The 144,179-nt window shown below is 43.5% G+C and overlaps 1 protein-coding gene across 7 annotated transcripts; it reads left to right on the forward strand.

Annotated features, from left to right (window-relative positions):
* Window positions 1-29,188: 29,188 nt before the first annotated feature.
* Window positions 29,189-104,904, forward strand: FGFR3 (fibroblast growth factor receptor 3). 7 transcript variants are annotated; one of them, XM_030564186.1, is made up of 18 exons: window positions 29,189-29,289; window positions 30,374-30,631; window positions 59,119-59,382; window positions 66,277-66,330; window positions 75,519-75,688; window positions 80,795-80,918; window positions 81,368-81,558; window positions 86,623-86,773; window positions 90,718-90,905; window positions 91,851-91,996; window positions 92,099-92,220; window positions 93,693-93,803; window positions 94,840-95,030; window positions 96,360-96,482; window positions 97,683-97,753; window positions 99,213-99,350; window positions 101,403-101,508; window positions 101,815-104,904. In XM_030564186.1, the coding sequence occupies exons 2-18, from the start codon at window positions 30,451-30,453 to the stop codon at window positions 101,977-101,979; spliced, it is 2,496 nt and encodes an 831-aa protein (XP_030420046.1). In that variant the 5' UTR covers window positions 29,189-29,289; window positions 30,374-30,450; the 3' UTR covers window positions 101,980-104,904. The 7 variants fall into 7 exon arrangements, with proteins under 7 accessions (XP_030420046.1, XP_030420047.1, XP_030420049.1 ...); XM_030564187.1 differs by having other exon boundaries at window positions 90,718-90,899; window positions 91,848-91,996; XM_030564189.1 differs by having other exon boundaries at window positions 90,718-90,899.
* Window positions 104,905-144,179: the final 39,275 nt, after the last annotated feature.

A 144,179-nucleotide genomic window follows, 5' to 3' on the forward strand; every position in this document is an offset into this window, starting at 1 on the left:
TGTGGTCTAATAACTATAGCAAGAGGCTAGAGAGTCAGCGGAACTCTGATATAAGCAATTTAAAAAAGTGTTCGCTGTAAAAAAGTTTCCTTTCAGTTTTATAGCTTAACCCCCCAATAGGAGAAAGATTCCTAACTTCCAGCAAACAAGAATGCCTGATTTTAATGGGAATCAGCACCAAAATGAAGGGCTTGGTTTGTGAAATATATAATATAATCCCTCACCTATTAAAGACCTGTTTCTCCATTGCCCTGGTGCAAAGTGAGTGTAATATGCTACCAAAACAGAATTCACTACTCACTTATGTGAGTGCTAGTAATATACCCCCACTTGACACAGGTGTGTATGACTACTCAAGACTTAAGGCAAGTCAGAATTAAAGAGGCAGGATAGTCCTGCAGTTGAGCAGTGGCCTAGGACTTGGGAAACCCAAGTTCTGATCCCTATTATAAACCTCCTGTGTGACCGTCAGCAAGTCTCTATGTTTCAGTCCCCCATCTGTAAAATGAAGTGAATTGGATTTCCCTGCCTCACAAGAGCATTTTGAGGACAAATTAATTAAAGATTCTCAGGTGTTCAGATGCTATGGTAATAGAAGTCATATAAGTACTTAACACAGGCCTTATATATATATTTTTAAACGCATGAGTTGTACATGACATTAGAGATGAACAGTAAAAACTTGGCAGCAAGTAAGGTGTGGCTCTGAACTGCCTGAGGTAATCTTAAACTGTTTTACTACTGCTGAATGCTTCAGTTACCATATCGCCTAATATTCCACAGATTGTCAAGGGGATGTTGCAGCTGCATAGTAGAAATGTGAAATGCCAGCAATAAAAGGGTTATCTGGCCCTCTGGCCATTCCTACATGTTTTATATAGTGTAGCAATCTACTGAAATGTTTACTTTAAAAAAAACAAAAAAAGGTACCTTTGGCTATGGCTACACTATGCATCTTTTAGCGACACAACTGTGCCGCCTGCTACAGCCATGCCACTAACAGTTGTGCAGTGTAGTTGCTGTTTGTCGGCAGGAGAGAGCTCTCCCAGCAACAAAAAACTTCCATCCCTCAGGAGCAGCAGCGGCTTTGTCACAGCCATCAGCTCCATTCTCCCCTCAGCTTCAAGGAGCCATTGTGTTGAATCATTTTGTTGCTTTGTTCAAAAGAAAATTCATATTTTCTGTTCTTTTATTTTTTTCCTGTTAATATTTTGGGTAAAAATAGCATGGGGCGCAGTAGAAGAGGAAGCAGGGAGATCAAGATCTGGTGAATGAGATGTCTGTCGGAGGGGAACATGGCAGCAAAAGGTATCCCTGAAGTAGCTACGTTAATTCATCTCGACTCTAGAACCTTGTGTTCATTCCTTTCAGGGGAGATGGATTCTACTCTCATTAATAGTGGGTGGCCACACAAAGGTCAATGGAGTTGCACTGGTGCATCCCAGGTGGCAATAAGAGGAGAACTGGGCCCAAGGAGTTGGGGCAGCTGTGCCCATGGGGCAATACCTGTTTGGAGAGGCAGTGACTTTGGTCCCCACAATGAGCCAGGTTTCCGCGAGTCATTTAAAACCAGCCTTAGTTAAGATATTGTTGTGCACACCCGCTGTGCTGAGTTCTGCAGGCTGCTGGTCTCGCCTGTGAAGTGCTGGGTGTCCTCGGCTCTCATGGAGGTCAGCAGGGCTAAGGGTGCTCAGCACCTTGAGGGGTTGAATCCATAGACATTTTGATACAATGGTACTTGATACAATGTTGCCTTAAGCAATTTTTAACCTTTCTTGGATCACTGGTTTCCAAGGCAGCTGCCCTGCCCTACATGTGGAACAGCCACCATTAACCACGTTTCAGGACAGATGTGGACAAACTGGATAAAGTCCAGAGAAGAGCAGCAAAAATGAGTAAAGGTCTAGAAAACATGACCTATGAGGGAAGATTGAAAAAAATTGGCTTGTTTAGTCTGGAGAAGAGAAGACTGAGAGGGAACATGATAACAGTTTTCAAGTACTTAAGAGGTTGTTACAAGGAGGAGGGAGAAAAATTATTCTCCTTAACCTCTGAGGATAGGACAAGAAGCAATGGGTTTAAATTGCAGCAAAGGTGGTTTAGGTTGGACATTAGGGAAAAGCTTTCTAACTGTCAGGGTGGTTAAGCACTGGAATAAATTGGCCAGGGAGGTTGTGGAATCTCCATCATTGGGGATTTTTGAGAGCAGATTAGACAAACACCTGTCAGGGATGGTCTCTAGATAATACTTAGTCCTGCCATGAGTGCAGGAATCTGGACTAGATGACCTCTTGAGGTCCCTTCCAGTCCTATAGTTCTATGGTCCATGCTAATGCCAGAACCGAGACAACATCCACTGTTTAAACAATGTTTTAGTGCTTCTCTCTAGAACATTCACTGTTCTTTGTGATCTGGTAGCACCCAAATGTGCACTGGGTGCTTCACAGAACCTGTGGAGAGACTCATCCCTGCTTTAGGGCTGGGGCCTGCACAGAGGGAAGGTGGGTAGTGCATCCCCTATTTATGGGCTCATGGTTTCTGGATCCAGTGCTCAAAGAAGACTGAAAGTTGATGTAACTGGGTACCTGGGGATTCCTTTGGCATAAAGAGGGTACCTTGGTGGTGCTGACCAGTGTAGCTGCTCTGTGTTGCCCCCCTCCACTCCAGCCTGTCCCCCAGCATTGAGGCCACGTAGGGGAGGTGGCTGAGGGAAAGAGAGTGTGGCCTGGGGGGTGTTGCAGCTGGGACCAACTTAGAATCACTCTGAGGCTGCTCCATGTTGTGCCAGGGGACAAACCAGTCCCAACCAAGCCCAGGATCAGAGGATATAAAAGTGGTATAAAGCCACCTGTGCATCTCATCCATCCTCAGCTGCACCAGACACATCACAAGCGCAGTCAAGCAGCTGGCCTCAAGGATCCCTCAGCAGATTCAATACAGAAATGCAAAGAAACTGAAAAGACAAATATTATAGATTAAAGAGAATGACTATGTCTCCTGTAGGTAAGGCACTTGATGCACTGTAGGTATTACAGTGTGGGTCTGAAGGGAGGTCAGTCATGGCTGTGTTATCAGCTTAATGGGCTATCATCTTTGATAGCCAATATGAAAGGAATTGGTCTCTGACTGATGTCTTTCTGTAAGGTGTCCACATCATACAAACCATCACAACTAGCACCTTTTGTTGTCAGGCTCAGAAGAGAGAGGCAAAGGACACAATGGTCATGGAAACTAGCCTGCTTGCTCTAACAAACCTATCACAAGGCATCAGCAAGGACCTGCAGCAGAAGCCCCACCACATGAGGAGTGGCCCAGCTGTGTCTGCCACTAGATGGAGACATGGTTACAGATACTTGGCCAGCAAGGTACATCACCTCAAGATGTAGTCCTTCCTGCTGGGGGCTGAGGCACAGAGACTGTGTGAAGAAGTTTGCGCTGCTGCTTGCCTGTTTTGTAGACATCACTTTCCAAGGTGGGGTGAGTCAAATACTTTTTATGAGCATAAAAATCATTTCTTTTAAAAGAAAGGAGGAATAATGTACTGTCAGTGGATACACTCACAGCAGTTCATTCCAGTCTGTGAGTGAAAGAGAAATGTGTCCATGACCATATCAATTTTGTCCCTTAGCCTGCCTCTGCCAGAACCATGCTCCTTGCACTGCAGCTAATGCTGAGCTGCAAATAAGTCCTCCCGGGTCAGTTTCTGTTGTTTGCATGGAGGAAATGTATGTTGTGCCAGGTCGCTGCCTGGCTGCAAATAAAGGAGGAGTCCATATAGCAGCGGCTTCTGCTGAAGGAGGGGAAATGGATGGGCCTGCTTGTGTACACAGATGACCCAGATTTTTGCAAGCAGCCAGCAAAATGTGACAGGCAAATATATCCAAACCAAAATAACTACAGCCAAGGGAGCGACTATGCCTAAGGAATTGTTCAGTGATACCAGCTAACTAATGATCTCATGGAGAGCATCATCCTTCTTACTGGAGCATCATCTGTTATTGCACTACTTACTTTAAGGTAATAAGAAACCTCCTTTCCCAGCTGAACTTGTGTGGGCCCAAAAATGCTGAGTGGGTAGATAGGCAGAACAGTACAGTACTCAACAGTAATATAGGAGGGAGAGGCCTGTTGAGGTTGGACGGGGAATTGCTGGTGAAACATGGAGACAAAATGTTTCTTGTTTCTTAATGATCTGCTGGGAGCCTGATGAGGGCTGTAGATATAGGGTGTCTATAGGTGGCCTTTGCAGCCTGCTCTGAAGGGAGGTAATTGGTTCACTTGTGCCCTTTGCGTAGACACCTTAGGGTGGCTAAGGGGATTGAACAATGCTGCCTTGAGCTGCTTCGGCAGAGGGAAGGTTGGCGTGAGGATTTAACCCTTTGATTACTGGCGGGATAGACAAGACACGGCTCAGTAGTGCAGCACTAGCCCACACACACACTGCACCAGCACAAGAACGGAAATCCTCATGGCCGTGTTTTAATTATTTCCCCTTCTTGTGTGTGCCCAAGAATTAAACACATGGCAGAAAACATGCCTGTCAAGCCATGTAGAAGACACAGGACAAGAGAATAAACCTGCATGGAAGTCCAAGGTGTTGGACTAGAACCCACCGCTTTGTTTCCTTGCAGTACCTGGGTGACTTTTGGATACACGTTTATCCTCTGTATGCAAATCTATAAGATCTTCTCAGCTGCGGCTCATTACAAAGGCACAGCCCATTTCTGCATGGAAACTGTAGCAAAAAATAAAATAGATCTCTGGATGTAAAACTTCTGACATCTTGAATTCATAAACTGAGCGACAGCATTCTTGTGCAGAGTCTGAGGGTGGCCTTTTCGGATCTACCCTCTTTCATACCAGATGAGTCTAACCTCAGCGTCAGGATGACTCCAGCAAGTATCATTATGCTAAAATGAAGAAAAGAACATAACTCAAGTCTTCACTATGAATTGCATAAATGAGGGAGGGGGCAGAGGGGAGCTAAGCCTGCTGCCATCAATCCCTGCTTAAGAAATGTCCACTGACTTTGTGAAGGGCTCCTCATTTCTTGGCCTATGAGGAAGTCTCCAGAGATGGTAATTCTGTGCTAGAGTCAGAGAGCTTTGCTCACAGAGAGATTTCCCAGTGAGTGAAATGCAAAACACAACACTTAAAATACATTATAGAAACAGAAGAATAAACCAACAAACCACCCTGTTCCACCTACTGTATTACCAGACCACCTCCATTTTGCACAGCACACCCAAAGCCTCTCTTGTCAAGAGCAAGCACTAAAGTCAGGCACAGTCTGAGTGGGCTTTCTTTTAGAATAGGGCTAGGGGGCACAGAGTCCCTAGTCCTCCAAGATACATACATCGCCTTCTCAAGAATGCAGTGGCAAAAAGTTTTTGTGCTCCTTCCAACCCCCCAAAGAGAGAGCATCTCCTTTTCTCTTCCATTTTAACTCAGCAGAAGGATAAGAATGGTCCTCTGCTTAAACAGCAGGTTGCCCTATATAGCAGATTTCCATGGATATTCTGAATGCAGAACAACAAGGATTGTGTAAATGAATGCTTATCACCTTCATACAGAGTCACGTGAAAGAAAGAGATATGGTAAGAATGTCTGATTAAGCAGTTGTCAGGGAGGTGGCCATGTGCTTAAGGCACTGGGAGATTTCAGTGTTATTCCTTCCTCCGCTACAGACTTCCTGTGTGACCTTGGGCAAGGCATTTAATCTCTCTGTGCTTCTGAAAAATGGGGCTGACACTTAACCATGAATCCATCAATGTTGGTGGAGGTGTTCAAATACTGCGGAGGTGGTGCCACCTAAGCCATAACAAGTAAGGACAATTTGCAGGAGTCACCTGAGAGAGTGCTTAAAGAAAAAGTGACTTTATCTAATATGCTCAGTGTGACAGTCCCTCATTATCATGTGGCGGGAAACTGCCCTGCTTTGATATAATCCTAAACAATGTGTACTCTCACAATAGGAGCAGTTTCCCTTCTTAGAGCTTATTTTGAAACTCCTCCAGACTATCCCAAATCATGCTTTTCAGCCAAAGCATCACCATTTCCCAGCAGCATTCAGTGTCCTCCCTAATGTGACCCAGTTTGGGTTCAGTAACAGTATGCACTTCCAGCTGGGCAGTTCAGCTATCTCAAGCTGTGCTAGCACTTTTATTTCACTATAGTCATTTAAACGATCGGTAAATTGAAGTGCAGGCAGCACAAGTTATTTTCTCACCTGAGCAGTAAGAGGGAAGGCACCAGCTGCATAAGATAAAAACACACAGAGGGCTTGTCTACATCACAAAGTTGCAGCGCTGGTGAGGGGGTTACAGCGCTGCAACTTAGGAGGTGTACACATCTGCAGGGCATCACCAGCGCTGCAACTCCCTGTTTGCAGCGCTGGCCGTACTCCCGTTTTGTCTCGGGTGTAGAGGATCCAGCGCTGGTGATCCAGTGCTGGTAATCAAGTGTAGACACTTACCAGCGCTTTTCTTGACCTCCGTGGAATAAGCAGGTATCCCAGCATACCTGAGGATACCTCTCTGGTAATCAAGCAGGTCTCCTTCCCGCGGTTTGCTCCGGTGTTCTCCGAATCCCCCCCAAGCGGGTCTCCTTCCCCGCGGTTTGCAGGGGGGTTCGGGGAACGTGAGAGCAAACCGCAGGGAAGCAGGTCTCCTTCCCGCGGTTTGCTCTCGCGTTCCCGAACCCCGTGCAAGCAGGTCTCCTTCCCGCGGTTTGCTCTCGCGTTCCCCGAACCCCCGTGCAAGCAGGTCTCCTTCCCCGCGGTTTGCAGGGGGGTTCGGGGAATGCGAGAGCAAACCGCGGGGAAGGAGACCTGCTTGCACGGGGGTTCGGGGAACGCGAGAACAAACCGCAGGGAAGGAGATCTGCTTGCAGGGGGGTTCGGGGAACACGAGAGCAAACCGGGGAAGGAGACCAGCTTCCCCGCGGTTTGCTCTCGCGTTCCCCGAACCCCCCTGAAGCCGCCCAACAGCGCTGCAGTGTGGCCACATCTAACACCACTTGCAGCGCTGGTTGCTGTAAGTGTGGCCACTCTGCAGCGCTGGCCCTATACAGCTGTACTAATACAGCTGTAACAACCAGCGCTGCAAAATTGTAGATGTAGACATACCCAGAGCTATGGTTTGTGGGTTCCATCTACTGTCACCAGAGGGGTAACCATTTATTCTTAGTCTGTTCATCCCTTTGCTCCACCTTTCCTCATACAGTTTAGCTCTTCGCCTCATTCAAGGAGTAAATCATTCCACTTTTTTCAATTCTCTTATTCTTGTGAACTGCATTTTTATACTGGGTAGTTTGTTGCAAGCATAGGACTGAAATAATGGTTTATTGGCTGCAGCAATTGTCACTAGGTATTTGCCTTTATTTAACTTAAGTAAATTAGGACATCTTCCTAACACCATATGAACAGAGATTTTTATGGGGTGGGGGAGGGTGTATCTCCTTGAAATTAACTTTCTGACCTAAAGCCAGAAGTGTTTCAATCTGAAACAATCCCAGCAGTTATCAAGGGGCTTCCCCACTCCGTGGCATTCTCTTCATCATTTTGTACGGTGAGATTGTAATTTTCAACCTGTATTTTCTTCCAAAATAGAATTTATACAGTCATCAGCACAGCTGTGCATTCCTCAGGAAAGATACGTTAGTTTGTTTTCTTTCCTTCCTAGCAAATTTATCTTGCTATCTTTTAGAAAAGAACGACTACTTTTAAACAGTTTTCCTCAGAGAAAAGCTACAGCCATATTAGGATGCTGTTTTGTATGCCTCTATAGGCATAGTTTCACAGGTGGTTTTATCAAACATGGTTTTGCACAGGGGTTCTCAAATGGGAGGATGTGACCCCCCCCCCAAGGGGTCACATGGTTATTACATGGGGGAGAGGGTCATGAGCTGTCAGACTCTACCCCGAACCCCGCTTTGCTTCCAGCATTTATAATGGTGTTAAATATGTAAAAAAGTGTTTTTAATTTATTGAGGGGGGGTCACACACAGAGGCTTGCTGTGTGAAAGGGGTCTCCAGTACAAAAGTTTGAGAACCACTGGTTTAGCACAGTGGCCTTATTGCAGAGTGGCTGTATGCGTAAACTGTAATACAATTTTCAACAAGATGGTAGCTGTCGTTCAAATGGGGTCAGGACTTGGGTTTCCAAGAAGCTCAAAGCCCAATATACTAGTAAACCTTAGGTAAGGTACAGAGTTCAGTATCATGTGCCACACTGGTAACTTTGTGGAAACCCAGAGGCTGTATCTAACCTCCATAAAATGGAGTCAATGGCAGATGGCACAATCTCCTATGAGGAGCTGGGGTCCTTGGATGCTGCTTGGCCCCAAGAGCCATCTTCCACTTGGATCAGATTGGGCAGTGCGTGTTGGGACTTACAGTTTCCATGGGCTGTGCTTCTGTACTGAAACAGAAGACAGCTGTGGCCCACACTATGGGTCACCTTTAGCCCACAAGTTGCATTCTGGCCACCCAGATTAGATGGACAATTTACAAAGCTGGAGGCTTGGGGTCCTCAGAGAAATAATAATAAATATCGTTAGAAATTCTAGCAGCTCTAAAGGTGAATTTCTTTGTTGTGGTGCCCCACACTGGCACAGCGGCTGACAAAAACTCTGTGCTCCCTCAGTAAAGGATCACCAAACAAGAAAGCATATTGAACTATGAATGAAATTATTTTTCAGCTGTCTTAATTATACAATTGAGGCCTTCCATAGCTGTGAGGGTGAGCCTCGCCACCTGATATCCAACCTTCTTGATAAAAAAGATTGACACTTTTACAACAGTGAAATTGAAAAAAGCAATGTCTTGGGACCAGACTCGATAGACTTGCTCATGTTAATTAGCACCTTGCTCTGGAATTATTCCCATTAAAGTCAACAGAGCTTTTTGCGGAAGAAGGTGCTATTCAATTAAAGTTAAGGTGACACAACTGGGCCCTTAGTACTTACTTGGGTGTACCTGCTTAGGTCACTTTGGCTTAAAACAGTGGTCCCCCAACTGTGGGGTGTGCTCCCTATAGGGGTGCAGGGGAGCGTTCATCAAACAATACTTAAGAGGGGGAAAAATTATGGGACTTAACATAGAGGATATGCAAAACACAGCCCAGCGTAGATAGGGATGGCAGAGCCTTGTTTGTGCCCTAAGGGAGGTCCGATGGCACAGGAAAAATTCAGATTGCTAAAGTCCTGCAAATAGGTAACTGGAGTCTCCAAAGGATTAAATGAAAGAATATGTCACTTTTCAACTTGGTTTAAAGAGGCCAACCTATTTGAATTTCTTATTCATGAAGCCACTACCATATCTCAAAACATTCAAAACGAAATGACTGATGTTCAATCTACTTTTTGAAAAAGGGCAGTTTGAAAGTGTCTTCACTAGATGCTAATTTCCTAACGATTCAGAATGTTGAAGTCTAGGCTGTGAGAAAGGAATGGAATGCAGTGGCCACTCTTTCCAGCTTGCCAAGTGCCTTAGGCCCCACCCTGGATTTCAGTGGGGCTCTCCAAAGGGTTCAGGGGTCTGCCCATGAGTTCAGGGCAGGACTGGAGCCTTCAGTCATTAAGACATATATCCCTGGTATGCATGATATTCCCGAAAGCTGGGGTGCTTTTCAGAGTGAGGACTATCTTTACTCTCACATTCTTGATCTTATGTGAATTACAAATACTGTATTTGTGCAGCCTGACTGGCTGCCTCAGGGAGTATTTGTGCAATTAGAAAGACTGTCAGATATGCAGATGTCTGTTATCTGCAAAGATATCACCTGCAGAAAAATACTGAGCCTGGAATCTCAAGCCTTTGCATTATGGAAGAGATAGCATGCCCCAAGTATGCATTGTTTTCACTATTCGTGTGCATTTTGTACTTTGTAAGTTCTGTCTTTGATAGAAGCATTATCGAAATGTTGCCAGTTTAAATTCCATAGAACAGATCCTCAGCCGGGGAAAGTCAGTGTAGTTCCACTGAGGTCAATGAAGCTATACTGAAATATGCCAGCTGAGAATCTGGCCCTGTCTTTTATGCAGTTCAAGTACTGGTGATAAATGAAGGTCATTTAAAATGCCATTATCAGTTTTACTGGAAGCAGGCTGATTGCGAAAAGAGAATTTGCAATGCTGACAAATTCTAGTAGAATACAACAGTAACTGAAACCAGTAGGCCAAATCCTCCCCTTACTTAAAAATCCTGTGCAACCCCAGTGAAGTTATATGAGGGAAGTATAGACTGATAGAATTTGACCCACAGTCACTGCTTTTATGGTGCATGAGAAATGATTCATGTTCACAAAGTATAAAGAGATCCAGCTTTCTATATGTATATTAGCTATATGGTTTGCCAGATTCCTGGACAGAGTACATATGTTTCCCATACTGGAGGACAAAGACATTGCATTAGGACAGTGTCTCATTTGTGTTGTTTTGTCATCATGTTGTAATGACTCTGGAAACAGTACTCATCTTCCTCTTAAAATCTTCTGTGCCATGTTAAACAGTGGCCACATTCCATCCATCACAGAGGTGGCTGCATTGTAGTGATGGGTGGAAATTGTTTCCTGTAAAGAAAATGTAAGTATAGATTAGTTTCCTCTCTACTGTCTACCTCTGCCCATCCCACCCCCACTGTCTTTGTACCCTTCCCTTCTTCCAAAGATACCAGACCCTGCTCTCTCCCACAGCCCATGACTTCTCAAATCCTCTGATCTGAAATTAAAAAGAAAGTTGGTACATGCCACACTAAGTTGCGGCAGAGATCTAAAATCATTGTTAAGGCGAAAAGATGATAAATGAGAACTGAAAATTAACTTAACAGTTGGAGATGGACCATGGTCCAGCATCACCCATCCAGCATTTTAAAGTTTCTGCCTGAATACATGGACACTTAGATGAGATAGAGGTCCCGTTTATAATGTAGACTCAGGGCTTGTCTACATCAGAAAGTTGCAGCGCTGGTGAGGGAGTTACAGCGCTGCAACTTTGAAGGTGTACACATCTGCAGGGCACCACCAGCGCTGCAACTCCCTGTTTGCAGCGCTGGCCGTACTCCCGTTTTGTCTCGGGTGTAGAGGATCCAGCGCTGGTGATCCAGCGCTGGTAATCCAATGTAGACACTTACCAGCGCTTTTCTTGACCTCCGTGGAAGGAGGAAGCCTCTGGTAATCAAGCTGGTCTCCTTTCCCGGTTTGCTCTCTCGTTCCCGGAACCCCGAGCAAGCAGGTCTCCTTCCCTGCGGTTTGCTGGGTGGCTCCGGGAACGCGAGAGCAAACCGCGGCGAAGCTGGTCTCCTTTCCCGGTTTGCTCTCTCGTTCCCGGAACCCCGAGCAAGCAGGTCTCCTTCCCTGCGGTTTGCAGGGTGGTTCGGGGAACGCGAGAGCAAACCGCGGCGAAGCTGGTCTCCTTTCCCGGTTTGCTCTCGCGTTCCCGGAACCCCCCTTGAAGCCGCCCAACAGCGCTGCAGTGTGGCCACATCTAACACCACTTGCAGCGCTGGTTGCTGTAAGTGTGGCCACTCTGCAGCGCTGGCCCTATACAGCTGTACTAATACAGCTGTAACAACCAGCGCTGCAAAATTTTAGATGTAGACATGGCCTTAGACTCGACAGAGCCTTGTTCTTAGGATTTTGGCCTCCTGGGGAACTGAAATTATAATACAGAACACGGAAAACACACTCAAAATAACACTGGAGCCACCTACCTACTCTGAAAATCTCAGCCAGGTTTTCTTGGCTTTCTTAACCAGATCCCAGATTCCCTTATTCAAAGGTGATCTTGAGACACTTCAATATTACCACCTTACACTTTTACACCCTCTGTTGCTAGTGCGGTTAAATAAAAGATGCATAAAACAGAGTAGATAACACCTCCTGGAATCAAATTATTTTTTCCAGCTTATGTGACATTTTATGGCCTGGATTTTTAGTTGGTAGCCAGTGCCTCTTGTCTAGTATCAGACAGTTCCAAAAGAGTGTGTGGGTCACATTCTGAATATATAGTACATACAGAGAGAGCCTGGGACATTTTTGAGACAGGTAGGGAGACAGCTATGGAATAAAAGAACTAGTATCAATACAAATGACTACTGTACACAATAATAATACTTTATAATATTTTTCATCTCCAATGATGCATACAGCATCTTTGCCATATTAACAGTGAAAGTTCCAAGCCTTTTTGGGTTTTTTTCCCAATATGATTCTGTTCTGGCTTTTGAATATATTTCTCCATAAAAATTTCACTGACTCAGTTCAATTTGGTTCATGGATCTTTTAAAGTTTTCCAACATCATCAAACATAAAATAAACATTCATGATGTGAAAGGCTGCTTGATTTTTCAGGTTTTCCCTGTCCATTCACAGGAAGAAGCATGTATTTACCATTTCTGTGCGTGCCTACTGTGAGGGCTAGGCTGCAAACAGAATGACACTCACTCTCAATAAGTATCAACAATTTCTCAAGCTTTACTGGTTGTCTGTCAGAAGCTGAACACCTCATTGGACAGAATATCTCACACAGATGTTGCAAACAAACTAGGCAGCAATTTCTCAAGAAAAAGAAAATCCTTCTTTTGTAGATAGATGTGCAGTATGGTAATGCTATGATATTCTGAACTGATTTACATGCTTCTAGCTCCACATTGATTTGAGAGCTGGTCGACATGCCAGGGAGCAGGAAGAAAACAAGGAAAAGAAAAGACAGTAATGAGCAAAGAATTTGAAAGATAAATTATTATTGTTGCCCTTTTTGGCCAAGCAGTGGCCAAAATTTGGGGCCTTGCAGTGTGGTCTCCATTTGGATGAGAAATTGGTGACATGGAGCCAGGATATGTTCTTAGTGTAATGTGTTTATTTACACCGTGGGCACACGTCCTATTTCCCTCCACAGTGGTAGGAACAAAACAACACACGACACAGCTCTCTTTGTACAGAAGCCTCAGACCAGCTACTGCTGACGTCTCTAAAGAGCAAGGTCTCTTGCTTCTTTCTCTCCAGAGACCCATACAGACTCACAGCAAAAGGCAGAATCCTCTCTGCTAACTGCTGACACAATAATTTTGTCCCAACCTTCAGCCTCTGGGTTTGAAATGCAGGAAATCCTGTTAGCTCCACATTCCCCTCTCAGTTGACTGGTCTTGCCAGGTGGATCCAGACATCGGCACTGTCCTTTGTCTGCAGCTGTCTTTCCTATGCAATGGAACTTCACACACCCACTTTAATGAAGCCTTTAATGAAGTTCTTCTTCACACAGCGCACAGTCAACTTGTGGAACTCCTTACCTGAGGAGGTTGTGAAGGCTGGGACTATAACATTGTTTAAAAGGGAACTGGATAAATTCATGGTGGCTAAGTCCATAAATGGCTATTAGCCAGGAAGGGTAAAGAATGGTGTTCCTAGCCTCTGTTCATCAGAGGATGGAGATGGATGGCAGGAGAGAGATCACTTGACCATTGCCTGTTAGCTTCACTCCCTCTGGAGCATCTGGCATTGGCCACTGTCGGTAGACAGATACTGGGCTAGATGGACCTTTGGTCTGACCCGGTACAGCCGTTCTTATGTTCTTATGTTCTTTGCTTCGGAGACCCCTAAAAGCGGGTCATTAACACCTCTTTCATAATATTATTATTTGTATATGTAGAATCTAGAGTATCCAGCTGAGCTCATGGCCCCATTGTACTAGGTCTTGTACAAACATGTAGCAAGAACCATTTGTTGCCTAGAAGAATTTACAGTCTAAAAACAGGTTTCAGAGTTGTAGCCATGTTAGTCTGTATCATTAAAAAGAACAAGAAGACCTTGTGGCACCTTAGAGACATCCAGTGAAGTGGGTTTTAGCCCACGAAAGCTTATGCCTAAATAAATTTGTTAATCTAAAAACAGACAAAGAATCAGAGAGATACAAAGAGGGAAAGTGAATTGTACAGGTTTGCAGTCAGTGGCAGATCAGGGAACAGAACTTAGGTCTAATTCACAGACCAGTGATCCACCCAAGTGAAAGTTACATCTGTCCATGGCCAGCATTTAAGGCACCTTTAAGATTTCCAAGGTGACTAGTACTGGTTGGGGCTGACATTTTCAAAAGGTCTTACCAGATTTACCCAGTGTATTGGCCTGAAATTAAAAGAAAAAAAGGAGGTGGAAAGGAATGTTAGCTCATCTAGCAAATGCAAGATTTATTCCCAACGATATATATTTCCCAATGCTTTTGCCAGGTCCATTGTAAATGACTTAACAATGGGGCTTCCTTCCCCCAGAGTCTAATAGAGCTCACCCTTGGCACAGTTCAAGAAATGGCTTCTGTGTAGAGTCTCTCCCTCCAGAGGCCCGCACAGACTCACAGCAAGCTGCAGACTCTCTGCTAACTGCCTGAAAAATAATTTTATACTAGTCTTCAGCTTTTGGAAATGCCAACAACCCTGTTAGCTCCACACTTTCCTGTGGGCTGTGTGGTCTTAACCAGGTCCCTCTGTCCTTTACTGTCATACTTGGAGACAAAGCAAACTCTTATCTGTGAAGAGCAGCAGCCCCAAAGCTTTGGATCCTGAGAGCTGGATCATGTAACATTTCTCATTCTGAAAGGATAATCAACAAGAGGGAATCCCTTTCCTTGGGAATACTCCCAGTCTTAGAGTATGTCTACAATGCAATTAAAAACCCCAGGCTGGCCCATGCCAGCTGACTCAGGCTTGTGGGGCTTGGGTCAAGGGGCGGTTTAATTGCAGTGTAGACATTCAGGCTCGGGCTGGAACCTGGGCCCTAGGACCCTGCAAAGTAGGAGGATCCTAGAGCTCAGGCTGCAGCCTGAATCTGAATATCTACACTGCAATTAAACACCCATTAGCCTGTGCCCTGGGAGCCCAAGTCAGAGTCAGCTGGGTGTCTAACTGCAGTGTAGACATACCTGTAGAGTCCAGCTGTTATGAGAAGTTTTCTAGGCATTTTGCCTGTTTTAAGAACAAAAAATGTCCATTTTTCAAAAAGGTTGTGGTTCGGAACACATCAGAGCTACATGGACAACTGCCCTTTCCAACCGTCATCTTTCATTTCACAGCCACTTGCAAGTCTGTTTACTCATTGCATACTGTGCTATAACTTGAGCAATAAATTGCATTCATAGGAAAGATGTTAGAGTATCTAAATATGTCTTGGAATGTATGGAAATACCTGTCAAAACACGACTCTCATATCATTGTTAATTCTACTAACATTCTAACATTTCCCTTGTTGATTAACTGGCTCTGTGTAATGCCTTACCTGCCTCCGATCCAATTTCTTATGTAACTACTGCTTTCAGCACCACAAATATTTTTTCTCTTAATGATGAATGAAATGATTTATGCCACAATTACTATGTAGAGGCCTTTCAGTGCTGCACCAAGCCAAACCTCCAGGACCACAGATTGCTTTTTTTGTTTCATTTGATCTGGACATACAATATGCTTCATCGACAGAATTACATAGAAGCCACTTCTGCAAATGTTCAGGAGCATCGAAGAATTAATATACCCTGGTATGACAGTCCTGTATTCGGTGTCATGATGAGAGCAGAGGACTGAGAGCCAGTTAACCTCTCTGTGCCTCAGACTAAGCACGTGTAAAGTGGGGATAATACCTATCTGACAGAATTGTCATGTAACATTCTTCATTTCTGTTTGTGAAGTACTTGATAACTGCAAAATTGCTAGAAACAAACATGGGATCTGTAAAGCCCTCACTTTTTGTTTCATAATACAGAGCCAAAAAAAAATCCCTTCATGATAATTTGATTTAAAAAATGGCTTGTGTATTTAATATACTAATGTGTCTAGGATTCATGGTAGAATCCACATGCCTATTTTCACAGTAGTATATTCCAAGCAGGGTTTATACTGTGCTTCTAGTCAAAATTAAACTGCCACAAGAATTGCCAAGGAGAGACACATACAAATCAGCCACTAGATGAGGCTGGGACAGAATCAGACACTGTACTGTATCAACTCTGTCTTGTGGGAATACACTATCAGTATTAAAGTGGCATTAAGAATGACTGATTTGTCCCAGCGTTCAAGTCCTATCATAAAGTAAGACAAAGTGCCACTGAGGAGAAAAGCTCTGCTGGAAGCAGTAGAAATAACATCCTCATCTTGAGTAAAATTCTTCAGTCATTAATAAAGATCTCAAATAGTTATTAATTACTGTTTTAATTAAATGGCCAGTGTAAGAACTTTAATAATAACTAATATGCTTCCCCCTCCCAATCAACCCACACTGTGGAGGGAAGCAGTTCCCCTGAAAATCCACAGTAAGGTGATTCCAAGGGAGAAACGGGTTAAGCAGAGTGTTCCCCTTGTAATTTACATAGCGAACTTCCCTTTCTTAGCAAAATATCTGAATATCCAAGGAGCTTGTGGATACAGTAAACAGGGTGAAAGGTTGGAGCAGAAGCCAATGAGCAGTTGCACTAAGCAGCATGACCACAGAAGAGCTGCCGGTAAGTTAAGGCTGCACAAACTGCTACTGTATGTGCTGTGACTGCCACACACAGTCACCAAATAGGTGTCAGTCAGCACTAATGGCAGCACAGCCACTGCCCCTTCGATGCTGCCCGGGTAGCATTGGGAGATGGGAGCCTGGATCTCCATGACTCCCCAGTCTGCCACTGATGATCTGGATAATCCTGCCACTACCAGTTCTCCGCCAGTTCTGTGGATTGGGGCAGAAAATGCTTAGACTCCACCCACTTTTATACTAGCAAGGAGCATATGTGGGATACTGAGGATGACTTACTGATGAAGATTTCAAACTGTGTAGACAGAGTCTGTGCATGGCCTCAAACCTCATTCAAGCGAGGTCCACCTCTCCAATACATCAGAAGGCTGCTTGAATCAATGCCTGAACTGGTCCACAAAGCCACTACCTTCTCCTCATTTAAATCCCCACTGAAGACCCACTTCTTCTGCGTCACCTACATACAGGAAGTGAGGTGGATGAGTGGTCTGCTTGCTTTCTCCCCCCTTACTGTGCAAAAAAGGGGTCCAATTCTGGGAAGGACGGTGACGGTGGATCTGGAGCTAGAGATCGTTGGGGAGGAAAAGAGTTTGAGAGGAAAAGGGGGGGCTCAATTGCTGAGTTTATCTTAGAGCAACAAACAGCCAACTAATAAATTGTGGACCTATAAGCTACCTGATCAATTTGCTTGCATGTTGCATCCTTTTCCCTCTCCTTTGGCTAGCTTTTCAGACTGCATGCTCTTTGGGGCAGAGACTGCACCTCCCCCTGTATTTGAAAAAATGCCTAGGGCATTTCAGGCTCTACCTCTGCTTTCATGGTATAATTCCCCACTCTGAACCTTAGCGTTCAAAATATGGGGTGCCAGCATGAATTCCTCTAAGCTCAATTACCAGCTTAGAACCTGTAGTGCTGCCACCAACCAGGAATTCCAGTGCCTGGTACACTCTGGTCCCCCCAAAAACCTTGCCCGGGGACCCCCAAGACCCAGACACTCTGGATCTTAACACAAGGAAAGTAAACCCTTTCCCTCACCATTGCCTCTCCCAGGCTTCCCCTCCCTGGGTTACCCTGAAAGATCACTGTGATTCAAACTCCTTGAATCTTAAAACAGAGAGGAAAATGCACCTTCCCCCCTCCTTCTCTCTTCCCCTCCCAGATTCTCCCTGAGAGAGACAGTAATCCTAACACAGAGAGAAATTAGCCTCTCTCTCCCCCTTCCCTCCTTTCTCCCCACCCTCTCTCCCCCTTCCCTCCTTTCTCCCCACCAATTCACCAATTTCTTGGTGAATCCAGACTCAGTCCCCTGGGGTCTCACACCAGAATAAAAAAAAATCAGGTTCTTAATCAAGAAACTTTTAATTAAAGAGAGAAAAACAGTAAAAATTATCTTTGTAAATTTAAAATGGAATAGGTTCAGGGTCTTTCAGCTACAGACACTGGGAATACCCTCCCAGCCTAAGTATTCAAGTACAAATTAAAATCCTTTCAGCAAAATATAAATTTGAACTCCTTCCAGCCAAATACACATTTGAACTCCTTCCAACCAAATACACATTTGCAAATAAAGAAAACAAACATAAGCCTAACTCGCTTTATCTACCTAGTACTCACTATTCTGAACTTATAAGAGCCTGTATCAGAGAGATTGGAGAGAAACAGGACCGGCGCTAGGGGTTTGAGCGCCCTAGGCAGACGGCAATTTCGCCGCCCTGTGCACTGGTCCTGCAGTGGTGCCTGCGGAGGGTCTGGTGCTCCGTGGCTCCGGTGGAGCTGCCGCAGTTGTGCCTGTAGGAGGTCCACCGGAGCCACGGAGCACCGGACCCTCCGCAGGCACCACTGCGGCCCCCTCTGGCAAAACGGCGCCCACCATTTATTCTGGTGCCCTAAGCGATTGCCTAGGCTGCCTAAATGGTAGCACTGGCCGTGGAAAGAAACCTGGTTGCACGTCTGGTCCCTCTGATCCCCCAGAGTGAACAACAACCAAAAACTAACAGCACACACAAAAACTTCCCTCCCCTCAAGATTTGAAAGTATCCTGTCCCCTGATTGGTCCTCTGGTCAGGTGACAGCCAGGCTCACTGGACTTGTTAACCCTTTACAGGCAAAAGAGACATGAAGTAGTCCTGTTCTATTAACCCTTACTTATCTGTTTATGATATCTGCATTCATAATTAATGATAATTAGATGCAGCTTTGTAGTCTTGCATCTGGGACTGCACTTCCATGCTCATGAGCAGGGCAACAGCAATCTCCTCTGAATTGTGGTTTAGATCTCCTTTACATCAGGCAACAGTGCAAATCTGGAGTCACTCCTGACTTCAGTGGAATTACCTAAGTGTGGCCACTGGGCTCCCAGCAAATGGACAACATTGACCTTGGTTTAGGAAAGTTCAGCAGATCCTACTACAATGCTGCATTGCTGATAGGTGTACATAAATAGTCTGCCGTTTCAAAAAAATATCCCTTGCCCCCAAGAAGTAATACTGTCTCTATGGCTATCCAAGGGAAATGTGGTGATCAAGGCTCATTTGAAATGAATATACACTGTGCGTGGTGTATATTTGAAAGGTCTTTCTGACAGAAGTTGTATCTTTACCTTCTTATTCCCCAAGCCTAGAACAAGGAGATAATTTTTTTCTAAGTGCTTGTTTCACTCCCAGGCCTCTGATAGCAGAAGCTGGTAGGATCTGTGCTGGAGGTGGAAAGTATCCTCCAGTCACACTCTCTAAGGGTCCAGAGCAGCCAATGGCAGTGGAGGAGGTGACATGGCCAGCATCCACAGGAGATATGTTGAAGTAGGATTACCTCAGAATCCAGTTCCAAATCTTTGTTTTTCAAACCCTCCAGAGGTTTTTTCCAGCCTTGTGTCTCTCTTCTTCTCCTCCCCATTTCCTCCAATCATCCAGCACTCCCCTTCTCTCTGCCCTTTCATACTGTCTCACTGCTGCAAGAGCCACCTCCCATGCAGCTGCTGCAGAAGAGCCTTTCTGTGTCTCTCCAGCTCACTAATCCCTTATCCTTCTACAAAGCTCATCTCAAAACTAGGGCTGTCAAACAACTAAAAAAATTAATCATGATTAATTGTGCTGTTAAACAATAATAGAATACCATTTATTTAAATATATTGGGGCCTTTTCTACATTTTCAAATATATTAATTTCAGTTACAAGACAGAATGCAAAATGTACAGTGCTCATTTTATATTTATTTTTATTACAAATATTTGCACAGTAAAAAACAAAATAAATAGTATTTTTCAATTCACCTAAGACAAGTACTGTAATGCAATCTTTTTGTCATGAAAGTTGAACTTAGAAATATAGAATTATGTACAAAAAAAGCTGCATTCAAAAATAAAGGAATGTAAAACTTTAGCGCCTACAAGTCCACTCAGTCCTACTTCTTGTTCAGCCAATTGTTCAGAAAAACAAGTTTGTTTACATTTACAGGAGATAATGCTGCTCGCTTCTTGTTTACGTCAGCTGAAAGTGAGAACAGGCATTCACATGGCACTGTTGTAGCCAAAGTCGCAAGATTTTTAAGTGCCAGATGTGCTAAAGATTCATATGCCCCTTCATGCTTCAACCACCATTCCAGAGGACATGCATCCATGCTGATGATGGGTTCTGCTCAATAGTGACCAGAAGCAGTGCAGACCGATGCATGCTCATTTTCATCATTGGCATCAGATGCCACCAGCAGAAGGTTTATTTTCTTTTTTGGTGGTTTAGGTTCTATACTTTCTGCATCTGAGTACTGCTCTTTAAGACTTCTGAAAGCATGCTCTACACCTCGTCCCTCTCAAATTTTGGAAGGCACTTCAGATACTTAAACCTTGGGTTGAGTGCAGTAGCTAACTTTAGAAAGCTCACATTGGTACCTTCTTTGTGTTTTGTGAAATCTGTAGTGAACGCATTCTGAAAATGAACATGTGCTGTGTCGTCATCCGAGACAGCTATAACATGAAATATATGGCAGAATGCAGGTAAAACAGAGCAGAAGACATACAATTCTCCCACAAGGAGTTCAGTCACAAATTTAATTAATGTGTTATTTTTTTTAACGAGCATCATCAGCATGGAAGCATGTCTTCTGGAATGGAGGTCAAAGCATGAAGAGGCATATGAATGTTTAGCATATCTGGTAAATACCTTGCCATGCAAATGCCTGTTCTCACTTTCAGGTAAAAAAGAAGTGGGCAGCATTGTCTCCCGTAAACAAAATTGTATGTCTTAGTTATTGACCGAACAAGAAGTAGGACTGAGTGGATTTGTAGACTCTAAGGCCATGTCTACATCTAAAATTTTGCAGCGCTGGTAGTTACAGCTGTATTAGTACAGCTGTATAGGGCCAGCGCTGCAGAGTGGCCACACTTACAGCAACCAGCGCTGCAAGTGGTGTTAGATGTGGCCACACTGCAGCGCTGTTGGGCGGCTTCAAGGGGGGGTTCCGGGAACGAGAGAGCAAACCGGGAAAGGAGACCAGCTTCGCCGCGGTTTGCTCTCGCGTTCCCCGAACCCCCCTGCAAACCGCAGGGAAGGAGACCAGCTTGCTCGGGGTTCGGGGAACGAGAGAGCAAACCGGGAAAGGAGACCCGCTTCGCCGCGGTTTGCTCTTGCGTTCCCGAACCCCCTGCAAACCGCAGGGAAGGAGACCTGCTTGCTCGGGGAACTGGAGAGCAAACCGCGGCGAAGCTGGTCTCCTTTCCCGGTTTGCCTCTCGCGTTCCCGGAGCCACCCAGCAAACCGCAGGGAAGGAGACCTGCTTGCTCGGGGCTCCGGGAACGAGAGAGCAAACCGGGAAAGGAGACCCGCTTCGCCGCGGTTTGCTCTCGCGTTCCCGGAGCCACCCTGCAAACCGCAGGGAAGGAGACCTGCTTGCTCGGGGTTCCGGGAACGAGGAGAGCAAACCGCGGCGAAGCTGGTCTCCTTTCCCGGTTTGCTCTCTAGTTCCCGGAGCCCCGAAGCAGGTCTCCTTCCCTGCGGTTTGCAGGGTGGCTCCGGGAACGCGAGAGCAAACCGCGGCAAAGCTGGTCTCCTTTCCCGGTTTGCTCTCTCGTTCCCCGAACCGCCGAGCAAGCGGTTCTCCTTACCTGCTTGCTCGGGGTTCCGGGAACGAGAGAGCAAACCGGGAAAGGAGATCAGCTTGATTACCAGAGGCTTCCTCCTTCCAGCGAGGTCAAGAAAAGCGCTGGTAAGTGTTTACATTGGATTACCAGCGCTGGATCACCAGCGCTGGATCCTCTACACCCGAGACAAAACGGGAGTACGGCCAGCGCTGCAAACAGGGAGTTGCAGCGCTGGTGATGCCCTGCAGATGTGTACACCTTCAAAGTTGCAGCGCTGTAACTCCCTCACCAGCGCTGCAACTTTCTGATGTAGACAAGCCCTAAGTTTTACATTGTTTTGTTTTTGAGTGCAGTTATATAACAAAAAAATTGACATTTGTTAAGCTGCATTCTTGCAGTAAAGAGATTGCACTACAATACTTGTATGAGGTGAACTCAAAAATATTATGTCTTTTGTTTATCATTTTTACAGTGCAAATATTTGTAATCAAAATAATAATATAGAGTGAGCACTGAACTCTTTGCATTCTGTGTTGTAACTGAAATCAATATATTTGAAAATGTAGAAAAACATCCAAAGTATTTTATAAATTTGAGTTGGTATTCTATTGCTTAACAGTGTGATTAAAATTGTGATTAATCATGATTAATTTTTTTGAGTTAATCACTTAAGTTAACTGCGATTAATGGAGAGCCCTACTCAAAACTCCCTTATTTAGGCTTCTGACTTTCCCTCTGTTCATCTGCCCTTATTTATTACACAGTTTGGGCTGTGTGAAATAACTTTTATAAGACAAAGTTGCATTCTCACAACCTTTCAAAGTTCCATGCTTTTCATTTGCAAGCACAGAGGAAATCTTAGCACAGTGGTTTAGCCTTATGTGATGTTTACCCTGACAATCATTTGGGCTCTTACTCTTAGCAACAATAAGTATCTGCTTGGAATCTCAGTCTTTCAAACTGATGAGTTCAATAAAAAATGGTTTAGCCATTTTCACATCCATTATTGATACAAATGGATGCTGACATGATCTGTGGCAAACTTACTCCAGTATGCATTTCTATTATGCTAATTCTCTCCAACACTTCAATTCTAAAAGTTAGGAAACCCTTGACCTCTTCTCAAAAGGCTGATGAAGATCTGATTTTTGAACCAGTATTTTAGCACAGGCTGATATTTAGCTAATGACTTTTTATCACCCTGGAGAAATAACTTGTTACTGTATTATATAGGTATGGTATTCAGTGCATCCAAGCCTTCCAGTTATGACAAGATTTATTTTGGCCAAATTCATTGTATATACATAACCGGATGTGATACTGAGGTTTATGCAGCTGTGCCTCTGTGTAATCCTGAAGCACCTGCTTCAATGCATTAAAATTTTAATTAATAGTTAACCTGTTTCAATGTTTTGCTCATCCTCCATATTGATTCACACTTGTTTTCTGTATAATAAGGAGACTAAAAATGAAAATGTGATGATCCACTGAATAGGCTATTATATGACAGATATTATATGATAGGATACTAACCACTGTGCTACCTGGACACATTTTACAAGGCTTAAGTTAGGTCCATAAACATTCCAGGTAAGAAGAACAAATCACCATACTCCTCTGCTGTCCACAGCTTTTCATCTGAGTATCCAACTAAGAACCCAGGAATTAATCTGCAGAGAGTAATTCTAGACCTGTGGGCCCATCACTGAGAAAGCCCTGCCTCTGCCCGCCATAAGGATCATCCTGGGGGCATCAGGTTCAAAGGACAGGTCTTGCAGTGATTCCGAAATAGTGAAGCAGTCCCTAAGATAACATGGGCCTAGCACTTTCTTTATGCCAACTGGTAATTTGAATTTCACTCAACTGGCAAGCAGCACAGAGAGCTCCTCAGCCCAACTCCCCCCTCTCAGAAGATAGGCAGCTGCATGTCAAGCTAGCTAGTGTTTCCAGATGACTTTCAATGACAGTCACAGATGCAGCCTGTTGCAATAGTCCAACCAATAAGTTATAAAGATGTGGATGAAAATTGCATCTAACAAGATAAGGGGCAATGTCTTTGCAAAATAAAAAATTTTTCTTCTGAGAACTAAAGCAACTTGGGAGTCAAGGAGCCATGTTGTATCTAGTAAGAACTTCAAACTATTTGATGACAATTCGGCAGATGCTCTCAACTGAGAGAACAGTTATAGAGTTCACCAAGTCCTCAAAGCCCTTCCAACTGCCAATCAGTATCACCTCCACCTAGCCTGAGTTGAACTGCAGTCAGATGTCTTTCCAAATAGATCCCAATTTTCACCAGACATTGGGTAGCCAGGAGATGACAAGGAGATGCACAGCAGAGTGACACTGGTGTAGTTATGACACTGCTGCAATCCCTATCATCTCACAATCTTATCTAGCAACTTCACATAGATGTTGAACAGAAGAGGTGACAGGATTGAGGATTGCTGAGAGCAGTCAGGAATGGGAAGAAATTACTCACCACCACCCTCTGGGAAAGGAATGAGCAGAACCACTTGAAGGCTATTCTATCCATTGTAACAAGTGTCAGCAAACACTTTGTGACTGACTGCGTTAATGGCTGCTCAAAAATTGCGAAGCGTGTTCTATCAGTAAGGACAGCCAGCATCCATCCCTTGCCTTCTGAACCCTGCTCAAATGGGATATAAAGAGCTTTAGGACATTAGATGTTTGGGAAGCTAGCCAGTCAGCATCTGCTAAATGATTTTTCTTGATAAGGGGTAGTTGGAGAATGAGAGGTAGTTGGTCAAGATGCTCATGCTTAGAGCTGATTTCTTTAGTGGCTGCCTGACTATAACTTGTTTCAGAGCTGTCAACAGATTGCCCGCAAGAGGAGGCATTGACAGTTTCTTCCAGGACAGGGTCCAGGCATATTAATATGGTGTTAGAACAAAACATTAATAGGATCTGATGCTGAGAACATTGCAACATACTTATGTCACATATTCTCAAGAACAATTGCAGTCCTTGCTCTAGATAGAGCATCTTAAAGGGACTTGATTTTCATCACAGACAACTGTGGATATTAAAGGGCATTAAGAATACTAATATAATCCAGTATATATTTCTTTGTTAAATGTAGCAATAAATTAAGATGAAAGGTACACTCAGTATATCTGTCTGGGGATAGGTATGTCTTATGGCATAATGACTTCAAAATAAATTCAGAGAGTGTTGTATAGTGTTTGCATGTGCATATAAATTAACTTTATAGTAAGAATGTGACCAAGATACAATTCAGAATCTTAGTTCTTAGCTGCATACACTTCATCTAGGAAGCTGTTACAGTTGTCACCACAGAACGCAGGGAGGCAGTTTCCAAAAATCTGTGCTTAAGTGGATCTGTGTTCCACCATTTCAACTGAATGTACTGGGGCAAGGGTTGATAAAAGGGATACCGAAAAATATTTTGATCTAGGGAAAACTACAAACTGTGAAGGTCTTTTTATAGGACTATCTCAATACCATTTTGATTTCCTGTTGCAAAGAGCTCCCAAAGCACTTACTTTTCCTCCATATTAAAAACAGTTCAAAACCATTCAAGTGTTGGGTTTATATGATTGCACGTTCAGATCTTTACATATCTCAGCTAGCATAAGAGGCAATTCCCAATTCACTATGTTTGGATCAGATGTTCTATTTTCTAGACACAACTCTTGCCCCAAGACTCTGTTAATAACCCCTTTCAGGGTTTAACTTGATCCAACATGTCAATGATTCAAGGTCACGGTAGCATTTGACTTCATCTGATGTGGCAGCATGATCCAGTGTACTGCACACAGACCTAGGAGCAAGGAATTCTTTGTGCTACCTCTAGCTGCCTCATGTGGATTTAGGAAATTCACTGAACCTCTCTGGCTCAGTGTCCTCGTGTACCCTGGACAATAATAATTACTATGAGGGATAATTAATTGTGTTACTGCTCTCTGTGTAGTACCAAATTCTGTACACTAATGATACGTAAATGAGTCCGAATTTGGCTCAAAGTCGTCAAAAAGACCAGGGCCTGGACATCTTCAAAATGACGATGAGATCACAATGTGTCCCTTTTTGTGCTATGTTAATTTATTATCATTGTAATTATTTTGTTATTTATTGATTTTCTGGCACCAATAACTTAACATGTGTGAGTGACACCATCTAACAAATTTGACACATTAGTAAATGATCTTTGGGCCTGTACAATAACCCTATTTTATTAATGTGTCTGATTCTCATGCTCCCCTCCCCCTGCGTTGTTTTCAGTTAAAATTCATGTTCTCACATGAGAGGGCTGCTGAGATCTGTGGTTTCCTTGCCCCAGACCAGAGGTCTCAAACTCAAATGACCATGACGGCCATATGAGGACTAGTACATTGGCCCGGGGACCGCATTACTGACACATCCCCCGCCGCCGCCCTCGGCCCTGCCCCCACTCCATCCCTTCCATGAGGCCCTGCCCCTGCCCTGCCTCTTCCCACCCCTTCCCTGCCCCCATTCCAACCCCTTCCCCAAAATCCCCACCCCAACTCTACCCCCTCCCTGCCTCCGGGGGTGCAGGAGGGGTGTGAGGTGTGGCAGAGGGTACAGGGTGCAGGAGAGGTGTGGCGGGGGCTCAGGGCAGGGAGTTGGGGTGTGGGGTGCAGATGGGATGAAGGGTGCAGCAAGAGGTACGGGGTGCAGGAGGGGTGTGGCAGGGGTCTCAGGGCAAAGAGTTGGGGCATGGAGTGCAGGAGGAATGAGGGGTGCAGCAGGGGGTACGGGGTGGAGGGGTGCTGCAGGGGTCTCAGGGCAGGGAGTTGGGGTGTGGGGTACAGGAGGGGTGAGGGGTGCGGCACGGGGTCAGGACAGGGGTTCGGGGTGCAGGAGGGGGCACAGGGCAGGGAGTTGCGCTGCGTGTTTGAGACCCCTGCCCTAGACCCATATCAGTTTTTCCTGACACAATACGACAGTATTGAGATATCCATATCTCTGTGACTGATAAAGGTATCATGACAGAATCTGATCTCAGTTACAACAGTGCAATCTCAGAGAGTAATTCTGCTGCAGTCAAGAGTGACTCCAGACTGGCAAAGAAAGCTAAACGTGGATATCATCTTTAATTTGGTTTGCTACAAGGAAATCTCAAAGCAGCCAAGTGCCAAAACATTTGCCTTAAGATTTTTACAATTTTGACAATGGCCTGTATCTATTTGCTCTACGAGGTTAACTATTATGCCCACTTGCTTTATTGGATCCCCCAAGAGCTTTCTCAGCTGATGTGGATAATATCGTCATCTCCGTAGCTCAGGGATTTACTATGTCAAGAGGATTAAGACAAAACTATGACTTATTCCCAGCACGAAACAATTTGAATCACCTCTTAGCTGTAATTGATGCATGACAGTGAGTCAGTTGTGGTATATCTGTAGGTATATTACAGCGCCTGAGATGATTATGGTATATTTGTAAGATTTTAAACCAATTTTAATCTCTCACACATGGTGAAGAGGGTGGTCTGCTGAGGAGCCTGGCTTCATTCTGGGGGAGCTGATTATGCTGTGAAGAATCTGACTTTATTTTAGGAGAGGGTGGAGTACCTGAAAACTATGGTTTTCTGGAGGCTGTGTTTCTGATGCTACAATGTTCAGAAGTAACCTAGCAAAATGCTTGTGTCTCTTTTCAAAACTGTAACCCTTTAAGAGTTAGAAGACTGGACTTCGGGCTGGAAGGAAGTATTCAAAGACTCTATTTTAAAGACACCTCCTATTAAAAAGTTAATAATAATTAATAAATCAGTGTAGCTCAGGGGTTCTCAAACTGGGAGTCGGGACCCCTCAGGGGGTCACGAGGTTATTACATGGGGATCGAGAGCTGTCAGCCCCTACCCCAGACCCCACTTTGCATCCAGCATTAAAATATATTTAACACCATTATAAAAGTGTTTTTAATTTGTAAGCAGGGGTCGCACTCAGAGGCTTGCTATGTGAAAGAGGTCACCAGTACAAAAGTTTGAGAATCACTGGTGTAGCTGATGCCCGCCCACAGTTTAGGAAGTTATGGGACAAGTGATATGATCCACAAATATTTCTCTAGTGAAGATAACAAGAAAAAAAAGTGTGGGATAAGATAGTAGACTGTCCCAGTTAAATAATAATAATTAACCATAAATAATGAAAAATAGCACTTATGTAGCTTTTACTGTCTGAAAGCACCATATAAATACTAAATAATGAACTCTCATAATATCTTTTGTGCATAGTGAGACTGTAACAGCCTTTGAAAGGATGTTTTCTGTCATTTTATAAATATATATAACTAATGAGACAACAGAAGGAATCACTCAGACCCAAATATTTCTCTTCTCGTTCCCAACCCTCCTCCACCCCACTCAGCAGATGACCTCAAAGGCCTTTTCCAGCTTGGATTCCTATAACTCCATGAAGCCATATGATGTAGGCAAAATAGCAAGAATAACAGGAATCAGGGAGGAGAAACTGCCTCTAATCCAGTGGTTCTCAGCCAGGGGTACGTGTACCCTGGGGGTATGCAGAGGTCTTCCAGGAGATACATCAACTCATCTAGATATTTGCCTAGTTTAACAACATGCTACATAAAAAGCATCAGCGGAGTCAGTGCAAACTAAAATTTCATACAAACAATGACTAGTTTATACTACTCTATATACTATACTCTGAATTGTAATTACAATATATTCCAATTGATTTATAATTAAATGGCAAAAATGAGAAAATAAGCAATTTTTCAGTAATAGTGTGTGGTGACACTTTTGTATTGTTATGTCTGATTTTGTAAGCACATAGTATTTAAGTGAGGTGTAACTTCGGGGTACAAAAGATCAATCAGACTCCTGAAAGGGATACAGTAGTTGGGAAAGGGTGAGAGCCACGGCTCTAGCCCATCACCCCTGGCAGTGCAGGACTGTTCCCTGTAGCATATTGTGCAGGGCTATGTCCCTTCCAGTTTCAGGGGCTCCCAGAGATGCAGCACTCTGCTGTCACTGAGAGGGAATTTAACCGTCTAGCTCTCTGCTCCATGTTTCCATGCCAACTTGTCCAGGGGCATTGGGATCTGGGTTCTGGTCCAGCACATGCTCCAGGACTGGAATTGGGGGTCCAGACGCAAACTGGGGCAGAGGAGGAATCTGGAGTCAGAGTCTTGCCCAGTGCTTAATTTATGCCAGGGCTGATCCCTGGCACCTCCGGGCCTGGCAGATCAGAGCCCCCGACACCTCTGGACTTGCTGCCTCAGTTATGAATGAAAAAAGCTGCTTGCTCCCCAGCACCTCCTGCATCACAGCTGAAGCCCTGGTCCTGCCTCGGACCCCTCCGTCGCGCCGCCGCCCGCTGGTAAATCACTCGCCCGGCTCTGACTGCTGCAGCCTCACGTGCCCGGCCGCAGGGAGCCAGGCAGCGCGCGGCAGCACCAGGGCCTGGCTGCGGGCTCGGGGCCGCCGGGCTGGCGCGGAGGGGAGGAGCCGCCCCCTTCCCGGGGTTTGGGGCGTGGGGAGGAGCCGCCCCACCCCCGGACTGGGAGCCAGGCGGGCGGAGGCGGGCTCAGCGCGGCGGCGGCTCCTCTGCGAGCTGCTGGGCGGCTGGTTCAGAAGCGCTGGGGCTGCGGGAGGGAAGAGGCGGCAGCGGCGGCGGCTCCTCGCGCGGGTCCCTCCATGAGCAGGCGGTGCCGAGGCAGGGAGCGCCGGGGGCTGCCGCGGAACTCGGGCAGGTAGGTGACCCGCGAGCAGCCGGGCTCGGGCTGCAGCGAGAGCGCGGGGCACGGTCCCTGCCCGCTGGAGAGGGCAGCCTCAGCCCGGCGCCCTGCGTCGGGGGGCAGCTCCGCTCCCTCTGGGGCTCCCATGGCCGGCTCGTTCTCGCTTTGGGGGGGCCTGCATTGCAGCCGGCAGGGGGTGCTGGCAGGGACCCCTCCAGCCCCTTGCACTACAAGCAGCTGCAGCCCAGCAGCCCTGGGGATCCCCTGGTGAAGACACCGGGGCAGCTTTGCAGAGATGAGGAAGCGCATCGCTGTGCCTGGCCAGGGGGTTGCTCGGTTCTTGCCTTTGACTTGCGGGGTTGTTTTTCAAAGGGAATGAAAAAAACTTTCCCAGGGACCTGCGAACTCGCAGCGCCTCTCCGTCTCCTCGCCGCTCCTGGTTGTGCTTGTTCTGCGGCGAGAGATGCACGCCGAGCCAGCTACTTACAATGTAGCCTCTCCAGAGACCGTCCGGAACGGGAGGGAAGCGGGATGGGGATGGAGGTTTCATTTGCAGAGAATAGCTTGATTGGGTTATATTTACCCTTTTTTTTTAATTGGGCTTCAAAAATGGAAAGCTGGTAAACAGAGAAAGTCAGCAGATTGCAACTTTTGTGCATTGAAATAAAAGTAGAGACGCAGATTGTTTCCTTTAAAAGGAAAGGACAGACTGCAGCGCTGGTACACACACAAAAGTCTAAGGTCGTTTTTACACACCCCTATAAAGCAAATGAGCTGGTGTTTGTAAGTGGATTGCATCTTGGGTACACAACGCAGATGAACGGTGATGGTGTTTTTTCAATAGATTGCTCCTTTAGTACATGGTAAAGCAGATAAGTGAAGTAGCTTTTTATGTGGATTGCAAACTCTTGTATTGTAGACTGAAAAGCTGTTAATCGGATGGTATTTTAATAACAATTCTGCAACTTCTGCGCTTAAACAAGAAGCAGCTGCAGATAGCAGCTCTTTCACATGAAAGAGAAATTCTGTAGCTTTACTTCTGCGGTGCTGCTCCGTGATACTCACAGGTCTGTGCGCGTGTCTTTCACTCTTGTGGCAGAGCATTGGTTGTGGTGGAGCAGCAGTGATCCCCATTGCAGCCGGGACCCCGCGGAAGGGACAGCATGCGGCCGGAGGATGTCTGAAGCTGGCTGGGGCAGTTTTCATGCTACTCTGCTTTCTCCGAGCGTTGCCAGAGGAATGATTGCTGCGTGGGGTGCCTTCTTTTGCTTTTACCTGGTGGTGACTGTCAGCAGCCTCCCAGAAGCCAGGCTGCCCATCTCGGACCTAGAAGACAGGATCACTCGAAAACCAACAGGTAAGGGCAGCTGTATAGGATGCTGGGTGCTGTGAATGTTGGTACAGTTGGGTTTGCTCTTGCAGTCTTTCAGGGGAGGGGGAATGGGGACAAATCTCCAAAGAATCCTTGTTCCTTTGCCAGCTTACTCCACCAGCAGTCATGCGAAATGCACAAGACTGATGTGTCTGACGCACCTTCCACCTCCTTGTGTGATTGCAATCCTGGTGTTCTCCCAGGCAAACTAAATGTAAATGTTAAAGCAGCAGGAGGAACAGTCCTGTTGAGTGCTTCTGAGCTGCACAGCTTTGCAGGTGCATTGTTTTGGCAACACAGTTCGGAAGTGTAGCCCCAGAATTAAGAAAGGTTGTTCGTGATTTGTTTTTCTGACCACATTCATCTGCATGGGCACGCCAACTGAGAACTGGTGGTTTTACTATATTAATTGATATCCTGAGGCTCTTTAAGAGGTAAAAATTAAGATACACCTACAACTGCAGTAAGTGCCACCCAGACCAGGCAACCCCCTGTCTTAAGTGGTGATTTTAATTATTCACAGGGTTTCCAGTAACACTGAATTTAACTTTCAGTTGACAGCCAGTGTTTTTCTCTTTTTTGGGTAGCTGCTAAAGTTCATTGTGACAAAGGTGGGCCATAGATAAAGTGAATATATGTCATCCTCAGTAGAGTGATGGAGGGTTAGACTGTAATTAGTTATAATCTTTATTTATAAAGAGCCATGTACATTAAAATTCTGGTTAGTAAGAAATATAAGCACCTTTTAAACATACATAGAATGACTATCATGTTTTAAATATTAGAGTCCAAGGTCAGGATTTAAACTTCAGTTACAAATACTGTACAAATCCACTCTTCAAACATGCCCTCGTGAGCTATTTGTCTTGTGAAATGCGTCCCATGCACTTTGTAGTGTTTGCTTTGTAGTCGGATTTTTGCTTACAAAGACTAGTAGAATAGTGAGCAAAAATAGTTATTAAAAGTGATCTCCTTTACTGAGCAGGTTTGTTTCGCTTGCTAGCTGGAGTCACCACATGTACAGCTTGGAAAAGCAAAGCTACTTACTTACATGGACACCATACCTCTCATCCTGTATTAATTTAAAATCTCTCTCTATAGTTGTGTGTGTAAGTACACTTCGCAGGGATAAAAGCAGAGTCATCATAGTTCTTTTTTTTTTTTTTAATTTAAGTCGTGAAATAATGTGTGCTGAATTGTGAACATATTGAGAGGGAGAAAGAAAATGTTTATGGGAATCCAGTAACTCTCCTCCTCAAGTGAAACATGAATGTAATCAGTGAGCAAAGTTAACATACAGGACAAAAACTGTTTTAAAAATATACGGAATGTTTAAAATTGGTGTCGCTCTGATATGCCTCAGCTGCTACCTGAGTCTGTTTATTTTTCAAAGGCCTTTAATGGAAGGTAGTCTCTCTCTCTTTCTCTCTTTTTTGAAAGTTCCATGCAGCAAACAGAAAGTTTCCATTGTTCAGGAAAGGATTTGAAGCATGTTGGCCAAAAAAAGTGACAGGGGAATAAATGTGCTTCGTGGAGGCTGGGAGGTGGGGGGCTTTACTTTCATACCCCTTTTGGTTAAAGCTATAAATCACACTGGGGGTTGGTTTTGTTTTCAAGAAAGTACTAATAAAACACCAGGTTCTTAGTGTAACTCATTTGGCTCATTTTTCACAGCCAAAATAATTGATTTATGGGGCAACATCTCAGCTACTTTGTCAAAGCAGCGGAATATGGTGTTTAAGAGGAAATAAGAGCAGCTTGTGCTAGTGAGCTTATCAGGAGTTCACTGAATTTAGTAGTCCAGCTTTTCCCGGGTTTCAGTCTTTTTATTTTATTTTTTGGCCCGTTAGAGCCAAATTCTGTTCTCAGTAACACCAGGGTAAGTCGAGTGCCCCCACTGCCTCCATTGGAGTATGTCTGGATTTACACCCGTCAACTGAGATCACAATTTGGAGCCAATGGCACAGTTTTACCATGGTAATGTTATTCCGTTCTTTAAAGTGCCCAGTCTTGCACTTTAAGTTAATAGGATGGCATTTGAAATATAGCAAATGATGCACAATCAGTATCTTCCGGCATGTTGCTAGAATGTAAGTGGTTAAAGAAAACAGTCCTAAACTGATGTGTCTAAGAGCTAAGTTACACTGTGGAATTTCCAAAGTTGTTGGTGGAAATTCTACATACAAGTTTATTTTTACCATAGTAGCTTTTCAAAGTAATGACACACTTCTGAGTACTTCTAATGTAGAGCATATTTTAAAATATTTCTCTGTTGGTCTCTGGAAAATAGGGGTGTTTTTGACATACATTATGTTGATGTGCAAAATGTAACTGCAGCAGAGCTGATTTTGGGGGAAACAGGTACATGTGCAAAAGCCACTAAAATGAGACACGTACCAGAGGGGTAGCCGTGTTAGTCTGGATCTGTAAAAGCAGCAAAAAGTTCTGTGGCCACCTTGTAGACTAACAGATGTATTGGAGCATGAGCTTTCGTGGGCCAATACCCACTTCGTCGGATGCATGTAAAATGAGGCAGAGTTTTCTGACAGATACAAAATATGGAGTAAGAATTTTTGGTTGGCTTGTAATGATGTTTAATTGGCTGGTCACTCAAGGGTAAGGAACCTATTTTGAACGTACAGGGCACCCTTATTTTGGAAAAAGGATTCCGCGAAAGAAACTGTATAAAGAATATAAACAGTTGGAGCCAAGTAAAAACGCATTTTACTTTTCAATCTTTAAATTGAATGGCAAAAAGCAAATTCTTTCTCCTAGTCAAATGGATCATGGGTATTGGCTCATTCCTGAAGGTTGTTGTTCACTTGCTTTTGCATTTACAGTCTAAAGCCTTATTTTCCATAAAGGGGCTTGGAAGGATTTTTCCCTAGTGATCTAATTCTCCACACGGGGCTGTGAAGGCTGTAACAGCTACTGCTTTGTGCCTATGCTCAGCTACATAAAACACACATTGAAGGGAGGCATTCTGGAGGTATGTGTATGTTTGCTAATATGAATACTAGCTATTAGTGGTGGTGGAGGGGTGCAAGTTTTAACATCTCCACAGGGAGGTGTTCTGCTGTTGGCAGGAAGAAGGCAGATGGCGGGGTTGTTGCTGAATAGAATCCAAACCGAAAACACTAGGGGCCTCATCTAGGCTGAGTTTCTCTTCTCTCCCTTTCTCGGGCTGCTGCAGGAAGAACAATGTCAAATTTTTTTTTTTATGAATGAAAGTAGAGAGGCAAGACAGAATTGAATGTGTGTGTCATTCACTGGCTATGGCAGAGATGATTAGGGAGGTCAGTGAACTCCTTTGCTGCCTTGAGCATGCGGTCACTCTATTCAGCAGCCACAGAATAGACATCAATATAAAAAAAGCCCTTCCAATTTGCATTAGTATTCGGATAAAGATATTACTTCGTACGATTTGTGAATGTCAAGTAATGCTAGCTGCCTTGTTAGGGAGCGGATTGATAGAAATAGCAAAATTTCACTTTAAATACTTCTGCTGGCTGTCCTGCCTCAGTTGTGCCTGAGATATAATTGACACACACACATCTTATTAAAAAGGGAAATTTCTCTACATATTAGATCTCTATTCATCTGAATAGCACTTTGAGCTAGAAAAAGTTTGCATGTGTGTGAGAGATTATTGCATAAAAATAGAGAAAGTGAAAAAGTTGTCGAATCTGTCAGTGGAGCTGAAGTTTTTAGTGTGGTAGAATTGTTGCATTTGATCAAGTCCTTGCCAACAGTTAGTGAAAGTTAACTGTACTGCTCCAAGTAGTCACTTTTCCAAGCCAGAAAAAGAAAGTGCCATTTTCCTTTGAACTTACCATTGATATTTGAATATTAATAGTCCCTGCAACTTCTCCAATTTGAAATACTGATGGCATACTTGTCTTGTTATTGTCTTCAAACAGCTCATACCAAGTTTGTTTTCCTGTATCCTTCCCAGCCTCAGACTAGCTGAGGATACATGGTCTAGGACATAATTATCTAGGCTGATGGTCATTTTGTTTTATTGTGACTGTGTTCCAGAGTCCACCAAGAAATTTAACTGCAATAGTGTGAGTTTTAATGGACATGCATAATTCCTATAGTGATGGTCAGTTTTTACACATTCTCTTAAAGTTATTTTTAAAGGAACTATAAAACAGATGACAGATATGTCACACATAAACTAGTGTCATTGTCTACTTTGTAATCGAGACCTAAAATTCTTTATAATGTGCTGTTTTGAAGAATATATCTAATCATGCTTCTTCAGCTAAATAGATTCATTTACTCCTTTTGCGATAGTAACAATTAAAAAAACTTAAATGTATATGTTAAGACTAGCATATTTCACTGAATCATAAATTAACAGGGCATTGGCAACAGATGATGAGAGTTACTGCTGTTTTGCACCATATCCTTTAAAAAGCAAAGAGTGAGTTGGCAAATCTATTGAGTGCAGAGTGTTAACAGACTTGACGCGGGACTTGTACACGTCAGTGTTTCTGTGTCTGTCTAGATTTAGCAGGAGCCTGGATTAAGCCTGTGGTTTTGTTGTTGTTGTTGTTTTTTTCGGTTTGAGTTGTTTTTTGTTTAAGCCTTCATTAACAAATAGTAAATGAGGATGCTAACAAGCAGGGAAATCTAAAATTTGTGAAGAGAAGTGTCAATCTGCATAGTAGCTGATGCAATTAAAATGAGCCTGCTTGACCATTATAATAACTTCCATGGGTCCATCTCTCAAAATTTCGTGCTGATTCAGGAAAATATCCCTATTCAGCAAGGGTGCCTTAAGCATGTGCTTAACTTTAAGTTCATGCTTAAGTACCATTGAAGTCAGTGGCACTTAAACATGTGTTTAAGTAATTTTCTGAACAGGAAATTTCCAAATCGGTGTTCTTTCTCTTTGGGGTCCAGTCCTGCAGTCCATTCTAGGATGAAACTTCCATTCAAATTAATGGGAGATTAGTCTCCGTACATACTGTAACACTAAGCTCTTCTTTCTCTATCCAATGAATGAATAGAATTTGGGCGTAAAAATGTGATATTAGAAAACACTACATTCTTTTCCCCCATCACAGAACTTTAATGCATGAATCTGCTACTTCAGATACAGAACCTAAAAATAAACGAAAGTGCCCCAGTTCTCTCTGTTTCTAACAGTTATGAAGATTTCACTATTATTAACTCCTTTAAAAATGTAACGAACCTCTCATATGTCTAAAGGTACATACAGCTAACTAGGAAACAGTTTAGAATTGGAGACATTAACTGAACAGTATTTTGGGATAAGGTAAAAGTAAGACCCTCTAAAATACATTTCTGTGACAGTCATTTTAATCTACAGTATTGAATGTTGTGTAGATCTTATCCAAAGCCCCAGAGACATCTTAAAATGGGGAGCAAAGCTATCTATCCTTGATGTTGTAGCGTAGCTGTTGACACCTTTAATATAAATGGTGAGAGTGCCGTAGGGATACAAACATGTTTCTGCTCTGAGGCATTACTGGCATAAGCTGGGTTAGAGCTGACAATCATGTACCAAATTCAGAATTTTTGACAAATTTAGTTGTAATTTCAAATCCAAAATCCAGGATAGATTTTTCCCAAAAATTTTCGACCAGGTAGAGTTAAGTGTGGTTCCGCTGAGTTTACTGGAATTATACCAAAGTGAAAACAGTTTGAGATGGGCATCAGACTCTGGATATCTTGAGGAGGCAGGTATCCAGGCAAAGCAATCTGATTGTGGCTATAAATCTTTCAAAGATTTATGCGGGTGTTTTAATTTTTGCATGTGACTAGTGCCTACTGCAGTCAAGTTTTTGTAGGATCAGGGCCCAGCCTGCTTATTGTTTTACACAGTATAATTACATTGATCCTCTGCTGATTGGGTAACCAGTACTATAAAATGTAGAATATGCTAATCCTGGAAAAAGTTACTACCACAAAATGGGATAAAAATGACCGATGTCTGGCAGCGTGACTACTCTCTCTCAGCTAGGCTGAATCCAATAGCCAGGCAGCTTATTTAAACGTTATTGATCTGTAGTATTCCTTGTTTCTTGACTCCATGAAGTACCCGTAACAAGCATTTGCCAATGGAAAAAAAAACTGTAACTGATCCTTTGTCAGTGTTCTGTGAATGTGTTTGTATAGCTTTCCACACTGTTCTGTTTCCTTTTTCTATGACTCTCTCTTTCAGAAAAACTCAAAAAAACCAAAAAACCCACTCACAAATAAATCTGTACCCTAAAGCTGTTCAGTAGCTGTGTCAGGTGGAACTTTTTCAGCTTCCCCTTTTTCATTTCTTTTTAATACTGTTTAGTTTATAAACCTTAGTCTCCTTCTTGCACCAGGCTGAATGCCAAAGAGGAAGACAACTTCATAAAAATTCGACATACTCCCTTTCTGCAGTTTATTGGACTGCAATTCAGCAAATCCATTCACAGTGTGTGTGCAAATGTGTGCTTCAGCCTGAGCCCAAGTGAAAACTCTTATACAAGCGATATCTATGCTGCAGACATGTAAAGTATCCTAGAGACTGCAAGCCTCTACACTGCAAAAAGAGCCTTAGATGATCTTTTGCACCTTGAATGTGCACTTTTCCTCATGCATATCTGAGCTCTGTTCCTTGTGCAAGCTGTACTGTGAGTGTGTGTGTATGCTTTTCACTTTAATTTTCACTCCTGTCTGTTGGTTGTATATCTGGGGCCCTTAGAAAAACCCTGGTGTATAATTTTGTCTGAGTTATAACTATCTCCACTGCTCTCCTCTTTCTGATGCACTTTCAGCTTATAGTTAGCAAATGATGTGGACATTCAGGCTGTTGTGCTGTGTGTTTGTGAAGAAGGGGCTTCATTGTTGCTGAGAATGTGATATTCATTATGTGCTGCCCTCTAAAGAACACAAACTCTTTGGCTTGAATAACCAGGAAGTTTCTGTAATATCAAAAACAAACAAGAATTCTGAGATAAGACCCGAGTAAAACCTTGGGTAAACTTGGTAGTTAAAATGTGAAAGCTAATCAGTTGTAAACCTGCCCTGTCCTCCTGATAAACTATCTAAAGGAGTATTATAACACTGAGGAGTACTGAGACTAGCCAGGCGTTGTATTTGCTGTGAGACTCAAGTTGCATAATATAGCAAAACTCCAACTTCAAGAATCAAAACATTTTAAAATAGAAAACTCTTTTCCACTGGAAACACTGGTTTAGTTTCAGAAGAACTGGATTAGTATGAAAGTTAGGGGACTATATTTGCTACAGTGCAGCAGCTATAATGAAATTCAAATTTTTTTTTGGTTGGTTTGGTTTCAAAAAATAAAATGGAGGGAAAGCTATAGAATTTGTTAAAGACAGTATAATTATTTAGATGTTGCTTTAAATCTTGGACCTGCACTGTATAGGGTTTTTTCAAGTATTAGTGTAAAGAAGGGTCTCAGTCCTGGTTGACCAAGGGAATGGGAATTTTCCAGTTGATTCCATTTGGAGCAGATCTGTGTCCCAGGATCTACACCTTTAACTCAATGTAAAGTTTCACAAATTTTAGTTCATATGGGTGTTGCAAGGTAATGCTTGCTAAAAGACACTATGAAATATAGCATAGTGTAGTTTGCACTGGTGAACACTTTATTGATGTTAAAACCTCAGGTTGACATATGGCAGCTTGTCTTTATTTTCTTTCTTTCACCAGAGGAAGCCAGGTGTGACAGCAATTTCAGCAACTCAAATTTGAGACTCTTAGGAGGAGAATCAAATGTTGGCCTTTCATGACATTGTGCAGTGATAAATGGGAATTTGGGGTCAGAAGAATAGATTTTGGTCTCTTGTTGCTTGATAATCAGTTTCAACATATTTTATGCTTCTGGCCAAAAGCTGACTGCTTAGTAATGTGCATTTGTGTTCTAAGACTAGGGACCAATCTACACACAGTTTTTGAGCACAATGATTTACTGAAATCAGTACAACTTTTGTGTGTGTACCCCAGCCGTTAAGCCAGGGAGTTTGGTCCAGTATTCTGTGGTAATAGAGCAAATGATGATAGATGTCAGAGTTTCAGGCTTGTCTGCTTAAAATGCTACAGCTCCAGTGCTGCAGTTGTGCCGCCAAAGCGTTTCAGTGTAGACACTCGCTACAGTGACGCAAGGGTTGACTAGGTGGACCAGAAGAATTCTTCCATTGACCTAGCACTGTCTGCATCAGGGATAAGATCAGTGGATTTTTCACACCCCTAGTCAGGAACTCTTCAGTATAGACCAGCCCTAAGAGTTTTGAATTGAGCCAACAAGCAGTCAGGGAGCTGTTAAAATGCTAGGTTGTGTTATTGGGCCAAGACCTGAGGGCCTTACTCAGTTTATTTGATTCCTCATTCAAGTAAGTCATTGAGGTCAGTGGGGAATTTCCTGAGCAGGAACCAAATTCGAACTGAGGACCTGAAAATGCACAGGAGCGACCTGAGGAGGAGAAAACCTCCACATACACACACACAGCTCCCCTCACAGAGCCCCACCTGAGTTCTGTTAAGGAGCAGGGTTTCCATTCCCCCTCCGCCCTTCCAGGCTTCCCCAGTCAGCGGCTGCTCCTGAGTGCTTTTAAAGGGGGGATTCTAACTGTGGGAGTTTGGACCAGAGCACAGCAGAGTAATTCAGCCTAAGAATATGTTGTTACATTTCTGCTCTGAGGTCCACAGATGCTGGAGGGATAATGTACATCCCTTCTGGACCACTCACTTTTTCCCGTGTTTGGACCTGCACACAACGAGCCTGGGGAAAGAGGAAATGCTGCTGTGGAGATTGCCAACAGTCCCTCCACCCCCACACACCCTTTTTCATGCAGAAAGTGGATTCCAGCATGTAGATCTCCCTGTGCAGATCTATGGGACAAGGCTGGTCCCAAAGTAAGGGCCTCAGGATTTGGCTGGTTGTGAAGTCTCTACAGCTCTGTCAGAGGCAAGTTTTGTCAGCTTGTTCCATGAGTTGTGTTTTTTTTGAAGCTTTCTGTATTGCCAGCTTGTAGTCCTGCTTGGTAAAAACATAAATGAGGACCTGATTCTGTGACCATTGAATTCTGCATCAGAAAACGTCCATTGACTTTCAAAGAGAACAGGCTCAAGCTTTGAACAGATTACAGTATGAGCAGCTATTTAACATAAGTGGGGATCTCTTGGAAAGGATTCTAATGATCCAAACATTGTACCAAGCAGAAAAAAATTAGTTTATAATACTAGTCAGCTGTGTGTTGTGCATGCGTTTTGTTTTGGGTTTTTTGTGCCTTTTTTATACTGCCTGCTTTTAGTGTTTGGTTGATTCTTGGGCCTCCATAAACTCTCATTTCTCCAGAAATGTGCCTTAATATCAGGAAAAAATTCTTGTGATTTGCCCGTGGCTGTATTTGTTCAGTGAATCTTGTTTATTTTTATAATTCTTATCTAGATTTGACACAGCCCCCCATAACTACTTGCAGTCTGAATCTGCTGAAGCAAAATCTTCTGACAAAACAACAAATATTGTTTTGATCTACAGTAACTCTTGGCTTTTTGAAGTCTGTGAGAGAGCGGATCAGAGGAATGTCAGTCACTATCATATTAGCAAGATTCTCATGTCAGTGTGTTTCCATCATATCAATGTCGCATGGCATTAGTACCCTCTGCTGTGATTTGAAGTTAGCACAATACAACAGAGAAAGTGTTAATAATCCACCACAGGGGTCTGTAATTGAGGTGGGGCTCAGACTGCTCTCTGGCAGTCCACATACTGGAAGGCAAGAGGCCAGCCTCACCAGAACTTGGAGTGTGAAAAATACTGTAGCAATTTGCATAGGAACAGAAGATCAGTGAATGTGGTGGCACTCTGTGCCTCCTGCTAGAATACACTGTGGTACAATGGAGAAGCTCTGGTACATTGCGTACCCTCTAAGGAGAGTTCCCCAGAGTCTAGCAGACAAACAGGCTGATGGGGTATCAAAGAGAGTTTTCTGAAAAGTGTTTTGTTTGTGGTGTGTTGTTTTAGGTTTTTTTTGGTTTGGAATACGAGACTCAAGTATTAGAAATCCTCTCCCCGCGTATCTTTTAACCATTTATTTGGGGATTGCAGTAGTCCTGAAGTAAGTGGTAATCTGATTTTTATGAACTTCTGTAAATAGCTCACTATATAGCAAATGTGTTGTTACTAACCAGTACTTGTATCTGTAAAGAATCAGCACACTGGCTCAAAGCAATTTACCTCCTGAGATTGGTTAAGAGTATGAACGGGAAGGAAAAAGGCCAATAGCAATTGAAAGGCAAGGGAGTTAAAATAGGGTGCAAAGATAAGACGAATGTGCACCTAAAGGATTTGTCTTTATGACCCTGTCTCTAATTAAAATAATAACTGGAATTAGGCACAGCGCTATCCACTTTCTACCTGTGTGATTTGTGTCTGTAAGAATAAAGGTTTATATGTGTGTGGGAGGTGGGGAGGTTAGAAGAAAAGATTTTAATCTTCCTTTGGTAGCTGGTGTTTCTGCTTTAGAACTGGTAAAAACCATATTTCTCTCTGCCTTGGAATACACATGCTTGTTGACAGTAAACATTTGTCCTTTAGCACTTCATGAAAGAAGAATAAAGTTTTTAAGAAAAATTCCCCAGTTGATTGAAATAGTAATGTTAATAGACTGAGGCTGGGGATTAATGACTAATTGGCAGGAGTTGATAGCTCAAGGTGCATAAAGTAGCTGATAAAAACGGTGTTTTAAAAAAAAAAAAGCTTGCTATTGAGCATGATTAGGGCTAGGAGAACACTTACTGTACAAAGTGAATGCAATATTTTTTGCCAGTTTGTTATGCATGAGCACACAGTTCTTCCTCCTCCCTCTCCCACTCCCTCCAGACAGTAGCTTTTCATGAAAGGTGTTTTTACTGAAAACTCAGAAAGCCTCTTTCGTGCAAAATGTGGTGGAGATGCTTCCCTGGAGGCCTGAAGAAATGAGCCGCAGGGATGGAAGCCCAGAACTCCCACTAACAGGCCTAATAGCACTTCACACTACAGATAGCACTTGGGCCTCATATCACACCATATGTGTCATTAGTCTCCTTTTGCAGAGGTAGAATCCGAAGGTCAGAGAGGGAAAGGAGCAAATTTGCTGTGATTGCAAAAAAGTTTTGTAAAAATTAGCAAATGTTGTTCACCCCCCCTTCAAAAAAAAATTGCTACAAATATATCACTCAGCTTGTCCTGAGAAACTGGTGAGTCATGGCTGAATGTGAAGTGGTCATTCCAGGTCAGTGCTAAAACATCAGTATCAGACTTTTCATTAAGTGCCTGACTTTAGGCACTTGAAATCTATAACTAAGCACCAAATTAAGTAGCTGGATTTTTTTTCCAAAGTTTCTCAGCATCCACAGATCCACTTGGCTTGGAGTTAGAGGCCTATATTTAGTAATAATAATATTTAGGACTTTTCATCAGTAGATCTCCAGACACTTTACAAAGGAGATCAGTATCGTTATCACCATTCTGCAGATGGGAAAACTGAGGCACGGAGAAGGGAGCAATCCAGAGCCAGGAGTAGATCCCAGATATTCTGAGTCTTGGTCACACTGAGACCTCTAGAGTTGAATATCTTGACCATGGTTTACCTTTGCAGGTACTGCATAAAATCCCTTTACAATTTTCTCTTCTTCTAAGTAAATTGGCTACAGTCTCAGCTGAGCTTGCCCATCTTCAGTCAGTTGTTGCTCAGAGGCAGCTAATTGGGAAGAGAGCAGTTTCAGAATCTAGCAACTGATGCTCACGGACTCTCTTGGGTGGGGAAGAGCAGAATTACCATACTGAGCAGGGGCCTCAACTGTGCCTCCATTCAGCTCTTTAGCTATTCACTGGTCAAATGCATTTCAGGGAGGGGAGCACTTACAAGGCTGCCTCTTCCTTCCCCCCATTGCTGCTGCAATCATTACCAGATGGAAGAGGGGGAGGGCATGTCAAGTGGATGGGGCAGCAGAAGGAGATGGGGACTCCAGAAAGACCAAAGATGGGAGGAGGATTGTATTTCCGTTTCTTTTGGCTACTGGTTCAATTAAATAACACCATTATTTGGATCCGAAGCCAAAAGAAACCCAGCCATAAAACCTCTGTTCCCAAAAATATTTTGAAATCTTCCCCCTGCTGAACCACATGCACACACAACCCAGACAAAAATGAAAATAAGTCCCTGGATGTGTTTATTGATTTGTACTATGACTTCAACATGTGTATTGTTTAGTAAAGAAATAAATTAGTCTTTGACTCACTTTTATTTATAGTTGTGGGGGTAGATGTGGGTCTTAAGAAGGAATTTGAAAGAGAAGGTCGTGGGCTATTTGATCAACTCAGGTTCTTCATGGGTTGGTGGGAAACCATCGAGTAGATTGTTGTATATGACGCAGATGGCTTGTTGAGGTTGGTGTCAGTGCCTGGATAAAGGGATTGGGGTTGATATAGTAGTTTGGTGTTCTGGAGAAGGGATATTTAGGTCAAGATCCATACGTTATTTAGGCTCCAGTTTTCCATTGATTTCAAATACTTTTGTGCATCTGGGTCTTTGTGATTAAGGCCACTGAAGTGAGGCTTAGGAGCCTCGGGTTTTGTTCTCAGCTGTCGGCACAGTTTGCCTGTGTGACCTTAGGCAAGTCATTTGATCTCTCTGTGGCTCAGTTCCCCGTCTGTAAAAGGGGGATAATGCATCTTTTCGGTTACCTTTTGTTACCTTGTTTGTTTGGACTGAAAGCAGCTGGGGGCAGGGACTGTTTTGTGCTATGTGTTTGTAGAGTGCCTAGCACAATGGGCTCTGATCTGGATTGAGGCTTCTGGCCGTACCATAATACTAAATAATGCATTGAACTATCTATCTGAAATAATACCATGTGATCCAGTACTTCAGTGTGACAGAAACGCAAATCCTCCTTACAAGGAGCCATTTAGAGTAGGATAATACCGAAGATGGAATGTGTTAATCCTGGCAAAAATGTCTGAAACTTTTTTTTTTTACTTTATTCTCAAAAATGTGTAAATATTTAATTTACTGTTCATGGGGGGGGGCGGGAATCCTACTGTAGAATTAAACAAGTCCCAACACTCTTGTACAGGAATTAATTTGCCAACCTACTGCTTGAGTGTAGCTACTTTTGGGGTGAAAAAGCAGCAACTGTTTAACAATGCAGAGCTATACCACACGATAGTTAAGGACAGAAAGTGAAGAAGAATGCTCTATCCATACAGAATTGGAGAAAATGAGGTAGGCAGAATTTCATTAATGGTTTAACCAGACTACAGTTTGGCAACTGAGGCTAACACATAGCTCTGCCAAAGAGCCGTTCCACATGTTCAAGACCACAGGTGGTCAGGACCTTAGTTTTATATCTCATCTGAAAGACAGCATCTCCAGCAGCATAGAAATGCACCATTGGTTCAGAAAGGATTTGTAAGGCCACCTGCTGAACCATTAACGCTATTCCCTGCACTCCCGTAGGTTTTCCCAGCCAGGTTCTGAGAAGACTCAACATGTCTCAGCCTGGAGATATGACCAAATCACAACCCAGTATGTAATTTTAAGCCGTTGGAAACCCAGCAGTAATCCTCAATATGATCAGAAACGGCCATTTCAGTGATTCAAGTAGGAAAGCAAATATGAAAAGAATCAATTTGTTTGTCCTGGGCAAAACATCCATTCTTGCTACTGTTGTGTTGTGTGCAGGTTGGATTCCACACCACAAGTGATAGCATCTAAGTCCCCATATATGGTACAAATACAGTTGTCAGGGAACATGGTGACAACACAGTTGTCCCTCAACTGGGCTATGACACAGTTATAGGTTTTGATCCTGTACTTACTGAGGTCAATGGTAAAGCTACAGTTGATTTCAGAAGTGCAGGATCAGGCCCCAGAGTTGTAGCATGGCTAGGACCTAACTATATCCCGGTAGCTGTGTCAGTCTTTGACCATCTAAAGCTTTAGCTTAGTTAAATCACTTCCACTCTGCACACATTGATTATGCTAAAACTGTGTCCTCGGTTGTATTTGTAGTGTGAGTGAGAAATAAGTGGCGGCATATGTGAATCATTGGTGAAAGCTTTGGAGACAGCAGTGATATCTAAACACGCAGTATACCTATCCATGAGACAAAGCCTGCTGGGTTTTTTTTTTTCGAGTTTTGTTTTTTGTTTTTTTGTTTTGCTCTGATAAATCCCCTTTTGCTTAATCTCTCTGTTCCTCAGTGGCCTATCATTAAAAAATGGACAACAATACTTCCTTCTCCCACCCTTTGTCTTGTCTATAAGATGGTAGGTTTTAGGAGGGCAAGGACTGTCACTTACTGTGTGTATGTACAATGAGGCCGTGATCTCTTGTTGGGACTGTTTATGTGCTGCGCCAATACAAATAATCTGTCCATTCCTAATTGAATGGGGAGGGGAAAGAGGTTCTCTGAGAGCTCATTCTCTGTGAGAGCTGTCACACAGGAGTGTTTTTTAAAACTAGCAATTTTGGGGGAGTGGGCAGAGAGGTTTGGTGATGTAGAGAAAGGTCTGAAAAACTTTGGTGTGGGAAGGAAAGAGAGAGCTGTCAAAATCAGGAGATCACATAGGGTAAGCAGGTGACTGAAAGTGGCAAGGGACCTTTACCTAAGGAAGTTAGTAAATATATTCAGAAGTTATAAAACAATGTACAAATGTCTGTAGATCACAGAAGCAAAACAGACTTCTATTTTACTCCAGGACACAGGAAATGACCAGTCTCGGAAAGTGCATTCTCCTTACAGAATTATTAAGGGAGTTTGGAACAGAAGTGTTAAATTGAATCTGGCATTTCTGTAGCCAAATCTGTTCCAGAATTTTGGACTGATTTGTGAAAGAGGATGATTTGGTAATGTTAAAATTTGTTTTTTTTTGTTTTTTTGAGGGGTGGGAACAGAGACATGCATGACTTCCTTGAACTCTCTCTTAATTTATTATATGTTGTTAGAAACCCATTGTAATAGATACAGTTACACAAGACCATTAAAAGATCAGTTCTGTTGAACTTGATGCCCTGCTGCTGGAAATGATCAAATGTTGCATTTGATCGGATTTGTGTGTGTGTATGTTATTTTTAAGCCAACAAGTTCTGATAAGTTAGGGTTTGTTTTCCACATCTATTTTGAATAACTTCATGGACTTAATAAAAATAAAGAACTAACTGTATTTCCTGCTAAAGAAGTGAAACAGACATTACCATGGCATTTGAGTGCAGCAAGGTGAAAACAGAAATTTGTGTAGACAGAAAAGATCAAACAAGCTGAAAAATCTAGAGGCCAATTTAACAGAATATTTAATTTGGAGCTATAGTGATAATTTTTTTTTTTTTGGGAGAGAGAGCGAGAGAGAGAGACATTCTGAACACCCACTTTTTATATACAATGTCAGAAAGCTTCACTTTTTAAAGCTATGGGGTGAGAGCGAAGTTTTGCAGTAGATGGAATGTTGCAGCCTCTTTGCTATATGTGCTTTTAAAACCCATCTCCATGGTTTCTGGTGTAGGTTAAAATGGATTATACTCAGTAAAACCCCACAGAAAGGGAAATTGGAGACTACAGACAAGCTTTTCAAACTGGGAAGCCTGGCACCTAAATCCACCCTTTGCACTGAAATAACTGGTGTGGTTTTGAAAGCTGTTGAGCAAACACAGCTTCCATTGAATTTAGTGGATTCAGCACCTTTATAAAATCAGGCTACTAATTTTAGATTGGGATTTAGATGCCTAGCCTTGAGGAGTTTGATATATTAAGGATACAATGAAAATACACCAAATTTATGTATTTGACACTATTAAATATAACTAGTAGAAAGGAGTCTAAGCCCTGAAGACACTTGCTCTGAGCTCATCCTTAAGAATAAGGAACTATGGAAGGGGCCCATTTTATATCATTACAGGAAGATAATTTTTTAATGAAAGACAATTTTTTTGTTTTGTTCTGTTTTACTTTCAAAATATGATCCATGGTATACATAAAAATAAGCGCCAGAAACCTTTACCATCTCCCAATATGTGTTGTGAGAGTTTTTTAAAGTGTGTTTTTTAAAATGACTGAACTAAAGGCAATTGATAGTTTCATAATTACAAACACTAAATCCTAATCTCCACGTAGAAGAGTTTCCCTCTTTATATGGAGGAGAAGGTAGAGAGGAAACAGGACCCGGAGTTTTGAGGTGTAATGCTTATTACAGTTTTAGTGGGTGGGAAAATTCAGTCAATAAATGCTCTTTAATGCACTGAAACTGGTGTTAGCATTCAGTAGCTGCACTGGAAAGTAGTTTTCATTTTGAAACTAGGACACTCGTAGTTGGAATGACAATTAATGCTGAGTGAATATGATCCCAGTTGGAAGCTCATTTTTGAATAGAATGAAAACTCCCCCACCCCTAAACATTGGCTCCAGAGTGTAGTAGCTTCCGTTTTTAATTAGCAGGCCAGGCAAAATTTAGCTCATTGTGTCTTTCTCCTCCTTTGGCCCACTGGATAGCTTGGATTTCTCCATCTTCTTGTCAGGAGGCTGTTCTTTTTATTTTGCTTCGTTTTTGGTGCAGGGGGCTTTCAGGATGCTTAGGATTAAACTCATTGTTCTGGGGTATTTACAGCCAGCTGCCTGCATTAAATGAAGATTAGAGGAGCACACATTAAAAGTGCAAGGAAACTCAGAGGAACTGGGATTTGGTATCTGCATAGCTGTGAATTGAGGGGGAAAGGTTGGGGCTTTATGGTAGATTTTTCTGATGCCATGTGATCTCAAAGCAGACTCCATAAAGCATCACTAATAAATGCCCAGGCTGGTCCTGGCTGGGAGTGAAAAAGAAACTGTTGCAGCTCTCTGAATCTTTGCTGTTTCAGTAACTGCCTCAGAAACAAAACTTAAATCTAAACTCCTCCATTCAGACCTGCTGAACTTTGCACTGTTTAAATGTTTGTCTCATGACACATCCAAAGCACTCACATGTAGACATTAACTAATTGTCAAAACACCTCTCTGAGGTAGGTAAGTCTCAGTATGCGGGAGATTAACTGTTTTGGAAGGAGGTGGAGGAATTAAGGGAGGGAACGCAATAAAAATATCCCCAAACAGCCTTTAAATCTTTGCAATATTTGCCTTCATAATGATGATGTACGCATTTGAAAGATTTTATAGTGAAGTTTTTAAAAAATCTTGCATTTCCCTCCCTCTCCCACGCCTCTTGTACTACTTGTTCGCTTAATTGCCTGAATCTTATTGCAAGCTTCCCAAGAGCCTAGTCAGTACCCTTCGCAACAGCCCAGCTGTGTGGGCTGGTCCGGCAAGGGGAGTAAGGATGTTGTGGTTATGCTCAAGGTTTGGCTGCTGGGATGCTGAGATTCTGTCACACCTCAGCAACAGGGTTCCTTAGTGACCTTTGACAAGTATTATGTCCTGCTCCCATAAAGATCAGTGACAAGACATCCATTAACTCCAGTGGGAACAGGATCCAGTCCTTAACCACCCTGTGCCCTAATTTCCCTACCTGCGTGGTGCGTTTAATATTTACCTACTTCATAGGGATATTGAGAAACTGAACCTAGCAATTGTTGTAAGGCCTTCTGAGATCCTTAGGTATAAGGAGCGCAAATCAAAATAATAAGGATACATGCAACATTGTGTTGGCAGTCTCCTTTCCCCTTATGCTTAAAACGTCGTGAGGGCAGGAGGCTGGTTGCTGCTTTTTCTTGTATTTATGCAGTTCAGCCTGCCTGTCAGTAGCTTCTGTCAGGTGCAGCAGGATATTTAGTCTTGTTCCTCTTTGTCTCTTTGCCAGTCTAGCTTCCCCCCCATAAATGTCTCAGAACTTGAGGAGAGACTCAGAATGTGCTAAGCATGTGTTGCCACCAGCTGTTAGCCAACTTTGGAATGTATTAAAATGCAGCCTGAAACATGGCGCAGAGAGTTCTAAAAAGGTAGCTCTCTATTGTGTCATCTTTAATAGGGAGCTTCAATCCATGAGGGCTTCAGGTCCCAGCGTGTAGAGCTCCATCTTGATCCAGCAGTCTTCTTCTGCATCTAGGCAGTGCATTGCATTCTGGGACTTGTAGATTCCATGGGCTGTTTTGAGCAACTATTTCTGCTGTCTCGATTCAGGTAAAATGTGGGCACCTCACAACATCCTGTGTTTGCAAACACAAAATCCCATGTGTTTGCAGCATCCTGTATGTGTTAATTAATAAGTCAAGGATACTTCAAACCTGTTTTTAGAAAATGCTTCTAAATCATAATTGGAATAATATCAAGGTTGGGCTTTGTCGTTTTCATTTAAGTTCTGTTTAAGGATCCCCACATTGTGAAACAAATGCAAATGCTTTTGAGCTATATAGTGCACCAGATTTTAAGAAGAACTCCGCAGTCACTGTGGCCCACGGCTTTTAAGAGAAAAACACAGAGCCCAAATCCTGCCCTCAATTCTGGACATGCAATAGCCATCGAAGGCCTGCGTCTAAGGGTAGATTTTAAATATTCCCAATTTGTTAGATGTATCTCGTTTAGTATAATGAGACATGTTTGTCTTGCTACCTTATGAGAAAGGAGAGTAAATCTGAGCCAGAGTATGTCTGTAACTATTTTATATGTGTTATTTTATTTCTTCTTCTGACTCGATATCTCAGTTAGGTGATTTAAGAAAACACTCCATTAAAAACAAAATACTGTAGAATCCCGATGAATCCTATTTTCTACTTGGTTGATGAAACAGAAAACTAATTGCTAGTAGTAAATCCATTCAAACGAGGATAGGAGGGAGGGAGAAAAGTTAATATTACTCCTTGAATGCCATTTAATCTCTGAAACCTTTCATGCAGATGTAAATTAGGATTTGCACAACAGAGAGTCAACAGTGGCTCAATAGATGAGGCGGATTTGTAACATCTGCTTTTCCATCCTAGAAGTCCTTCAAAGTCAGTATGACTGTATCCAGTCCAAACACTACTGATTTTTTTCCATCAATCCAAGTTTATAAAGAAAACAAATATACAAACGAAACAAAATCTGCTTATCATTTTTAATTAAGTCTTTACTAAGAGGACTAACATTTTTCTAAATACAGTTGTGGTCATATGATGGCAGTTAATCTGTTTCCTTTGTTTTAGTAAAAGAACATTAACTTCTTAGTAGGAAACCTAGTCCAGTAACAGTTCCAGAATATGGAGGCTCCCATTGTGATAAACTGTTTTATACTGCAGTGGTTCTCACTGTTATTTTGAAATGCATTTAAAGCTTTTTAAAAACAAAAAGCCACAAACTACTGCTGAAAGATGATATTGCTTCTTCAAAAGGCTAAGGTCACCTGTTTGCAAACTTGGTTTCCTAGAGTCAGGCCCCTCGCTTGCTGTTTAGGCACCTATACATCTGACCTGATTTTTTCAACAATGTGGAGCACCCAGGAGTTCCCGTTGACTTCAGTCAGGCAGCTGGGTGCCCATTGCTTGTGTGAATCAGGCCACTTCAGTGTTCTGCTTAGATGCCTGTGATTTTCAGGAATGTTGGGCAACCCCAATCCCTATTCTTGTTGCCTGTGAAAATCAGACCACATACCTGGATTTAGGTGAATAACTTAGGCAGCCAGTTTTGTGAATTTTGGCCTTTTGTCATTTCAAGAATTTGTCTTCTTTCATCTGATCTCAGTCTTGTTTTTAAAGGTTTGAAATAGACTGCAGAATAGTACTGAGAGGTGGCACCCCTTTTGTTATTAAAGAAGCAGAGAGTTTTTTTGCCCTAGTAGTTTCTGAACGCCTGAACAATTACTGATCATTGTTTCTTCCAAAGAAGCTAATGCAAACACTTACCTAGTGAAACATCCCAGATGGGATTGTTATCTGAAAGGAAAGACACTGTTTTTCTTGGGCATCACTGGTTACAGCCTGACACTGTGGAAAAATGATCCATGAAGGTCGAGAACTGTGCATTTGACTTTTTTCCTCCATTTGTCAAAGATCTTACACAGAAAGCAACAAAATTGGTTTTGCCTGACAACACTGATTATTTGATTCCTAACACATGTTGGCAAATTTATGTAGCCATTATATTAAGTCTGTAATGGCATTTTCAACAAGGCACCGCTGCTTCATTGGCATTATAATATCAAATTTATGTAATGTGATCTCTGCAAAGCAGTATAAATATCTCAGGGCAGTGATAGTCTATCTGAGCCGCAGGAGCAGAGAGCATTGAGCAAAAGGATTGGAGTTGTTGGCATCACAGCAGCCAGAAGCAGAGAGAGGAGATTTTGCATTATGTAAAGTTGGAGAGCACTGCAGAATAATCTCGTCATGATAGCCTGACATTGTTTGGTGACATTTCATCAACATTTGATGTTTGCTGCCCTGGATCAACTCCCCCACTCATTGCAAGGGTCATTCCCTTGACCTTCTCTTTTACTGACAAGATGTGCTTTATAAACAAACAATCCCACAATCTTAATTGTAACCCGTTGCTCTCCCTTCCACCTCCCCTCTGTTTCTGTGTTACCATTTTTAATGGGATGTCTAGATATAGATTGGGAGCTGCTTGGTGCAGGATCTGTTTCTTCTCTGTGTTCTGTGACATGCCTAACACACTTCACTCACCCACCAAGAAACATAATCATTCAGTATCTCCACGCTAACATGGAAATGCAGTGTTCACGTCGCTCTGTATCTCTGATTGATGAGAACCTTTGATGTCCTTGCTTTGGGGAGTGTGGCTAGATCTTAACATACGCAGGTAGTGAGGGGGTTTATAGTAGAAGGAGGAAGAAAGAATAGCAGGAGCACAATCAGGGAGCACAAGAGTTTACCTGGTTCTGTTCTGTCCGACTCTGATTTTGATGCTTCTGTAACTTCCTTGACTTCATGGAGTTACTCCTGACTTCCTCTGTTGGGAGATTGGAATTGGAATCTGGACCCATGGACTCAGTGCTCAGCTGTGTCTGTTAGCTTCTGCCCGTAGCTTGGTGGGGAGAGAGTCAGAGCTATTTGAGACTTCCTGATCCTGGAACTTGCCAGAGCTGCTCTAAATTTTTTCAGTAGAGTTATGGCCCTGGCGGGACCAGCTGCCAGCTGGGGATGGCTAGAACATGGTGGTTCATTTGGCCACATTCCTTTCCTGGAACTGCCCTATGCTGGGGAAGGCAGAGGATCTGGCTATATCAGCTCTGTGTCACCACCTGGCAAAGTCTGCTGTGACGCAGAGGTCTGAGTGGGTCTCAGAGCTCTGTTCTCATTGCTCCACAGAGTCATCTGTATAATTTTGAACTCAATTCCCGTGGAGTGATCATAAATTAACAGGGGAACATACCTTGCATAGTTTGTATTCTAGGTGAAAGGTGGTTGGAACAGATTAGCTCCCCTGCAGGTAGCAGGGTGTGTTCTTCACAATACTGAATTTATCAAACACTTTGATAAGATTGCGGAGTGACTATCTTTTTGTGTGGGGCTCCATGTGCAGTATGACATACGTGCACCTTAAATAGAAAGAAGGTGCAGATGACAACGGGACTGATAATTCCATAATGTGACTTCCTTGACTTCAGTGGAGTTTCAGCAGGAATAAATTAAGTTCAACCTATGTAGCTTTCCCCCCCAGGACATAATAGCTTTCAGTCAGTATAATGAGAAAAACCACAGGAAATGGTAAAACTCAGCATGCCTTCTATTCAGAATTGTTTTTAACCTTTGTCTTCTAGAACAAAAATTTCCTCCAACCTTTGATTCACAAGTAGATGTTTGAATGAGGGAAGCAAAGATGCTTGAAGTGAAGGTTGAAAGTGTGCCCTATGGTATCTGGATATTTTGCCACATAGAAGTTATATATTGAGTCAGTGAGTGCTATGGAAATATAATTATGACCCCTATTAACCCTTGTATGGAAGTCACCTACGAGAAGGGAAGTCAGATATTGATGGAATAAACTGATTACCCAACAAAGTAAGGATGGTCTGGTGGGTAAGAAACTGGGCTGAGATGCAAGGGATCTGTCTTCTACTCCCATCTCTCCCATAGGCTTCCTGTATGACCCTGGGGAAATTATTTAATCTCTCTATGCCTTAGTTTCTTTGCCTGTAAAATAGGGATAATGCTTCTTTACCTCACAGGGATGTGATGAGGTTAAATTCATTGCTAGTTTTGAGGTGATGAGATTCTGTGAAGATATGGGCCATCTCAGTATATACGAGCACATTTCCTTACATCTAGCTTCACGCTATTGGCCAAGTACTATATGGGTGTAATCATCTTCCTCTAGAAATAGGACCCCACACGCAATAAGCAGATGGTCTGATGCAGTATTTTACTCCCATGTTCCTACCTAATATGCTGTCACAACAGATTTGTCATGATAAAATATAGTTGCTGAATTATGTAGTACAGAGTTTCTGTCTGTAGAATTAAAATGAAGTAAGGAATAGATATAGTGTTATTACCGCTGTGCTTATTAAAATCTTGCATGTTACCTGCCCAGTTTTCAAAGAGTAAAATATCTATTGGAAAGTAAAATAGCAGAATCACCTAGTCCCTTGTTACTTAGGAACTGTAAAATGATCCTGTAAATGGTTGTTGGGTTCAGAGGTTTAGGTGCATGATAGAGCGATACATATAGAGAGAGACACAATTCTAACTGTACTGCTGCAGTTTAAAAACAACTGCATGAGTTAAAAAAAAATTGTTTCCAGGTTCATCCCAAAATGAGTTTTGATGCCTAAGAGGAGTAGACATCTGATGGAAATACTGACATACTTAAACATTGGAACTAAAAACCATACAGAAAGTGAATTATTGCTATGGGTGAGCCAAGCGAATAGGGAGATATGAAGTATCTTATAAGTGAATGCACACACAGTCATTTGGAAGAGCTGAGCCAGTTGCTTTTTATTGTAGAAGACATTTCTTTATTAGCTCTTAGGGCATATCTTTTTTTCAAATTCTAACCAGTCTGAAAATTGCATCTTTTCTCTAACAAGTTTGCTACAAGGTCTTTCGAGCAGTGACACGCATTACTACAAGAGCTGATCTTCATTAGAAGAGCCTCTTGGTAATTCTCTGCTCATTACTGCTTTGGATAACTAATAAATGGTTGAATGTTAGTCATATCATGGGAGTCCAAAACCTAAATTACCTCCTCCTTTATAAGAACCCATTAAAGCTTCATACTCATTAATTCTAGCACTGTTGGCAAGTGCCATAGTCAGCTCCCATAACCCTTGTGATCATTTATACCTCTGAAAGTACTTGTTTGTAACTGTCAATGGATTTTGAAGAGACCGTGTTAGGGCATTTAGGTCCCAAATTAAGGTGGTGGTTTTTTTTTGGGGGGGGGGGGGATGGGGAGGAGTTTTATGACCTAGTTATAACAGAAATAGTTCATGAACGTTTTTGAAAGAAAGGGCATTGAAAACGGTATTCTCCATTGAAAATGGAGTGGGGATGGTCTTGTGGTTAAGGCAGTGGACTGGGGCTAAGGGGATCTGAATTAATTTTCTGGCTGTGCCCCTAACCTTCCCCTTGGACCGTGGACAAGGCACTCTGAGAGTCATAGCGTTTAAGGCCAGAAGAGATCACCAGGTCATCTATTCAGTGTGACGTCCTGTATATCATAGGCCACCAACACCTCCCGGCACCCGCACACTAAACCCAGCTGTGCCTCATCTGTGAAATACTTCCAGTCTCCCACGCTTGTGTTTTCTCATTTCAGGTATAAGCTCTTTGTGGCAGGGATTGTCCCTCTTACTGTGTCAGGTTGCAGTCACTATTGGTTATATGATTATTTTGACAGTTCCCAAAGTTGTGCTGGGCAGGCACTTCACAGGAGAGAAGACCAAGGAAAGTGCCTACAGTGGCATGTAGCCGATCTGCGACTGCCAGTAGTAAATATCTCTGACAATGGACACTAGATGGGGAAGCCTCTGGAGGGTATGGCTACACTTGCAGCTGTACAGCACTGCCGTGGGAGCGCTCCCGCGGCAGCGCTTTGAAGTGCGAGTGTGGTCGCGGTGCCCGCGCTGGGGGGCAGTGCTGCAGGTACTCCACTTCCCCGTGGGGATTAGCTTGCAGCGCTGAGAGCCGCGCTCCCAGCGCTGGGGCAGTGTTTACACTGGCGTTTTGCAGCGCTGTAACTTGCTGCGCTCAGGGGTGTGTTTTTTCACACTCCTGAGCGAGAAAGTTGCAGCGCTGTAAAGCGCCAGTGTAGCCAAGGCCTGAGTTACTACAGATAATTCTTTGCCAAGTGTCTGTCTGGTGGTGCTGTCCACATGCTCAGGGTGTCACTGATGACCATATTTGGTGTCAGGGAAAGGTACTTTCATCCAGGTCAGATTGACAGAGACTACCCGGGGAAGGGGTTGGTTTCGCCTTCCTTGGCAGCATGGGGCACGACTCGCTTGCAGGTTTAAACTACTGTAAATGGTGGATTCTCTGTAACTTGAAGTCTTTAAACCAACTCAGCCAGAGATTAGGGGTCAAATGCTGGAGTGGGTGGGTGAGGTTCTGTGGCCTGTCCAGGACATCGGATTAGATGATCATGATTCTCTCTGCTGGCCTTAAAGTCTGAGTCTATAAGCAAAGTAGAAAAGAAGCCTAGAATAACAGACCCATCTATTTTCCATTGTCCATGTGGATTAAAATGTGTATAGACACATTGTGTATAGGTAGACAGATAGATATAGCTAAGTAACTCAGTTGAGATCCAGTCGAGCAGCATTGTATGGGGAAGGGCAAGGTATCATCCTAACAACCCTCATCAAAACAAAGCTGTCAGAAATGACAGATTGACAGTGCTGTGGCCAAAGCAGAGACCTCAGACCCCAGCTGTTGCCAGTCTAGAGCGTAGAGTAAATGTGTCCTTTATTACAGTAACCTCAAAATGACTTTTGTAAAAAGAGTTTGTCATGAAACAGTTTCATTATCACTTTAAAAGGGAGGCTTATTTTTAAATGGCTATTCCATTCAGTGCAGTTTGTATTTGTCTGGGCTTGTTCCTGTTTGGTGAATTTATGATATAAAAGCCAAAATATACAAGTCTTGATCACTTGGCAAACAACTTGGGTAAAACCATGTATTTTATATGGATGAATTGTGCAGCTGCATGGGGTTTGTTTTCTAATGGATTAAATTAGAAAGAACTTCCATCAAGGTCAATAGACAAAGAACAGTACTCAGGCTTGCAAGTGTGAAGCTATATGTGGGGTCCTTACATTGCAGGCCAGAAGTTAGTGCTATTGAAATAATACTCAAGTTGTGCAAACCAGCACAACCAAGGAAATTCATAGTTAAAATGGAAAAGCCATCTTTAACTGGCTAGCAGTGTTCCTTGTCTCAGCTGTGTTCTTCCCAGGGATTCCCAGGTCTGGTGACAGTGAGGAGTTTCCCCACAAAACTGTTGTTCATGGGAAACTGGGTTTTTGACAAAATGAAAATTTTCATGCAATATATGTAGTTTCTGCAGAAACTTTGTTTTTTCATCAAAATACCGAACACTTGAGAACTGAAATATTTCGGTTTGTGAATGTTGCTGCAGTGCCTCTTGGGGATTCTCGTTTGGTTGCCTCATGTTCACATTTTCCTCTGTGGGCCAGGCTTCCAGCCAGATGACATCTCCCATGAGGGGCTATGGCCAATGACTCTCATGATGTACCATCTTCCGCTCCAAGAGTGGAGATGATGGTGCATCATGGATATGTAGTCGGAGCACGAAGCCTATAAAGAAAATGGGAACATGGGGCACCTGACCTACAACTTCCATAAAACAACTGAGCAGCACATACAAATTTAAGTATTTAAGTTTATGGCGAAAATATTTTGGTATTCCAATTTCCGCTGAACATAAAAAAAATCCAGGGGAGGCCAATTTTTTGACCAGCTCAAATCATAACACTTAATTGCCACAGGACAATAACCTAAAGATACAGGCCCAGATCTTCCGCTACTGTCAACTGGTTTAGCTGCATTGAGTACACCAGCTGAGGATCTGATCCACTGATGTCCAATTACAAATCCAGACCTGAACTTCCTCAGATCTGGACAAGGATCTGAAGCTGAGCCAAATTTAAGGTGTATTTGAATCATAGGTTTGGACCCATCTTCTTTGAATGATGGAGGGTGAAATCCTGGTTCCATTGAAGTCAGTGGGAGTGTTTGCATTTGACATCAGCAGGGCCAGGGATTCACCTTGAGGTTCAGTGGCAGTTTACTAATTCTTCTCATTAATTGGTGTAAACTGGGAGTAACTCTGTTTGAAGGAAATGGTTACACCAGTGTAAAATCAATGCCAGTGCAAAATCAGCCCCTGGAGTTGCAGTCTCAGTGTGTACGTATAACTGTTTTTGATGGAAGTTAAACAGCTTACCTATTAGAAACATCTAGGCTTTAAACTTCTTTTCTTTTGTCCCCATCTCATAACATTAAATGCCACAGCATTCTACTACAGTAACTGCCCAATATGCTGCAGCATTGTTGCTACAAGCTCTTGTGTTTTGGAACATCATGACTGAATATAGATGCCTCGAGCTTTGTGTCCAGCTTTAGGTTTATTTCGTCTGTGCAGCTCCTGACTGGCTGGATAGATCAAATTCTGCTCCATTTTGAACGCAGTGGCTATTTCAGAGCTACTGAATGGGTTGGTTAACTTTAAAAACTCCTCCTGCCCCTTGTGCTCTGTCCAACCTTCTCTCCTGGTGTCTCCTTCACCCATTCTCTGTGCACCATCACACCACCTCATATTTCTGAAACACAGTATCCATTAAGGTCCATGTATTCCATGAAGCATGCCAGTGGTACTAATCGTATGCAAGTGTATGTGTGTTCTACATTTGTAAAGAATGACCACGGTAAGGGCCAAATCCTTAGTCACATGAGTGTCCCCATTGAAATCTGGGCAGTGACTCTCAGGGGACTAGGGTTTGGACTCTGGACCATGAGCCCTTCAAGTCAGGGACGTATTTGTTTGCCCCAGCCCACCCAGCATGCAGCAGCATATGGGGTTATGACTCCACATAAGAATATAGCCTCACTGACCTGCATTTTATAGGCTGTCCCACATTTTGGCCATTTTTCTGGCTTTTTCCTGCCTCAAGAAGGAGTGGAGACAGCCTCTCTAGCCCTGCCAGAAACCAAGCTGTACAATGACGCTGTGTGTGCATGATTGCGATTCTAGTGATTTTTATTTATTTTATTTTTTTGCCTTCCTGCTTGCTGGGGGATCAGGAGGAGGGCAGCACTTAATTCTGACAAACAACAGGAATGGGAAGCTCTGGGACAAGGAGAACAGCAGGAGTAGAACTTAGATAACTTATTGTGGAGATGCCCCCATGTTTCCACTTCCCAGAGGGGAATAGACGCATAGTGGTTTATAAAGTGTTTTGAAGTGGAAGACCATACATTAGCATAAGGGATGAAGTCTTGCCCCTCCTGCAGAGCTTTGATATTGACTTAACTAGGTCCAGGATTTCACCCTCGATATTAACCTTGGGTTATCCATTTGACATAAGATACACAAAGAAGGGAGCAAAAATCATCCTCCCTCATTTACTATTTCTCTTTTCTTTAAAAAAAAAAAAACAAATGAAAAAACAAAAAACCGCCTGAATTTAAAATTGGCCAAAATAACATGTTGTTTAATTGAAGAACAAGAAAGAAAGCCCCAGGCCTGATACCTAAGGTAGTGAGCTTCAGCTAACAGAAAACGTCTGTAGCTGAATTACAAACCTCAAAAAGACAGAAGGCTTTGTAGTGGCAATGCTGACACAACTGCCAAAAAACAAAACAAAACAAAAAAAACAAACCCAAAAGGCCCAGTCCTGCCTAGTCCTGCTTCAGTCCTGTTGACCTTTGGCATATTGTGATGTGAGGCTCTAGGGTACAAGTTGTAAACCTGGTGGCGGTAATTCAGAACCATTTATTTCACTGACAGCACCTACTGTTTTCATACTGCAACTTTGCTTGAATTTCATTCACTTCATTGGCCCTACTCACAGTGAGTAAAGCAAGCAGGATATGGTGCCAAGTCAGTACCTCTAAGTGAGCTATTATTAAAGTACCGGCAGCCCTCAACACATTTGAGTTACGACAAACAGCACTTGGGACGTTTATAAATTGTCATCGTCTTTCAACTTTACGATGTTGGTTTTGACTTTACAATGCTTGATCCAACGTTGTTCCTATGGGAAATTCGCGTTATGACATTTTCGACTTAAGACACAATTTTCAGGAACCAATTGTGTGGTAAGTCCGAGGACTGCCTGTGCTTGGTCTAAACAGCACCTGTACACTGCTGAATGATGTTATCTGACTAACGTTAACTATTGCTTGTCACCAATGATGGCATTTCTGCAGTTTTCATCTCTTGGCTCCTATGTGCATGAGATTAGCAAGGCTATAGCTGCCATGGCTGCTGTCATCAGTCATGCCAGGCTCTTGGATCAATGTTTGATACCTGCTTTATATAGTTATTTATTTTCTTCTCCATCACAGAATATCTGGGGAGTGAGACTGCCTTTCTGGAGGAATTGGTGTTTGGAAGTGGAGATACTATTGAACTTTCCTGTAACACCCAGGGCTCTTCTATGTCAGTTTTCTGGTTCAAAGATGGCATTGGGATTGCAGCGACCAACAGAACTCATATTGGACAAAAACTGTTGAAGATCATTAATGTGTCATATGATGACTCTGGGCTATACAGTTGCAAGCCACGGCATTCCAGTGAGGTTCTGGGTAACTTTACAGTCAGAGTAACAGGTGAGTGCTGTAATGCACATTTTTTTTGTGTTTTGTTTTATTCTTGCGTCTACAGATGGCCAACACAGCTGGTGTTCTGCAGGCTTCTACATGAACTCTCAATTTTTAGCAGAGTCAAAGTAGGCAAAAGTAGAAACCATTTTTCTGTAATGAGTGTTAGATTCTAGAGATTCATATCATGGAAGCTTTGGAAATGCTGTTATACAAATTAAAACCAAAATCCCCTTGAATGCTTATAGATATTTAATTCACAGTACTTGGTGTAAAGTACCTTAAATGATACACACCCCTTTGAGGTATTTTGTGGATGTGTAAACTGAGGATCACTGAGGTTAAGTGACTTGTTTTCAGGGTCACAGGTCTAGTTAGTGGCAAAGTCAGAAATAGAACTCAGGAGTCCTGGCTACTAATCCCCAGTTCTAGTGAATAGACAGTACTTCCTCCCTAACCACATGACGTAATTTGCAGATTCATTTTAGAAATATCATTTTTGTACACAATCCATTTGGGAATCTGGTACTTAATCTTAGGACATTAAATTTATTACTACATCCTTCTTGCGCTAATGTTGGCACACAGGGTGGAAAGACAGACTTTCACGGATTCTAAAGTCATAAGGGACATTGAGATAATCTAATCTTACCTCCTGTATAGTACAGGCCATAGAACTTCCCCAAAATAATTCCAAGAGCAGATCTTTTAGAAAAACATCCAATCTTGATTCTGAAAATTGCCAGTGATGGAGAATCCACCACAACCCTCGGTAAATTGTTCCAGCGGTTAATTACTCTCACTGTTAAAAATGTACATCTGATTCCGTCTGGCCCCTTTCATCCCTCTGTCATTAACTGCTGCTTCCATCTGCTCTGTGGTGTTATGATGGACTGTTTTGCCCTTCCCGCTAAGGGTTCTTCATAACATTTCTCTTGGGCACCCTCATTTCCTCACACCAGTTGGTTTCCACTTGACAGCTTTATGTGGAGTCTGTGTGTTGACATCCAGAGTACATGCCCCCAATATGTGCAGTGTCCACTTCTCATTCTAGTAGAAATGGACTCCTGGTTTTCAATGGCATTAAATGGAACATATCAAAATTTTCAAACAAATATGTATCAATGAAACAGCTACTGTCATTTGCCTGACCTTTTTAGCATGATTAAGATAATTAGTGCTAGATGACCATAAACTGCTCCAAACATAGATTACTGAACTCCAGGGTGCCAGAATGTCTCGGTTTCTGACAAGTAATTAGTAGATAATTAGCTAAGAACACTCATCATTATTGAAAACTGCTGGACAGGTGGTTGGATAAACATCAATGTCATTAGTTGATAATAATGCTGATTAAATAGGTTTAGGCAATGGTTCTCAAACTTTTGTACTGGTGACCCCTTTTCATATAGCAAGCCTCTGGGTGTGACCACCTTATAAATTAAAAACACATTTTGTACGGTAACATCTCGTGACCCCCCATGAAATAATCTCACGACCCTCTGGGGGTCATGACCCCCAGTTTGAGAACCCCTGGATTAATGCCTGATTTTCAAAGTATCTACTGATTTTTGGAGTCACCTAGGTTCAAGGTGTCCATATCTCCATTTACTTCCTTTGGAGTTGAGTCCTAAGCATTTCAGTAAACTAGACCCCGGGCCCAGATCCTCCAAGGTATTTAGGTGCCTAAAATATCTTTTGAGGAGATTGGCCTGGGTGTCTCAAATTGGACACACACAAATGGAGGCACTCACTTTTGAAAATTTGTCCCTAACCTTTTACTCCTGCACCTGAAGTGATAACCAAACCGATGTAGTCTGGAGACACACCCTCAGGCCCATCACAGGGGGTTCAAAGCTGGAACATTTTACAAATAATGAAATCTAAATTGTTTAAGGAAAAAAGACATGTTCAATGAATCTTGACAAACATCTGATTTTAATTGAACATTATTGGAGATCACTGTGAACATTTCAGGGTCATATCAATTAAATGGTTAAAGAAGTATTTGACCTGAAAGATTTTCTTTAACTAGGTGCGATTATTGGGAATAGGGAACTTCAGGTGGTTAGAAATATTTGTATCTTTTTTTTTTTTTAAAGTGACAGTTAAAATGCTTTTGAGTTCAAGGGGCAACAGAGGCAGGAAAGGGCAGCTGGCTATACACTCAAGTGAAACAGCTGTCAGACCAAAAAGTGGTAAAGTGAGAAATTGTTTTTAATAGTGGAAAGACTGATAATCTTGTGCTTTTAAAAGTTTAAGCCCCTGCGTTTTTCTTCTTGGCTAATAATAGCTAATAACAGCTTGAGAACAAGTGAGTAACCTGAACCACCATTCTGCCAGCATTATGCATCTTTGATTCTGTTAGCTCAGTGTCATTATAACCAAAGTGCTGCTAATGTGGGAGTTTCAGTTTTAGCTGTCAGCCATGTTTGTTTTAAACTTTGAAGCCTTTGCATTGGATGGCACTAGTGGCGCCTGTTATATTCGCTTATGTTTCTTCATAATTATTAGTGATTGCTTAGCGTTCAACTCCAAGAGTGAGACTGTAATATGAGAGTGGGGTTTACATTCCTGCATGTTAAAAGTAACACCAGGGTTAGTTAGAATTCCTTAGATATCTAAATATTTGTTCGCTAAGATTATGTGCCATAATTACTCGGAGTTACAGTGGTGTTGGTAGTAACAAACTGGAGTTTACTCTGTAACTCAGCAAAAGTAGGTCCTTTAAATTTATAGACATGCATATTAAAATTTCCATTTAATAAGTGGTGCTGGTACCTAGTGTATCTTTGAGAGAGAGTTTCCTTCCTAATGATTCTTCCAGGCCCTTGTTAGACTTACTCAGGAGGACAAAATTACTATGTTAATGTCCATTCCTTTTGGGGTAACGAAGTTCAACAAACAGTTCCTAGATCTGGTGTCAGGTCTCTGGCCCCTGACCTTGCTCATGCCGCTTTGCCAGTGGTGAGTAGGGGAACCCAGGCACTCCTCTCTACACTGGGTTCCAGCCCAGGGACCCACTAACTGTCAGCCATGGTTTACGTAGTTCCCTTGCCAGTGTTTCCCTGGGCTTCTTCCTACCCAGCCTCTCTCAGCCTTTCTTACCCACAACTTCCCTGGGTTGACACTTCTTTCAGGGCTAGAATCCCAGGGTTTATTCTCCCCTCCCCTCCAGGTTTCTTCCACTGTTCCTAGAGAGAGGGACTGCGCACTCTCTCCATGCTGTTCTCTTCTGCTTTTAATTTCCTGGCTTTGTACTAAGCAGCTTTCTCCTGCTCAGCTGGGCTTCGTGATCAGTTAAACCTAGTTTTCCCTCCAGATGCAGCCAGGTACTGTAACTGGCCTCTCAGGTCCATATTAACCTTTTCTGGGCCTGTGTGAGGCGCACACCCTCCATGACAAGGAGTAAAATGAATCAGCTTTTTCATTAAGGTTGTTTGGAAATCAGGTTCCAAGTTATTGCCTTGTACAGTAAAGGTTAATTAAAGAATAGATTTGTGTATGAATAGACTTAGAACCTTTTAAGGTTTGTCTTTTAAAACACAGGACCCTGGGTGTGGGTGGGATTAACTTCACTAGTTAAGAAGGGATATCCCCATTTTCCTCCTGCAAACATTAACCCGTACATCCGTCTTAAAAATAAAAAATCTTCAGAATTGATCCTGCATGCCAGTTATTGACACTCCAGTTCTGCAATCCTCCCATGCACAGAACTGCCCTTAGAGCTGATGGGTGAGTGGAGTCCTGGCAGGACAGGATCTCAGGTTACTTGGTGTTTTCTCACAGTACCAAAATGCAGCTTTTGAAAACCCCAGGCCAAGATTTTCAAAAATGGGTGCCTAATGCTAAGGTCCTGTGACGTATTTAGGCACCGACACAAGTGACCTGGTTTTTCAAAAGTAATGTGTGCCCAGCAGCTCCCACTGAATTCAGTTCCAGTCCACTTCTTTAGGCACCTGAATATGAACTTTGTCTCCTAACTTTGGACACCCATTTTAAAAACGTTGATTCTAGTCTTTCTGAACAGACTCAGCATTGTGAGTAAGATGAGACAGACCTTTTCTTTCTGTAGGTGATAACACTTACCCTGACAGGAAAGGAAAACACCATCCACAAAATCTGTTTGATTTCTTGTCAAAGTATAGTATTTAATTAAAAATGTGCTCCCTCCCGCCCCAGTTAAGACTGGTATATTTTAAAGCATATAAATATCATTGTAATCATGTATGCCAAAATAAGCATTCCCAAACTCATGCTTTCAAGATGCAAGGTCAGGAAGGATTTTACCCCTTCTACCTCCCTTGTACAGCAGTGCACGTTTGGTCATGTTCTTGCCTTCATCAGGGTCTGTAGCAGATCTTGTCAAAGGACCCAGTTCAGCAAAGTACTGAAGCACATGCAAAACTTTCACCAAATCTCATGAGATTTTAGTGGGATTTAAATCCTGGGGCTTAGACACATGCTGAAAGTTGTGCACATGCTTAAATGAATCTAGGCTAAAGACAGGTTGTTTCTATACAGTGAATATTTCTGCAGGTCTCTCCAGATTTTGTAGAGCAGTAATACCTTTATTAGCTTTTTCACTGTATTTATCAGTCAGCTGGATAGAAGATGATGCAGAAATTGCAAGAGCTCATCTTGGAACAAAGGATATTCTGCCTGACTTTGGCTAAATTGTATGCATTACATTTCTGGCCACATGTTGAACATTCATAGAATTTCCTACTGCCTAAAAATCTACTGCCAATTTCTTTTACAGCTGTATCAAAATGTAAAAGCAGCTGCATAATATTATGCCTTTTTTATATTTACTAGAGATTATTTAAAGTAAGAGGCAATGCATAATGCTATATCTTGCAAACAGGCTTCAGGGTATAATTTTATTGATTGGTGGTTTCTAAACAAACAGTAGCCACTCAGGAAAAAAGAACTAACAACCTTTGTAGACAGCTCAATAAATGCGAACATGGTGTTAGTGTGAAATGACAAGGGTGAATACAGAAAATAATATAAAGACATTACATATTAGTGATATGCACTCACGTGGCATATGCTTTTTTGGTCTCAAAAAGAATATATCCCATTGCAGAAAGGATGTAACCAAAAAAAAGAGATCCAGAGAAGGGTAGTGAAAGTGTCTAGAAGCATGGAGCAACTTGGATATGAGGAGAGACTTTAAAAGATTGGGATTGTGTATCTTAGAGAGGAGCTAACAAGAGGGTTATTCCATCATTGTTATGGGCAGGGGGGGAGGGGGCTTACATCTGAAATATCTGATCCTGGCCATTATTGGATGTGGGGTATTGGAGTAGCTGACAATTGGTTGGATCTGGTATAACCATCTCAGTGTTAGTCGATTGAGGGAGTGAGGAGATGAAGTGCCTCATTGGGCCTCAGACCTGCAAGGTGCAGTGGGAGCAGTGGCTCCCTTACATGATACCACCCAGAGGCGGCGCATGACTTCACGTTCCCCGCCCCGCCCCAATTTCTGCCTTCCATTTGGCCCTGCTCCCTGAACTGCTGATGTAGCAGGGCAGAGCCCACCCACTCCCAAGCCATCTCTAGCCGCCCACCCCAAGAGTTACACGTCATCTCTGATCCCACTTGGCACCCAGACACTTCAAAGCCCTTCTGCATGGTCAGGACTTTGTGGCTCCCGGAGGCAGAGCCAGGGAGCAGCTGCTTTGCATGACATGCACTGTTTGGAACCAGGGAATTGTTCCATCAGAAATCTACAGAGCTGTTGTAGCTGCAGAAGATTGACATGTGCTTCCTCTGGGAGGGTTTTGTCCAGTACATCCATATAGATTGGATGCCCTGGCCATGACCCTAGCTTCCCCTCAAATCCTCCCTCCCTGTGTTTCTCCAAAGCAGCACAAAACAGGCAAGAGATGCAGATCAGCTGTGCCCACTGCCCCTCTATTGGATACTGCAGTTCAGCTGCTCGTGCCTGTAGGAGCATCATGACCTGGCCATTGCAAATGTGTGTGCTGAGTCTCCAGAGATGAAAACACTAACAACTCCACTGGCAGGCAGAGCTGCACTCATGTAAAGTACCTACTTTCCTAGGCTGGGTCTGCACTACATACATACTTCAGTATGAAAAATCTCCATTCAAGCAGTGTACTTTTGCTGACCTTAGCCCCCCATGTAGACAGTGCTGTGTCGGCAGGAGAGTTTCTCCTGCCAGCTCTCATGGAGGTGGATTTATTAAGCTGACATGAGAGCTCCTGTCCACTTTAAGTGCCTTCACCAAATGTGCTACAGTGGTGCAGCTGCAAATTTGTAGTGTAGACCTGACCCCGTCTCCTGATTGTCACAACTGCAGCATAGTGCCTTCATTACAGCTTGACAAATGGAAGGGTTTCCCTGTCCTCCTATCTCAAGTATCTTCCCCTTCGTAGTACTCTGTTCCCAAGAGTATTACTAGAAAGACCTGCTCTGGAGAACAGGCAAGAAGAGTCTGTGTCAGAAAAATATGGGTGAGGAAGAAGAAATGAAAAGGAAATAAAATTCTAATTAAATCGCTCTTGTAATTTCACCATTACACTAGTTCACTAGTCATCGTAGGCCTTCAAAGACTTAACACACATGCTTAATGTAATGCACCATTCACGATCCCATAGCAATGTGGAATCAGTGGGACTACTCAGTGTGTAATGTTATGCATGTTGGTAAGTCTTTGCAAGATGAGGGCTTCCGAGTCTTTCAACCTAGAGAGGAGCTGAGGTAAAGGTGCACAATTTCACGTATGGAAGCTGCCTCTTGAAAGTCTGCTCCATAGTGGTTAAAAATGACTGAGTTTGATCTACAGTTTCTTGTAGTGGTATCAAGAAAATGAAATACTGACATACCAGTAGTAGTAGCACAAGAATACTTTTTTTTTCCTTCCCTTTCTAGATTCTCCATCATCAGGTGATGATGAAGATGATGATGATGAGTCTGAAGATACAGGTAATGGCTTATTCCCGAATGCATAGTCTCTTTCTTTAAAAATATCATTCATGCTGTTTCCACTCAAGAAGGTGTTTGATTACAATATAGGACATACAACATATTATTATAATTATTATTCAAAACAGAAGATTTCCAGAATGTATACGGGGAACTGTGCGGCCTGGTGGATAAGACACAATCATGCACTCAGGAGGCCTGAGCTCTTGTCCTATCTGTGCTGTGGACTCGCTTGGTGACCTTGGACAAGAGACAAAACAGCTCTCTGCCTCAGTTTCCCTGTCTGTAAAACCGGAATGCGTTACCTACTTTTTGAAGTGCCCTCAGATGGTATCTTACCTCGTTCAAAATTAAAGGTGATAGCCTGTAGCATTGGAAATAAGAATTCCCCTAGATTTGGTACCTAGCCACCATAATGAGGTGTGTTCTAGAGTCTAGAAGTTCATAAATGATGGCAGGGCAGATATTTATTATAAGGTCTTTATATTTATGCTCAAATACAAGGGTGATGATGGCCTTCTACAAATCTAGATAGATTTGACCTGTCGCTTTAACTTCTTGAACTATAGTATTAAACCTGTCCTTGTACTTAAATTCAGGCATACTCATTCTGCCTGCGTGTTTTATTTCAGTGTAGCTATACTGATTTTACACCAATGGAGTATCTGTATTTTGTTTAGCCAGTTTAATGCTTTTTCTTTACTAGCTAGCTTGCTGAGGGAAGGAGCAGCCATAGGCAAGATACATTGATGCCTTAGGCAAGAACAACTCCATTTGATCTGCACCCTCTGATACTCATGGTGAAATCAGCCCCAAATCTGAGCCTCACATTGTTTTCCTTTTCCAGTGAGGCTCTTTCAACCCTCGTGCTTGGTACTTTGAGTGTAATATCATTAATTTGGATCATTACATGCTTCAGAGGCATTAGTGTTGGTTTTTTTTAATGCACTTTATATTTCTGCAAGGCAAATTGTGTGTGTGTGTGAGAGAGAGAATAAATATATGTCTAGTATTTGAACTTCAAATCAGCTATGTACCTTGGCAGAAATTCAGCATGACTGGAACATTTCTCCTACCCACAGCATTAGGTCTCTAGGACTCTGTAAAACAGGTCTGCCACTGTAATAAATTTGTACCAGAGTGTCTTGCAAGAAGTGAACAGTAATTGGGAGTTATGGTGCCAGCGAGCCATCGGCAGCAGTTAGCGGTTTTCTGATACCTGCTCGTTAGCAGCCTGCTCTTACAAGGTGACCAGCACCTCCTGACAAACACTCAGCACCTTTAATGCCTTAAAGCGAGTGGAAGTGAAGCAAGTAGTCAGCACTACTCAGGATTTGGCCCTGACTTAGAGAAATACCTGATTTAACACAGTTTGTAGTTCTTTGCTGGTTTATATATAGATTTTTTTTAAAAATGCAGTTTATAATAAACTGCTTCATCTCTTAGCACCGAGTGTCACAAAACACGGGCTGTGTGGTGTTACAAAAGGACACATTTTTCTTAAATAAAAAAGAAAAACCACAGGTGTTCTGCCACATGTATTTATAGCTTATATTCTGGGTCTCCTTGACTTTGAGGGCTTCTTTTTTTAGAGCAGAAGGTAACCACTAGGTTTACACAAAGGTCTTGCTATGAAGAGCTGGATTCTCTTTGGCTATACAATGGTCAATTAGGCCAGTGTGCCAAAACAGAAAGCTGTGAAATCATGTGGCCTGTGGCAATGTGAAAGTGCTTTTTCCACCAGATGTAGTCGGACCCTCCAGTTAATCTTTGTCCAGTATTCCTGAGTTTATTGCATAAATGGGAGCCATGTCGTCAATCCTTCTGCTGCTGTATGGGAGGCTTTGACACATGACCATCTGTGGTACATTAATTCTAAGCGCCAAAGATGGAACAGATCTGTTTGATCATCTAGGTCTCCCCCTAACTCCCAGGGCAGTGCATTCTGAGTTCTTCATCCCAGGGCCTTGTGCGTAATCCTGACCCCGCACTTCCTGCTGGCAAAAAGCAGTTAGCAGTAGGTACATGCCAGCGAAAACCATGATGACTATTAGCGGAAACCTTCTGTATGTGCATGTGTGAAAAGAGGCCAGGCTGAGAGGGATGACTGTTCTTCTTTCTCCCTCCAACCCCTCATTGACTCATGCAGTCAGAGCGGGAGCAGGGGTCAGTACAGAGGCCCAGTGCTTCCTCACAAATGGTCTCATGCCTCTCTTGCAGAGATCTGGAGAACTGCATGGATCACAAGGGACCCATACGATGTAAGAGCCAAGTCCCTTGCCTTTCCACAGGAACCTACCCCACAGAAGAGTTCCCTGTGGGCAGGGCCGGCTCCAGTTTTCTGCTGCCCCAAGTGCCGCCCCCCCACTCCTCCCAAAAAATTGCGGCAGCGCGATCGCGCCACTCCACTCTTCGGCGGCAGGTCCTTCACTCCGAGAGGTACTGAGGGACCCACTGCCGAATTGCCGCTGAAGACCCGGATGTGCCACCTCAATAACGGGCGGAGTGCCGCCCCTTGGTATTGGCTACCCCAAGCACCTGCTTCCTTAGCTAGTGCCTGAGGCGACCCTGTCCATGGGAACCTGGGAGAGCTTCTTCCTCCCCAACTTTCTCAGGTTTTCCCCTCAGGAGAGAGAATGTCATGACCCTTAGTTCTCAGTCCACGATTTTATCGGGAGTCTCGCAATACGTGGAGTTTTTCTTAAAGCTCCAGTTCCAGGAGTCATGTGATAATGTGAGACTCTCAGCTTATTTCATTCTGGTTTTGGTTTTTAAATTATGTTTCTAGCTCTTGTGGCTGCAGTGAAAAGCTTGAAAATGTGACACCCCCCCCAAGGTTTCCAAGATCAGAAGGGAAATATAAGACCTATCCAACCCCAAGTGTATTCTTTTTTTGAATGTTGTGGTTTTTAAGCCTATCTCCTGATCTTTTGGAGCCTGACTTGTGATTTTTGAATGATTGGGGCTGGCAGTATCGAAGCTGGAAAACAAAGTAAAGACTTTCCTAAGTGGGACACATACATGATGCAGAAACCCTGTAGAACGTTGAGGCATCTGCATGGAGTTCTCTGCTACTTTCATCTAGCTTTAATCCTCTGCTCCTAACAGTAAAATTGGAGGTGATCCCTCCTTAAAAAACAAAAAACACACGGGAATAACTTCTGTAATTTCAAATCACACCCAGCTTTGCTGCAGCCAAGTTACAAATTGCAATCTGTGCTTGCAGCATCTAAATTATCTTACAGCTGTTTATTCTGATTCTAAAACGAAAACAAAACTCTTCTTTCAGACCCTCCTCCCTTATCTCTCCAATTTTATCTATTTATTCAGAGTCCCTGCTAGCTAGCCGGAGCACCTTCAAAGAACCAATGTAATCTCCAATTAAATCTGACTGTGTACTCAGAGACGTCAGATGGGGAAATTACACAATTAGACTTGATTCTGTCTGGTGCAGAATTTCATGGCAGTACCTAATTGTTAAATGAGCACTCAGCTACATTAATTATTCCAAGTATCACTCCTCTTTTTTTAATTGGTCATTCAGATAGAATGGGTGGCCAGAATCTTAGACAAATAAAGTGGATCACTAGGCTTAGTATATGACTGTGGGAAAGGATCTAGATAATATTTGCTGTTCCATTTTTCACACCAGTTAATGTAGATTTACTGCTCATAGTTAATTTAGAGGGTATTTATTCAAAATTTCACTTTTGCTCTCAGTGGTTTGTGATCCAAGCACTCACAGAGGTTTGTGATTTGCATTTCAGAGGAAATTTAGCATTTTCTCCCATACAAATAAAAAACCATCTACGTGCAAGTTAAACTAAAAGCACTGATGTTCTGTCCACTTCCCTGGATGGCAAGAATGAACACACCTTAAATGGGACACTGCCATAGATATTTATTCTCAGGCCAAGCCTGACGCTGGTTGTGACCAAATTGCATAGGGGTGGGACTTCAGCACGGGAGATCCCAAGATTTTAGAGGTCCTTTTGTGAATGTGCGGTCATGTGGAATAGGACTCCAGTGAAGGAGGTAGGTCATGGAATAGAGCAATTAGTTTAATCACCGTAGGCCTGATCCAGCTGGTGCCCACTGCACTCCCTCCTCTGCCTTGCGAGCTGTAAGGGCCCAATCCTGCTCCCCACAATGTCCAGCAATAAAATGTCCTCAGGTTTCGGTGGCAATATTTGTTGCCAGTGATTGATGCAACCTGAACTTCTCTCATTAAATTCAAATGCGTCTTGTAGTGAATTTTAATGTGACTAAAGTTCCTTTTGCTTTTGGAAGTTTAAATCTCAACCTTGGCCTGCCCTGCTCCCTCCAGACTTGGGAAGATAGAAATGGGGAGGGTGTGTGGTCTAGCACATATGAAGTATAACGTGGCAAGGAGCAGTCGTCATGAAGCATCCCCAAATGTTTGTGGCTTTGTGAGTCATGCAGCGAAAGCTCCCAGCACCTATGAACTGTGGCTGTCTTATTACACCTCCATGCCCAGAGAAGGGTCACTGCCTGAGTTATTTTATGGCATTTGAAACCTCTCTCATGTTCATTTGCTGTGAACCCAAGTTTGCTGCCTCTATGATTTCCAAAGAACATGTTAACTGTACAATTCCTACATTTCCTTCTATTGTTGTTGCTTATTGCTACAAATGCTTTAATCCGGTTGTAGCTGCACAGTTCTGATCCCTGTGGGCTCAGGGCCTTAACCTGTCTACTCAGCATAATAATGTTAAAAACTAGGTGAAACGGGGGTGGTTTTGCTGCTAGGTCCAGATTCTGACTTCTGAGATGCACAAGCAACTCCCACTGGAATCAGCGAGAGCTGTTCAAGCATATATGAGGGGAGAATCAGGCCCTTAATATTTAGTCTTCATGATTACAGTTGTTGAAAGGTTGTTGAAGTATTTGGGTCCATGTGGTCTGCAGTCTGATTGATGAAGTGTTGAAACAAATTAGAGCTGAGAGCAGTGCAAACAATACCGCTGTTCTCCGCGAATAAAGAGATGTGCACTCCTGAGCCTACAGTTTCCACCTCCTTTCTCACAACCTGGTGGCTTTCCAGCGAGGCAAGTCAGCTACAATGAAGTGGAACTTGTGTCTCATGTTTGCAGATGCTAAAAATGCCTGCTGGCTGGGGCAGATGTAGGCCTTGGCTACACTGGTGCTTTATAGCTCTGCAACTTTCTCGCTCAGGGATGTGAAAAAAACACCCCCCTGAGCACTGCAAGATACAGCGCTGTAAAGCGCCACTGTAAACAGTGCCGCAGCGCTGGGAGTGCGGCTCCCAGCGCTGCAAGCTAAACCCCATCAGGATGTGGAGTAAGTGCAGCGCTGGGAGGCCTCTCTCCCAGCACTGGCGCTGTGACCACGCTCGCACTTCAAAGCGCTGCTGCGGCAGTGCTTTGAAGTTTCAAGGGTAGCCATACCCATAGCCTACACTACAAGAACTTGCTTGCCAGTTAATTCCTTGGGCCCTGGCATCAGCTAACCTAAGACACACGTTTTTAACAGTGAGAGTAACTAGCCATTGGAACAATTTACCAAGGGTCATGGTGGATTCTCCATCACTGACCATTTTTAAACCAAGTTAGGATGTCTTTCTAAAAGATCTGCTTTTATTTTGGGGAAGTTCTGTGGCCTGTGTTATACAGAGGGTCAGACTGGATGATCACAATGGTCCCTTCTGGCCTTCGAAAGCTGTGCCCAGTAGGAGAAAGTAGGGAATGGAGATCAGATAGTGAGAACTCTTAGCGAGGTGCATTTCACTTCAGTGAACTATGCTCTGAGCAACTGAAAATCTAATCTCAGCACTCAGTCATTGTGTCAAAATCTGCTCATGGTTACAATGATGTAAATTCAGAGTAACCACCCCTGTGATTTTAATGGAAGGACTCCAGATTATAACCATAATCTGTATAGTACTTCACAGCTGGGGGCTGAGGGAGTTAGGCATTCTTGATTCAGTGAGATTCAGGCACTTGACTCCTTTAGGTACCTTTGAAAATCCCAGCCTGTGTGTTGTCAACATTAAAGATGAACTTCTTGTCACATTTGAGTCCATGAAGTTTGCCTTACAAGCTTGATTGTGTCCAGCTCTGCATGGATTCAGTGTGTGTTCTGGACTCAGTGCAAGAACCCAATGAGGTTAGCACCTCTCCAAGGGGGCAGGGAGGGCTGGTATGTCCATTCCTGCTGTGCTTCCTTGAAATCTGGGGGGCATAATGCTAGCACAGTGTCTTCAGCAGCTTTCCTCTGTGGTGACGCATAGGAATGCAGGTGGGGTGATGCCCTGAGCACAAGGCTGTGGAGAAAAAGTGCTCACTAATTAATGCCATCCCTTACTTTCTCCTTTTGGGCAAAGCTTTGCAGGTTAGATGATGCAAGTGCCCAAGGAATTTGCAAGCAAGTTCTTGTAGCTCAGACTAGATAAGCTGCAGCACCCATGTCAGGAAAATATAACTTAATGCCCCCGGTGTTGGTGTGCTGTTATAGACAGGACAGCTCGGGCTCTATGATGTAAGATCAGCCCTGTTCTTGTGTTTTGGATACAAGTAGAAACATGAAGAGCTAAACCTATGTAGGTCTCAGTTTGTTTTGGGGAGGAATAAGCTGGCAACTTAACAGAGGAAAAAATAACTCTCAGTACTAGGTATAGGCCCCAGGGGACTGTATAGCATTTAAAAGTTTTTTCCTGGAATTAAAATTAAATACTGAATTAAGAGCCAGCAAGAGGGGAGGACTTTCCATGTTAGACATGGACAGTTTTAGCCTCAAAATCATCCAACCAGTTTAAGTCAGGTATGTTTGTTAAATGTGTTGAGACTCCTCAGGGGAAATGCAAAGTGTAATTGTTGCACCAGAAGTTTACCTGGCTAATAAAAGTGGCACTTTTTGGATGTACTTTTTGGACCCATGCATATGATACAAAGGTATAGACACAGATAATTAATGACTTCAGTGGAGCTGTAACACTTTACAGCAGCTGAGGGTCTCGCCCATTAAGTCAGGTTTTCCAGGACTAAGCCAAGCATGAAGTTATAGAGATTACAGTCTGGGCACACCTAGTTCCATGAGAAGATACAAAACTGGGCAAAGGCCCAGAATTATCGAGGGCTTCAATAGAAATGGAAACCTAAGTAGCAGCATTTCTCAGAGCTGACACACGCACAGTAGGTAGTTTCTAATCCTTTGGACGGTAGCTGCGATTTACTATTGACCCGTGGCCGGCCTGTCGCAGCAAGTCTTGATTACGCATCATAGCTGAGAAAAATAAATGAGAGTGACATTGGCGCCCTCCTACTGGTTGAGAATTGACGCCATTCTTTTATTGTGCTGCTGTCTGTAACACGTCAGTGGAGAGGAAACATTGCCTGGGAGGCAGTTTGGGACTGTAATAATCTCTCCCACCAGGGGATGTACGAAGTACAGTGAAGCTACATCCATGCTACTCTTTTTTTGCCAGCTAAGGTTTTCTGCTGGTCTGTGTATCTTTATGGTCCTCAGCCCTGTAGTGTCTGGGTGCCTCTCAAAAGTCAGTGATGTTCCCCTCCACACCTTGCATTTTACAGATGGGGAAACCGAGGCACAGAGCGATGAAGTGATTTACCCAAGCTGTACAGTCAAGTTGTGACAGAGCCTGGAATTTAACTCAGTGGTTGGAGCCCTAATGTAGAGAGATTTCTAGGCAGCCATTGGCATGTTACTTCCATGTTGTCAAACCCTGCTCAGAGCATTTTTAGGCTTGTCTGTGTCTAAACTGCAGACAGGGCTTTGTCAGTGCTAATGCTCCCACCCAGGTGTCTGCACTTGTGTTAGCAAGGAAGGAAAAATTGAGGCAAAAAAAGTCTTAATGGAGACAAGGCTTTAAAAAAAGGGAGAGGGAAGAAGATTCAAAAATCCCGTTGACTTTCAATGTCACTGAAATTCACTATGGTCAGCAGAAAGATATTGGAATAGTGAAAACACTTAATTTTCAATGGGACCTAGGAGATTTGGCATATGAAACATAGGCTCCTAAGCCACTTTGGTGCTTTTGAGAATGTTGGCAAGGAGGTTCTCTTGCCTGTTAGGCCACGTGAGGAGTTTAAAGGCCTTGCTGTGCTCAAACACCATTCTCACAGGTATCCCCTGTCTTTGCATAAACTGGTTCGCATGCCCTGCATCTCCAGGGCTGGTGTACTGCTGCTGGACACTTCATTTCGACTTAAATGATGTATCGTCTTAGCTGCCAGCCTTGCCGCCTTCTCCCAACCACTGCAAGCCATTAGGGACAAATTCTGTGTGCCTGTGTCTCCCCTTGATTTCACTGGGAGCCGTATGATTCAAAGGGCAGAACATAGCCCACAGGGTGACATGAAAAACACCCAGAAATACAACCCTGTAATGTTTCCTTAAGCAGAAATCACACTTTGGGAAACTTTTTGTGCCCCCCCTTCCCCATACACACAGTGTAATACATTTTCTGCCACTGTCTTAATATGTGTATATGTAATGCATATGTGTAATGGTTGTGGCAATGCCAAGAAACATTGCTGTCTACTTAAGGCAGATTATAGAAGTATCTTGTGTTAGCAGTAGTATTTAAAACTTGTTCAAAGGTAATATGAATCCTTAAAGCTAAAACCACTTGTAGTTTAAGAAAGTAAACATGATAAACCGCTTTGGAATTTTGGTTTTTGTCTTTTTTGTTTTTGCAGGGGGGTGGGGTACATTCCCCTTCACTTAGAGGCAAACTCTTCCAGTGCTTTCTGCTAACATTACTTTCCCTTGGCTCATTGCTGGACCATCATCACTCTTTCACGGTTCCAGCACCTTACTGCCACCCACAGTTCTTGGCTGGCATTCTGTTGAAGTTACATGTATGCATTTGTAGAGTCTGAGGGCCAGATTCTGACCCTAGTCTGGAATAACTCCACTGGTTGGTTGCAGTGGAGTTACTCCAGATTTACACTGGTGTTACCAAGAGCAGAACCTGATCGCAAACAAGTCTTAAATGCAACCACTCTGTCTGCATATATGAGAATCATTTGACTGGAAAGTATTTCAGTATAATTCATCTTAACTACAGCAGGGAGCAGTTGAGATACCACTCCATGTATGCTGAAGCCTCTTAGAAAGCAGCTGCTCCACCTCATGTTATGTTCTGCAGAAATAAGCCTATTTGTTTTGTGTCTTCCACTTCTCAGGTGCTCCTTATTGGACCCGTTCAGAAAGGATGGAGAAGAAGCTGCTAGCTGTGCCAGCAGCAAATACCGTCCGCTTCCGTTGCCCTGCAGCAGGCAACCCCACCCCATCCATATACTGGCTGAAAAATGGCAAAGAATTCAAGGGAGAACACCGAATTGGGGGCATCAAAGTAAGGCATTGTGGCTCTAATCTTGACCGTGCTGTGTTCATTAATCTCTTTGATCTATTATTTATGGACCAATCAGAGCTAGCATTCACTGAGCAATCTTGAGAGGGGCAAATGAGCATGAGATCCCTGGCTTTACATGGTAAATATTTCCATGACCATTAGGGCTTATGACATTTTTCTGCTCAAGATGTTTTTTTCTAAAATATGTATAAATTGCGTATCCCTCAGTACTGCTCATCATCTTGGCAGCTTTGTCATAAGCGAGAGAGAAGAATATCCGTGTATGTCATCATGAACCACAGTGACTGGGCCAGAGTGGGGATATTTTCGATACTCATACTCATTGTTCAAATAATTGTTAAAACTAGCTGCTGCCCATTTTGGTGGAATGCCAACACTGAGCATTTGCTCGTGTTGCTAGTCTTTTTAAAAGTAACCTAATAAAAACAGATCAGGTGTATTGCTGTGCTGGCTGCAATAACTAGATGCATTAAGGTACAAAGAGACAGGTTTCTATCCAAGTTACAAAAGTGTAAACCCAGAGTGATAACACTGAAATCACTGAAGTGACTCCCGACTTACCCGTGTAACAGATCAGAATCTAATCTGAGCTCTTAAGCATACTTCAGACATGTAACACGAGCTCTGCAGAAATACTGGGACTCTGTTGTGTTTGGGAGTCATTAACATTCTTGTGATGTAAATGATTGACCTGCGGTGAAATGATGTAAGCCCCTTTGACTTGGGTAGTGATAAAGAGGGATAGGTTGGCAGTGTGGTTTCGAAGGTATTGCAACCATGATGTCTACAAACAGAGCCCACAGACACCGAAAACCAGTAAATATGCCTAACTAGGTGACTTATCTGACCAGCAATTTCTGCACCACCTTGTGATTGTACATCAAAATAAGGCAGTAACTTAGCAGGAAAATCAATTGCTCTTGATTTTCCCCCTCCCCGCCATACTATACCAAATGCCTTCCCGTTTACCATTTTGGGCAAAAGAATAGCTGGTGGGATGGTTATAAACAGAGCAGAGTCACACAGAAGCTTCCTAATCAGCACATTGTGGTTTGTTGACAAGGGTGAGGGCGCACAGGCAGTTCCAGTTCTTTGGAGAAGTTAAGGCAAGAGGAGAACAGGGAGGTAATTCCTCTCTGCAACTGATCTGATAATAGATAACATTTCCAAATCACCCCGTACAACACAAACATTTTGTACTAATTACATGCTGTACGGATCATCATGAACTGCTTTCAGGCTTGAATGTGTAGTTTTAACAAAAATGTGTGACGACAGCTGCACTAAATTATGCTCGAAGAATTAACCCTAAAGTTAAAAGTAATTCCACTTCCCACTTCTCTGTGGTTTGAATCTGCCCTCGAGTTCAGATAGAAAAGTTTCATCCTCTGCATCACAGTAACGTCTCTTGCACCACAGCGCTTTATTTTCTCTCCCAGGCACCTTCCAGCAATAAGGAAATGTTTAAAAAGCTATCAGAGGCAGTGTGGAGCCTGTTAAAGCCCCATTGGTTTAATCCAACTCTCTGTCTAGACCAGGGGTCGGCAACCTTTCAGAAGTGATGTGCCGAGTCTTCATTTATTCACTCTAACTTAAGGTTTCATGTGTCAGTAATACATGTTAACATTTTTAGAAGGTCTTTCTATAAGTCTATAATATGTAACTAAACTATTGTTGTATGTAAAGTAAATAAGGCTTTTAAAATGTTTAAGAAGCTTGATTTAAAATTAAATTAAAATGCAGAGCCCCCCAGACCGGTGGCCAGGATCCAGGCAGTGTGAGTGCCACTGAAAATCAGCTTGTGCACCACCTTCGGCACATGTGCCATAGGGTGCCTACACCAGGTCCAGACACAGACTCACTCTCTCTCCATCTCTAGACACAGAAACACCCCTTTGTTTCTCTCTTCCTTGCTCCCTACCCTTGTAGAGCTTAGATAGAGACCCTCGTCTCTTGTAAATATGCCAACTTATATCAAGTGAGGATCTGTGCCAGAAAGAAAGTAAAAAAAATAAATCAATTCAGTGTATCGTTTATTGAAGATTAAACTCTGCAGATACCATTGAGTTCCCATCCCAGGATTTAGGCCCGGTGAAAGTGAATGGCCAGATCCACAGCTGGTGGAGGTTGGACAGTTTACACCAGCTGAGGATCAAGCCCAGTGGATTAACCTACAAAGGATAGAATCACAAATTAACATTTCCTCTTTCTCTTTTTCTCCAGAGTTCAGAATAGTTTAAAAAATGGGATTTAGATACCACCAATGTGCATCAAAATTCAAAAGAGAGGAAAAGAAGACTTCCAAACACAGATGAAATAAATTCTATACAGTTCATCCTTAAATGGCAGAGGAGCGAAATTCATATGACTTATCACATGAAATTTCCCAAAGAGAATTAATAGTTAAATCCTTGCTGGAATCTATAATATTGTAAGCCTGTGTGTGTTAAATGACCCTAGAAGGGAATAGGGGGCTGGAAGAGGGAGATTGAGGATTATCCCTCCCCAGACCATTGCACCAGCTTGCATACCAGTCTAGCAACCATGGGCTGAGTTTCTAAGTGTGTCTGCAAATGTTTATCTCACAAGACGCCAAGAATGAGAGCACCAAATAAACCAGAGGGATTTCCAGTATCTCACTGATTTGATTAAAGTCTGCAAAGAGTTACTTTGTGTTTCTAATGGTTTATCAAATACAGCAACTGCCCAAACTTGGGAACGTCCTTCTTGTGATCCCTTGGGTCTGGACTCAGCTTTCGACTAAAACTTTGCCTCATTTGTTTTTTAAAAACCTTTCCAGACACCTTCTGTGTCACAGGAACACAGCTCAGAGCCACAGTTTGAATCTCTATTCAGATCCCACTTCCCCAGAACTCAAGTCACGTACAATGAGGTGATGGACACTTTGTCTAGAATAGGCAAGACACATGGTTGGGTGTTTGGATCTAGGGTTATGACACAGCTCTGCCACATGCTTCGTATCTGGAGCCAAGCTTTACCGGAGTTCAGATCCTAGATGCTACCATGATAGATGCTTTACAGATGCCTAGGAGAGAAGGATTAAAAGGGGTGTGCAGATGCAAGGCTACGATACAAGTCACTAGAGCGATAGGTCATTAACAGGTTTAGATCGAGATCCCCGTACCCCCAAGTGCAGGCATCAAGTCTGGTCCAATTTCACCTGTAAATTACATGACAAAATGCCCAGTGGAATATCCAGGAGGAGTATCATTAAAGAGATGGGTCAGTAAAGAGATGCTCTAATCATGGTGAAATTCTGGTCCGGATTCAGCCCTCAGATGCACGAGTGCATTGGATATCAGGGTGCAGAATTGGACCCATAATCCTCAGCAGCCAAAACCTTTCCGTCTTTCTGTTACGTATACATTTAAATACAGTGACATGCTTTGTTGTCAGCACTTAGAAACAAGGTTAGGAAAATGGGCCAGTCAACACTGTTACTTGTGCAGATGCTGAGATACAAAAGATTGGGGGAAAATCTAGCTTTATGGCAAGAGTGTGACTTCCTCCATTAAAACCAAGCCATGGTTGCTTCATAGCCCTTACACCCAATGCCTAGTGTAGTAACACTGCTTTTGACAGTGCAATTGTGCTCTGATCCCTTTAAAACAAGGCATGAGGATCCAGATAACAACTAGTGAAAGATGATTACAGCAGCCCCGTTTGAATTCACCTGCAGTAGCTAAAAGTGCCGACAATTGATGACACACTAATTTTCTGCATCAGCCTTTGGTCTTCTGTAGTGTGCAGAACTGGCATCACTTATGCCTGTTGATTCTATGTACCAAGAATCCGCTCCAATACACATTAATAAAATATTGTTGACAGCTGTTTGGGAGCAGATGGCTTCTAATTTAACGTCCAGAGGCGTGGACAGGTTAACTGACTCTGTTCACGGGGATTATGCATACCGAGCACGTTTGTGTGTGTGCATGAATCACTTTGAGTCTTGACTGCTCACAATTGCTTTCTACATCGGTTCGAGATTTTCAGTGCTTCCCACATATATGATCTCACTTAACTGAGAGTTGGCTAGTGAGTTGTGCAAGGACACCAGCATTCATTTTCAACTCTGTTAACTGATGGGCCCCTGCGGCCTTGGCCACGTCACTTAAAGTGGACACCATTGGTCTGAAATCCAATCAGTTAAAAAAAGGACACGGAGTTTCATGTACAGCACTCGAGCCAGGGTCACCCTGACAGTTTTGTGCTTCACACTCATGGTTTTCCTATGGTTTTTAATCGTGTCTCTCACCTGTTACCCAATGGAAGGCGTATCCAATGAGAAAGGGAACCAGATAACTATGTGAAGGAAATAGTGAGGCTGACTGTACATAAAGTGCTGCCTAATACCCAGAGTAAACAAACTGTAAAATATAGTATTTCTTTTTACTCCCTGGTCTCTTTCAGTTCTACTGATCGATGGGTGAGTGTTACTTGTAACACAAGTAGGTTAAAGATCTGCCAAAAACACCCAAAGGTGTGGTTCTTTAAGCTGATGGGTTCCATTTAACCTCTCTGGCCCTCAGTTGACTGGAGTGTGTGATGCTATCTTATTTAATGTCTTTGAAGCACTTCCAATCCCTCTGATGAAAAGCGCAACATAGAAGTGCAGCTAACAATTATTTGTGTGATCTTAGCACCAATGAACTCTAGTTGTAGACCCAGCCCTCATAGTGCTAGGTGCTGTACAAACGTAGAACAAAAAGATGGTCCATGCCCCAACGGGCTTACGGCCCATTATCTATATTATGGGAGCACCTACAGCCCCAGACAGGATTGGAGCCTGTTATACAGCCCTCTGCACAGTTGAGTCGCTGGGCTTGATTCTCACATAAGGACCACTGTACACGAGGCAAGCAGCATAAATTGTCCTTAAAGTGGTCAGAACTTATATTTACAGACGTGCTGCAGCCCCACCACACTGGCAGAGTGGGAGTGAAAGACGCCTGGGAATAAACAAAAATGAGGCCCATTGTGTTTTGCCATTTGTTCACTGATTATAATGGTCCAATGAAATGTGATGCCTTATGGATGACTGGGGTTTGTTTTTCCTCCCTCTAGTTACGGCATCAGCAGTGGAGCCTAGTGATGGAGAGCGTGGTTCCGTCAGACCGAGGGAACTACACATGCGTTGTAGAGAACAAATATGGCAGCATTAGGCACACTTACCAGCTAGATGTGTTAGGTAAGATTTGTCTACTTCCTCTTAACTTCTGATACGCCATTGTCGTCAAGAGGCTGCTTGATGGTTTATGTGCAGTGATGATTTTCAGCTTAATCATATACCCCATCCCCTGAAGTGAATGACACAGGTCCATAACCTAGCTGGCCTTCATTCTCAACGAGCGTTCAAGGAGTGAATGTGCTATGCTGAAGGTGATTCTTCCTGTTCAGGACTGAGGGCAGTTGATTGTTGATTGGGGCAGTGGCTGGGAAGCCTATGCTGCAGCTCCCCAGGTGTACCCCATTCTGTGGGAGAGCAGAGAGCTGTGTTCTTTGTTCTTGCTCATCCAGTGCCTTTCATGAGCCCTAGTACAAGCTCCTGTGCAGACACTGGCAGTGGCGCCGAAAGCTACAGACAGGCATGTTCAGTGGGGAGAGAGGTTAAAAACGGGTTCCCCTTTTTCATTTCAGAAAGGTCACCTCACCGGCCTATCCTCCAGGCAGGACTGCCTGCCAACCAGACTGTTGTGGTAGGGAGTGATGTCGAATTCCACTGCAAGGTGTACAGTGATGCCCAGCCTCACATCCAGTGGCTGAAACACGTGGAAGTTAACGGCAGTAAATATGGATCCAACGGGACTCCATATGTCACCGTGCTCAAGGTTGGTAGACACAGTTTGCTTTTGCATACAAGGGAGGATGAACGCCTCCTCTTCGGTGGTCTCACTATCTCAGGGATGCCATCTGAACTGCTTAGATATTACAAGGATTCCCAGAAATGTTACCTTCCTGGATCCCTGCTTTGTCCAATGCTAATTCAGTATTGCCAGAAAGTTATAGATCTTCGTGTTGATCCAGAAGGGTGTGCTCTGTACTTCCATGGCAGTGAATGTGCAGATTCCTCAGTTAGCCAAAGGTTAGAGGTGCCTGTTCAAAACAACCACTCTCAAAGTTTGAAGGCATAAAATGAACGAGGCCTTCTGAAAATGTACATCCACAGAGTAAGATCCTGACTCCATTGAAGTCGGTGGGGATTTTGCTATTGACTTCAGTGGGGACAAGATTTCACCCATAATGGGCGAAGTAGATGAGATGGTTTTTATGCTCAGCTCTATTCATTTGCTGTATTACTAATATAGGTAAGGCATCTTTCTTGTGTGTTTAAATTAAAAGTGAAACTGTCAAGGTATAAACCACGGGCCAAACTTTGGTTTTTGCACAGAGGTCACTAAAGACTGGATTTGGCATCACATTTTTAATCTGTGCATTTCAAAAAAAAAAAAAGAGAGAAAAGTAAAAAGCAGTTGTGTTTGAAGCCTTGCTCTGTTAGGAACTCCATTTTCTGTCTTTTTAGGATCATGTTTTTGCAGCTAGATGAGGCTTTGGTACCTAACTGATGAGAGACAACAATGATATCTAGTGTCATGTTAGATTAATTATAGCTAAGTATTGCCTCAGACTGTCAGGACGTGTACAGTCTTCTGCCCTATCGCAGTCAGAGTTACAGTGATTACCAACTACTGTGCTAGTCAAGTATCAGAGGAGTAGCCGTGTTAGTCTGGATCTGTAAAAGCAGCAAAGAATCCTGTGGCACCTTATAGACTAACAGACATTTTGGAGCATGAGCTTTCGTGGGTGCTGTTCATTGGTGAAATGTATAGCTGGTGCTGTGGGGAAGAGGAGACATACAGAGAGCTCAGAGCTGTGGACTGGGGTGAATGCAGCACTGTGCAGGTGACATCATTATTTGGCAATTTGTTAAACCGCCCACAAGTATGTAGATGAGGGGGCAAATAAATGCCATTAAGGATAGCATTTTCCAAAATGACTTACAGGCTGAAAGGAACCCAACTTTCATTAAAACAGTGGGATTTATGCTCTGAAACTCCTTTGTCACTTATGAACATGATCTTAGGCTGCTTAGTTTCTTGAGTGCATCTGAAAATTTTGTCCTGTTTAGAACCGGGAAAGATACATATTAGAGGGAATGGTTTTCCTTCCCCTTGTTCCTCTCAAAAAATAAGTCTCTCCCTGTAGCTATGCAGCGCTCACACTGAGAGTTCAGTCCAAAGATTAGGTGTTCTCATTCGTGGTGAGAAGTGAACTTTATTTAGATATTCATAAACAAAGTCGAAAATGGAATTCTAAAACACAACAGAGTCCCCCCTACCAGCAGCATCAGCAGTTCAACACCACAGGTCCTAGGGGGGAAAGCCTTGTTTAAATCACATCATCTGTGCGTTCCAAGTTTCCCTTATATGATTGTTCCAGTGTTTATAGGGGAAGGATAATGAGAGTATTCTGGGCAGATGGGATATCTTTTTTAGATATCTTTAAGTGGCACACAGAGCCAGAACATATAGCTGTAAAAGTTCCTTTTAACAGTAAAATATCACAAATATGTCATTTAAAGGAATGTCCCCCCATTTTTTTCTGGAAGCAGGATAGGAAAGTGTCCTGAGACAGCTCTGCCACTGTTTGAGCCCAAACTGAAACTGTCAGAGCTTATCTGATTATGTTCACTAGCCTAGATAAATACCCTGGACAAGCAAATGGTTGTGAGAGTCATAACACTTGTGGGGACTGTGTCGTAATGAATGAGATGCTTTCAGGTGAAATTTGGCCTAAAATGGATGGAACTCCCCCTATATTTACATAAGTGTGTATGTACACATATACCCCTACTTTTAACAGTGTGTGCACCCTAAATAACACAACATGGTGCTGGTGCCTGAGAACAAGGATGTGACCATGAGCCTGATTCTCTTCTCACTGCTCATACCAAGGACATTAAAGCAGTTTCTCCTCATCCAAGCCCAGATTCAGGAAAGCATCCCCTAGTTGGCAAAGCACTGAAGTCTCATGGTAGCCTAAAGCTAAGCATGTGCTAAGTGCTCTGCTGCATAAGAATGAACTTGAGCATGTGCTTAAGTGTTTTCTTGAATGGGGCTTTCCAGTGTTGTGAGAGAATATGACCCAGCGCCGGCAAACAAAACTTAAAACTGACTGGTCCATTTTCCTGAGCAAATGCAGAAAGAAAACAGTGTAAACCATGAAAAGTGTTTACTTTTAAAACTCTTTGCAGTTAGCTGAGATGCTTTATGTAAGTCCATTTTTAAAATTCACAGGGCTCAATGGAGTTACTCCAGATTTGCAGTTGTATCTGAGAACGTAATTTGGCCTTTGATTGTCAACCTGACGATGTCCCTTTTACATAGTAGATCCAGCATATTGTCAGTTTCAAGGCACGCTTTTTTTTTTCCTACATGTGAAGTTAAAGAATGGTCAGACTGTATGTACCGTCCTATAACTCAGCCAGTTAAATGATAATGGAAGCCAGAGACCCTGGAAATCATTACCCAGATTGAACTAACACAGTGGGAGAAATGGTTGGAGACTGTTTGTTTGTTTTTCATTATTTGGCATCACAAGTTGATAAAACTTTTTGTTGTTCTGGCTGTGCATAAAGATTTGCTTAAAATATGCCTATAATTAATTTCCCATTGATTTCACAGCAAAGTACCAAGTGCTGTGTTACATGCCACTCAGTATAGTCTCATGTGGTCCTTACAGAATAAAGTGCTGCTACCTCTGGAAGTTCACAGAGTTGTGCAAACAGCAGATCGTGTCACAAACCCAGGATCCTACTCTGCTGTGGCAAAGAATTATACATGTAAATAGTGTTTAAAAATTAAACACTGAGCAACCGAGGTGCTAGATTATTAGAACTGCCCAATGCCTTCTCCTCTCTCTGGACAGAGTGAGCTGTGCCTTGCTAAAGGTGTGAGCCTAGGCAGGCATTTGGAAACAGAGGTTTGATTTTATTTTTATTTAATGGAAACAGCACACTTATCCTTGCTACTTCTGATTAATTGTCACTGCATCTGGGTGTGTTAACGCTGGTTTATGGCATCGGGGATCAGAGTGTTTCCATTTCAGGACGCATCCTTGTGCTCAAATACTGTGCCTGGGTTTGGGTTTGTCATTCTCACTTTTGTATGGTTTATTATTTTTAAAACGCGAAAGATAAGGTAACTAAAGTGCTAATGTGTTGGAGCTGAATTGCCCCTCCCCTTTGGAGCTTTCCCCACATAATTATAGAGCAGGGTTTGTTCTGCCCCTAGGGGAGGAGACAGTGGCTCCGATCTCAGTCCCTAGCAGAGCAGCTGTAATGGAGTCATGCTACCAGTTATGGTTGCCTTAAAAGGGATTCCTGATTATAAGTCCCTCCAGTGCAATCTACACAGGATTGGAGGGACATGATGCACTTCCATGAAGCTGCCCAGTCTCCTGACCCCGGGCAAGTCCCTAGTCCAGCGGAGGGGCTTCTGTGGAGTCCAGAATATGGGTTGGATGGCATGCTGAAAGCAGCTGAGGCCCCTTTCATGCAGGAGGGAAGGAAGAGCTGCATGTCAAGATTTCCCCCTGCATGTGGATCTGGGGGAGCACAATCTCTCCTGATCATTAAATTTAATGCTGCACTTTAATCCGTTCTGAAATTGCTTGACAAAACCAAACTGCCATCTGGATCAGTTACCACAAAGCTGGGCCTAATCCTGCGAACAAAAAGAATTCTGTAGAACACAGGAGGAATTAGCAGGATGCACGGAGGAATGTTCTCCATGTGCCAGTCAGGGGGATTGAAAACGCCTCATTCCAGTCTCCAACAAGGGATGGTGTTAGCCCAGGATAAACTGTACCTTCTCCATCAATACACAGAGAGTTTAGTTATAAATAATGAAGCAGCAGCAAGGAAACTTTCTCACTAGTCGATTTAAAGACGAGTTGAAACAAACTTTGCAAAGTTTGAATATCAGCAGTGAGATTGGGCCTGAAACTGTAAAGTTCCTATCAGAATTTGAACCCTAGGCTCATCTGGGATTATGGAGCTGATCCTGCAGTCCTTTTCGCAAGTCAGAGCTGCAGAATCAGACCCTAACATTGTGGCTGTAGATTGGGCCAGGCAGGGGAATAACAGAGCACTATACTTCATGTTATCTCCCAGGCTTGAAAGGAGTATTTTTCTAAGCTTTCAGGCATGTATTGAGGCCGTCCAACAGGGTTGCACAGTTTCAGACAAAAGAAAAACAACTGTTTAGAAACAAACCTATATGCCATTGCAGCAGTTTGGAAGACGAGAAATAAAACCCCATTTAATGGTCTGAAGTTGGACTGATTTATATGCACCACTTTATTTAGTAAAGAAGAGTCTCCTATGTGCAGTGGAAAAAGTTACAGCTAATTTCTGAAAGGCAAAGTCAGCAGTAGGCTTCAGACTGCCACTGCTTATATTTTGTCTCCAAATTCTATTTTGGAATCCTGATAATTGAAACAGTATTTGCTGAGTTCGGTTGCAAACACAAATCTCCATGTAAGCCCTTTTCCTGCTGCTTCTGTCTACAGAGTTATTAAGAAACCATAGAATCTTTGGCTTTCTGGCTGCCATTAGATGCAGAACAGGGTAATTATCTTTTTAAAAGAGAGATTCTGTATGCCTTTTAATTGGAGAAGCACCAGTAAAAGGAGAGGAGTGAACTCGTGCAGTGTTAGTGGGCCAGATCCAGGTCACCTTGCTCACTCAAGTCTTCAGTAGCTCTCCTCGTGTGAGTAAGGTGAGCAGAAATTAAAATATACAACGGTCATGCTCAATCAGTCCTAAGCTAACATAGCTTCGATGGAGGTATTGTTTGGTTTACTGAAGTTCAGGTTTCTGTCTGTTCCTGCAGTCTTGGATCAGTAAAAACGCTGAAGCCGATGCTAACCTAAATCTGTTCAATGTGACAGAACAAGATGAAGGAGAATATCTGTGTAGAGCCAACAATTTCGTAGGCATAGCCGAAAAACCATTTTGGCTCCACATTCGCAAACCAAAACCAGGTAAACTATAGACTCTGTCCCAAGGCCCTAGCAACTGCAAGAATGAGCTTTAACATTTTAAGAAGCTAGTGATTAAAATGACTATTCATTTTGTATTAAACCCTGTCAACTGATGCTGAATGGCTTTACCTTATTTCCTTGCTAATTAGTTTGAAAGAATTAAATGCCTATACATCAATTGCAATGGAAAAATTCCCACAATAAAATGACTGTCAGCTTTTTCTGCTCGTATTCTTTTCTCTTCCTAACAGCTGAATGCTGATAACAGGATTGCATGCTAATGACCTTTGATGTTCGAAGCTCTAAGAAATCAGATTCACTTGAAGATTTTGCCCATATTAGTAAAGTCAGTAAACAGACTTTTTCCTTCCCAATAGTTATTCACAATTGACATCGGTATTAGATCATGCAGACAAACGCATAAGTAGAGAATAGCAGAGTCCAGTCAGTCCCTGGTTTAACTCTGTTGTTTTACACTCCAGAAGAATTTTGCCTATGTCTTGAAAATTTTCAACTAATTATAAAGTGAGAGGCTAGTCAGCCAGTCTATCTCCCTGATAATGTAGGAATGTTCCCTAAAGGATGCTTTCTAATGATGATCCAGAATTACATTATAGCATCAAGAGCTGTATTATTAATAGATAAGCTTTTGGTGTTAAAATTGATATTAAAAATAATGTCCTTCTGATGAACATATTTCTGTATTAAGTCAACATTTATCTAGTCAGCACTTTACCCTTTCCTCTCTACATCTCTTCTTTCTCTTCTCCTTACAAGCTCTGTTTTTGTTCCCACACTCACCCTGCTAACCAACAGTCAGTCCTATTGTGGGGGCAATTTTTCCTTTTAATGCTTTTGCTTGCATGCTTCATTAGTGGGACAGAGTAAGAGCCTGGTGAAGGGAACCTTTTGCTTTTACTACAGGTTGCAAACGGGAATGAATAAATAAATGTGGAAGATGGGCCACTGAAAACAAACAAGCAAAAAAATCTTCATCTGCTTTTGAAATTTGCCTGTAAATCCGTGTGGTGTCCTCAAACTTGCTGGGAATGTGGCTTATCCTCTGTTTTTCCTCTCTGTATATATGTGTATTTTTTTTCCCCTGTAGACGGCAGGTGTTAACACAACGGATAAGGAGCTAGAAATACTGTACTTGCGAAATGTTACTTTTGAGGATGCAGGGGAATATACTTGTCTCGCTGGGAATTCTATTGGGTTTTCACATCATTCTGCTTGGCTGACGGTTCTACCAGGTATTTCCTTCTGCGCTGTCCCCTTTCTTTCCTCTTGGTGATGCTTCAGTGTTTAATTTAGAAATGCCAAGTTTCCACAAACTCTACATTACATGGAGCAGTGAATTTTGATCTTTAGTCGACTTCTCTGCAGAAAGAACTCTCTCCTCTTCAGTTTGCTGTGCAGATCTCTAATGCATACTGCAGTTGCATGGTAAATACTGACATGCTTCATGTGTCATCTTGGGCTCACAGAGCACTTCAGAGATAATGATGTGAACATCTCAAGATCCCTTTGATTTAGGCATGTAGTATTATTCCTACTTTAAGATAATTTCTCTACCTGCTCATCTATAAATGGAAGGTCACAGCAAGAGTCACTTGCTGTGGTACAGAACCCAGGAGTCCTGGCTTCCAGGCACTGCTGGGCTGATTTTCAGAGGTACTAATACTCTGAGCACCAACTGACGGCAATGAGAGCTGTGTACGCTCTGAAAATGAAGGCTGAGATGACCCCATCTTGTACTCATTTCTTGTGCAAGAGTTACATTGACATAGGACAAGTTCAGAACATGCAATAGAGAGATCTGGACTGCTGATAAGAGAGAGACTGCACTGTCCCACATCCTGAAAGCTGGCCTTGTGTTAAAATGCATGAACTCGTGTGCGGGCTGGGCCGCTTGGGGAAGGTACAGTCCTTACTCAAGCAGCATTTCCCCTGAAGCTGATGGGGGTTGTGTCCCAGAACAATTGCAGAAGCAGACCCAAATTCAGCCTTTTCTTTTTATGTAATATTCATTTTTAATAATCCATTGAATAGGCAAAAAATAAATTATATTCTCTCAAATTCCCTGGTTACAAAACACGTTTTGATCCTCCCTACCACCATCATTGTTGGTAGCCCTTGCAAACAGACGTGCCCCAGAACATTTTTCTGAACCAGAAACTTTGGCATTTCTAAATCCTGATGTTAACTGAATTGGTGATTTTTTTCATATTAATTGCCTTTGTTAGGGGTCAGAGTGTCTCCTCAAAGACAAGTGGGATCTGCCGGTTCTTCTCTCTAAAATGGCTGGTGTCTGATTCTGTTTCCGCTTCTGCCATCCACTTGATTAAAAAATATTTCTGTTGGTTTAAGTTCGGAGGTTTACATTATTATAAGAATCTGCCTAGATCGTATCATCAAATTGTTGCATTGGTTTTAAAATGTATGAACTCGTAACATATTTAAAAAAAAAAAAAACAGCTAAAGTGGAACTTTATAGTGAACTCAGATGCGAGGAAGCTCCAGGTATAGCAAACTGGAATGGGGGGTCCAGACTGCACCAGCCGTTAGGGAGCTGCAGATTGTAGTCAGTCTGCAGTGACCCTTCCACTTTCAGTAAAGGGAGAAAAACCCTGATCAGAGCCTTTGGAGCTGTGATCAAACGCAGCAGAACAAGCCCAATAGTATTTCATGGCATCCATACTCCTGGCCCTGATCCTGCGAGTTCGCTCAACTGCTTCTGACTTCACCGGGGGTTAGCAGGGCTTTGCACAAAGGTTCTCTGCTCATCTGGTAAGCTCGCTCACAGCCATATAGCTTGCTGCACAGTGCGTATGTGCGTGTACAAGCCATGACCTGTTTGAGTGGAACCCCCCGTTTTTTGCATTGCTACGTTCCTTCACGGACACAGTCCAAAGTCTGATAATGTCAGTGGAAAGACTCACATTGAAATAACTAGGCTTTAGGGTAGAGCTTGAGTGGTTCCATAACCCCTTTGCCCATAAAGGAATAGAGTTCCCCATGAGTTTTCTTCACTACTTTCAAGTCACGTGCATCCGACTTGCCCAGCTCCACAGTTAGCCCAGAGTGAAGTGACTGTGAAAGGGAACAGAGTGATTTCACTATAAGGAGTTCCACTGCTGATTAAAGATTCATTGGGCATCCTCTTTCTGTTAGTATGTTGTTGGTTTTGCTTTGACCCCTTGTAAATTCAGAAGTGCTGGACTGAATGGAGCAGGTGGGGAATCATTCTTGATTTGTGCTTTGCTTGAGTAGGAGTTGCAGGATTGAGCTCTGAGTGCATACTGCTAATTATGTTATAGCCATCAAAAAGATTGGGCTCATGACTGTTCGGTGGGCCTAAGGGAAGTTCTGACCTTCTGGAATCCTGGGGTGGGATTTTTGTAAAAATAATTGGGATAATCGCGCCTTCCTTTAGTTGTCCAAACAAAATATTTACATTATGCATTAGAATGTATAATTAAGCCTAGTTTCCCATTTATCTTCATCCAAGTATCACGTTTTTAACCTCCCCATACTTTGGAGACAGGCGTGATTCAGGTGGGATAAACTGAAATCTTAGTTTGAGTTGCCATGTTAATCCCTTGTCTGGGGCACATCTGTTGCCAACATTGGGGTCAAAACTGATGAGTGAAGTAGAGGAAGGGCCCAATCCTGCATTGTTTGCAAAAGCAAAACACCCAGTGTAGGCATTCACAGTTCTGGGTTTGGGAGGGCTACTGGGTCAAGTCCAATGGGGTTACACATATACAAAGATGTGTCCAACCTAGGCCTGATCCAACTCCCACTGAAGTCAATGGGAAGATTCCCATTGGTGACAGTGAGCTTTCGCTCAGGCCCTATCTGAATTTCTCGCGCTGCATGTGTACATGTTGGCTGCCGTCGCCTGTCCTCGCTACTCACTTCTGTCTCTTGTTACTCTACAGAGCTAGTGGAGGTGGATGATTCTGGCTCTGTTTATGCTGGCATCCTCAGCTATGGGACTGGCTTCGTTCTCTTCATCCTGGTGGTTGTCATCGTGATTATCTGTAGGATGAAAATGCCCAACAAAAAAGCCATGAACACCCCCACTGTACAGAAAGTCTCCAAATTTCCTCTCAAAAGACAGGTAACAGAAAGTAGATACAAGATTCCTATCCCCCGTTTGGCCCCAGCCTGTCTTTACATTTTCCTTCCATGTTAAGAACCTGACCTGTGTTTTTTACACAGGCAAAAATCCCATTAATGTCAGCGAGGCCTTCGCCTGAATAAAAGTCAGGCCCTGTGACTCAGTTTGTTTCACTTATTCATTTACTTTCTTTTTTTCCGTGAAAACGTAGTGTGTGGCAGGTAACTCTCTCTTTTTAGTTTACAATTGTTTGTCAGAGGCCAGGAATTCCACAGAAATCTGTGCTCACCTAGGACTAGTAAAACAGACCCTTAAAGCCACATGTAACATCACCCCAGGGAAAATGGACCTCCCAGAGACTAGTCTACCGTCCTGCACCCCTAGCCAGCATGAAGAGGAGGAGTGGGAGAAGAAGTGTATTGTTGGACCTGTTCCCATTGAAGTCACTAGCAAAACTTCCCCTGATGTCTGAGAGTCCAGGATTGGGCCTTTCTGCTAGGGACAGTGATGGGGCACAGTCATGCATCAGTGATGGGCACTGCAGAGCAGTAAACGTAGGAATTAAAAAGGACTGCAAACCCTGCTGATTCAGCCTCTCTGGCTATGAACCACCTATTGGCTTTTACAGGGCTGACTCTACAGACACAAACACACTCCATGTGTATGGGCCAGAACTTTAGCTGGTATAAACTGATGTAGCTGGTGTAAATCAATAGAGTACTGGCTTCTGGTTTACACTGGCTGAGGTTCTGGCTCTGCATGCCTAGATAGATACACTCCCGTAATACGAGACTGATCTTTTTAATGTCCAGGTTACAATTTATTGTAAGTCTTCAATAAACAAAGATTAGTTCAAACTGATTTTCTTGGCTGATTCCTTTTCAAGCATGTCTGCATGTATCTGACACAGAGGCAGTTGGCAATAACATTTTATTTGCTCTATTCAAGCAGGTGTCATTGGAGTCAAATTCTTCTATGAATTCCAATACCCCGCTGGTCAGAATCACCCGCCTCTCATCCAGCGATGGGCCAATGCTGGCGAACGTCTCGGAGCTCGAACTGCCTGCTGATCCCAAGTGGGAATTAGCGAGATCTCGGTCAGTCAAACCCACAAGCTGAATATATGTGTCGTTCTTCTATCTTCATTCCACTTGTCAGTATGGTCACATTAATTCATTTGTTTGTGTCTGTCGCTTCAGCCTGACTCTGGGGAAACCTCTGGGTGAAGGCTGTTTTGGTCAAGTGGTGATGGCAGAAGCGATTGGGATCGATAAGGACAAACCAAACAAGGCCATCACTGTAGCTGTCAAGATGTTAAAAGGTACAGAGAGCAGCACCATGAAGGAATGGCTGGAGGTGGAAGTGTTAGGTCATTGGCATTTATCTTGGTTTGGGGGTTGTTTTTTATTTTAAACATATGACTACATAAGAAGAGCAAACCTAAGGCCAAATTCTCCCTTGGATTTCCGCAGCTAATGCTTGTTTCCACAGATTCCAGTTAGGGTGGGTCACAGGAAGTGGGTGAGTCACAGGAAGTGATGCATGTTACCTTAAGGATGGCTAAGTGGCTATAGCACAGGAGACCTGGGTTCAGTTCCTAGTCCAGCCACAAATTTCCTGTATGACATTGGACAAGTCACTTTATCTACCCTTCATCAGAACACGCTGCCTTTAAAATAGAGATAATACTTCCCTATCTCACAGGGGTATTGAGTATAAAATCCATTCAGGATTGTAAAGTGCTCAACTACTTGGGTGATGTGGGTCATATAAGCACTTCAGTAGATCTTCATATTAAATTGAACCCTGGCCAAGCTCCCTGAGATTACATCTGAACAGTTTAAGAAGAGGCAAAACAATGAGGTTGTTTGGGCTCCTCCAGATTCTCCTATTTTCCCTGCCCAAAGCATAGAATCTGCAGTAACTTGACTAGCTTTCCCTCCCATGCTGTGGAAAACACCTGGAGGCGAGTGGCATGGCTAAGCCAAAGCAAGAAGTGCTGAGGTTCTGCGCAGGATTAATACTAACACCAACTGAAACTTTTTTTTTTTCCCAAATGAAAAATTTTTCCATGAGAAAGGGGTTTGACAAAACCTCCTCAGCCAATTTTGATGAAACTTTTTGATGGGGAAAGTTTCAACATTGCCAAATTGAAACATTTTGATGGTTTGTGTTTTGGGTTGATTTTGAAAACTGAAAAAAAATTGGTTTTCCAATTTATTCTGGAGGCTTTTACCCCACTTTACCATACTTTGTAACTGTTTTTCTAACTTGAGAAAGTTGGAAACAGTAAAAGGTATGAAAATTGTTTTTCACCCATTTTATCACATCTTTTATCCGCCCCTGATTCTTTTCCAGTACGAAAAAATGGCGGAAAGTTTGTTTGTACGTACGTAAAAAGGTGGGGGTAGAGTGGAGATGAAGCCCCCAAAATCCTAAAACTGAAATCGACAACCCAATTTTTTTTTCGGTTTCTAAACATCAAAACAAAACACACAATGTTTTATTTCTGTATCAACATTTTTCAGAAACTTTGTTTGGCAACAAGTTTTGATGTTTCAAGTTTTCACCCCGATTTGGGACAAAAGCAAATATTAACATTTCCCACAGGATGAGGATTTCATTTCCTGACCCGCTCTCAGAAATGGTGGCTGGTCATCTGACCATTCACTGAATGTATAACCTATTGTATAGTCGTAATGCACTCTAGTTATTCTTTTACTTTCTAGACTGCAAGACATGCCTATTCTCCTCCTAACAGTTTTCTTCTGTTTTCTCCCCCATCTTCTCCAGATGATGCTACTGACAAGGATCTTTCTGACCTGGTGTCTGAAATGGAAATGATGAAGATGATTGGGAAACACAAAAATATCATTAACCTCCTAGGCGCCTGCACGCAGGATGGTATGTTTCAGAGAAAGCCATATGCTACCAACGTCCTTAATGATTTCAGTGGTAAACAGTCCCATCCTGCTCTGTGGTGCACATCGTACTAGCGCAGCCTTATGTACACACAGTTGCATTTCCGTACCTCTACTGCAGGTTCCTGGCCGAGCAAGCATAGGGATTTTCCCCCTCTAATGTAATATTGTGCTCCTGGAGCCACTTATTCAGGCTGTGTAGAGGCCAGGAGGATTTTATCCTTTCCTCGTGCATCTGAATTGGCCACAAGATTAATTGTGTGCACAGACATAACTAACTGTGCTTGGCTCAGTGAGAAGTTGGGTGGCTTTTAGATATTGGAGCAAATATATAGTGTTAGGAAAGTCTCTGCTTGTTACTGATACTGGTTTTTATTTTGTTTTTCAAATGCTTTCCCTTATTGTCCTTCTCCTTTTGGGGAGAAAAATGGAGCTGGAAGCAGAGAAATGGGTGGTTTGACTGTCATCTATTAGTATTTACTCACTGAATGCCCAAAATATGCTGGGCAAGACTCGTGATTAGAGCATTGGCTTTGAGTCCCAACTCTGTGGGTTTAGGCAAGTCACATAATACCCTCTATGTCTAAGCCTCCCCAGCCATCAAACAGAAAGGATAATGCTCACCCACAGGGCAGTTAGGCGGGTGAGTTAATGTTTGTAAACGGCTCTGAAGAGATATTTGTCAGAGGCCGCTTGGCTAGGGAACCTGACTGCAGTAGGGAAGTTCACAGATGGGGAACTGAGGCACACAGACAATGTGACTTGCCCAGGGTCACACAGGAACTTTGTGGCAGAGCAGGGGCTTGAATTTGAGTGTCCTAGACTAATGTTCTAACCGCTGGCCCAGCCTTCCTCTTTAATGTCACATTTGCTGCCGACTTGTCATGTGACTTTGTGTAACGTCACCTCACCACCTCATTCCCTTTCTGTAAAATGAGGCTAGTGATGCTCACTCTGTTTTGCAAGGCGCCTTGTAATTATGATATAACAGCCAGATTGTGACTGTTTTTTGTTGGCAGGCCCACTTTATGTTCTAGTAGAATATGCTTCAAAAGGGAACTTGCGGGAATATCTCAGGGCTCGTCGGCCGCCCGGCATGGACTATTCATTCGACACCTGCAAGCTGCCAGAAGAGCAGTTAACATTTAAAGATTTAGTCTCATGCGCCTACCAGGTGGCCCGTGGCATGGAATATTTGGCATCTCGGAAAGTGAGTTGAGAGACTTAGTTTGTTATTATTTATCACATACATAAACATATGTGTCGTGCCACAGATGTGCAAAGTGCATTGCAGGCAAATAAATGACTGGGTTCTGCCTTTAAGAGCCTACAAGTACAGGAGTTATCTTTTTCAGTAAGAAATGAATTGCTACTTGCAAAGAGAACTAGAAGTCCAGTGGTGTATGATCACATCTATTTATGAGCAACTTAGCTGGGTGCTCCTTTGCTGTAATCAACAATCCATCAGTAAGCGTGTGAACAGTGTGGCAATATATGAACACTGCAGAGCCCATATGAAAGGCAGACCTCAGTTGTGTGTTTTCAGTGAGCAAATATAAAGGTCACACAACAGAAACATCTAAATGCAGAGGTAATTGACTTTCAGATGTCCGATCCTCAGTAAATCTCAGCCACTATCCAAGGGCGGCCACGGTCAGATTTAGAGCTTTGCTGTGCTGCATGCTGCATCATGATGGTGTCAGCATGACAACAAAATTGAAAGTCACTTTGAGAGATAATCTCATCTCAGACAATAGAATCAGAAGCCTCTGTGGCCCCTTTTCGGTAATGTTGAAAGTGCAGAGCATCAAGGCCAAGGCGGAGACCCAGCCTATGACAAACATTTCTTTGTTAGAAGAGCAATATCTCTGCTAAGTTACCAGGTGAATGTAGACTCCCTTGGAGTTAGCCCAGTGAAGGATTTGGCCCATTCATAACAAGACCTGACACTTGCGTAGAGCTATCCAGGGGCTCCAAAAGCGCTTTACAAACATTGGAGCTGACACTATTATCATATCACATTTGCTTCACTGGAATTACTCCTGATTTACACTGATGTAAACAATTGGACAATCAGGTCCATTTTACAGATGGGGAAACTGGGACATTAGATTATACACAGTGAGTCAGTTGTAGAGCAGGGAATCAAATCTTAGTGTCTTGATTCCCATTGCCTTACTGTAAGTAAATCATTAGCCCACACTCTCTTCCCTGGTGTTGGCAGCTTGGTGTACAGCTCTGGGATCTGGCCGATCTCCTGTGGAGGAGAAGGGGCCGGTCTCCAGTCCAAGTGTCCTGTCCTGAGAGAGCAGATGAAGAAGCACTACTGTCTCGCCACTGGAGGCGAGCGTGTATGGTAGATGTTGCTAAGAAGCAGTTTGTCTTGAGACTGATTGATTGTGGCCACGATGACCTAAGGGGCGAAGAATTAAATGGTGCAGCTTTATTGGCTTTCGAGTAAATGAAACTGCACTTCATAAGCCACGAATCATAAGCAGCTTAACGAGCCCATATTTATCTCTATGCTCACCTTTCACAGTGCATTCATCGAGACTTGGCAGCCAGGAACGTGTTAGTCACTGAAGACAATGTGATGAAAATAGCCGATTTTGGCCTAGCCAGAGATGTTCACAACATCGACTATTACAAGAAAACAACCAATGTGAGTATGGAGCTGCCAAGTGCCTGGGAGGTCCCATCGGTGGAGGAGTCAGCAGCACATGCCCCTGGTCCACACTTTCTTTTTAAACAAATTACTGCATTGAGAAAAACAGTTTGGCCCTGATCCAGCAGTTGGTAGCAGACAGGCAAGCTCCCTGCACCCACAAGGAGTCCTGTCGAGCTCAGCGTAATACTGCCCAGACACAGCAGTCCATCTGTGCACTGTCAGTTTCAGGATTGGTGTCTTCATGGCATTTTCTTAAACAGTTATTTCTAGTAGTGATGGGATCCGTGACATCAAGGTGGCATCTACGCATCGTGAGCTTTGACAATGTGAATCTCACTTTATACTGGAGAAGAAGAGCCACCTTGGTTGTTCCTATTCACTGCAGTTGTGGTTATATTGACCCTGCACTGCTCATATTCAGAGCTTTCCAGTACCCCTCACTTCAAGGGACATAACTAGTTCTAGTGCTAGAGTTACCTGCATTTTACACACATCCCTCGCTCTTACAGCTGAAAAGTATTTGCATCAGATACAAAGAATCCTAAGGCTGAGGCTCTAGAAGGAGTTATTTACACTACAGGAATGAATCCTGCAGCATTTTAAGTTTCCTTGGGAATCATTTTCATGTGACCTTTGTTTCAGGTCCGTGTCCCACGTTGCATTCCCCTGTCAGGGTGAGAGGGACAGTCCTGCTGAAATGACAAAAACACCCCATTTGATTTCAGCAGGATCATAGTGAAGCCATGGGTGGATTCACTCTGTGCATTTCCCTCTATAGTTCAGCCTGAGCAGCATTTTTGCGTTGAGTGAAATAGTCTCTTCAAGCCAGCAACGCCCGTGTGCGTCAGTCCCACTCTGTTTTAAAAAGGAACAGTCCCACAGCTGCCTTTGTACACTATGAATGCTGTTTTTCAGGCAGAGATTTAGATGCCTCGATATATTAAACCTGCCTTGGCAGTGAAATGCAGTATGCAAGAGGGAGGGTGTTTATAACACAGATAGTCAGTGAAGACCGGGGATCAAATGTTATAATCTGTTTACATGTGGCCGCTACTGCCTACACAGTGATCAGGGAAGCAGATGTGGTTGCTAATGAAAACGTTTCAAACTGGATTAGAATAGAAGATTCAGATGGTGCCGTTGTGGCTGAGTGAATATGCTGATGGAACATTCCCTTTGTCTTCCTAATTACAGGGTCGGCTGCCTGTGAAATGGATGGCTCCAGAGGCATTGTTTGACCGGGTCTACACTCACCAGAGCGATGTGTAAGCATTACCCACATTTAAAAAAAAAATTAAAAGCAAAACAAAATACCCGAGGATCATAAAGACAAATGCACTGCTAAGCACAAATGGGACTTTGAACTCTGGGCCCAGTGCTGGTGAAGACTGATCGCAAAAAACCAAGCTCTCCGCTCGACAATAAGCTTTGTAATTGACTCTGAAATACAGTTCTGTACATTGCTCTTCCCTCAGATAACAGATTTCATCCAAAGATCTCCAAGCTCTTGAGCTAAGCCTCTTAGTACCTCTATAAACATAAGCAAGTGATTCATACTCAGTTTGTAGATGAACAGACTGTATCGTGGAAAGTCTTGATCTTGCAGTCTTTGCTTAAGCAGAATTACCATTGACTTCGATCTGGACCATCACACTTAGCTATAGTAGGAGGTTCAGGCCCTACCTGACTTGTTCAGAGTTACTGGAGCTGGTCAGACAATAGTTCATTACATACATTATCTGATTAATTTTGCTATTTTGGGGTCAACTAATTTATTGTACAAAACCATGTTTACTTTAACCTAGCTAGCTTTAATGGCTGCATGCTGTAAAAAAACAACATAACTGGAATGCAGAGCAGAACAGGCTGTTAAACTATTCCGGGTCATGGCTGAACTCAGGACTATGCACTTTAATTTATATGAAAGCTGAAATCGCCCAGCTAAGCATGAGCGCTATTTTATTTTTCAATAGTGGGCTCCTTGTGCCCGTTTAGCAGAAAATCTGTGGGACTGCCAAATACAGCTGTTTCTCTGCTGAGCTTCAGACAAATTTGTATTCTCTCTTTCTATAAATTTCACATGCTGTAGCTTCCATGATCTGAAATCACAGTTTCAGCACGTAGGTAATGCTGCAATGGATGCATCAGTTTACCTAAATTAGAGAGAGAGAGATGGAGAGACAGATAATCTCTGTTTTAAAAAAGAAAATGAAAGAGGCAAAAGGTATTTTGAAAAAAAGGACTTTTAAATGTAGCACAGCTGCAGTGCTAGGACATGTAACATTAGACCTCTGCAGATTTTTGTAGGGGATGTTTCTTCCAGTCTGGCCAGCAAAATAAGGGTTGTAACAAGCAAGTTTTGATATCAGCTTGCACAGTGGCCTGTGGTTCCTAGCCTGTGATTCAGTGAAGCTGTGCATGAATAATTTGATTTGTTCCATTCAGTGGAGCTGGTGGAAGACCTAACAAAGAGCCAGGGGTAATAAATGGCCTGTCACCTATCTGATTAAATGCTCATTTCAGTTTCAGACATGGTGCCTAGGATTTCTTTGCTATTGAGTTGGATCAGCAGAGATCTCCAAGTAACTAGTAAAAATGGCCTAGGCAATTAGTCATGCTATTGATGGCTGCGTTAGCTATGCATGGCTGCACCGAAATAAAGCAAAAAAACAAACAAACTAAAAAAACCTCATTGAATTTTAAACATCTTTCTTTGGTTCCCAGCTGGTCTTTTGGAGTGCTGCTATGGGAGATCTTTACGTTGGGTGGGTCTCCATATCCGGGAATTCCAGTTGAGGAACTCTTCAAACTCTTAAAAGAAGGCCATCGGATGGACAAGCCAGCAAATTGCACTCATGACCTGTAAGTGAGCACATGGGAGGGAATATCCTTACGGCTTCATTTCTAGAAACCTTGACTGATGCATGAGTTTATTTTCCTTCTTAATTCAGTTTCTCCAGTCCCCTTTCCGGTGTGTGTGTATAAATATCATTGCCTATTCCTTTGTCTGACCCCCACTTGCTACTATTTAGCTGGTCTTGCTGTGCGATTGGCTGGCTGGCTCCAGATAGACTTAACCAAGCCTGATGCATTTAGACTCATTATGTCACTGACAAACAAAATATGCAGCTACGCTTGCTATGCTTGGTCGATTCATGTCAACCCTTTTCCCAGCTCCTGTCTATGGATTTGCCTAGTGAGGTTCAGGTATAAGCAGACTAAGCAATTCTTAGGGCCCTGAGCAGTATGTGTTGTGGGTGAGTGGGGAGGGAGGATAGTCCTGCTTAGAGCCCTCAATGGGCTAGCACCGCCTGTGGTGACTTACCCCTTGAATACAGCTTTTCCTGCCTGATGTATTTGTCTGATTGCGGCATTATACCAGAAACAAGGGTTTATATTTCATGGGACCCCTGTAATAAGAAATTTAGAGAGATGGCTCTTCAGAGCCTCTTTCTGTTCAACACACAGTTGCCTATTTATAAAGGGGCCAAATTCTGTTTTTTGGTAGAGTTAAGTGAGTTGTAAGTCAGCAGAGGGCTTGGCCCACCCCGATGACAGTGACAAGTAGTAATAGGGACATAAGCTCTTCTGTCCGGTCCTGGCACGTTGGTCACTGTGCAGATGAGAAACACGTTCTCTGGCCCTGAGACCATTGCTAGGAGGCTGGTTCTGAGCCTCAGAAAATGGCATCATTACGTTTAGTTTCCTTCCTTCTTGTTTCAGCTTCAGTAACGCCCTAAACAAATGTGAATTAAGTAACATTTAATTGCCCATGTCTAACTCCAGTCCGTACGCTGGGACTGAAGCAGGGCAAATCACTATTCAGTGAGTGTCATGCTAGCAATGCTCAATTTTAAGCCTGTTGTCTTGCCATTCCCTGCTGTTGTCTTTTACCTCTTCCCTGGTCCAGTTGGCTTTGCCTACTCCACACTGCGGACAAACCTGCTGTAGGCAAAGCTTTCCCTGCTATATGTTGGATTTAAAAGCAGACCAGTCTGTGTGAAATTGGTATGTGCTCTTGTTTCATAAGTGCTGCATCTCTGTGAGAGGATGCCCTCTCCTGTAAACATCATTGGTTACTGCTCAAGGGAGAGGGCGCATGGTAAGACCAACAGGGCATGATAATTGTCCTCTTGCTCCCAACAAAGTGACAGGGCAAGAGCCAGGCCTTATCATTGTTTACCATGCAAACCGGATTTCCGACTGGGACATTAGGGGTTTCTGTTTGGATAATCCAAAGGCTTCCTCTTCAAATGTGATCATGTATGGCCAGCTTTGTGATTTCCAGGTTGCCCACATTACTGTAAAAGGGTGTGCGGGCATGTCAAAGAAATCGAAGTGTGAATTTCCTCCTCCTCGTTTTTCCTTTGGGGCCTCCAGTCCTGCTGCCAAGCCCATGAATGCTGGCGCTACATAGAGCTCCAAGCCATTGGCAGCCTTAGGCCTATGCTCCCGATGCCATTGCCAAGGACCATGTGATAGACAGCTACAGTAATAAAGCTGCTGCCTTTCTCGGTACTCTGTAACCTGGGCTTTCCCTCAATCTCCACACCCAGTTTCCAAACCTGTCTCTCTTGGGCACCAGCACTGCGTGTTCCTAAGGCACCCTGCTAGAGGGGTTTCCCTAGGGGATCCCCTTTCTTTACTTTACTTCTGCTGCAGGCATACCAGCTGGGTTGTGTTATGCCTGCAGCAGTGCACTGTCTGGTGGCCATGTTGGGGCTGGGCAGTGGGTTCAGGCACAGAAGGCGCTGCATGTCTCACTTTGCTTAGGGCAATGCAAAGGAGCAAGGGCTGGCTCTGCCTCAACTGTTGCATAGGCCAAAGCCTGGCTGTGCTGGGACATGTACATCTGCACACGTGCTCTTCTCTTCCCCCACCGGGATCACAGGTCTTGTTCTTTGTTCTCCTCAGGTACATGATCATGAGAGAGTGCTGGCATGCAGTCCCATCGCAACGGCCAACCTTTAAGCAGCTAGTGGAAGACCTGGATAGGGTCCTTACTGTAACATCAACTGATGTAAGTGTTTCTCTCTGGCTAAGGATGAGCCCTGAGCAGAGATGGGCCTGAACTAGAACCCTGCAGTTGATCTCTCTTGAGCTTTGGAGGTGGTTTTGAAATTCAGACCTGGCCCCTACCTTTATAACAGGCTAAGCCAAAATCCAGATCCCAAAACCCTCATGCTTCAGGGGTGTTCAAAACCCAGAGCTGGCATTCCCAGATCTAATCCTAATGTTTGTGGTAACTGAAGAGCATTGCAGCATCATTAGCTATCTTTTCTCCCCCACCCTTGACCATGTAACCATGTGACTTTTCTCCTTGCAGGAGTATCTTGACCTCTCCGTGCCATTCGAGCAGTATTCTCCTGCCTGCCAGGAGACACAAAGCACCTGCTCTTCAGGAGACGATTCCGTGTTTGCCCATGACCTTCTGCCAGATGAGCCATGTCTTCCCAAACACCAGCAGTGCAATGGTGTCATCAGGACATGATGACTCCAAAACCACAGACGGACCATGGAAAAAAAACTCACGAATGTAGGCTTGGAGGACGCCAAGGACAAACAGTAGTGAAGGATCTTTGAATGAAACTGCTTGCTAATTCAAGACTTTTGTTGTTGTTGAGCCGTAGAAGGGTTGTGGGGGTTTGGAGGTTTTTTTTTGTTTTTTTTCCCCATTTTGCTGTATAAGAAGTCAAAAAGCACTGTTTGGCCTGAAGGACCTAATCTCTTGCCAAGATGATTATTTTATATATATATATTTTTTTTTCCAAAAAAAAAAAAAAAAAAAGGTTAAATCTAGAGGTGCTGACCTCTGGACTTCCGGTAAGGTATTACCAAGTGTCAGAGTTGCCATTCTGTGCCTGCAAAACAAAGAAGAGGAAAAAAAAAAAACTTTTGTTTTCTGGGGAGAAGAAGTGTAAAGAATGTAGAAATTCTTTGCTTATGCAATCTGTACATGAACCTTTTTGTGAAGCTGAAAAGCCCCATTGCCTGCAGGGATTAATATATTTATATAAATAGCTGTATTTTTCTTGGCTGGGTTTTTCTGTAGTCGCTTGATCATTACCCAGCTACTTAGAATTTTTTTTTCTTTCCAAAAAAAGAAAAAATATATATATTTTTTTTTTGGCATAGTCAAAGTCTCAAAGGAGTTAATGGTTTGGTGACAAACAGCGGTTTGACTGTAATAGATCATAACCCACTCCTGCACTAGCACTGTGGGTGACTGGTGTATGGAGAAGAGTCAGAACATTCCAAACAGAAGGGCAAATGCATGAAGGTCATTGTAACCTGTTCATAGGGAGGAAAGCATTGAAGTGGTGGGTATAAAGGTACCACATGTCTCCAGGGAATTGTTAAATAATTAAATCACAAGCAGAATTAGTCTCTGATCTTGCAACTTCTTTCCCATGGGTAGACTGTCCATCCAGAGCCCTATTGTCTTCAGGGGGGCATCATGTGAATGCAGTATTTTGCCAGTGTGCTGGATGCTGCAGGATCAGGTTCTAAGAATGTAAAACTCACGCTCTTGAGATGAAGTTCTGAGTTTTTGCCTTTAAAGCCCAAGAGAAGCAGCTGTTTCGGTACTTCTCCCCTTTAAAGCTAGCAAGTTGTCTCCATCCATACACAGTGACTTGGAGAGAGAAATTACGGGTACCTGTAGGCAAGAGGCTTTAACTTATATCAAAAAGGTTTATTCCAGAGAATTGTGTACATATCTATAAATATATACTGTATTTATATATATATATATAAAAGAATGTATAACACTAATGCAACGTAAAGCAGTACTGAGAGGGAAATCTCTCAAAATAAGAGCATTGCAATCTAGGATATACTGATCTGGGCAAAAGATTTTGTTTTTATATCTTCACAGTTTTGTTTTAAAAATTGTATCAACATGTATATTTGTAAATTTATTTATAGACATTAACATATCTGTTCATTGGTTGAAATAGCATAGCATTACTGTAAACTTTAAAATTTACTGCGTTAAGTTCTTTAACTTATTAAATATGGAGAAAAATATATTAATCAAGTTTTTCTTTTGTGTTTACGGGAAATATTGAGAGAATGTATAGATGTACAGTCCTTTAACAAATTACATTTAATGTTATAAATATATTCATTTTAAAAAAAATTAGTTTATCCTGGATTGCAGTGAGCAAAGGTAAGTTTATTTTGCAATACATCATCAGTGGTTAAATCCAAACAAATAACAGAGAGATGATTTTTACATATTTCAAAAACTAAGGCCAAGAATTCTTCCATCAGTTTAACCACTGTGCATTAAGGGGGTGTGGGTGTTTATTTTTCTATTTTTGAATGAAGGTATTCTTTGTGGATGATCTTAAAAACAAGTATGCAGCAAAGCTAAAAGTTGATTTTTGAATGATGCAGATTATTTATTTTTTTTTTCTCCTTGCCGGTATCATTGCATTTTTGGATTTAAGAAATAACACACTGGCAAAACAGTAAGAGGAGCCACATTCTTTATAGGGGAAGTACAATGATTGTATATCACTTTTAAGTCTAACACATGCTAAAAATGCCAATAATGTCTAATTTGCTGGACTTAAATTTGTATGCTATTTATGTGCCTCTGTGCCAAAGCACACTAAATAAACAGGGGAACTTTAGTATGGAACAGGAAGACATGGGGAGGTATTTTTATGAGAAGATTTTAATTCTTTTACTAACACAAAGAAGCAAATATATAATTACATGGTTGTTTTGATTTTTTTTTCCCCCTGTGCATACAACATATCTGATTCAGAATAACAGGCTGACAGCATCTCACATTAGTATTATTTTTTTAGCAACACAAGGCTCTTCTCATAAAAGTAATAATTTATAGTTTGAGGTTAAGTCAGTGGCAGTTCTTGAGAAAGTAGATTTCTATAGATTTTTTTTTTAATTAAAAAGAAATTTTGGTATTTTCTTACAAATGTGTGCTAATTGTACATTCCAAGTACCTAAAGCATTAGGTTTCCCTTTAAAATGTACAAATTTGTGCATGATTTCAAATGTTATTAGATATTATAAATATATATATAATTTATTGAGGTTTTTACAAGATGTATCTGTAGACTTGTTGACTTTAACATTTCTTATACAATGCTTATATAGTTTTATAGCCTGGACTGTTATCTTTTAAAGCTTTTCTAAAAAAAAATTAAAATTCCGATTTTGTTACATTTTATACTGTTGATGTTACAATCCACAGATTTGCATAGTGTGAAAAAAAAAATTTTGTTGGTGAGCAACTTTATTCAATTTATTTTAATACTGTATTTCTTTTCCTGACAGCTGCAACTGTCAGAGGTGTGAAATGAACACTAAATAAATCTATTCTGCTTTTGTTAACATGAAAAAAAGTTTTTACCCAAAAATACAAATAAAATGAGTTGTTGAATTTGTTTTTCCAGTTTTAATGGGCCTGTTCAACAATAAATCTGTTTTCAAGCGTGTCTTTAGTGATTGTCACGGTAAAGAGGTATTGTATGGTGCTGAATTGTAATATTTATTTATAGGCCCAGTCTCCACCCAGATTTTGTGCAGATACAGCTATTGTGGTTAGAGGAGCAATTTTTACCAATATCAGTTATTCCACTACAAGCTCTGGTCTACATGCAGCTATAATGGCATACAGGTACCGTATACTACTAAAATGTTTATTCCCCTTCCTGTACTGGTATAAGCACCTTTACAGCAATGTAACTTCATCCACAGTGGAGGAGGGCGTGTGGGAAGGCTGTTCATCTTTTGGATGGAGATAAATCCTAGCTTTACTGAGGTCAACAAGAGTTTTGGCATTAACATCAGTAGGGCCAGGATTTCCCCTAGATGAGTAATATTTACTCCACTGGGTCAGTGAGGCTACAGTGGTATAAGAGACTCTTCACTGTGAACGAAAATATCATTCTGGTCAGTGGAGAATATTTGGATTTGTCATTGTTGTCATGGGCCCAACCCTGTTTTCCTTACCCAGGCAAAAATTGCATTGATTGTAATGGCAGTTGGCTTTAATGTGGACTGCAGGGTTGGTGTGGTTTGTATTAAGTTTCATGAAAAAACTCAAGTATTCATGCAAGGTCCTGAGTGGCCTCAGCTCCCATTGAGTGAGAGGTGAGGGCAGTCAGACCTAGGTCTTCAAAGGTATTAATGCCTAATTGCCACTGAATCAGTGGGAGTTAGGATGCCTTTAAAGAGCAAGGCCTCAGTACCTTGCAGGAGCAGGCCCTGCTACAGTGAGTCCTGCTGCCCCCCCCCCGTGAAGGGCTGGGAGCCAGAGTGGGCCCAGTGTTTTGCTTTGTGTTGAGGTGTGAGTTCGGTTTTTGCATTAAGTTGCCCCGGTGAGATTTAAAGCAGCCCACCTATGTATGAGAAGCATGGGCTGGACTTTAACTGTAATATCACAGCACTAGAACACCTAGGGTTCAGCTGTGCAACTAACCAGACCTACGGCGCACTAGGCCTCCAAAGCCTTGCGTCCGTATTTAACTTCATTTACAGGCCATGTGTATGTGAAGGAAAAGGTGTATTTTTAACATATGTTACATTCCTAGCATAGACCAGGCAGCTGTAATTTTAGCACTTTAGCCGATCAATGGAAATGCCACGGGGAGCCCAGCCAATGAACACAAGGCCATACTGTGTCAAGTTCATCCCATCCATTAGTCTCTGCAGAACTGGTGATGAACATTTACAGACCTTAGCTGCAAACACAAGGGGTAAATAGGAAATGTGATTTCTGGGTTTTTAGCTTTTCCGTTGCATTTCAGGGAACACACACTTTGGCATTCTGTGACTCGTATTGATAGCAGAGTGGCTTATTTTTCATGCTTTGGAGGCAGATTTTGATGATGTGGAGCAGTGCCTTGTATGTCTAAGTTACAGACCTCACAGCAGCACAGCTGTACTGTGTAGCTGCTCTAGGCTGATGGGAGAGAGCACTCTCCCGCCGGCATAATTAAACCACTCCCAACAAGCAGCAATAGCGGTGGGAGACGCTATAGAGCTGTCCACATCCACACTTTTGTCAGTGAAAGTTATGTTGGTCAGGGGGTGTTTTTTCACACCCCTTGACTGACACAAGTGGTAACACAAACCAAAGCCTTAACTGACAGTGGCCCAGCTGACTCCAGTGGGACGAGTTTAGGCACTACAACTAAGAGTATTAGAATTGATCCTTAATTTTTATATTCCTGCTTCCTTGCCAGTAGGACTGTGTATTCTCAGGCAGAAGCTGCAGGTCGCATCTGAGCAAAGCTTTTGTTTCGAACCCAAGTCATTTGCTGAGCATACCATCTGTGGTGAGTGAATTAGTAAATGTCTTCAGCAGAACATGAAGACTGTCAGGGTTTTGCTTTCTCTGCTTATCGGAGCTGTAGCAAAGAGAGCTCAAACTTACAGGTGTGTCTACCTTTGCCTAAAGGGTACCAAGACTATACATGCTTGATGACTATGTAGCCATGTGTGTTTAACTGAGTGTCCTGAAACATTTCAGCTATTTGTCAGGACACGTTGTGCTAACGTCTGCTATTCTAGGCTACAGCTTTAGCCTTAGATGTTAGGGTTGAAAAGAAGCCCTGATAGCATCTTGAAGTCCGTCCCTGATTCGTTGCACATTTCTGCAAAATCCTTGTTTCTTTCTCTGTCAAATTTTGCCTCGACCATCTGCCAGCATGGAGATGGCATGAGCTACCAGGCATGTTATGTCACTGCCCAAGTGATTGCTGCTGCTTTGAATCCTACCCAGGTTACTAGGGACTAGAAGCTGTTATCAGCTGCTGGCTGCCTGTGGGCCAGTTTGAAAGGGAGGAGGGGGTTCTGAATCCACTCCAGAGGATAGGTGTCTATATCACAAAGAACTACAGCAGCACTTTAACGTAGCTAGTGTGGTTGTGGTGCAGCACTGGGCTCTAAAAAAAGCACCTGTACAAGGAGACTAGCTCCCAGCACTGGTGCACTATCAACACTGGCATGTTGCAGCGCTGAAACTGACAGAACTTGGGGGGGGGGAGGGCGCTGCTTTTTCACACCCGAAAGTTGCAGTGATGTAAATTGCAAGTGTAGACAAGCCCTTAATTTCTCAGCCCAGAAGAAGAGCTCTCTGTAAGCTCGAGTTTGTCACTCTCACTGACAGAAGTTGGTCCAATAAAAGATATCACCTCATGCATCTTGTGTCTCTGATAACCTAGGAGCAACAGGGCTACACCAAGGCTGCATGATGACAACTGGCACTCATTATTGAACAGCTCTTGCAGAAAGGCTGAGATGAAACCGATGTGATTCCTGATCCTCATCTCACTTACATTGGTTTTTACACCAGTGGTTTGTCAATACACCTGTACACTTACTGTGCTGTAGCCAAGACTTGAATCTGTTGCATGAAGTGTAAAATAGTCTGTCCAAGATGCTTCCCTCAGGTCAGGGTTAACTCACATTGCTTAGCTATGGAAGATTTGGGAGATGACATCTAACACCAGCAGAAATAATTTCCCTTGATTTCTCCCCTCCCTCCACCAAAATGAAGCAAAAAGGAATGTTTAAAAGCGTATGTAACCCAACTATCTACAAAAGTTGGTTTGGTAGTGAGCATTCCTTAGGTAACTACTGTCTGTAAAATAAATACCCCTTCTGCAAAAGGACTGCCAGTAAGCCTACCTTTACTGACGCAAAAATTCTGTAGACACTGACAAAGCCTGGGAAAAAACTCATGGAGACTCAGCCCTCTGGCCAGACTTCCAACCTGAGTAGGGAAATGTTGTGAAATGTGCTTGCCCTCTTGGGTTTTATGATGTCAGTCTTCCTTTACTTACCTTTCATTAGCAGCACTATTAACTTTGTGGAGTTGGGTTTTAATATTTTACTGTTAATTGCCCTACAATATTGCCAATTCTTAGTTGAGGATCAATATTTCTCTTTGTTTTACTTTCAAAATGCTTATGTTCTTCAGACAATCAAGGAACATTGCCAGCACATATTGGCCATTGTTACTTAATGTACCCCTGAGCTCTCTGAAATTGGACACCCTCCTCTTATACTAATACTAGTGATTTTCAACCTAAAACTATTCACCTTCCGTCTTTAGCACCTATTCCCCCTAGCATATTAACAGAACATACATTTTGTATGAAGATAACTATGCTAAGGCAGCCTTGAGATGGCTACTGCTTTCAAAGAACCTTACAGTCTTTTAAGATTTGATGCTATGTGAAAAGCTAAGTTGGATTTGACAAAGAAGTGGAGGCTGCAGGCCTGCACGGGTAGAGTAGAGGCAACTAGTATACTGAGAAATGTTGGCATTTTGGTTCTAAATGCTCCAATAACTATGTGGGGAAAACCAGACCCTCACTACACTCGAATGAACTCGCACAGGAAAATGATAAAACAAAACACACCCTGTCACCAGTGGGTGAACACTTTTCACAAAGCGATCACTGGATCTGACCTATCAGTTCTCCTCCCCAAAGGAAATCTGCATAATTTCAAAAGCCTGGGAGCTTAAATTAAAAACTTTCCTAGACATTCAAATTATGGTCAGCACTGGATTTATGGTTTCTTACAACAATTCTGTAACCCACTAACCACCACTTTTTGTCCTATGGCTACAGGGCTGTTAACGAGGCACATCACCTTGAATGGTCCCGTACAATACTTAGGCCTTGGCTACACTGGCGCTTTACAGCACTGCAACTTTCTCACTCAGGGGTGTGAAAAAACACCCCCCTGAGCGCAGCAAGTTACAGCGCTGCAAAGCGCCAGTGTAAACAGTGCCCCAGCGCTGGAAGCGGGGAGGTGGAGTACCTGCAGCGCTGGGAGAGCTCTCTCCTAGTGCAGGCACCACAACCACACTCGCACTTCAAAGCGCTGCCGCGGGAGTGCTCCCGCGGCAGCGCTTTGGAGTTTCTAGTGTAGCCAAGCCCTTGTACTAAACTAGCTGGTCGATCTTGTATTTAGCTGTGACACGCGGACTACCTTTCCCACACCTGAAGAAGAGTTCGGTGTAGGTCAGATGCTCTACTCTCTCACTAACATACGTTTGGCTAATGAAAGATATTACCTCACCCTCCTTGTCCCACTAACATTTCCCTGCCCAGTGCTAGGTGAAGTTCTTGAAAGAGTCCACTTCTAAGACTGTACTCTCACATGTGGGCATGGTGGTCTAGGCTGCCCTTGCTTAGTATGTAACTCCTGTAAGTGGAAGAGTGTGGCGTGGTGCCAGCATCATGAGCATAGGAGACAGAGGCAAGACCTTTTGAACTCAGCACTGGTGCCATGTGAGAAGGTGCTAGTGCCACAACACTACTAAAGGGAAAACAGGAAGCACTCCCCAGGGTTTAATCAATGGGAAGACAGAAAGCTACAGCCAGCAGCACCCAGCTTCTAAAAAATGCTATTTTAGGGCTCCAGCAGTGCCAGCTCCCAAAAGACATGCTGGGAATAAAGTTCCCCTAAGAAGGCAAAGCTGGGGAAGAGTTTGTTGGCAGCAGGACCTCACCAAGAAATATTCTTCTCAGAGGATGTTCTTTGCTATGCATTACACACTGTAGTGCACTGGCCTACTGACACTTGCTGTGACCATTACGTAGACTCAGTTTCCCACGCTATAAAAAGGTCAGTCACCATCGTTGAGGAAATGCCATGACATCCGATATATGTGGCATGTCAGCTAGAGTAAGTGTCTCTCTCTGCACCAATGAACATACTATCTAAGGGTATGTCTACACTTACCGGGGATCAACGCTGCGGCGATCAGTCCATTGGGGATCAGTTTAGTGGGTCTAGAGAAGACCCGCTAAATTGATCACAGATTGCTCTCCCGTGGACTCCAGGACTTCCCTGGAACAAGAAGTGTGCCGTAAGTCGACGGGAAAGTGTCTCCTTTTGACCCAGCACGGTGTAGCTGCCACGATAAGTTGACCTAAGTTACGTCAACTCCAGTTCCATTATTCACATAGCTGGAGTTGCGTAACTTAGGTCGACTTAGACCTGTAGAGTAGACCAGGCCTGAGACGGAGCAGATGGCATCAGAATGCCCTGGCATCAGAATGCACAACAACAATTGGACCATGAGGCGGTGAAAAGGAACTGGAGACAGGATTGGTCCGCCCCGCCCTTTATCTCCTCGGGTGAAACCATGATGCAATACAGGGGCACATGCACGGACTGGCAAGTGATACCACTTTCAGAAAGCTCTGGCTCTAGGCTCATGGCACATACTCATAACCCTTAGTGGCATACAGTAGGGACCATCACTCGAAGAACCAGGCAAGAGAATGTTTTCACCCCTCTTAGCCACGAGGCTGAGGAGGACACCTTCAGGACACAATGATCTCAGTGACTCCAGGCAACCTTTCCAAAACAAGGTCACAATTTATTAGTCACCTGGCGCACAGATTGTGAAAGTCCTTTGCTAATCTAAGAGAGGCAAAAATTAAGACAGTTCAGCTTGGTCAGCTCCAGGCCAGAGCTCCCTTGAGCCATGCTGTCATCGAAGACATCACGGCTATCCCTGGCTATGTCCCTTTTTCCTTAGTTCCAGGAGAGAGCTGCTGAATCTCTTCCACCAGCCACCCCCCTCCCCAATCAATCCTTGCTGAGAGAACAGCTTCCACCTGCTGGAGAGTCCCATGGATACTTGTCAGCTGTTTGGTCTTTGTGTCTCATATTGTCTTGGTGGATCCTCCATTGATATGCCTGGGTTTCAGCCAATCTTTTTCCAGCCCATTCATTCCACCAATGACTTGACAATACCACATGCCTCCTGCTGAACCTTAAGAGCAGCTTTTTAACCATTTTGCTCCTATTGGGTAGCAACGCAAAGTACAGAGAGAAACAGAGGCACACATAGATATCACAAAAATATTACATGCATTAATAGGCAACAGATTTAAAACAAACAAAAGGAAGTATTTCTTCACACAATAAACAGTCAACCTGTGGAACTCTTTGCCAGAGGATGTTATGAAGGCCAAGCCTATAACAGGGTTCAAAAAAGAACTAGATCAATTCATGGAGGATAGGTCCATCAATGGCTATTAGCCAGGATGGACGGGGATGGTGTCCCTAGCTTCTACTTGCCAGAAGCTGGGAATGGGCAACAGGGGATGAATCACTTGATGATTACCTGTTCTGTTCATTCCATTTAAAGCACCTGGCATTGGCCATTGTGGAAGACAGGATACTGGGCTAGATGGACCTTCGGTTTGACCCAGTATGACAATTCTTATGTAAGTTGTTGACACCCTAAAGGGGTCTCGACCCAAGATCTGTGAATCCAACCCATGACCCTTCTGGCTTGTGAAAGAGAGTCATTACTGAAATAGCCAACACCTTATTCAGGGAAAGACTCGTCCCTTCCTTCTTCATAGACCTTAAGTTAAGGGGGAGGGGGCCATCATAATCAGCTAGTCCAGGTCTCAACCAGGGATACACATGCCCTGGGGGACTCAGAGGTAGGGTTGCCCAGAGGATTCAAGGGGCCTGGGGCAAAGCAATTTTGGGGGCTCCTTCCATAAAAATAAGTCACAATACTATAGTGTGTATTTGGAAATGTAAAAAATAACCAGTGAAATACATTCAAAAATTAATTTTTAATAATTTGAAAATACACCTCGACCCTGCTATAACACTGTCCTGGGGAGCCAAAAAGTCTTGCCGCATTATAGGTGAAACCACATTATATCAAACGTGCTTTGATCTGACTGGAGTGTGCAGCCCCTCCCGCCACCAAGGAGCACTCCTTTAACCGCATTATATCTGAATTCATGTTATATCAGGTTGCGTTATATTGGAGTATAAAACATTTAAAACATTACATGCGTTAATGGTATGTATACATTTGCAATTACGTAATGGGCTGTTGCTGGATGATGGTGATGGTTGGTGCCAATGGGCTGTCACTGCCTGGGGATGGTGCTGCTGTTGCCCAGGGCTAGGTGGGGAGCTGGGCTCTGGGTCAGGGGGTGCCAACTTCACAGGGGCTGGGCTCAGAGCTGGGGGTCAGGGCTGGGGTGGGGGTCAGGGGGTGCCTGGCTCTGAGCTCAGATCTGGGGGTCATGGCTGTGGGGGATGGGGTTGAGAGGTTGCCCAGCTCAGAGGGGCTGGCTCAGAACTGGGGGTCAGGGCTGGGGGAAGGTCAGAAGGGTGTCCAGCTCAGAGGGGCTGGGATCAGTGCTGGGGGTCAGGGCTGTAGGGGGGTTAGGAGGGTGTCCGGCTCAGAGGGGCTGGGTTCAGAGCTGGAGGGGGAGGTCAGGAGGGTGTCCGACTCAGAGGGGCCGGGCGTCTGGCTCAGAGGGGTTTACCATGCTGCTTACTCCCGTCTCCCCCCTCTCCCAGAGCCTCAGCGCACGCTGCGTCCAGAAGCTGCCCTGACCCCTGGACAGCGCTGCAGCGGTCTGGCTCCGTCAAGACCTGAGCTCGCAGCCCCGCCCCCTTACCATGCAGCTCCAAGTGGGAGGAGCTTAGGCCCTGCCCAAACCACGCCAGTTTAGCTCTGTCCAGGGCCGCTCCTGGACACGGCGAGCTGAGGCGCCGGGGGATGGTGGAAGGCGGAATTGCGGGGGAGCCTCCAACATTCTCGTGGGGTCCCCTGCTCAGCCCAGGGCCTGAGGCAAATTGCCCCACTTGCCCCACACTCTGGGCGGCCCTGCTCCGAGGTCTTCCGGGGGCACATAAACTCATCTAGATATTTGCCCAGTTTTACCACAGGCTGCATACCATAAGAACAAAAGAACGGCCATACTGGGTCAGACCAAACGTCCATCTAGCCCAGTATCCTGTCTACTGACAGTGGTCAATGCCAGGTGCCCCAGAGGGAGTGAACCTAACAGGTAATGATCAAGTGATCTCTCTCCTGCCATCCATCACCACCCTCTGACAAACAGAGGCTAGGGACACCATTCCTTACCCATACTGGCTAATAGCCATTAATGCACATAACCTCCATGAATTTATCCAGCTCTCTTTTAAATGCTGTTATAGTCCTAGCCTTCACCACCTCCTCAAGCAACGAATTCCACAGGTTGACTGTGTGCTGTGTGAAGAAGAACTTCCTTTTATTTTTGGTGGCCCCTAGCTCTTGTATTATGGGAATAAGTAAATAACTTTTCCTTATCTACTTTCTCCACATCATTCATGATTTTATATATCTCTATCATATCCCCCCTTAGTCTCCTCTTTTCCAAGCTGAAGAGTCCTAGCCTCTTTAATCTCTCCTCATATGGGACCCGTTCCAAACCCCTAATCATTTTAGTTGCCCTTCTCTGAACCTTTTCTAGTGCCAATATATCTTTTTGAGATAAGGAGACCACATCTGTACACAGTATTCAAGATGTGGGCGTACCATGGATTTATGTAAGGGCAATAATATATTCTCAGTCTTATTCTCTATCCCCTTTGTAATGATTCCTAACATCCTGTTTGCTTTTTTGACCACCTCTGCACACTGTGTGGAGGTCTTCAGAGAACTATCCACGATGACTCCAAGATCTTTTTCCTGATTAGTTATAGCTAAATTAGCCCCCATCATATTGTATGTATAGTTGGGGTTATTTTTTCCAATATGCATTACTTTACATTTATCCACATTAAATTTCATTTGCCATTTTGTTGCCCAATCACTTAGTTTTGTGAGATCTTTTTGAAGTTCTTCACAGTCTGCTTTGGTCTTAACTATCTTGAGCAGTTTAGTATCATCTGCAAACTTTGCCATCTCACTTTTTACTCCTTTCTCCAGATCATTTATGAATAAGTTGAATAGGATTGGTCCTAGGACTGACCCATGGGGAACACCACTAGTTACCCCTCTGCGTTCTGAGAATTTACCATTAATTCCTAACCTTTCTTCCCTGTCTTTTAACCAGTTCTCAGTCCATGAAAGGACTTTCCCTTTTATCCCATGACAACTTAATTTACATAAGAGCCTTTGGTGAGGGACCACGTCAAAGGCTTTCTGGAAATCTAAGTACACTATGTCCACTGGATCCCCCATGTCCACATGTTTGTTGAACCCTTCAAAGAACTGTAATAGATTAGTAAGACACGATTTCCCTTTACAGAAACCATGTTGACTTTTGCCCAACAATTTATGTCCTTCTATGTGTCTGACAATTTTATTCTTTACTATTGTTTCGACTAATTTGCCCGGTATTGACGTTAGACTTACCCATCTGTAATTGCCAGGATCACCTCTAGAGCCCTTTTTAAATTTCATACAGACAATTACTTGTTTATACAACACACTGAAATTTAAATATAATATTTATATTCCAGTTGATTTATAATTATATGGTAAAAATGAGTAAGCAATTTTTTTCAGTGACAGTGTGCTGTGACACTTTTGTATTTTTGTGTCTAATTTTGTAAGCACATAGTTTTTAAGTGAGGTAAAACTTGGGGTACATGAGACAAATCAGACTCCTGAAAGGGATACAGTAGTTTGGAAAGGTTGAGAGTCACTGATCTAGTCTGACCTAACCATTGCAGGCCACAGAACCTCACCCATCCACTCCTGTAATAGACTGCTAACCTCTGGCTGAGTTACTGAAGTCCTGAAATCATGATTTAAAGACATCAAGTTACAGAGAATCCCAAACCTGCAAGTGATCCATGCCCCATGCTGCAGAGGAAGGTGAAAAACTCCCAGCATCTCTGTCAATCTGACCCAGGGGAAAATTCCTTCCTGATCCAAATATGGTGATCACTTAGACCCTGAGCATGTGGGCAAGACCCACCAGGTGGACACCTAGGAAAGAATTCTCTGTAGTAACTCAGATCCCTCCCCATCTAGTGTCCCATCACTGGCCATTGGAGATATTTGCTGCTAGCAGTCACAGATCAGCGACGTCCCATTTTATGTAGTCTCATCATATCATCCCCTCTATAAACAGATGTAAGCAGGGTCTGAATGAACTCTCCCCTGACAGCCAGTTGGGGAAGGGGAGAGACTTCAGGAGCAAACTGTATTTACATGAACCTGCAGACAGGAGCTGTGTAGCTCCAAGTGATCAACTTCGGCGGTGTTGGGTTACTAATCATTTTAGTACTGAATGCAGGGATAGTGAAATGCTGTTATCGATGTTATCTTTATTGTATGACTAAAGGGGAGCAGAATGGTGCTGAGCTTGTCCCGATTGCTCAGTTGAAAGGGACTCATTAAGCCAGGGGCTGTGAGATAGCGAGAGGGGTAGGGAGAAGTATCCCAGCCAGGAGGTGTGGATGCTCCCTAGAAGTCCCTGGTCTAGTTTAACCTGTTCCTCCCCACTCTTCAAAGATAGAGCTAAATAGGCTCCAGGAGAAGACTTGTTATTTTAAGTTCTCTAAAGAGCTGAAAACCACTTGCGTTGAGACAGTGTCTCTGCCCAGCCTCAGAGCTGGAAATCACTAAGAGCTGGGTGCAACCTCAAGAGACTGACCTGCAGAGGTCACAGCAGAGAGGTCGGTGGCAGAAGGTGACCAGTGAATGGAACGAGTGGCTGGCAGGGCAGCAAGGAGATGCAGCTGGCGGGGTGGCCGGCCAAAGCAAGTGCTCAGATGACAGAGACAGCAAGGTGCCTTCTTCCCTGGGTGGGGGGTGAACTTGCACAAATGCACCTCTGAACCCTGGGTCCTCACTGACCAAGGATAACCACTGTGAGTGGGGTCTGGTGAGGGAGCAGAGGGGGGCACAGTAAAGGAACTCAAGAACCTGAGGCAGAAGACATTGCCCCATGCACTCTGGGATGGTTTCCTGCTCACAGTTTTATGATTATGAATCTTGCTGGTGGCATTTTCCCTAATTAATGTCAGATGCCATCCCTCCTTTCATTAAAAGTTTATTTTCTACACTCAGGGCTTGGCTATGCTGGAGATTTGCAGTGCTGCAAACCCACCACCAGACCTGCAACTTATTCACCGTCCACACTTGCAAGGCACATACAGCGCTGCATCTCCCTGGCTGCAGCGCTGGTTGTACTTCTGCTCTGCCTTGGGTATAAGGATTGCAGTGCTGGTGATGCTGCACTGCTCCGCAAGTGTGGCCACCAAAAGCACTTTAATTGGCCTCCAGGGTATTAGGAGGTATCCCAGAATGCCTGTTCAGCCACTCTGCTCATCAGTTCGCACTCTACTGCCCTGGGCTCACGTGACCCGCCCTTTAAATGCCCTGGGAATTTTAAAAATCCCCTTCCTGTGTGTGGAGTGCAATCAATCAGTGAATCTTTCCAGGTGACCATGCCTCCACGCACCAAACGAGCCCCAGCATGGAGCAATGGCAAGTTGCTGGACCTCAGCAGTGTTTTTGGTGAGGAAGCTGTGCAGTCACAGCTGCGCTCCAGCCGTAGGAATTACAATACCTATGGGCAGATATCAAAGGCCATGCTGGAAAGGGGCCATGACTGGGACGTGGTGCAGTGCAGGGTTAAAGTAAAGGAGCTGCGGAGTGCCTATTGCAAAGCCCGCGAGGGAAACCGCCGCTCAGATGCTGCCCCCACGACCTGCCGTTTTTACAAGGAGCTGGACACAATACTTGGGGATGACCCCACTGCCAATCCGACGACCACGATGGACACTTCAGAGTGGGGGGGGGGTAAGGGTGGGTTAGAGGAGGGGGGAAGGGGAGGGGGTTGAGGAAACCGAGAGTGAGGGTACTGGGGTGGGGGGAGACACCCTGGAGTCCCAGGAGGCATGCAGCCAGGAGCTCTTCTCAAGCCAGGAGGAGGCTAGCCAGTCGCAGCAGCTGGAACTTGTTGGTGAAGGACAAGCAGAGGAGCGTGTTCCCAGTAAGCAGCTTTTATTTTCAGGATGGAAATGTTTCGGGAGAGGAGGCGGGGTTATGGCTGCATGCATGCATGCCTAGATGTGGAATAGCCCACTGATGTGGTTAATCACATCTCTGTAATTGGCCTCGGTAATCTCTTCAAAAGTTTCAGCCAGAGCGTGGGCAATGCACTTCCACAAGTTTATAGGGAGAGCCACTGTGGTCCTTGTCCCAGTCAGGCTAATGCGTCCGCGCCACTGTGCCGCGAGGTGTGGGGGGACCATTGCTGCACACAGGCAAGCTGCATAGGGGCCAGAGCAGAATCCGCATTGCTATAGAAGACCCTCCCGCTCTTCCCAGGTCACCCGCAGCAACGAGATATCTTCCAGGATTAACTCCTGTGGAAAATGTGGGGAAAGTGTTCAGTGCAGGTGCCCCCTGCAGCATTTTGTTCTCCCCAACGCAAAGAAACCCCTACACATTCCTGAAGCAAATAATTACTCACCATTTCCTGCCTCCTGTGGGTTAGATGCGCTCTGTTGTTATGGGAAAAGTATGCTAAAGTGAAGACTGTAAACTCCTTCACTGTGTGGGAATAACTGTCTGGGTGAGATTATAAACAATGCAGCCTGTGTCCTGTTTTAACTGTTTCCATTTCTGTCTTTCGAACAGTGTCCTTGACTGCTGGACTGCCCGCATCATCCACTGGGCAGAGGCTACAGAACCTCAGGAAAAAGCCGCAAAAAAGCAAAGACGACATGCTTAAAGCAGTTGTGGATCACTCTTCCAGAGAGAGTAAAAAACTGCAGGACTGGAGACAAAGGGAAAGCATGCTCTGCCAGAGAAACACAGCGACTAAGAGAAGCACAAAGCAGCTGATAAGCATCCTGGCGCACCAAGCGGACTCTATCCAGGCGCTCATAGCCATGCAGGCAGAGCACTAACATGCCGGCCACCCCCCGTCCTAAAGTTCTTTCCCTTGTGCTCCAATGTCAGCTCCAAACCCCCTTCTCCAGCATCCAGGTTCTTACCACCACCAGCTGCCCCCAACACCTGTACGTTCACCAACCAGCCCTGAGAACTACGACCCTTACCCTCTGCACTCAACCCCCATCACCATGCAGTATTTTCATCCTGAAGTGCAGCAGTCATTGCAAAGCACTCCAGACAGGACATATTCAAACCTGTGACTGTACATTTCATCACCCTACCCCCCTGCCCTTTTAGGTTCCCAAAATGTTGTGTATCTGTCAAGAAAGTTATTTTCTTTTCAATAAATGAATTCTTGTCTTTGAAAACAGTTTTTATTATTGCAGAAAGTGAAATATACCTTAGCCCAGGAAAGCAGCATGCACTGCAAATCATTTTAGGAAAAACAGATTCCTACTATTGTAACCACTGCACTTCACTCTCGTGCAAGGAACCAAACATTACTGTTGGTTTTCAGCCTCAGATTCCTCCCTCAAGGCATCCCTAATCCTTGTAGCCCTGTGCTGGGCCTCTCTAGTAGCCCTGCTCTCTGGCTGTGCAAATTCAGCCTCCAGGCGTTGAACCTCGGAGGTCCATTCCTGACAATGTTTCACCCTTCCCTTCACAAATATTATGGAGGGTACAGCACGCGGATATAACCACAGGGATGCTGCTTTCCCCCAAGTCTAGCTTCCCATAAAGAGATCTCCAGCGTCCTTTTAAACAGCCAAAAGCACACTCCACAGTCATTCAGCACTGGCTCAGCCTGTAGTTGAACTGGTCCTTGCTCCTGTCAAGCTTCCCTGTATATGGTTTCATAAGCCAAGGCATTAACAGGTAAGCGGGGTCTCCAAGGATCACAATGGGCATTTCGACATCCCCTACTGTGATCTTCCGGTCTGGGAAAAAAGTCCCGGCCTGCAGCTTCCTGAATAGGCCACTGTTCTGAAAGATGTGTGCATCATGCACCTTTCCAGGCCAGCCTGTGTTAATGTCAATGAAACGCCCACGGTGATCCACAAGCGCCTGGAGAACCATAGAGAAATACCCCTTCCTATTAATGTGCTCGGATGCCAGGTGGGGTGGTGGCAGAATAGGAATACGTGTCCCATCTATCGCGCCTCCACAGTTAGGAAAACCCATTTGTGCAAAGCCATCCAGAATGTCCTGCACGTTCCTCAGAGTCACGGTTCTTCTTAACAGGATGCGATTAATGGCCCTGCAAACTTGCATCAACCTGATTCCAACGGTCGACTTTCCCACTCCAAACTGGTTCGCGACTGATCGGTAGCTGTCTGGAGTTGCCAGCTTCCAGACTGCAATCGCCACCCGCTTCTCCACTGACAGGGCAGCTCTCAATCTGTTGTCCTTGCGCCACAGGGTGGGGGCGAGCTGCTCACACAGTCTCATGAAAGTGGCTTTTCTCATCCGAAAGTTCTGCAGCCACTGCTCGTCATCCCAGACTTCCATGACAATGTGATCCCACCACTCAGTGCTTGTTTCCCGAGCCCAAAAGTACACAGGCTACCACAAGCACATCCACCCTGTCCTCTACTCCCTACACTGGCTTCCCGTAGAATATCGAACAAATTCAAGGTCTCTGTCATTATCTTCAAGGTGCTCCATGGTCTGGGCCCAGGGAATCTAAAAGATGGACTAAGGCTCTGAGATGAAGACTGTGGTGGAAAACTTTGCTCTTCTGGCACAATGGAACTTTCTACAATAAGGGTAAAGCTCATCTGTGCAGGAGACGAAACTTTCTTAGGGGCCGGCCCAAGACTACAGGATGACCTCTCACAGGGGCTGAGGACCATCAAAAACTTCACCACCTTCAGCTCCAAATGCAAGGCACATTCCTTGGATTCTACCTTCTCCAGCTTATACATGTTGTTTTACATTTATATATATTTAAAAAAAACCTCCCCAAACAAAACACCCTACCCCTGGGGAGCGGATGAGAGAACAAAACACCCTGACAGATAGTCATGTAGCTTAGAGCACTATTAGAAGGTGCTCCGTGATGGATGCAGTGTAAGAACCTTAATAGAACAGACTAGAACAGAACACAGACTTTGCAAGCATGTGGGCACAAAGGTGGAGAGCTGAGTTATCACCATCATAAGGGGGAAAGGACGTAGCGGGTGTGCAGACCTGCCAGATGTTTTCCCAATAACGATCCACTGCATTTCTAGATACTTATGACGGCACATTTTGGGAATGTGCAGCTGTCAGAACAGGGCCGTTAATTCATATCACTTTGAACTTGTCAGTTTTCAGGGTAAAGGTGCATTTTGTTTTATGAATTACAATCTAAGAGCGTCATTAATCAAACTGGATAGTTATATGGGTAATTCCGATTTACAGTTTTTTTCCCCTGAGCAAGAATAAGCATTGGAATTGATTGTACTGTGCACTTAAATTGGGGAAGCAAAGCTGGGGCTGATACAGATTTACCTGGAAATTATACAGTGCACTGTACGAATTTGAGGAAATACCCTATTTTTTCAGCATGAACAGTTCTGTTCAATGATTTTATGAGCGATTTACACAGGACATGGTTTAAAAATGGAAAACTCATGCCAATACCTGGGAATAAAATCCCGGAACAGTGATGGTCAAGTAAATTGGGCAAGTCTGGAGTCTGACCAGCTTTAGGAAAGGCTGAAAAACCTCCCTCTTTGAAAAGGCCTTTCTCACAACAAGAATGACACTCTTCACACTGGCTCTGTCTTCAACACAATATGTACTATATATAAATATCTGCAACAAACAGGTCAGCCAGCCAACCTCCCGAAACTATCCCAGAGTTTTTACTCCCAAAAGTGAGAAAAGGCAGATGCTCCATGAAGTACATAAGGGACTTTGCTATTGCTATCAATTTTATGTGGAAGGCTTTCAAATATTATAGTAATAAGCACTAATATAAAACCTGAAGAAAGACAGAAGATAACTAGATATAGCAGACTCAAAATCTGAGTAGCCCAGGTTAGAATCTGTTCAGAAAGCAGAGGTCTATATGGAGTTTCTATCGTATTAGGTATATATCAAGAAGGCCATTCCTCTTGATGATTCTTTTTATTTTGTGTGCATGTGGCATCAGAAATATGGCCTTTGTGAAAGACAGGCCACAGGAGACATAAGGTGTGGTTCACAGGCGCAAGACCTGACTTAGACAAGCTGTACCCTCTGGTTTTGAAATATTAGAGAACGCCTGTAAAGACATTGCATGTTTGAAAGGAATCCCTAATTCTAATCCCTAAATTATCAGGAGTGAGTTTGTTTGCTTGAAACTGCCCTGCAGGAAACTTCAGTCCTTGAATATGGAGGTTTTAGGTGAGCATGTTGTATTTCCTGGGCTAAAGTTCTCTTGATCCAAAGGAGAACTGGAACCAAAGATTCTTGGGTCTGATTACTCCACAGTGTGTTGCCACTTGCCTTAGGGAAATGGAAGGACAAAACTTCAGACAACAAGGTCTCCTTTAGCTCAGGGTGCTCAGCCCTCAACTGTCAGAGAAGTTTGTATTCTGTGACCACACTCAACACACCCATATATCTTGATGCCCAACTTGTAGCAGTAGCCAAAAAGGCTTACTTCCACTGCTTCTGACTGGCAAGAAGACCTGCTCTTCAAGACCTAATCACAATGAGTCATGCCTTAGTAGCTTTGGCACAGGCCTAATGCATCTATCTAGGGCTGAGCATTGCTGAAGCCACAGAGAAGTTGCAGCTAGTCCAAAACACAGCAACAACTTCTAGATGGACAAGAACACATCAGACCAATGCTCTGCACACTACCCTGTGTCTCTATTCAATATCAGATATAGCTCAAGTGTCTGGTCCTCTTCTTCCAAGCTCTCATTGGGTTTTGGCCTAGGTACCTAAGGCACCACCTCTTTCCACACTACTCCAAGAATATGGTGATCAACAAATAGGATACAGCTGGAGAAGGCAGTCTTGGGGAAGAATGCCCTGCTTTGGAACTCCCTATGGCAAGTGATCAGGGTGACTCCCTTGATGAGACAGATTTAGAGCACAGCACAGGATTCATCCATTTGCACGACTCTCCTCCACAGAAGTGGTGACATTGCTGAGCATGCTTTCTTCTCCCCCAAAAATCTCCCAGGGAAAAAAAAAAGGCAGCCCATGGAATACAACCCAAAAGGACATGGAACACAGAAGATTCTTACCTGGACAACACTGAAGTGTAAGCCTCCTGTATTTGGCAACTAAGCAATACAATGACTGGTAGATAACTACATCTATGTGGATAAATACAAAAAGCACAACAAGATAAATACTAAAGATCAATATTTAGACTGAGATCCTTGGCTGTGACCAAGGAGCACATACCACAATTCAGAAGAGAGATGCAAATAAACCACCTTTGTACTCCTCTGATTCCTGGATGGCTATGCGTCAGGCCATCTTGTGCCAGGAGAGCTTGCCAATGGGGCTGACCAGGATCTGGGTCTGAGGATTTTCTGTGGCCCTTATACATGCCAGGATTCTAGGATAAGGCTACTTCTTCAATCTGTGTCCACGTCACCAGGATGAAAAATGTGTACCCCACCCACTGCAGCACATGGATACCTGCTTTCTCGCTCACTTGCTCTCTCTATGGTACAACATGCAAGTTTGCTTGGAAACAACTATTATAGTTAAATCCAAAACAAATGCGGCACACGTTTTTATGTGTTTATGTAGTCAGGAGAAATACAGGGACAATGGGTGCATATTAAAGGTTTCTACCAGTTCTACTGGCATTCACCACCATGTATAGACACTATCAAACCAGGAGAAGTTTCAGACAGATGAAAACATTTTAGGTATAATTTCTGTACCTCTATTTATGCCCACCAATTAGCACGTGATGAGGTGCAGCTGATAAGTCTGAAATATTTTTGTGAGAGTCTAGAAGTCAGGACATTTGCAGCATATTTTAAGTGGTGGTGTGTTTTGGTTTTTGCTAAGATTGGAGTTTGTTCTAATTTATTAAAGAATAAAATATCAGCAGGGTGTAAAGAATACTGCAACCTTCAGATGCTGAAGTGAATTTTCAAGCAATGCCACACTATCAGATTTCTCTGTCTGAGTAAAATTTTATTACATTTTCTGTAATGAAGCTTGCAAAAACAATACTGTTACTGGATATGCAGTAAGCAGAAAGGTAAGTACAGTATACGTTACAACATTAGTGCTATGTTGACGTGGAAAGACTTGTCTGATAAATGAGTTTTAGATACAAGACTGGTGGGAAAGTCAAAAGGAAGAAAGAAGAAAAAGTAAAGAAAGGGAAAGGAAAAATATAAGGGAGATAAATCCTCAGTACTAAACTCTAGCTTAGGCAGTCATAGAATCATGGAAATGTAGGACTGAAAGGGACTTCGAGAAATCATCAAGTCCAGCTTCCTGCATTGAGTAAACACATTACAGGTGTTTGTCTAACCTGTTCTTAAAAACCTCTAATGATGGGGATTTCACAACTTTCCTTGGAAGCCTGCTCCACAGCTTAACGGTGCTTACAGTCAGAAAGTTTTTTCTAATATCTAACATAAGTCTCCCTTGCTGCAGATTAAGTCCATTACTTCTTGTCCTACCTTCAGTGGACATGGAGAGCAATAGATCACCACCCTCCTTATAACAGCCCTTAACTTATCAGATCCCTCCTCTGTCTTCTTTTCTCAAGACTAAATATGCTGAGTTTTTTAACCTTTCCTCATAGGCCAGGTTTTCCAAAGTTTTTATCATGTTTATTGCTCTCCTGTGGACTCTCTCCAATTGGTCCTCCTTTTCCTAAAGTGTGGCACCCAGAATTGGACACAGTAGTCGAGCTGAGGTCTCATCAGTGCCAAATAGATCAGGAGAATTACTGCCCATGCAGGGGTGAAAGTAACTTACAGGACTTACCAGTACTCCCGGAGTCCTGAGGGGGCATGGCCTCATCTGGAAGAGGCGTGGCTTCTCAAGATTTAAAGGCCCTGGGGCACCAACTGTGGCTGAGAGACCCAGAGCCTTTAAATCAATCAGGGGCTCCCAGCTGAAGAGGTTGCTGGGAGCCCCCCGGGGCTCAGTGGCAAATTAAAGGGTCAGGGCTCCGGCCACTGGAGGGAACCCCGAGCTTTGTGGGGCTGGGACAGGGATTTAAAGGGCCCAGAGCTCCTGCCGCTGAGGGGAGCCCTGAGCCCTTTAAATCCTGGCCCCAGCCTGGCTGCTGGAGCCGTGGCTGGGGTTGAAAGGGCTCTGGGCTCCCCGCAGCAGCGGGGAGCTCTGAGCCCTTTAAATCCCTGCCCCAGCCCAGCCGCCGGAGCCACAGCCGGGATTGAAAGGGTTCTGGGCTGCCCGCAGCGGCTGGGAGCTCTGAGTCCTTCAAATCCTAGCTGCAACCGGGATTGAAAGGGCTCTGGGCTGCCTGCAGCTGCGGGGAGCCCCGAGTCCTTTAAATCCTGGCCCCAGCTCCGGCTGCAGGCAGCCCAGAGCCCTTTCAATCCTCGTTGTGGAAGCCGGTGCGGTCCAGCACGGCATACTGGCTCTTGCCACTACGTCGTACCAGACCGGACCGGCTTTCTTTCACCTCTGTGCCCACGTCTTACAGATTTTCTGTTAATACAACCCATAATATTAGTCTTTTGCAACTGCATAACACTGTTGATTCATATTCAATTTATGATCCATTATAATCCCCAGATTTTTTCCAGCAGTGCTACCGCCTGGCCAGGTATTCTCCATTTTGCAATTGTGCATTTGATGTTTCCTTCCGAGATGAAGTACTTTGCTTTTGTCTTTATTAAATTTCATCTTGTTAACTTCAGACCAATTCTCTAGATTGTTAAGGCAATTTTTTGAATTCTAATCCTGTCCTCCAAAGGGTTTACATTCCCTCCCGTTTTGGTTTCATCTGCAAATTTTACAAGCATGCTGTCCACTCCATTATCCAAGTCATTAATGAAAATAGTGACTAGTACCAGTCCCATGACTGATCCATGTGCGGCCACTAGATATGCCCTCTCAGTTTGACAGCAACCCATTGATAACTACTCTTTGCGTAGGTCTTTCAACCAATTGTGTACCCATCTGATAGTAATTTCATTTAGACCACATTTCCCTAGTTTGCTTATTAGAATGTCATGGGTGACTGTCAAAAGCCCTACTAGAAATCTACAGCTTTCCACCTATCTGCTTGGCCAGTAACCCTATCAAAGAAGGAAATCGGATTGGTTTGGCATGATTTCTTCTTAACAAATCTATGCTAGCTATTCCTTATAATCTTATTATCTGCTTACAAATTGATCGTTCAATAATTTGTTCCAATATCTTTCCTGGTACCAAAGGGCCAACCGATCTATAATTCCCTGGGTCTTCTTTGTTCCTCTTTTAAATATAGGCAATGTTTGCCCTTCTCCAGTCCTCTGCAACGTCATCTGATCTCCAAGTAAAAAACTGATCAGTTATACTGGGCCTAAGCCTGCCATTTTCAAGCAAAAATATATGGTGAATTTAAGGAATGTTTGTCAGTGCAGAAGGGACAACAGAATAATGACCACTGGGTACGAGTACTTCTTTGTATAATACACAAAAGCACGTATTAAGGTTGAGAAATCAAGCATCAAGAAATGAACAGTTGAGGTTGAATGCTCTGTCTCCTGTGCTTATGCCTTAAAGTATGATCTCTCTGTACATCTTTAGGAATAAATGCAATAGGCATTATATGCCAAAGCCAGAAAAACTGCAACAAACTTCTTAACTATCACCTCCTATAAACGCAAGGACATCAATTGCTCTGAATATTAGCAGTCTGACACTGCCCACAGAGTAAAACACCAGCCGTGATTCCTGGATACAGGTGTGCTGTGCTTGGCCGAGGAACTAAGGGGCAGTCACAGGACATGGTACTTTGTGGGAAATTGCACCTTTGTGCAAGACTGCATCTCACACAGGATTTATTTCCAATTAATTTTTCAGAAACTGAGAACAGCAGGGACATCAAAATGGAAGTTGAAACTCAGCCTTACCTGTATCTGTGCCCATTACGCTAGGGAGAAGAGCACCTGCCTGTCTATAAGCAGAAATACCTCCATGTCTATTTCATCAGATGGCTGCTCAGTGGCCTATGGACAGTGAATCTAGTGGCTTCGGTCCAGGTCCTAATGCCCAAACAAGGGTGCACCTGAAAAGAAATCACCCCTGAAGACTGCCTAAAATTGTGCCAGAATTAAGATGTTGAGCGTTGCCTCTGGTGCTGAGCAACCCTGTAAAGTGGCTGAATGCCCTTAGTCCCACTGAACTCAGGGTCGGTTGACAGTTCTGTGCATCTCCCGACTGAGTGGACGTGGAGTGTGAATGGCTCTCTACAGGGCTGAGAACCATGCTGGAGCAGTGCCTGCACTTTGCCTGTTTACAGGAGAATCAAGGGCGAAATTCTGGCCCATTAGAATCAATGGGAGTTTTGCCATTGACTTCAGTAGGGCCAGGATTTTTCCCCAGAGATTTGAGTCTATACTGCCCACTCCCACTGAACGGAGGTGAGGAAGGGGTTCTGTGTGACCCTGGGGCCTATTTCTGCTCTCCTGTCCATGCATGCTTCCAGGCAGAGCTCCTGCATGATAGTCCACTGGCTCCTTAGAGTCCTCAGAGCAATGGGCCTTGTCCAAGGTTCTCTGTGAGGTGGCCCCCTTCTGGTTTTGACCCTATGACCTGCACTCATCTCTGATTTTTTCCAGTATTTGTCCCCCCCCATAACTGACTGATAAGATCTGTGGTCCCTCACCTCACCCGAAGAGATGGACTTTTCATGATCCTGGTGAGCTCCACCCACCAATGCAGGATGCTAGTTGGTGGCACCTTTCCTAAGCATAATATTCACTGTAACCTTAAGAGAAGACCTATTATGCTTTTAGCTCCAAATTAATTTTTAAAGAGCCCATTTTATTTTTCAGAATTAAGTTATGAAAATAGGTAGAGCAAGACTCAGATCCATTATCAGTCCAGCAAAATATTATTCCTTTGAGAAATTAGATCTGCTATCTACAAAAAGATAGACCTTCCCATTTCCAGCCTTGCAAAGCAATTCTGAGTGATACAAAGCCATGCTGATTGGACCTGTATTTAGTTTTCTTTCCTGAAGGATTGAGTAGTTTGTTCAGCTAAGAATATAGCTTTAGCTATCAGTTCAAACAACTACTAACTGCAGCCACTAAAACCTAATGCTCAGTTCCATCCTCAGGGGAGAAAAGCCTCAGATAAGGGGGAACATCTCACTTTGGTCTGGCTACACACTGATCAGGCTTCTGTGTGGAATTCAGGCCTGAGCAGGATAGAACTTAGATGTGGAAATCAGTACAGCAGAACCTCAGCGTTACGAACAGCTCGGGAACGGAGGTTGTTAGTAACTCTGAAACGTTCGTAACTCTGAACAAAACATTATGGTGGGTCTTTCAAAAGTTTACAACTATCTCAAAGTTCCGAACAGCTTGAGAAGACTTACCCACACTAGCTCTGATCAGGCTAGGGTGCTAAAATTAGGGCTTAGCTACACTTAAAACATGACAGCAGCACAGCTGTAGTCTTTCGGTGAAGATGCCACCTATGCTGATGGCAGAGGTTCTCCCATTGGCATAGGTAATCCACCTCCCCGAATGGGGCAGCTAAGTCCATGGGAGAATTCTCCTATGGACCTAGCGCCATCTACACCAGGGGTTAGCTTGGTTTAAGTGGGGCACTTGGGGTGTGGATTTTTCACATCCCTGAGTGACATCGTTATACCAACCTAATTTCCTGGAGTAGACCAGGCCTTAGAGTGTAGCTGCTGTGGTGAGAGCTGCTGGAAGAGCTAGCCACCTCGAATACATACCCATCTGAGGCAGCAGGTATAAACTCGGGGCAGCTAGCCCTTTCTACCACTCTCATCGCTGTGGCTACGCTATTTTTAATACACTAGCTCCATCGCAGCTAGCACAGGCCCATCTCCTTGAGCTGGGAATCAGGCTCCAGCTCGAAGCATAGACGTACCTTTAAAGGGTGTGTCTACACAGGCTGCAACAATCAGCCCCCCAGCCCAGGTTGGCAGACTTGGGCTCACACTACTGTGCTAAAAATAGCTGCATAAACATTGCTGCTCAAACTGGAGCTTGGCTCTGAAGCCTGGGGAAGGGTGGTAAGCATCAGAGCCTAAGCTCCAGCTGCAACTTCAAAGCGCTGTCTGCACAGCTATTTGTAGAGTGCTAGTGTGAGCCCAAGTCTGTCAACCTGGGCTGAGAGGTGCACTGCCCCAGGACTTGTAGACAGAAGATACCAAAGTCCGATTTTTTTTTTAAGAGGTTCTTCCCGAAAGACCTACCCCCACCCAACAGAAAACTTCATGATATTCAGTATTTACCTCAGAAAGCCAAAACACTGAGTCAAACCTGCTGGGAATTGAACACGTGAGGAAGCCTACACACAGTACATAGTTTATTCCAATCAGCCCTTAGGGATACTCTCAGGAAAAACAATCCTGACTGGTTTCCACAGCATGGAATCCATACACACAGCCTCACACAGACCCCCACCACAGCCCAGCATTGATTTTTCCTAAAGTAATACTGTTGCATCAGTGACTCTGACTATGGAAGCGTGTCTAACACATCCAGTTGCCCTGCAGCCAGGGCTTTACCTGCACTCACTCACCATAAAAACCCTGTTGTTCTGTGGGAACAGCTGCTCCCTCCTGCTACACCCATACACCCAGCACATTCTCCAGGAATTTTTCTATAGGTCTAGTTACATTTTGCCAACAGCAATATACACTTTGCATGCTAAATAGAATATTCAAACAGGAGGGAAATGTTTTCTGTATAAATTATTCTTGCTGGGCAATGGAGGGGAGGTAGACACACCCTACTGTACAATGGGGAACCTGTCTGCAAGAGAAATACACCAGGGATAAAAGGCCTCTCATTCGCCACATGTTATTTATCAGAAATTCATTTCTAACCTACCTACATTCTTTGCAAGGCACCGGTCATCATAGTTTGTTGTCATTGAGGGAACTGGATGTCTCCAAGCCATGGAAATCTTCATGTCTATTTCACTTGAACTTAAGCCAGGTCAAAAAAAAAAAAATTGCAAGAGTGGTTTCCACTCAATGGTTCTGTGTAGGCCTCTGTGAAATGGAGTTGGTGGTCTCAGTCCAGTTCCTGCTGTAAGGGAACAGCACAATTGCCATTCATTGATCCCCTTGTTGCCATATGTACCAGTGGATATGCATGGAAGCTGAAAAACTGTGAACTGTCCCTCCTGCTCTGGGTTGAACCATGTTGGTGGGGCAGGCTGGAAAACCTTGTGCAGCACTGTGCACAGAGAAATCCAGGCTCTAGGTTTTCACGTTTGGCACTTTTTCAGTATTGCCAACACCAAGCATTCTCAACTCAGGCCCAGATAATCATGAGATTTTAATCATTTAGGGCTTTTTTTATTTGCCTTCTGGTGACTGAAACTTCAGGGTACACTGGGGTCACCTTCTCAGCTTTTCTCTGTAGCCATAAGGACTAGAAACTTGCCTTTTTTTTTCTTTTTAAAGCTGAGATTATCACATAATACCATAATTCCAAAGCTGGGACTTTAAGAAAAACCTCAATCATCGTAAGACTCACAATAAAATTGTGAGAGTTGGCAATCCTGCTATTCACTTATGTCATAAACAGATAAGTAAGAGTTAATAGAACAAAACAAAAATCTCTTTTGCCTGTAAAGGGTTAACAAGAACAGTGAGCCTGGCTGTCACCTGACCCAAGGACCAATCAGAGGACAAGATTCTTTCAAATCTTGAGGGAGGGAAGTTTTTGTGCTGTGCTGTTAGTGTTTGGTGGTTGTTCACTCTGGGGGCTCAGAGTAACCAGACGTGCGACCAGGTTTCTCTCCAATCTCCCTGATACAGGTTCTTATAGATTCCAAATAGTGAGTACTAGGTAGATAAAGCGAGTTAGGCTTATGCTTGTTTTCTTTATTTGCAAATGTGTATTTGGCTTGGAGGAGTTCAAATGTGTATTTGGCTGGAAGGATTTTAATTTGTACTTGTATACTTAGGCTGGGAGGGTATTCCCAGTGTCTATAGCTGAAAGACCCTATACCTATTCCATTTTTTTAAATTTACAAAGATAATTTTTACTGTTTTTTCTTTCTTTAATTAAAAGTTTTTCTTGTTTAAGAACCTGATTGTTTTTTTATTCTGGTGAGACCCCAGGGAACTGGGTCTGGATTCACCAGGGAATTGGTGGGGAGAAAGGAGGGAAGGGGGAGAGAGAGGCTAATCTCTCTCTGTGTCAGGATTACTTTCTCTCTCAGGAAGAGTCTGGGAGGGGAAGAGAGAAGGAGGGAGGAAGGTGAATTGTCCTCTCTGTTTAAAGATTCAAGGAGTTTGAATCACAGTGATCTTCCAGGGTAACCCAGGGAGGGGAAGCCTGGGAGAGGCAACAGTGAGGGAAAGGGTTTACTTTCCTTGTGTTAAGATCCAGAGGGACTGGGTCTTGGGGGTCCCCGGGCAAGATTTTGCGGGGGACCAGAGTGTACCAGGCACTGAAATTCCTGGTTGGTGGCAGTGCTACAGGTTCTAAGCTGGTAATTGAGCTTAGAAGAATTCATGCTGGTACCCCATCTTTTGGACACTAAGGTTCAGAGTGGGGGATTGTACCATGACAACTTACACTTAAAAACAAGAAAAAATTAAGAAAATACAGTTGATTTCATAGATAACACGTATAAATTCTGCGCATCTAGCTGATGGCTCATTTCTGGTTACAGCAGTCATGCTAACTTTGGTGGTATTGCCTAGACTAGGAGGTATTGCTTGAAGCCAGACTTTTTACGTCTGTGCTGATAATATGCAGTTAAAATCCTCAGGGTGAGATGGTGTTTCAGTAATACTTGTACTGCATACTTGTCCTTGAACCATAAAAGTATTATGTATTCACTTTCATAACATCACATTGCTAATCATACTGGATTTATTAGCCATGAAAGGGGCAAGTTATGTTATTTCAGAATGTGCATAGTGCTGTTCTTCAGTTCTGCTTCTCCCTTCACTTTTAATTTAATGTTTGGGTGTGTACTTGCTCAGCAGAATCCAAACCCCTCTTTTTCTAGGCTAGTTCAGAAGACCTTCCAACTTGGGTAATATTATTATTGCCATTGTCGTATCCCAGTAGTGCCTAGAGACCACAACCAAAATCGAGGCCCCATTGTGCTAGGCACTGCACAAAAACAAAGCAGACAGTCCCTGCCCCTAATGTTAACAATCGAAGCTCACAAGACAGACATAGGGTGGGAGAAAGAACAGAGGCAGAGAGAGATAAAGTGACTTGCCCCAGGTCACATGGCAGAGTTGGGAACAGTACAACCAAGCCACCTACCTACACCCTGATGCATGCAGGCCCCCCGAGTGCCCAGCCTGTGCCCGACCACTAGGCCATACTGCCTCTCTGTATTATAACTGTATATATTACATCAACCAGTTGCTCTCCGCACACCTTAATTATTCCTTTGCAAAGTTACAATACTGACTTCCCTGGTGGTAGGTGAAAGGGTTAATCTGTAAAAGCCAACTCTCAGCAGCGAACTCTTGCATAACAGCTGCTCCTGTAATGCTTGTTATCATATACAATGCCAGGGAGGTTTGGTGGACAGAGTTTCTGTAAAACCAGTTAGATCCACAATGATACGCCTCTTCAGTTTGCTTATGTGGTTTCAATTAATCCCAGTTGACATAATCTCATAATTGAGCCGGTTGCTTTTATTCTAAATTTGCCTCCAGTCTCCTAACAATTCGTACTCCAAGCACAAGGGGCAGTTGGTAACTCAGCTCTCGTCAGGCGGCTTTACTCATTACTGCATCACCTTCAGCTCCTAAAATGCTCAAGATGACCACCAGCAGCTGAACTACGTATAGCATTTTCTGCACCAGTAGAGTTCCAGGCCCTCTCTTAAAAAAGTCCCATTTTGCTCCTATGGAGCCTTTACCAAAACCCTGTTAAACAGGGCCGTACTTATGATCTATGGTGCCCTAGGTGGGATTATTAAACTGGTGCCCCTGTTCCTGTCTTGCTCTTAGCAACACAAACATAAGCTTACACTATTGGAAAACTTGTCACATGCATGTTATTAAAACCAGTTCAACTTAATTATGCACACTGTAATGCTGATGGACTAGCACTAAAGAGGTAGCACTATAGAAAAAATTCTGATTTGACAGAATGATGCAAATATAATTTTTTTAATTTGTCAACATTTTATTGGAAATTTATATGAAGAGGTATTGAAACAAGGATTTGTTTTTAATTAAAAGCAACCTTTCTGGCTTGTTTGGCTGCAAAATCAGTAATAATGTCATTGTATGACAAAGACAAAGTGATGTCTTGTTTGATTGCAAGAATAGCAAGACCAATCAAGTGTTCCTGACTCCTTGTAGAGCAGAGATAGTTTTTAATGAGCTTTAGTTTTGAAAAACTCCTTTCTTCTGATGCTGCTGTTACAGGAATTGTCAGTAGAATACAAGTGCCAATGTACACATTAGGATATATGTCAACAAGTTTGCTGGTATGAGTAAACTGTACAATGTCCATCATCGATTTTGCATGTGGCACTATTGATGACAGTGTACTCAATTCTTCATACAGTTCAAGTCCATTTGAATCAAAATGATCGCCGTGCTTCAGAAGGCTCTCTAGGTCAGGGGTCCCCAACATGGTGCCTGAGGGTGCCATAGAGCCTGCTGGGGCCTCTCAGTGCACCTGCGGATGAGTATCCACTGAAATGCCACCAAAATTCGGAGGCATTTCAGCAGCAAAGCCTCTGGATGGCGCCGCTTGCTGCCAACAAGCAGCGTCATCCAGAGGCATCGCCGCTGAAATGCCACTGAATTTTGGCAGCATTTTGGCGGATGCTCATCCAGCCCCATGGTCCTTCATCTGGGGCCCATCAGATGAAAAAGGTTGGGGACCACTGCTCTAGGTTTTTGCACTTTGTTATTAGTTGCTCTTGTTTTCCTATTATGTTGAATTTAGTCCTGCTCAGCCCACCTACCAGTTGAGTGAATGGAACATCAGGCCAATAGCAGGTTGAGTGGCTCAGCCAGGGTATCAGCCACCGGCCTGCTCAGCCCGCTGCCAGCCTGGAGTTCCCCATACCAAACACAAATAAGTTGTCACACATAATTGTCAACAACTTAATTTTCTGTTTTTGGCTAAAATATTGATTTAAAAAATATTGAAATTGAATTCAGGATTGTTAGCAAGCATTTTGGTGAACAAATTTGTTAAATGACAATCTAAATGGCAACACAGTACTGCTTTCATGCTTGGCTCACCCCCCAGCCTGCTGGTCCAACAGCTGCAGCAGAGGAGGAGATGGGTGGAAAACTGCAGGACCCCAAAATCCATCTCTTTGGGTGCAGCATGGCAACAGCAGCAGCAAACCCTCAGGTCTGATCACATGCCAATGGGCACCACCGCCAGCCCAACAGACCATGGTGAAGTTAGCACAGCATCTGATCTCAGAGACAGGGCACCCATGGAGCCACAGCAGCTCATCCTGCCCTGTGCAGCTCCCCACTGGATGAGATGGATCGCTGTCAGCCCGGGGGAGAGACGCGCTCCCTAGCTAGGGTGACCAGATCCAGATATCCTGATTTTATAGAGCCAGTCCTGATATTTGGGGCTTTGTCTCATATAGGTACCAATTACCCCCACCTAAGGTGACCAGACAGCAAGTGTGAAAAATCGGGACGGGGGTGGGGGGAATAGGAGCCTATATAAGAAAAAAACTCAAAAATTGGGACAGACCCTATAAAATCGGGACATCTGGTCACCCTACAGATGAGTTCCTTTCCCCACCCCTTCCCAGAGACCACAGCAGCCAATCCCCTCCCCTATACTGTGCTCCGTTCAGCTTTCTTAGGACCCAGCAGCCCTGCTCTTACATGCTCCACTGCTTCCCGTCTGTCCGGGCTCCCAGCAGAACGGTGCCCCCAGACCTAGTGGTGCCCTAGGCGGCTGCCTATGGCTAAGGACGGCCCTGCTGTTAAATCATCCACCTTCTCATGTTTCTCAAGTGTCTTCTCTTATCAACAGGGCTTTTTCACCAAGATTGCTAGCAGCAGGCAATGCAGGAAGCTGCAAACTAGCTGGGCTCACAGGAAAGGGCGCAGGAAGAGAACTTGAGCAGAACTGTCATCGAGTTGATTAAACCAGGTACTCCTCAGTTCTAATTCCAGATCAGTAAACTGTTTAATTCTCTGTCTGCCAAATTAAATGATTATGTACCTCAAACAGGCAATTAATTCATGTGTTTACAGTATTTTGAAGGCTCGTGGTTAAACTGACTTCTCGGGTGCACAGTTGTATCTCCATTCAGGTCAACAGAATTGTACCCCTTTAATTTCAACAGCAAATTTGGACCACAAACTCCTAATTGTTACTGTTAACTATACAGGTACTGTAGGCAGGAGGCTAGCCTACAAGCCTGCTACCTAATCATATTTGCTATGGCAGGGCAAAGAGTTTGGCAAGATAAGCCTCAGAAACGGGTCCATAGCAGGATCTTTATTTCATCTGACTCACAATGTTCTACTCTGCACTTTGTGGTACTATGCACATAGAGATGGTTCACCTCAAGTGCTGTATAAGTTAATATTGTAGTAACTCAGGCAAGTGAAAGCCAGGAATGCACACACTCATCTGACTCTCCTTCAGCCATCACCTTGTGCCCAGGCATGTATTACAGCATAGCTGTTACATAACACCCCTGAATCCCTTATGCAGCAACATGAGATGCGGCTGGATTGTCAGTTTTCTCTCTGAATTTCCTGGCTTTTCTGTGCCCCCACTGCAACACAACTTAACAATATGGTTATGGCAAAGGTGCTAATGAATATATGCTATGGGTTATTGATATAACAATATAAATTGGGATGAAACCCTCCATAGACAGAGATAAGCAGAAAATGTCTAGCTCAAAGGACCACATGAGGACTAGCTACAACCACCCCTCCAGATACCCAGTAGGGGGCCTGAGTGGGAGATGAGCTCTTTTTGTCTACATGAGGAAAGTGTGTCTTGTTAGAAAATATTAAACACTGCTTTGCCCTTAGTGTGGCAAGGATAGAGTTAGCCACGAACCAGCTAGCACCTTTTAAAACATGACCATCTTTGTCTACACTAAGGACACAAAGCAGTGTTTAACATGGAGTTAGACTATGACCAACCCCGTCTGCACTCAGCACAGTGTTTAAACAACAACATGCCAGCTAAGTCATGTTAGGTAACACATTTTCCAACATGATGCATGTTCCCAGTACAGCCAAGCCCTAGTGGCTTCAGTGGATACAGAGTAAGTCTAACCTGTCTGAGGCTCCCGATGTGTTCCCAGAACAGCTGTGCTAAAGGAAGATCAGCATTCACCCCAACTGAAGTCAATGGGAGTCCTGTGCACAGAGGGCATTATGAATGGACTCCAGGAGAGACAATCCTCCTGCAACCACACATAACTGCCAGTCATACTGGTGAGAGCTCTGTGTGCACCAAGGCTGAACTTGACCCAGCATATCTAATTTGCTATTGTAGGCAATTTTGGCATATTGCTGGGGATGCTGTGTTGGTTCCCACTCATAGTCTGGAATAGCAACAGCTGCCCTTTGAGGCCCGCTGCACCAGGGTTTTGAGCCATGCGATCCATAGGTCTGTCTAGGCACTGATCTCGCCCCATCACCACAGTAGCTGACCACCTCGCAAACATGACACTTCTGGGACGTTGGCTCCTCTCCATGCCCTCCCAAACATCTGTAACTCTTTCCCCTCCAACTGTTACAGGAGTGCTCTAAAGCTGTATGTATGTCAATAGTTGGCTAATGGATAAGGTGCCACTAGCTGTGGTCAAAACTATGTAGCAAAGTTCCTGGGTTTTGTAGAACCAATAAAAAATACAGTTTAAAATGTTTTGGCCCAGCTACGATATACCTGCCAAGCTACACACAGCACAAGTCCAAGGGAGCAAAAACAACTCTGCAGTTCCCAGCTCAGGGGCCCACAGTCACCATCCCAGTCCTCCAAAGGCTGCTGTGTCTCACATTGGCTACCAACAACCCAACAGGACCCATTCTAACAGCTGGGGAACAGCCAGGGAAGGGGCACTCATTGCAAGCCACCTCCCCCAGCCATTCCCCTTATTCCAAGTAACCAGAGTGGGGACTGCATACTAAGCAGCCCAGCACTGCTGGACAAGTTCCCTGTGAAGCAGAATCCTCCACTGCCCAGTAAAGCAGATTTGCCCATTTGCTTTATATTTCTACATTGGCACAAAGCAGATGTGACAGAGAATCTGTCTCTGATTCTTCACCAAACTCCACAGAAACGCTCTACCCTAGAATGAGAGATGATCTGTAAAATTCCAGCAAAATCAGTGGCATTTTGAACATTCGGCTGAGGATGTTAGGGAGATTCCCAAACCTGAACTGGCTTTTGTAGGTGACAAATCTGAGGAACTGTCACAGATTAAAGTGTCACTAGAGGAGGTTTTGGAATTAATTGATAAACTCAACATTAACAAGTCACCGGGACCGCGTGTCATTCACCCAAGAGTTCTGAAAGAACTCAAATGTGAAGTTGCGGAACTATTAACTAAGATTTGTAACCTGTCCTTTAAATCAGCTTCGTTACCCAATAACTGGAAGTTAGCTAACACAATGTCAACATTTAAAAAGGGCTCTAGAAGTGATCCCGGCAATTACAGACCGGTAAGTCTAACGTCAGTACCGGGCAAATTAGTCGAAAAAATAGTTAAGAATAAAATTGTCAGACACATAGAAAAACAAACTGTTGAGCAATAGTGAACATGGTTTCTGTAAAGGGAAATCGTGTCTTACTAATCTATTAGAGTTCTTTGAAGGGGTCAACAAACATGTGGACAAGGGGGATCCAGTGGACATAGTGTACTTAGATTTCCAGAAAGCCTTTGACAAGGTCCCTCACCAAAGGCTCATACATAAATTAAATTGTCATGGGATAAAAGGGAAAGTCCTTTCATGGACTGAGAACTGGTTAAAAGACAGGGAACAAAGGGTAGGAATTAATGGTAAATTCTCAAAATTGAGAGGGGTAACTAGTGGTGTTCCCCAAGGCTCAGTCCTAGGACCAATCCTATTCAATTTATTCATAAATGATATGGATAAAGGGGTAAACAGTGAAGTGGCAAAGTTTGCAGATGATACTAAACTGCTCAAGTTAGTGAAGACCAAAGCAGACTGTGATGAACTTCAAAAAGATCTCACAAAACTAAGTGATTGGGCAACAAAATGGCAAATGAAATTGAATGTGGATAAATGTAAAGTAATGCATATTGGAAAAAATAACCCCAACTATACATACAATATGATGGGGGCTAATTTAGCTATAACTAATCAGGAAAAAGATCTTGGAGTCGTCGTGGCTAGTTCTCTGAAGATATCCACGTAGTGTGCAGAGGCAGTCAAAAAAGCAAACAGGATGTTAGGAATCATTAAAAAGGGGATAGAGAATAATACTGAGAATATATTATTGCCCTTACATAAATCCATGGTACGCCCACATCTTGAATACTGTGTACAGATGTGGTCTCCTCACCTCAAAAAAAGATATTCTAGCACTAGAAAAGGTTCAGAAAAGGGCAACTAAAATGATTAAGAGTTTGGAGAAGGTCCCCATATGAGGAAAGATTAAAGAGGCTAAGATTCTTCAGCTTGGAAAGGAGGAGACTAAGGGAGGATATGATAGAGGTATATAAAATCATGAATGATGTGGAGAAAGTAGATAAGGAAAAGTTATTTACTTATTCCCTAAATTAGTAGGCAGCAAGTTTAAAACAAATAAAAGGAAGTTCTTCACACAGCGCACAGTCAACTTGTGGAACTCCTTGCCTGAGGAGGTTGTGAAGGCTAGGACTATGACAGTGTTTAAAAGAGAACTGGATAAATTCATGGTGGCGAAGTCCATAAATGGCTATTAGCCAGGATGGGTAAGGAATGGTGTCCCTAGCCTCTGTTTGTCTGAGGATGGAGATGAATGGCAGGAGAAAGATCACTTGATCATTACCTGTTAGGTTCACTCCCCCTGGGGCACCTGGCATGGCCACTGTCGGTAGACAGATACTGGGCTAGATGGACCTTTGGTCTGACCTGGTACGACTGTTCTTAAGTTGTGGGGAGCTGCTGTTCAAAATCAGGCTAATAATATGGATCTAGCTTCAACCTTTATGTGGGAGCAGGTACCAGCATCCTAGAACAGATTTGGTGCAGAAGCGTAGGGCTTCAGCACTGATGGGCCAGGGCCCCATAAGCCCTTTGTTTGTTCCGTTGGAAGCGGTCCCAATCCTGTCCTGACCCTGAAACTCCCCTAACAGAACCTGACAGAAGTTTTCTTTCTCCAGAACTCCCCACCCATACTTTGTACCAGGCAAAAGGGCAAGGAGAGTTAATCCCTAGTCACATGTGTTTAGTTTTGGCTTCCAAGCCAGAGAGAGAACATATCTTCTGTTAAATAAATGCCAATCCAGCAGGAGTAGCACATTCCCAGTGACAAGTTTTAAAATTGTTTCTATTTGCATTGTCATGAATTTGCCACTGGCAAAGGCTGGGACTCAGGAGTTAATGGACTGCAGGTTTATGGTAAGTGAATACTTTTGGAGCCATAATTCATGTTAATTGGCAGAAACTGTCTGCAACACTATGAAATATGCTCCTCGTAGCTGCAAAACAGGAATCCCTGTGTACCTCAGAAAACAAACATAGCGTCTTTGGCTTCCAAGCTCCAGGGTTACTTCTATTTTTCATGTTAAATAATAGCTGCCCAGAGAGGAGGTGTAAATAATGGCAGATGCATCTGTATCAAAGCAAAAAAAAACAAAGATGGAACCCAAATTTACTTGAGAAAAGACATACATTCTCTTCCATTCCAGGCTTTGATCACAATGCACATTAAACCATCAAGTCAGCTCAGTGCCATGAAAATTGGAAGGCAATTAAATTTGTGTTTAAAGATTTAAAACAAATAAAAGGAAGTATTTCTTCACACAACATACAGTCAACCTGTGTAACTCCTTGCCAGAGGATGTTGTGAAGGCCAAGATCAAAACAGGGTTCAAAAAAGAATTAGATGAGTTCATGGAGGATAGGTCCATCAATGGCTATTAGCCTGGATGGGCAAGGATGGTGTCCCTAGCCTCTGTTTGCCAGAAGCTGGGAATGAGCAACAGGGGATGGATCACTTGATGTTTGCCTGTTCTGTTCATTCCCTCTGTGGCACCTGACATGGCCACTGTCAGTAGACAGGATACTGGGCTAAATGGACCTTTGGTCTGACCCAGTAGGGCCATTCTTATGTGTGACCCATTCACAGTGTCTCATTAGAAACAAAGGGCCAGAACCTCAGCTTACGATTATAAATGGATAATGCACCATGTAACCCCACCTGCCCCCACAGCCCAAGCCATCCTGAAAGGCTTGACTATGCCACCTTTAACCACCTCACTCCCTGAGTAGCCACAGTGGGTGGCATTCCAATCCCATTTAAGTCAGTGGCAAAATACCCATTGACTGTGAGGGGCCCTAAATTTCAATGGGGCTACTTACAGAGTATGATACTACTCAGCGTAAGGCTGGCAGAATCAGACCCTAGGAAGCAATTGGTCTTGAAAAGTGATTAGACAGAGATGGTAGTGGCCATCCCAGTCAGTTCAGGGAAGGTGCTCAGGGGATAGGTGCAGAGACGTCTGAGCTGATGTATTGGGCAGGTGAGGTGTGGACAGGACATTGGCTCCATCCTTCCACTCTCTTGGAGCCTGCCTAGACGAGGATAAAGAGTGTCAGCTAAAACATGTAGCTAGCATGTTTTAAAAACCCTGTGTAGGCAGGGCAAGTTGTATTTCAACAGGTGTTCTCTGGCAGAGGTGACACCTCTAGTTTTCAAATGTGTCAGTTCAAGTGTGTTTTAGACATGCCCTTGATGAGCAGAGCAGCTGAGCCACGGGACCAGCGGACCCTCCGCAGGCACGCCTGAGGACGGTCCACCAGAGCCGCGGGACCGGCGACCGGCAGAGCGCCCCCCGCAGCATGCCGCCGTGCTTGGGGCGGCGAAATGTCTAGAGCTGCCCCTGCAAGGATGAAGCCTCTATATTCAGGCCAGTCATCTCCCTATACTATGTACTGATTTAACAGGTAAGGTGAATGTCACTCCTGCACCTAAGTGTGTTGATACCCCCTCGAGAGAGAGAGTAACAGTTGCAAGGATGCTACCATCTGCCTGAAAGACTGAGAGGCAGAAAATTACTCTGGTACCCAGGCTGTAGTTTTCACCCTAGCCAGTTGCACTACTAGGCTCTATTCACGTGCTGTATAGGTTACTGAGCATCACATTAAAGGACTCTCAGGCACTGCAATATAATTCCCTGGATATCTCAGTTCTCCTAAACACACTTTGTACCTTAGTGTCGCTATACATTTGGGATGCTGTTCAATTAAATATACACCAAGACAGCTGTAATTGTACTGCCCCAAAATTAGACTAGTAATATGACTTATTACTAACTCTGAACATACACTGCTATTTTTCCTATGTGTTGAAGAAAAAATCATTTCCCAGTCACTCTATTCCAGTTCAAACTTGTTCTATTCTCCCCAGATATTCCAAGGCACAAATTTCAACAACACATAATAATGGTGATATAATTATTGTGTCAATATTATTTTAGTGTCGTATATTACAGAGGCACCAGTCATGGCTCCACACTTGAGGCTGAGCTGAATGGTCCATTTAAAAGCAGAGATTCAACCTCTTTGTAATGGACAAAAGACACAGCGTTGCCTCCCCAAAATTACAGCATTTACACCGAGAGTCTAGAATAACTTTACCTGGTAATTTCCTGGACATTCTGTAAATTAGTTTATGAGGTAAAATTAATTGTGAAATGGGTCCTTTAAGAAATGTAACACTGTCATGTGTTTAATGAAATGTGTGTTTAATGTATTTTATGTATGATTTATATGTACACACACACACACGCACGCACACACACACTCTAACTCTTTCCAGCCATTCTAGAACACCTAAACTAAAAGCATTTTATAAAAACTAATGAAATAAGCCTTCTTGGGGTTTGCATCCTTCATGTCGCCACTCTGCTGTCACATATGCAGCTGTGAAGTATTGCTAGTGCCATCTGATAGATGGGGAAACTTGGGCACAGAGGTTAGGGGCATCATTTTCAGGCTGAGCATCCACACTGGAGTGGCATCACACACCCCTGCAAGCCAGGAGAATGGGCTCCAGGCAGACCATTGCAGGGGATGCCGTGGGTGAGGAGAGGGCTGCTCAATAAGTGATTACACAGAGCCGGTGTTTCTAAAAATAGTGGAAGGCAGGGTGCCCGCAGTCCTGGAGAGCTGTGCAACAGCTGTACACAATGGCCACAGGTGAATTTCACTCCTTTACCACCATGCATTTGACATACATAAATTACTAATGTGTGTATTGCCGCAGCGCCTAACAGCCTGAACCAAGACCAGGACCCCACTGTGCTAGGGGTTGTACACAGCCAAAGTAAGAGACAGTGCCTGCTCCAAGGAGCATACAATCTAAACAGAAACAGCAGAGAAAGAGAACTGTTTTGCTCAAGGTCACCAAATAGATCAGCAAAAAGGTAGGAATAGAAGCCAGGTCTCCTGAGTCCCAGTGCTGTGCTCTAGCCACTAGACCGCACTGCTTCTCTAGAAAGCCTGCTTACTCAGGCAGATGCCATTCATTTCACCTGCTGACCTTTACATGCCTTGGTAAGCAGTGAGACACAGCCCCCTGACAACTCCCATTCTGAAGATGTAAATCTTGACATGCATATTTACAAAAATAAATCTATAAAAAGCTCAATCCGGTATCTAATTAGGTCACTTACAGTTGTATTTTTATGGGTAGATCTCACTTTATTCTAAATGAGGTGATCAGGGCTATGGTGCAACACACTATGAATACCAGAATAGCATGCAACACGCTTTGTAAGCTGGAGTCCAGAAGAACTTTATCTCAGTGGGATTTATAACAATCAGTGATCAAGCCTGCAGGTGCAAATCATTCCAATGAGCCAGCAAGCTCCAAGATTCAAAGCATGGCCATCTCCCCTGTTATAAGCTGCACACAAAAAGCCATTTACCATGTTTAAGAGGCATAAACTACATAACCGGCAGGAAATAATGGTGAATATTCTGGAGCACAGTCTACAGGTACTTTTCTAGTAACTTTTTACGTATATGTGTATATACAGACATCTCCTGTAACATCCTCCTAACCTAGGGAAAAGGTTTAGAAGGGGGCCAGGTGGGACTGTGTCCACAGACTCAAGTCACCTGTGTCAGCAGGAAGCAGCTTGTTCACCATACTGGAAGATGAGATGTTAACAGCCTACTGTCACGGCAGCCTGTCCGTGTTGCAGAAGGAACCCCCTGTGACTGCAGGACAGGCAGCACTGAACGAACAGACTATTCTCAGGAACACTGCTATGTGTTATTCAGTCCTTTCAAAGTGCATCATGCTGCTGCTTGGATGTCAGTTATGCAGGGATATGGAGAGTGCAATGAGGCAAAGGGATCTTTTAGGGCTGAACAAGGTCGAGGCTGGGATTGGGGTTATTTAGATTGTAAACTGTTTGGGGAAGGAGTTGTCTCTCTTGTTCTGCGTCTGTACAGCCCCTAGCACAATGAGGTCCTGATTCCTGACTGGAGCCCCTAGGCACTAAATCCAAATAAATAAACTATAAGAGTTATAACTATTCTAGAGTTAATGGGATGAAATAAAGGAAAGGTAAATTTAGACTGAATCTGTTCAAATCTCCAGTCAGTGAGTTCCATTAGACTGGAATAATCTCTCAAAGGAAACAGTGGAAGCCATATCTCTCAGAATATTTAATACAAGATGGATGAAGTATTCAAAAATACATCATCAGAAGCAATCCTGCACTGACAGGACAAGCTAGGTGTTTTCCCATCTGTAACTTCTATGATTCTCCAAACAAGGGGACAACCTTTTACCACGGGAAGTGGTAGATTATCCATTTCTTGATGTGTTCACATGAAAACTGGGTGCCTTTCTGGCAGATGTGCTTTAGTCAAGCAAGTTGTTGTGCTGAATGCATGGGGTAACTGGGTGAAGTTCGATGGCCTGTGATACATAGGAGGTCAGACCAGATGATCTAATGGTCCCTTCTGGCATACTGTCTATGATTCTATACATGAATGACTTTTCAGACTCTTAATTATAGATCCTATGCAGCTCTCTCACAAGGGGATACAAAGGTTTAGAGAGAGATCAAATTGGCGAAAAGAGCTGTATAACTAGTAAATTAAAAACACGGTGTTTTTCCTGACAAATTGAGGGTGTCATGGATCAGCAGTTTTATTCTAGTCCCACAGATCAAAGATCAAAAGGCAGATCAGTGCATCAGCTTTTCACTGGTTTTGGATGGTATTCCGAGGGATTAAAAACTCAAAGCATTTCCCTCCGATCTCAGAGAGAGCTTCCAGAACATGTAACTTTTTTAGGTCAAATTATAATAATTAGCTTGTGATAGCATGTTGGCCAGAGAGAAGCTTTGCCAGGAATAACTTTGTACATCAGTAAATACTGATGTTTAAACTCATAAAGGAAACTCACTTCAATCAACCAACCAACAAGTTCATGCAGGTTAGAATATTAAAAGGAATGTTAGCCTTAGTGGGGAAAAAAAGATTGAAAGTTGCAAGTAGCAGCATTCACAGTTAGATGGGAAGTTGTTCCATGAGTATGATCCATAATACAACAGAGAATTTCTAAACATACAGCTGATTATGCGACTGTGCACATGACCCGGGCTTCTTCAGTCTTTGATAATCAGCGTCGCAAAGTGCTTAACGATCATTGGAAAGATGGTGCTACCTAAATGCAAATAACATTGCAAAA

This window comes from Gopherus evgoodei, chromosome 5, assembly GCF_007399415.2.
Source record: "Gopherus evgoodei ecotype Sinaloan lineage chromosome 5, rGopEvg1_v1.p, whole genome shotgun sequence".
In the NCBI taxonomy this organism is placed as follows: Eukaryota; Metazoa; Chordata; order Testudines; family Testudinidae; genus Gopherus; species Gopherus evgoodei.

Coding starts and splice junctions, on each gene's coding strand:
- FGFR3 (XM_030564186.1), top strand. CDS start 30,451: ATGTCTGAAGCTGGCTGGGGCAGTTTTCATGCTACTCTGCTTTCTCCG. Junction 92,221..93,692: donor AGCTGTCAAGATGTTAAAAG/GTACAGAGAGCA, acceptor CATCTTCTCCAG/ATGATGCTACTGACAAGGAT. Junction 101,509..101,814: donor TTACTGTAACATCAACTGAT/GTAAGTGTTTCT, acceptor TTCTCCTTGCAG/GAGTATCTTGACCTCTCCGT.